The 135,907-nt window shown below is 35.8% G+C and overlaps 25 protein-coding genes, 3 non-coding genes and 2 pseudogenes across 37 annotated transcripts in view; 22 read left to right on the top strand and 8 right to left on the bottom strand.

Moving 5' to 3' along the window:
• Positions 1-1,079, bottom strand: part of LOC147290540 (RING/U-box superfamily protein) — a 4,699-nt gene extending 3,620 nt beyond the window's left edge. For all 3 annotated transcript variants that reach the window (XM_086237622.1, XM_086237624.1, XM_086237623.1), the window contains exons 1-2: positions 793-1,079; positions 396-660 (exon numbers count right to left, since the gene is read on the bottom strand). In XM_086237622.1, the coding sequence (XP_086093748.1) occupies positions 396-660; positions 793-911 (384 nt within the window). In that variant the 5' untranslated portion in view covers positions 912-1,079. The remainder of the gene's footprint in view (positions 1-395; positions 661-792) is intronic.
• A 2,681-nt stretch (positions 1,080-3,760) lies between these two features.
• SEC10 (exocyst complex component sec10) lies at positions 3,761-14,688 on the top strand. Of its 3 annotated transcripts, none has more exons than XM_086236887.1 (26): positions 3,774-3,916; positions 4,108-4,144; positions 4,915-5,010; positions 5,125-5,394; positions 5,482-5,556; positions 5,976-6,077; positions 6,221-6,271; positions 6,348-6,453; positions 7,175-7,294; positions 7,584-7,675; positions 7,873-8,041; positions 8,119-8,195; positions 8,305-8,403; positions 8,542-8,632; positions 9,278-9,363; positions 9,445-9,618; positions 10,270-10,323; positions 10,435-10,539; positions 10,720-10,812; positions 10,917-11,063; positions 11,303-11,400; positions 12,835-12,919; positions 13,621-13,679; positions 13,773-13,871; positions 13,958-14,041; positions 14,356-14,688. In XM_086236887.1, the coding sequence occupies exons 2-26, from the start codon at positions 4,142-4,144 to the stop codon at positions 14,432-14,434; spliced, it is 2,514 nt and encodes an 837-aa protein (XP_086093013.1). In that variant the 5' UTR covers positions 3,774-3,916; positions 4,108-4,141; the 3' UTR covers positions 14,435-14,688. The 3 variants fall into 3 exon arrangements, with proteins under 3 accessions (XP_086093012.1, XP_086093013.1, XP_086093011.1); XM_086236885.1 differs by having other exon boundaries at positions 3,775-3,916; positions 10,435-10,563; XM_086236886.1 differs by lacking the exon at positions 4,108-4,144 and having other exon boundaries at positions 3,761-3,916; positions 10,435-10,563.
• A 9,090-nt stretch (positions 14,689-23,778) lies between these two features.
• WRKY22 (WRKY family transcription factor) lies at positions 23,779-25,451 on the top strand. Its single transcript, XM_086235745.1, has 3 exons — positions 23,779-24,368; positions 24,502-24,612; positions 24,721-25,451. The coding sequence occupies exons 1-3, from the start codon at positions 23,905-23,907 to the stop codon at positions 25,211-25,213; spliced, it is 1,068 nt and encodes a 355-aa protein (XP_086091871.1). The 5' UTR covers positions 23,779-23,904; the 3' UTR covers positions 25,214-25,451.
• A 1,232-nt stretch (positions 25,452-26,683) lies between these two features.
• LOC147290537 (Pentatricopeptide repeat (PPR) superfamily protein) lies at positions 26,684-29,598 on the bottom strand. The gene has a single exon (XM_086237483.1). The coding sequence runs from the start codon at positions 29,590-29,592 to the stop codon at positions 27,271-27,273; it is 2,322 nt and encodes a 773-aa protein (XP_086093609.1). The 5' UTR covers positions 29,593-29,598; the 3' UTR covers positions 26,684-27,270.
• Positions 29,599-36,619: 7,021 nt separating this feature from the next.
• LOC147290536 (3-methyl-2-oxobutanoate hydroxymethyltransferase 1, mitochondrial-like) lies at positions 36,620-40,143 on the bottom strand. 2 transcript variants are annotated; one of them, XM_086237479.1, is made up of 5 exons: positions 39,546-40,143; positions 38,880-39,086; positions 38,642-38,788; positions 37,520-37,573; positions 36,620-37,429 (listed from the first exon to the last, which is right to left on the bottom strand). In XM_086237479.1, the coding sequence occupies exons 1-5, from the start codon at positions 39,957-39,959 to the stop codon at positions 37,178-37,180; spliced, it is 1,074 nt and encodes a 357-aa protein (XP_086093605.1). In that variant the 5' UTR covers positions 39,960-40,143; the 3' UTR covers positions 36,620-37,177. The 2 variants fall into 2 exon arrangements, with proteins under 2 accessions (XP_086093605.1, XP_086093606.1); XM_086237480.1 differs by having other exon boundaries at positions 38,880-39,102; positions 39,546-39,810.
• Positions 40,144-42,555: 2,412 nt separating this feature from the next.
• On the top strand, positions 42,556-46,444 carry LOC147290535 (alpha/beta-Hydrolases superfamily protein). The gene is made up of 10 exons (XM_086237158.1): positions 42,556-43,024; positions 43,553-43,689; positions 43,773-43,946; positions 44,207-44,443; positions 44,541-44,641; positions 44,729-44,801; positions 44,888-44,956; positions 45,096-45,203; positions 45,659-45,784; positions 45,964-46,444. The coding sequence occupies exons 1-10, from the start codon at positions 42,700-42,702 to the stop codon at positions 46,156-46,158; spliced, it is 1,545 nt and encodes a 514-aa protein (XP_086093284.1). The 5' UTR covers positions 42,556-42,699; the 3' UTR covers positions 46,159-46,444.
• A 553-nt stretch (positions 46,445-46,997) lies between these two features.
• Positions 46,998-50,195, top strand: LOC147290534 (uncharacterized). Its single transcript, XM_086237758.1, has 6 exons — positions 46,998-47,254; positions 48,088-48,153; positions 48,794-48,868; positions 49,352-49,481; positions 49,550-49,675; positions 49,821-50,195. Exons 1-6 carry the CDS (start codon positions 47,082-47,084, stop codon positions 49,962-49,964), a joined length of 714 nt encoding a protein of 237 aa, XP_086093884.1. The 5' UTR covers positions 46,998-47,081; the 3' UTR covers positions 49,965-50,195.
• Positions 50,196-51,643: 1,448 nt separating this feature from the next.
• On the top strand, positions 51,644-52,765 carry LOC147290533 (uncharacterized). Its single transcript, XM_086237812.1, has 2 exons — positions 51,644-52,140; positions 52,588-52,765. The coding sequence occupies exons 1-2, from the start codon at positions 51,644-51,646 to the stop codon at positions 52,763-52,765; spliced, it is 675 nt and encodes a 224-aa protein (XP_086093938.1).
• A 3,344-nt stretch (positions 52,766-56,109) lies between these two features.
• LOC147290532 (desiccation protectant protein Lea14 homolog) lies at positions 56,110-57,306 on the top strand (annotated as a pseudogene).
• Positions 57,307-60,189: 2,883 nt separating this feature from the next.
• LOC147290531 (desiccation protectant protein Lea14 homolog) lies at positions 60,190-61,027 on the top strand. The gene is made up of 2 exons (XM_086237278.1): positions 60,190-60,395; positions 60,787-61,027. Exons 1-2 carry the CDS (start codon positions 60,190-60,192, stop codon positions 61,025-61,027), a joined length of 447 nt encoding a protein of 148 aa, XP_086093404.1.
• A 1,510-nt stretch (positions 61,028-62,537) lies between these two features.
• On the top strand, positions 62,538-63,484 carry LOC147290530 (desiccation protectant protein Lea14 homolog). The gene is made up of 2 exons (XM_086236568.1): positions 62,538-62,822; positions 63,203-63,484. The coding sequence occupies exons 1-2, from the start codon at positions 62,617-62,619 to the stop codon at positions 63,441-63,443; spliced, it is 447 nt and encodes a 148-aa protein (XP_086092694.1). The 5' UTR covers positions 62,538-62,616; the 3' UTR covers positions 63,444-63,484.
• A 1,206-nt stretch (positions 63,485-64,690) lies between these two features.
• Positions 64,691-65,233, top strand: LOC147290529 (desiccation protectant protein Lea14 homolog). Its single transcript, XM_086235812.1, has 2 exons — positions 64,691-64,896; positions 64,993-65,233. The coding sequence occupies exons 1-2, from the start codon at positions 64,691-64,693 to the stop codon at positions 65,231-65,233; spliced, it is 447 nt and encodes a 148-aa protein (XP_086091938.1).
• Positions 65,234-66,223: 990 nt separating this feature from the next.
• Positions 66,224-67,611, top strand: LOC147290528 (desiccation protectant protein Lea14 homolog). The gene is made up of 2 exons (XM_086238605.1): positions 66,224-66,532; positions 67,259-67,611. The coding sequence occupies exons 1-2, from the start codon at positions 66,234-66,236 to the stop codon at positions 67,533-67,535; spliced, it is 576 nt and encodes a 191-aa protein (XP_086094731.1). The 5' UTR covers positions 66,224-66,233; the 3' UTR covers positions 67,536-67,611.
• Positions 67,612-67,944: 333 nt separating this feature from the next.
• Positions 67,945-68,017, top strand: TRNAA-AGC (transfer RNA alanine (anticodon AGC)). Its single transcript has one exon. It is a non-coding gene; the product is annotated as a tRNA-Ala (tRNA).
• A 552-nt stretch (positions 68,018-68,569) lies between these two features.
• LOC147290526 (late embryogenesis abundant protein At1g64065-like) lies at positions 68,570-69,638 on the top strand. Its single transcript, XM_086238296.1, has one exon. The coding sequence runs from the start codon at positions 68,781-68,783 to the stop codon at positions 69,432-69,434; it is 654 nt and encodes a 217-aa protein (XP_086094422.1). The 5' UTR covers positions 68,570-68,780; the 3' UTR covers positions 69,435-69,638.
• A 2,854-nt stretch (positions 69,639-72,492) lies between these two features.
• On the top strand, positions 72,493-73,395 carry LOC147290525 (Late embryogenesis abundant (LEA) hydroxyproline-rich glycoprotein family). Its single transcript, XM_086238272.1, has one exon. The coding sequence runs from the start codon at positions 72,596-72,598 to the stop codon at positions 73,259-73,261; it is 666 nt and encodes a 221-aa protein (XP_086094398.1). The 5' UTR covers positions 72,493-72,595; the 3' UTR covers positions 73,262-73,395.
• A 1,487-nt stretch (positions 73,396-74,882) lies between these two features.
• Positions 74,883-75,757, top strand: LOC147290524 (RING/U-box superfamily protein). The gene has a single exon (XM_086236339.1). The coding sequence runs from the start codon at positions 74,955-74,957 to the stop codon at positions 75,555-75,557; it is 603 nt and encodes a 200-aa protein (XP_086092465.1). The 5' UTR covers positions 74,883-74,954; the 3' UTR covers positions 75,558-75,757.
• A 1,001-nt stretch (positions 75,758-76,758) lies between these two features.
• Positions 76,759-78,719, top strand: LOC147290523 (S-adenosyl-L-methionine-dependent methyltransferases superfamily protein). The gene has a single exon (XM_086236338.1). It carries the CDS (start codon positions 77,082-77,084, stop codon positions 78,516-78,518), a length of 1,437 nt encoding a protein of 478 aa, XP_086092464.1. The 5' UTR covers positions 76,759-77,081; the 3' UTR covers positions 78,519-78,719.
• A 1,606-nt stretch (positions 78,720-80,325) lies between these two features.
• Positions 80,326-82,381, top strand: LOC147290522 (Reticulon family protein). The gene is made up of 5 exons (XM_086234968.1): positions 80,326-80,628; positions 81,078-81,258; positions 81,384-81,525; positions 81,775-81,844; positions 81,933-82,381. Exons 1-5 carry the CDS (start codon positions 80,427-80,429, stop codon positions 82,091-82,093), a joined length of 756 nt encoding a protein of 251 aa, XP_086091094.1. The 5' UTR covers positions 80,326-80,426; the 3' UTR covers positions 82,094-82,381.
• A 2,437-nt stretch (positions 82,382-84,818) lies between these two features.
• Positions 84,819-92,686, bottom strand: GC4 (golgin Putative 4). 3 transcript variants are annotated; one of them, XM_086236584.1, is made up of 15 exons: positions 92,254-92,686; positions 90,885-90,983; positions 90,596-90,724; positions 89,904-90,032; positions 89,487-89,619; positions 89,327-89,391; positions 88,272-88,442; positions 88,062-88,172; positions 87,697-87,834; positions 87,154-87,450; positions 86,972-87,037; positions 86,308-86,510; positions 86,049-86,103; positions 85,611-85,793; positions 84,819-85,379 (listed from the first exon to the last, which is right to left on the bottom strand). In XM_086236584.1, the coding sequence occupies exons 1-15, from the start codon at positions 92,485-92,487 to the stop codon at positions 85,035-85,037; spliced, it is 2,358 nt and encodes a 785-aa protein (XP_086092710.1). In that variant the 5' UTR covers positions 92,488-92,686; the 3' UTR covers positions 84,819-85,034. The 3 variants fall into 3 exon arrangements, with proteins under 3 accessions (XP_086092710.1, XP_086092712.1, XP_086092711.1); XM_086236586.1 differs by having other exon boundaries at positions 87,697-87,831; XM_086236585.1 differs by having other exon boundaries at positions 88,272-88,439.
• A 3,202-nt stretch (positions 92,687-95,888) lies between these two features.
• LOC147290520 (small nucleolar RNA snoR145) lies at positions 95,889-96,035 on the top strand. Its single transcript, XR_015121594.1, has one exon. It is a non-coding gene; the product is annotated as a small nucleolar RNA snoR145 (small nucleolar RNA).
• Positions 96,036-96,270: 235 nt separating this feature from the next.
• Positions 96,271-99,325, bottom strand: LOC147290519 (U11/U12 small nuclear ribonucleoprotein). 2 transcript variants are annotated; one of them, XM_086236587.1, is made up of 8 exons: positions 98,959-99,325; positions 98,541-98,880; positions 98,351-98,434; positions 98,205-98,270; positions 98,022-98,094; positions 97,506-97,894; positions 97,274-97,314; positions 96,271-96,758 (listed from the first exon to the last, which is right to left on the bottom strand). In XM_086236587.1, the coding sequence occupies exons 1-8, from the start codon at positions 99,111-99,113 to the stop codon at positions 96,686-96,688; spliced, it is 1,221 nt and encodes a 406-aa protein (XP_086092713.1). In that variant the 5' UTR covers positions 99,114-99,325; the 3' UTR covers positions 96,271-96,685. The 2 variants fall into 2 exon arrangements, with proteins under 2 accessions (XP_086092713.1, XP_086092714.1); XM_086236588.1 differs by lacking the exon at positions 96,271-96,758 and having other exon boundaries at positions 97,270-97,314.
• An 850-nt stretch (positions 99,326-100,175) lies between these two features.
• Positions 100,176-100,259, top strand: TRNAL-CAA (transfer RNA leucine (anticodon CAA)). The gene has a single exon. It is a non-coding gene; the product is annotated as a tRNA-Leu (tRNA).
• Positions 100,260-101,341: 1,082 nt separating this feature from the next.
• Positions 101,342-103,648, bottom strand: LOC147290517 (delta(8)-fatty-acid desaturase 1 pseudogene; annotated as a pseudogene). The gene is made up of 2 exons (XR_015121200.1): positions 103,229-103,648; positions 101,342-102,966 (listed from the first exon to the last, which is right to left on the bottom strand). The product of XR_015121200.1 is annotated as a delta(8)-fatty-acid desaturase 1 pseudogene (transcript).
• Positions 103,649-108,242: 4,594 nt separating this feature from the next.
• LOC147290516 (hevamine-A-like) lies at positions 108,243-109,270 on the top strand. Its single transcript, XM_086235098.1, has one exon. It carries the CDS (start codon positions 108,278-108,280, stop codon positions 109,172-109,174), a length of 897 nt encoding a protein of 298 aa, XP_086091224.1. The 5' UTR covers positions 108,243-108,277; the 3' UTR covers positions 109,175-109,270.
• A 1,129-nt stretch (positions 109,271-110,399) lies between these two features.
• On the bottom strand, positions 110,400-112,367 carry SLD2 (Fatty acid/sphingolipid desaturase). The gene has a single exon (XM_086235669.1). The coding sequence runs from the start codon at positions 112,096-112,098 to the stop codon at positions 110,752-110,754; it is 1,347 nt and encodes a 448-aa protein (XP_086091795.1). The 5' UTR covers positions 112,099-112,367; the 3' UTR covers positions 110,400-110,751.
• Positions 112,368-116,974: 4,607 nt separating this feature from the next.
• LOC147290514 (DUF2358 family protein (DUF2358)) lies at positions 116,975-119,202 on the bottom strand. Its single transcript, XM_086237392.1, has 2 exons — positions 118,737-119,202; positions 116,975-117,802 (listed from the first exon to the last, which is right to left on the bottom strand). Exons 1-2 carry the CDS (start codon positions 119,081-119,083, stop codon positions 117,391-117,393), a joined length of 759 nt encoding a protein of 252 aa, XP_086093518.1. The 5' UTR covers positions 119,084-119,202; the 3' UTR covers positions 116,975-117,390.
• A 2,188-nt stretch (positions 119,203-121,390) lies between these two features.
• On the top strand, positions 121,391-123,326 carry LOC147290513 (uncharacterized). Its single transcript, XM_086238497.1, has 2 exons — positions 121,391-121,553; positions 122,020-123,326. The coding sequence occupies exon 2, from the start codon at positions 122,023-122,025 to the stop codon at positions 123,223-123,225; it is 1,203 nt and encodes a 400-aa protein (XP_086094623.1). The 5' UTR covers positions 121,391-121,553; positions 122,020-122,022; the 3' UTR covers positions 123,226-123,326.
• Positions 123,327-126,136: 2,810 nt separating this feature from the next.
• On the top strand, positions 126,137-129,413 carry ABIL1 (ABI-1-like 1). The gene is made up of 9 exons (XM_086237452.1): positions 126,137-126,435; positions 127,099-127,181; positions 127,746-127,896; positions 127,978-128,077; positions 128,161-128,253; positions 128,399-128,483; positions 128,613-128,665; positions 128,784-128,890; positions 128,979-129,413. The coding sequence occupies exons 1-9, from the start codon at positions 126,343-126,345 to the stop codon at positions 129,156-129,158; spliced, it is 945 nt and encodes a 314-aa protein (XP_086093578.1). The 5' UTR covers positions 126,137-126,342; the 3' UTR covers positions 129,159-129,413.
• Positions 129,414-129,885: 472 nt separating this feature from the next.
• Positions 129,886-133,245, top strand: MGP4 (Nucleotide-diphospho-sugar transferase family protein). Its single transcript, XM_086237115.1, has 4 exons — positions 129,886-130,862; positions 131,472-131,633; positions 132,244-132,459; positions 132,616-133,245. The coding sequence occupies exons 1-4, from the start codon at positions 130,380-130,382 to the stop codon at positions 132,823-132,825; spliced, it is 1,071 nt and encodes a 356-aa protein (XP_086093241.1). The 5' UTR covers positions 129,886-130,379; the 3' UTR covers positions 132,826-133,245.
• Positions 133,246-135,907: the final 2,662 nt, after the last annotated feature.

Here is a 135,907-nt window from a genome sequence, read left to right as displayed (position 1 = left end):
AAATGACATTTAAAACCTTTTTGGTATTCTAACTTTTCCAACATTATGGTTTACAAGTTTCCTTTCGATGAAGGAAATGGAATCAAACTTTTCAGCATTATGTTCCATCATTTTAGATTCCTCAATTAAGCCAATACCCTATCAACCACAGTATAGTACCAAATTACAAATCATTAAACATTCAAATTCAGCACTCTAAGTTAGAATATAATTATTGTGCTTTATTTCCCTTCTCCAATCCCCAAAAATTAAAAAACAAAACAAAAAACCGTCTAAACCAAATGTGTAATCGAAACGCCGATTAACCAATGTCCTAACCCTAATTTCTTTCTTTTTTTTTGTCTTTTTCCCACGATTTCGCAGAAACCACATAGAACATAACGAGAATCCAATACCTCCTCGGTGAGTTCTTTGAGGTTCTTTCCCTGACGCTCCAAAGCCGAACCAAGCCCTAGAGCCTTGGCCTCCAACCTTTTCACCTCTTGACGCAAAGCCTCGGAATCCTCTTCGCTTTCGACAATCGGCCTCTGAGTCGGCTCCGCTGAGTCCCCCAGCGACTGAAAATAAAGCCGGCCGACATCGTTTCCCTTGCAACTCTGTTTGCACACCGGGCAACTGTACCCCTTCGTGCTTGCGCAGTACTCGAACCACTGTTGCAGGCTAGGTTTTCACAGACAAAACGCACCGTTTTGAGATTAATTTCCAATCGATGCATGCATATAGATTAGAGAAAAATAAATAACACATTATAGAGAGAGAGAGAGAGAGAGAGAGAGAGAGAGAGAGAGAGACCATAGTTCATGGAAGACATGGCCGCAGTTGGAGATGGCTTGAAGATCTTCGACAATGGGCTCTAGGTGTTCGTAGCAGATTGAGCAAATGGTTTTGCCGAACGTGTTGGAATTGGTCATCTCTCTAGTCTCTACCTCTCGTCGTGGTTTCGATCATTCGCTTTATCTCTCATGATTTTCTCGGGAAAATTGAGAGAAATTTTGAAAAATAAAGCGACCTGGGCGGGAAAGAAGATGGAGGAGGGAAAAAAGAACCGAAAACCAAACGAGAATTTTGCCTCTTTTTTTAAAAAAAAAATTGGTAACGAAATTTGGCCTTTCAGTTTGTTCAACGGTTGTATATCCATATGTCATGTGCACGCTTGTGCAAACCACATGAATATGCTTTCATCTTTTTCTTTTGGAATATGTTATTTGTCTTAACACTTTTTTTTAACTTACATTTTCATGTATTAGACCCTATAAGAACAAATAAAAGATTAAAAAATAGAAAGACAAATCATGTCCAATGAATTAATGTTACGTAAGTTTGGGAATTAAAAAAAAGTGGAAAAAAAATTGAGACAATTAGTATTTTCTTTTTTATTTGTACAAACTACAAAGAGACAATTTTACATTGTTTGTCAAATTATCAAGTAGTTTCAAAATGACCGTTTTGAAACTAACTAAGTGGGTTCTTGGTGTTTCTCTTTCCAAAGTAGGAAGATAATCTAAATTTGAATCATTAATCTTCATATAAAAACAATAATGCTACACTTACCACATTTTTATACCACAATTTCATACCATCTTATATGGCATTCATACATTGGACACTACAAATTAAAAAATAAAACCTAAAAAAGAAAAAGGAAATACTCTTCCAGTAAAGTAATGACACATCAGGTAGGATACAAATGTGGGACAACTAACATTATTAAGATAAAAAATAACAAAATTTAAAATTATTAAAGAGAAATGATAAATGCACTTCCAAATTATCTTCTCACACTCCTTGATGCTCTCACATAAGAGGAGTGCAAATAATCATTTATGGACTGCAAATAACAGTTCCTTTATTAATTATCAAAATTAATTGTTTAACAAATTTTAGGCATGATAAAATTTAAATGTGATATTTGTATAAAAGTGGTGATTACAATGATGATGACAATGATGATGATTGCAAGTAGGTGGTGGTGGTGGTGGTGGTGGTGGTGGTAGGGGTGGTGAGATTAGGTGGTGGCGACGACAGTGGCAAAGATAGCAATAGTTTGAAGTAGACAGTTTTTGAGTGTTTAATAAGGACAAAGTGAAACATTCATTTTAAAACTTAATGGAACATAGAAAATTTCATTCATGCATACAATTAACTTACATGTGGATAGGTTATGCGCTCTTATAACATAAAAGAATTGAAACATTTAATCTAAAATCAATTAGTAATGGATGGAGAGACCCAATACCTTATAAATTGTTATAATATGACTTTGCACTCCCGATGTACAATTTCTCAACAAAAATATAGAACAATCCAAAAATTGTAGGGCCTAAGGTAGTGGGTAGCATATGAGTGAATGAAATTGCCCTTGTTTCATCAAATTTTCAAACAAAATTTTCATTTTTCTCTTAATAAATGCACAAATCAAAATTTTAAAATTCAGAGAGAAATGTAAAAAATTGATCAAAGTTTGTCATCCATGATTTATAAGTATTGCTTAATTTGAATTCAAAATTTGGATTAGATAATGGATTGGGGACTATATGAATTATTGAGCTCATGTTACTCTTTCTATCCATTACGTTAGTGGTATTCCATAAGTTTTTTTATTTTAATTGGAACAATGAGAATTTAAATTTGTGACATCTCAACTATTGTGAAAAATAAATAATTTTATTTGTATAGTCCAAATCATGATTGAAGATAACAAAATGGCCCATATAAAGGAAAAATTATAGGGTATAACCAATCCTACGTGTAAGGATATTATTGGACGATGTGTTGATATTAATAGGGTATAATATTAATAACATCTACTCATATTATAACACATAGACTGGTTATACCACGTGTCAATATATCGATTATACAAAATAATTTCTTCATATAGAGTATCTAATTATAAGCCGACCCGTGAGTCGAGCGCTCGAAGTCTTCCTTTTTGTTTTAATGAACTTGTTTAGCAATTTTAATACAACTCAATAAAATGTTAGACAATAGTTTAAATTTTAAAATTGTATAAAAATAATATTTATACAAAAGTATTTTTTCTTTTCGTTAGCCATACATGTGAACAATGAACAACACAACAAAGCAACACAAAACACAAAAGCGCAATTATTTGGAAACACACTCACCTTAATTTTGTTAATTAGTGTTTAACAGTTTCAAGCGGTACAACCGTACAATAAAAAAAAAAAAGAGCCACATCGAGCACTCGCTGTGGAGCTGAGTGCTCAAACACACCCCGGAGGCCCGGATTTATAATGTGAGTTATCATCCTAAAAAACAAACTTTGTGAATTATTTTATCGAGGCAAACTCCAAAGTAGACCAATTAATAATTTACCGACAAAAATATTACTAGGTCAATAGCTAATTAATAATCCTCCATATCATTCAATAAAGTATATGATTATTTTGTTCTTAATATAAGATATAATAATTAAAGAAAACAAATATGAATTTTTATCAGTGCAATAATGGTGCACCGTGCACATACTCAGTAGGCAGCACTAAAGAGGAAAAAAAAAAAGGAATGTTTTTGATTAATATCTTAAAAAAAAAAGAAAAAAAAAAGGAATGTTGAGACTTGAGAGAGCATAGGCAACCGAATCAAATAAAAACTACGAACCAAATAGAAAGCGAAGGAAACAATAAAAATATAAACCAAAATTACAATGTCCCACGCTTCCAGCTTGTTTCTTTCGAAAGCCCAAACTTACCCTCAACCATTACACATTCTGTATCACACCACAAGGCTAAAATCGTCATTTAAGTTTTTTGATATTCATTGTAGTCTTCGTTGCTGAAGAAATTTTTTTTCTCTCTCTCGCTCTCGATCTAACCCAACCAAACCAAGCGAAGAAGAAAGAGGCAAACTCTCTGGCTACTCTCTCTCTCTCGCTCAGTGGATTCGCATAGAGGTAGAGTTTCCATTTTTGGATTTGGTTCTGATTCTTTTGAATATGTTTTTTTTTTTATATATTTTTAGGAAGTGCAAATTAGGAATTGTAGTTGTTGATTTTTGCTTAAAGTGTGAGGAAAAGGTAGAATTTGTTTAGTAATTCTGTAATTTTTGGGGTTTCAAATTTATAGTCTTCTGTGACAATTTCAGCTCTGAATTCAGAGATAGTGGAGCTGTGAATCTAATGGTAAATTTTGTAATTTCCTTTTTATTGTGTTTGGTTGGTGAGAAATTGAGAATACAAAGGAAAATAATGGAAAATTAGAAATGGAGTCATCAACTCCAGTAACCTAGCAGCTGAAAATGCCATTGAAACGAGCGCATCTGTAACTTTTTAATTTGAATAAAAAATAAATTTTACGTGTATTAATGTAATTTAAGACAACATTCATTCATTATCTTCACCATGCTTTTGATTTTTGAGTTTAGTATTATGTTTCTAATTATTCATCGCCGCTTTTTCTTCTTAGATTACTCTTGCTTTAAGTTGTTCTGTAATGTCAGTAGATTTTTACCTGATTCTAACTCATGGTTTTAAATTTGAATTTGTAAGCAGTCTAATTGAAAAATGCTTAATGAATTGATGTTCTTTTAGGGTTTTAAGTTTTGGGATTTTGTAAATTCATTTTGGTACAATGATGGCTCCAAAATTTTCATTCATGTGCTCCATAAAGATAATTAGCTTTTGCCCTAGATGTGATATAGTGTATAAAAAGACTAATTCTTATTTCATGCGACTAGCAACACATGCATTCATATTATGCTTAAGAGTTGGGTGTATTAGATCCCTTAAGTTATTTTGTGCCCTGAGCAACTAAATTTGGCTCTTGATTAAACATTGTTGTTAATGTATCTGTAATGGATGATGGAGTTTTGGCTGGGTGTTGGTTGTATCATTTGTGAGCTCCAATGGTGACTTTATTCATGCTGTTCAATTACTGGTTTTTCTTGAACTAGATGAAAGAGAGTAGAGATGGAATCAAGGGCGATAGACTCGGAAAATCTTCATCTGTTAGCTCACTCCCACTCATCTTGGACATAGACGACTTTAAGGTGAAAAACTGAAAACTATATCATATATGTTCTGCAACTTTTGTAGTATAACTATAATATATTTGGGTATTAATGTAAATTAAATACTGAAATTTGTTGATATTTATTTTGTAGGGAGAGTTTTCATTTGATGCATTGTTTGGAAACCTGGTAAATGGGCTCCTCCCATCTTTTCTAGAAGAAGAAACAGATTCATCTGAAGGTCATAGCCATGTTGGTGGGAGTGATGCTATGCCAAATGGACATATGCATGGACATATGCGAGCCCCATCGGATGCAGCAAAATTTGCGCAAGGACTGTCTGACCCTTTATTTCCAGAAGTAGATAAGATCTTATCTCTGTTCAAGGATTCTTGTAAAGAGTTGGTTGATCTTCAGAAACAGGTATGTCTTGGGCAGTGTAGGTATAGGACTTACAAAGTCTTTCTATCTTTTTCTTAAGTTGTTAATTCTTCCTCTCCCCTCTTGAAGATTGATGGAAGACTCAACAATCTTAAAAAGGAGGTTTCTGTACAAGATTCTAAGCACCAGAAGACACTTGCTGAGGTTAGTTAGCAGAGACACACAATTACTTTTTAATCTATTCAGAAAATGTACTGCACAGTGCGTTCCAAGAAGAAGGAGCAATTGTTTTTAAACATCTAAACTTGCAATAATATCCACATCGTTTCATTTTGCAATAATATTATTGTTTGAGCGCCATACGCATATCGGGGTTGGACTCCATGCATTTTTTTTGGTAATACTAATTTTAGCTATGGAAATACATTTCCGTGATGAAATTATTTGGTAATAATTGCAACTGGCCTTTCATAGATTTCACTTATCATTACACAATGAGTATCATATGTGAAGAATTCATGGAATTAAGATAGATGCTTACTGTTCTTGTTCTGATAAAACTGATTGTATGCCATTTCTAACTTTTAAACATGTTTTCTGACCAATCTACATATTATTCTCAGCTTGAAAAAGGAGTAGACGGCTTGTTTGGTAGCTTTGCCAGGTTGGATTCACGTATATCAAGTGTTGGACAGACTGCCGCAAAAATAGGGGATCATCTGCAGGTGAAGTTTGTCCTATGCTTTGGTTGCTAATGTACTATATGCTTAACATCTGAAATTGTACTTGATAAGGATTTCTATTGTGCCATTGTTTCCTTAAATTTTCGGTAATTTGTGTTTGTAATTATATTGATTTTTCGTGTCAGAGTGCAGATGCTCAGCGGGAAACTGCTAGCCAAACGATAGAGCTCATAAAGGTTGTCTTGGTACATTTAGTATATGCTACTCTTTCTTTAAAATAAGTTAACACTGTGTTGTCATTTATTCTTGCAGTACTTGATGGAGTTTAATAGCAGCCCTGGGGATCTAATGGAACTTTCACCCCTATTTTCTGATGATAGTCGTGTTGCAGAGGCTGCTAAAATTGCACAAAAACTGCGTAAGATGACATTATTATCTAAAAAAGCTGTAGTTATTTTACCAAGGCACACTATTTATGAGTCTCTCTCTCTCTCTCTCTCTCTCTCTCTCTCTCTCTCTCTCCCTTCCCTCCACCCTCTTCCTCTCTCTCTGGGAAGGGGGATTAAGGACATTGGGCAGTAGCCAGTAGCCGCGATTCATCTAAGATATGGTCATGAAGTACGTTTAGGTGGATGAAACTGGAACAAAGTTGCATACTTGCATCTGACGCATGTAGATATGATGAACGGCATAATGACACATGTAGATATGTTAAATGAAATAATTTACATCTAAAGCAATTACGTTCAATGGGATGAAGTTGTGAGGGTTTAACTGTTATATTGCTAATATTTCCTGTAAGACCATATACTATGTTCTTTTGGTATGTGGCCATCAAATGTGAAGGTGCCTTTGTACCATATGAGAAATATAATTACAATCCTCCCCCATGAGTGTCTAGCAGCCTATAGAGTTGTAGTAGAGACTGATAGTGTCAAAGTGATATCTTTTAAGGTTCTAAACTGACTTGTAATTTATGGTAATACCATCCAATATTCTGACAATGGGGAGTTGATTCTGATATTCCTTAATGGTAAATAAGTTTCTTTGATGAATTTTGTAATTTTAGGAGTGGTAAGAATTGTATGCTCTTCATTGCAATATGTAATAATTACCTTCCATGCTTCTGTCAATATTAGGGGCATTTGCTGAGGAAGATATTGGAAGACAAGGCATAGCTGTACCATCAGTTATGGGCAATGCAACCGCAAGTAGAGGATTAGAAGTTGCAGTTGCTAATCTTCAGGATTACTGCAATGGTATGTTGACTTTTATAGTCTTAGAAATATTGTGTCATTGAGAAAAATTGTACTGTGGTCTCCATGCAATCTTTAGAAATCATTGTGTTTCCCCCATGATTTTTTTTATTTCTTTTTTTTCTTTTTTTTCATTCAAAGCTATGGATGGAACACCTCAATGATATTTATCATAAAATTTTAAATACTAGAAATCAAAAGCTTGGGAGGGAAAAATGTTAATTCCTGTACAAGTTATAATGATAGATTTTAGCCAAGTTCTTTTTGTTGCTTATTATTATTTTTTTAATAGAATTGGAGAACAGATTGCTAGCTCGTTTTGATGCTGCGTCACAGAGAAGAGAATTGTCTACCATGGCAGAATGTGCTAAAATTTTATCTCAGGTAATCATTGTTTTTAGACCTAATAGACCATGATTTTTCGAAGTTTAACTCCTACACTATGGCCTCTCTCTCTCTCTCTCTCTCTCTCTCTCTCTCTCTCTCAAGCTCCGATTTCATTATGAATCAGATATTTCTAAGGCTTTTATTCATTTGAAGAATCCATTTGCCTTAATTTGTTGATTTAAATTGCAATGCAGTTTAACAGGGGCACTAGTGCCATGCAACATTATGTGGCAACACGTCCAATGTTTATTGACGTGGAAGTCATGAATGCAGATACCAGATTGGTTCTTGGTGATGAGGGTTCACAGGCTAGTCCTAGCAATGTTGCTCGTGGACTTTCTTCCTTATACAAAGAAATCAGAGGTTTGAAGAATGAAATTGGTCCAAACTAAGAGGTTGAATTCCTCAATATATTTGTTATATGTTTGTTTCTCTTGCAGATACTGTACGTAAGGAAGCAGCGACAATTATTGCTGTGTTCCCTTCTCCTAATGAAGTTATGTCAATCTTAGTTCAGGTACCAGGCAGGATTTTATTTTATTTTTTGGGTTCATTTTGTGCTCCATGTTAATGCATTACTGGATTTTATTTCATTTTTATAACTAGTTTTCTTATGTTGGGCGCAGCGAGTTTTAGAGCAGAGAGTTACAGCTATACTAGACAAATTATTAGTGAGGCCATCTCTGGTGAATCTACCTCCTATGGAAGAAGGCGGACTTCTATTAGTGAGTAAAATTAGTATGGCTGTTCCCCCCTTCCCCCTTCCCCCTGTCCCCTCTCCTCCCTTTCTTGCTTACCACATGCTGGTTTTTTGAACTAACAATCAGTTCTTCATTTAACTTGTATTTTTCCTGAGGCTGCAGTATCTTAGAATGCTAGCAGTGGCATATGAGAAGACACAAGAACTTGCTAGAGACCTACGAGCTGTGGGATGTGGTGACTTGGATGTTGAGGGTAATGAATTAAGTTTTGATATCTGACTCCTCATATGGATTTCTTTTCTCACTGCGGAATATGTGTGTGGATTTGATGGTAATAGTGAATGGCAAACCATGTGGATAATGTATTTTAGCAAAAAAAGAAAGAGCATGTGGGTTGTATTTGGGATCAATCCTTGACACTGAAAAGGTTAATTGGGAAATAAAGATAGGCATGACTCAAGATGCCTGATATGGTTTTAAGTAACTTTAATTTCTTGTTTTGCTGAGTTATGCTGCAGTGGTCTCACCAGAGGGTTCCATATTGGGGTTCCATATTGGGGTTCCTTTACCTTCAATGTACCCAGTCTTTCCCTTTTTTCTTTAAAGATTTTTTTAATGAAGAAGAGCAGAAATTGCCATTGCCATTGTGTAACACATCCTAGGCTCACAGCTGACAAATATTAACTATTACCCTTTTACTTGGTGGGAGTGTTAGCACTTTCATTTAGTCTTCATACTTGCTTTGGTTGAAATTGTTTCATTGTACTTATCAACTGTGGGATAGTCATAGAAACTTTCTCTGATGGCTCAGTTAGTCTTCATTTTTTATTTGGTTGAAATTGCTTCATTGTACTTATCAACTATGGGATCTTCATAGAATCTTTCTCTGATGGTTCAGGCCTCACAGAATCTCTGTTTTCTTCTCACAAGGATGGATATCCTGAACATGAGCAGGCCTCTCTTAGACAACTATATCAAGCTAAGGTTTGTATCAAATGCATCATTTCTTGACCAAGCTTCATTTCTCATTCTGTGTTGGTGGTAACAATGTATTATGCTGCACAGATGGCAGAACTACGTGCTGAAAGCCAGCAGATATCTGAATCAAGTGGAACAATTGGGCGCTCAAAAGGGGCTGCAGTAGCATCTTCCCACCAGCAAATATCCGTCACTGTTGTGACAGAGTTTGTCCGTTGGAATGAAGAAGCAATTAACAGATGCACTTTGTTTTCATCTCAAGTAATATTTGCCCTTCCAAGTGATGCTACAAATTAATACTCAGGAGTTTTAAATTTGTATCTGATTTACTCAGGATTCAGGAAAATTCTTTGTTTAGCATCTTTTAAAGTTTGGAAAAGAAATATATAAAAGTATGCCCTCTAGTTTCGCCTTGAAAGTTTGCCATTGTAATCTAGTTTCCTCAGTCCTTGCCAACATTGGTTGGGGTTTACCTTTTCTTTTCTCTTTTTGTAAGGTCAGGTTAGCATGCATTCACTAAGTCCCTTTGTTTAATATGGAAATTGGAGATTTGTTATGAGGTATCTTAAATATCTATGTGGATACAAAGAATATGAATTTGAAGAACACAGTTGTATTAAATTCAAGCTAAATTGAGCTCTCTCACCTGTGGATGAGTGGGAAATTCACCTGCATCTGTGCATATGTCAGCTGTATGTTATTGCTGATCGTTAAGTTAGAAGAAAATTTTCACATGCCTTATGAAACTGATGATTGGGAGATGGGCAAACTAATATTAAGGGTAGTAAAAAAGAAAAGAAACATACAATGCCCTTTAGGTGGTAAAACTGGGGTTTGAATTGTATTGGATTTATGTTAAGTTTCAGATACAATGCCAGCTTTTCAATTGATTTTTGACCTGTTCTTGTACAGCCTGCAACCCTTGCAGCAAATGTAAAAGCGGCGTTCACTTCCCTGCTAGGCCAAGTAAGTTGGTTGCTTAAACTGAGGGCTTTATCAATGTTTGGTACATATTGATTCAGGATTTCTTTTGCTTATTAAAAAAATAGAAATTCATGAATATTGTTTCCTTTTCAGGTCAGTGTATATATAACGGAAGGTCTTGAACGAGCAAGAGAAGGCCTGACTGAAGCTGCTGCTTTGAGAGAAAGATTTGTGCTGGGCACTAGCGTTAGTAGAAGGGTAGCTGCTGCTGCTGCTTCTGCTGTACTTACCTGATTATATGCTTTTTGGTTCATTCTAAATTGTGAACTATAGAATATATCCATGGATATACTTATGTTTTAAGTAAATGTATTAGTGGACTGTTTTTTGGGTCTGACAATATAGTGGACTTAAAGGATATGAATGGCTGATGTGTAGGCAGAAGCTGCGGCTGCTGCTGGTGAAAGCAGTTTCAGATCTTTCATGGTTGCTGTACAACGTTGCGGTAGTAGTGTGGCTATAGTTCAGCAAGTATGTTGGCCGTATGCCATTACCTAAATGAATTGAATGTTGATCTTGATGGAATGACCTGATATCTTTTAAGAGTTTAAATTGATTAAGATTTTGCTCTTCAGTATTTTTCAAATTCTATCTCTCGGCTTCTACTCCCTGTGGATGGTGCACATGCTGCTTCATGTGAAGAAATGGCAAAGGCCATGTCCAGTGCAGAGGGTGCTGCATATAAAGGGCTTCAACAGTGCATTGAAACTGTGATGGCTGAGGTCAGTTATTGAATTGTAGACCTGCTATTCAGAATCTAGGGTGGTCACTAGGCATGCATACTTCATGATTCCACCACTTTAGCATCAATTTAGTAATGGCTTGTCTTTCTTGCTAGTTGCTGCTTTATATTTTTTAGACTTGTTCTTGTTTATTTTTGTGATTCATGTATATGTATTTTGTTCTCTTTGTTATTTCCTCCATGTTTCATGTTTTTCAATTGTGGACTCCTACTATTCAGGTGGAGCGATTACTTTCTGCTGAACAGAAGGCAACAGATTATAGATCACCTGAAGATGGATTTGCTCCTGATCATCGGCCAACAAATGCCTGTGCAAGGTATAACCAACAAATAATTAAGAGTGCTGCTATTTGCACACTCTATTTCCTCTCACTACACACCCATTTCTCACATCACACCTATTTTCTTTTTTATTTATTCAATTTCTCAACACACACCCTTAAAATCCTTAAAATACCCTCATTACAAAAAAAAAAAAAAAAAACCACAACCCAGCCCCACCGCTCGCCGCCACTGTCACCGGTGGGTTACCAACCCACCTGCCTCTCTTTCTCTCTCCCTCTTTTCTCTCCTTCTGGTTTTCTTTCCCTTTCTATCCTCTCTCCTCTCTCCTCTCTCCCTCCCTCTCTCTCTCTCTCTTTTAATCTTCTCTGTCCCTCTCGCTCAGACCTGTTGCAGAGGCTGGCGAACTTGCCGGCCTCCAGATCGGTGATTCCACCAAATCCAGCGTCCAATCAGGTCCTTCCACTGTTTTTCCCGCTAGACCCCAAAGTCCACCATACGCCTCCATCCCCGTCGCAATCAGAAGAGAGAGAAGAGAGGTCGCGGCCTCCTTTCATGTATAGCAGGGAGGTGGTGGGAAGAGAGTGAAGGGGAAGGAAGAGAGAGAGAGAGGGAAAGAGAGAGGGAAAGAAAGAGGGGAGGAGAGCGCTGGCGGTCCACTGCCCCTGACAATGGCTGGCTGGGATTGGGAAAGCCTTGGGGTTTTTTTTTTTTTTTTGTCCTTTATAGTCTTTTCATACTAGGTTAAACTTGTAATTTCAAAAATTTAAATAGAGGGGTGTGTAGTGAGAGAAAGTGGCGTGTGCATATAGCAGCACTCATAATTAAAGCCTATATCTTAAAGGCTTCCGGAAACTAAGTCATTTCAATTTGTTTCCCCAGAGGGAGAACTTGACATGAACTAAAACCAGGGGGTTTAGTAATTCTACTATAAGCTCTACAATCCAGAAATTTGACACCCCTATTTGGCTATATGTCTATTGCTTTTTAATAATTATTGTCTAACTATTGAATTTTTGTCTCTTCATGGGATATTTAATATTATGCCATTTTTTTTACTTTTATTTCCTAACTCCTTTTATATTAAATTAATGATCTGCCACAACTTTATGTGAGGGCTTTTCTCATCTATCCTCCCCCTTGCAAGAACATCCGATATAATTATGTTTGCAAACATTTTCACAGGATTGTGAGAAATTGCTTCCATTCCTTGAGCCATTGAAACAAAAGAGTCAAAATTCTTTCTTGGTCACCCCGACAGAACTGAACTTAGGTTTACAATTCAGGATTATGAGTCTGGTTTTGGGGTCAGATTGGACCTTTTAAAGGATTTGAAAATAATGAGCTAGTTTTTTTGACCATTTTTCATATGATGTTTGTTATTTTCCATATATATGATAAAATTGTACAATATAATAATCCATGTTGTTTCTGGACGTTGAATAATGTATTTCTCTTCTCTTGGTTAGAGTTGTAGCTTATCTTTCCCGTGTACTAGAATCTGCATTCACAGCACTTGAAGGTCTTAACAAACAAGCGTTTCTGACTGAATTAGTAAGTGGTTCAATTAAGGTCTCTCCTGACTCTTATTAATGTGATTTCATGTGGCTATGGTGGCTTTTCTGCAGTCATGGATTTAGAATGAGACAGTTCTATAATTGATTATCGTAGAGTAATAGGCAAGTGCACTGAATTCAGTGAGCAATTGAAACATTGTTTGCATATTGCAAGGCCTTGAACGCAGCATAGAATGCTTTCAATTAATCTATGATATAATGAATCATGATTCATGATTGCATCAAAATTGATCTAACACAGAAAAATGCATATTGATTGCATGGTACAAGGCCTTTCACAGTTTTTGTGGCATGTGTTAGATCAATTATGATGTAATTCATGATGATTGCATAAAAAAAATTTAGTTTATGATATTTTTCATTGGTCATTACTCTTTTATTGTAGTGTATGTGGTATTAACTCAATATATTTGGGTTTTGGCTGCACGGGGGTTAGGGAATCAATAATGCTAGACTCACCAAATTTGCTCATCAAATCTGTTACCATATAATGTGTCAATATACATATAAAGTTCCGAGTGAGCTTAAATTTTAAATTTTAATAAATGAAAAACTGACACATTATTTGGTGAACTTGGTGAGTAAAGTATTCTTGTGGAATTTGTAGTGAGAATATAGTAATGATGAGTCATGACATCTTCACATTTGAATTTATATTATGGTGAAAATTTTTAATAGGGAAATCGCTTGCATAAAGGGCTGCTAAATCATTGGCAGAAGTTCACTTTTAATCCCAGGTAAATGGACTTTTTCATATGTTTCATGGCCGGGTAATTTAGTTGAAAGTTGTACATCAAGTGAGATGTCCTTATTGTTTCTTTCTTTCTCAGTGGAGGACTGCGGCTGAAGCGTGACATAACTGAATATGGAGAATTTGTGCGCAGTTTCAATGCTCCTTCTGTTGATGAAAAATTCGAATTGTTGGGCATGTAAGTTTTCTAGAAATTTCTCGATTTCCAGCTTCCACTCATCTTGATTTTTGTATCTGAATTTCATGATGAGCTTTTGTCTGCAGAATGGCCAATGTCTTCATTGTCGCTCCCGAAAGCCTCTCAACTCTGTTTGAGGGTACTCCCAGTATACGGAAAGATGCACAGAGGTATCAGTGAGAACATATTGAACTGTAGACTGTAGAATAATTTACTCATAGAACACACATGAAGCTCAGTTTATCTTCCCACTAAAGAAGAGAACTGGTTTCCATTTTCCAATCGAAGAAAAGTTTCCAAATTTCCTGATTTCTTCTTTTTAAAAACATCCCGAAGGAAAGAAAATAATATCAATTCAGCATGAAGTAGTTTTCTCAGAGTGACATTTATTTCTTATTAATATCATCATTTCTTCTTTTTTTTTTTTATGCTCATTGAGATTTTCTGTTTTTTGTGATGAAATTTTGCTTTGGTTCCAAATCAGATTTATTGAGCTTAGAGACGACTACAAGAGTGCAAAACTTGCTGCCAGACTTAGTTCCTTGTGGACAAGCTCTAGTTGATACAGAAGCAGTATGCTGACTACGCAGGGGCGGAACATAGAAGGGACTAGGAGGGGCCATGGTCCCTGCAAAGTTTTGGAAAAAAATCAGTACAAGTCATAGAATACCATTCTGTTATTCTGAAAAATTAATGTGTTGAGCATGTCACTTGTAAAAACATTTTTTCTTCTCTTCTATTCTATTCTAAATCTCACATCATTTAGGTACTTGATATTTATGGTTATGGGTAAATACGAGTTTATTTTTCTTTTGTATTTAAGTGATTAATATTGCTTTTGTTTTTTTTTGTTAAGGGTGGGTTTATTTCAACTCAATTATATTGTATCTTATTCTTGATTCCAACTTCTTTTATGCAAAAAAAACTGCAACATTGGTGATTTATTCTTGTATTTTTTATTTTTATTTTTTTTTAAAGAACCAGACCTTTATAAAGCCCAATATCTTAGTTTATAACCCTCTTAACTTAAATACTAATGTAATACAATTAGCCCATAAATATCAGTTTAAAAATTAATCAAGCAGAAAATTAAAGTAAACAAGAAAACCAATATTTAAGATCTGGATATTACAGAGTCAGACATGGGTGTGATGATTAGTGTAACAAATGTGTAAAATCTAATATTTTAACAATAATTTTGTAACAAATGTGTAGATTGTTTGTGGGACACACTCCATTTGTATTTTTCTGAACTAGACTGTTTATTTTCTAAGTCCATTCAAGGATGATTGTTGTAAAAAAATTAAACAATTTGAAAACCGTTTAACCATTTGATTAAATGGTCACAATTTAAGCGTTGACTGAAATCACTATGTTTATTTATTTATTTGATTAAAATTAAATGTTTTAATGATTTACAATTTATCTGATTTTTTTTGTAAAGGTGATCTTTGAATAAAGATTTATAAAATAGACGGCTCTGATTATTAAAATACATGCAAAATGGATCTCACAAGCTATACTTAATTATGGTTAAAATGTGAGATATAACTCATTTGAAGGGTTCTTTCTAGATGAATACACAAAATTCTTATGAGTATATTATGGGGGTGTATAGTCACCCAAAGAATGTGTCACACTATTCATACTAATTATATGAGGATCTAATATATGTATAATGTATAATTTTATACTATTTTTTCTTTAATAATAAAAAATGAATTAGTAAAAAAAAATGAAAATGAAAAAATTGACTTATACTATTGAAAATTATTTGTAAAGTATTTTGGAATGTTGGTGAAAACTGAATAGTTATGTTTCAACCTCTCCAAACATAAAATTCTGTCTTTCGCCTAGAGGTGTCAAACGGGCCGGCCCGGCCCGGCCCGGCCCGACCCGTTTAAGTTGAGTCCATCGTGCTTTCGTGCCGTGCTCGGGCCGGCCCATATAGTTAAGATCTAAGCCCAGCACGGCCCATGGCCCGCGGGCCATTCGTGCTCGTGCCGTGCCTTAAACGGGCCGGCCCACGGACCTATTTTTATTTTTATTTTTTATGGTGATAAAACTAATCTTATGATATTTTTTCTTATTTATAATTAAATATTAACATTATTTTTCATGAAAATTGAATATTTTTGTGAAAAGTTCTTTAAAAATAGAAAAAACAATGTTAAAATAGTCGTGCCTAATTCGGGCCCATTTCATGCCCGTGCTCGTGCCGTGCTTGGCCCGTGTCATGCTCGTGCCGTGCCGTGCCCGATGGGCTAAAAACTTCGGCCCAGCCCGGCCCATTTAATCGTGCCGTGCCGTGCCGTGCCTATTTAAATCGTGCCGTGTCGTGCTCGGGCCGGCCCGACCCGTTTGACACCTCTACTTTCGCCCTACTAACTAGATATGACCTCCCAAATTCTATTTGACATCAAGCTGTTCTTGATCTGAAGAAACTGACATATCAAGTTGAATTCATTTGGAGAGCACCAACACAATTCTGGGAGTCAGCTCAAATTGAATTAACGATTTAGCTAAAAAGCTCATCTTTGGACATATAACTGAAGGTGTAAGTAAGAGGAGAACATGAAATATTTGTAGTCTTTTAGAGCTTTAATTTATTTGCTAAGGTTGCAAATTTCACTTATTCATTTGAGGATATGATTTGCTGGTATTTCTCCTTTGTAAATAATATTTTTAGGAGATAAATGGAGACATTTAAGGATTATAGTTTTGAACTAAGAAACTTATGTTACAGGTGAATATATTGTTATTTCTTAGTTTCAGTTCAAATTGTACTTCATTTCAATATCTCAATTTTTTCATTGATTTTCAGAGTTTAGAGGTAAGCAAAAAACAAAACAAAAAATTCAGAGTTTTTTTTTTTTTAATTTATACAGGACAAGAGTTAAATTCTTGTTATGAATCCCTTTCATAATTTCGAAGTTGAACAATAGGTGAATGAATCAACATCAACCTCTTTCAGGACTTGTTTGACTAGAATAGTTTTTAATTCTATTTTCAAAGGTTGAAAATGCTTCATCTCAAAAGACCATACGGTTAACTATGAATTGAGTTTCACTTGCAACCTATGTCACTTATAATAGGACTCTACTATTGTCTCTAATAAGTAAAGATGACAATCATGACACAGAAAGGAAGGTCCAAAACTCAAGTGGATGTTTTATTCCAAGTCCATGAATTACATGTAGCAATGAAAAGAAAAAGTATATAGCTAGTGATGGAGATACATAGCCATGCCCTTTGTGGTGGGCTGCCTCCCCTATATTATTTGCTTGCTATAGGCACCCACCCACCTACCTCTCTCTCTCTCTCTCTCTCTCTCTCTCTCTCTCTCTCTCTCTCTCTCTCTCTCTCTCTCTCTCTCTCTCTCTCAAAATAGGATTGGGTAGAAAGAGTGATTGATGTAGAAAGTTTAGTGGGGGTGGCTCCTAATGGACTACCATCTTCGTTTTTGATAGCAAAGCCATCCATCACATACATGTCCTTGTGCCAAACCCATTATAAACCCCTCTTAGGATGGGCCTAGAGAAAAGCACCAAAGAACAGGTGCCAAGATATTGAAAATCCCACGATCATCAACAAGCTTGTGGTTGTGGGGTTGGAATTTTTATTTGCCATACCTTACCTTTTTCAAGTCTTCATATATTGATTGACCCATAAGCCTAGTCATAGCAACTGAAAATCTCATATCAACATCCCTTTTAATCCAACTCCTAAATGGATAGAAACAAACAGGCAGTGTAAAGAGGGCGTTTATGCTTGACCATTGACCACCCAAATGGAGATTGAACTAAAATTGTCCGAAGTCTTAAAAAATCAGTCTAACTAGGATGCCTGGGCTAAGCTAGCTAGTGAGTAGTGGGTACATGTAAAATCAAAATATATCTCTAGCAGCCAAACCCAAACCACCAAAAGATAAATCTCTCTCATTCAAAGTGCTTCACAGCTCTCTATCAATGCCAATACGTTACCTAGTGTTGAGAGCAAAGAAAAAGAGTGTGACGGCAGGTTTGTGTCATGATGAAGTTGTGCTGGTGGTCCAAGTCTACAAAGTGCTTCCCTTCCTTCAATATGAACCATCATCATCAATAACCCCCCTTTGTTTTCTCAACTGAAAAGATAGTGTCGTTGACAGGAAGGAGGGGAACCAGGTTTGGTATGAGTAAGATTGAGAAGGAAAAGGGTTTCATTTAAATTCAATCAATGGCTTAACCTCAATCAAATCATGTACATTGTCAAAAGGAAAGAAGATTTTGATTTCACCTTTCGTGTACAAAATTGAAAGACTTTGTCAACTAAGATATGAGAAATATACTAATACTAGATCTAGCACGTACCAATTGGTTACTAGTACGAAACTAATAACCGTTGACGTTGATCGATATATATAAGCCTTAAGAATATTCTCTTAGTAAAATAGTACGTCTAGCAACTTAATCAATAATCTAAATTTGGTATCTTATCTTGCTAAATTGTATGGCATGCAAAAGAATCCTTATGTATAATTGATCTTATAATAAGTTTCACTTCAATCAACGTTTTAGGGGATCATTCACGTTTCACACATTCAACCTTTTATGATTTATTTTTCAAAGATAGGCTAAAGATCTTTAGTGAAGTTTAGCTTTTCATAAATTACATTTCTTTTTGGTAATGAAAGTCTTTATACATATGTATGAAGAGAACATTACAGTTTTTTTATATGGAGGGGCATTCAAATTTGAGACATCCCTAACATTCGAAAACAAAATATCACTAAACTAACACAACTAGTTTAACAACTTTACATTTTATTGTATTTTATAAATATTTGTCGTTGTCGGTTTGGATGTGGGTACATGCATATATGATAATATGATATATCTAACTATCAGTCTATTTGTCTACACCAAAAGAACAAAATAAGATAATGTATTTTATACCTCTTTCGGGTCTTCCCCATAACTAGCTGATGGGGAGCAATACAAAATTGTCAAGTCAAACAATCAAATTGTTATTAAATGAATTGAAAATTAAATTGGGATGGGATGGTGACCAAGCCAAAATCTGGTTCTGCTTGAATAATTCGATGACGTAATTGCTAAGTCAGCTGCCACATAACCGTAAAAGTTGGGGCTGCATTCACGCTCACCCTTTATCTCTCTTTTTTTTTTTTTTAGGCCAAACCCTTTATCTCATTTAAATTGCTTAATAATTTGATAAAGAGAGACCCTTAAAGTAAACAACTGTGTGGACTCAAAATGACACGCTCAACATCAAACAATATATATAGATCTTATTTGCCCATCAACCAACTCTATGTCTCTTTATTTGTATTTGTATTGCATGTTCTTTTTTCTTACCTGTTATTATTACTATTTTAGTTTCTTTTTTCTTTTGGCCGTGATACTATTTTTATTTTCATAGATATGTCTCGACAATACTTATATTTTCATACTGTAAATTTGTAAAGTTAATTACACTTATATCCTCTGAGGTTTATCGTCTTTTCACATACACTTCTTAGAGTTTCAATAATTACACATACACCCCTTAAGGTTTCAAAACTGTTGCATATAACCCCCTATAGTGAGACGAAAAATGATGAGAAATTATGCAAAAAGGCATACTAAGGAGTGAAATGACCTAATAAGATTACTCAAGGTATAAGGTCCAACCTCAATACAAATATTTTCTTTTTTGTTTCTTTATTTTTTTCTCTTTTAGGGGGTTATATGCAACAGTTTTGAAATCTCATGGGGTGTAAGTGTAATTAACTCTAAATTTGCATCATTAATTGTTGATTTTTTTTTTAAGGAAGAGGGGGCATTCAAATTTAAAACTTCTTTAAACATTAATATTGTGAAAATAAATATTCAATAGATAAATAACTAGTTGAAAAAATAAATTAATTAAAAATTCATTTTACAACCTTTAATAATAAATAAACTCATTTAAAAAGTTATAATGATAAATAAGTTCACTTTATACAAATAAAGTCAACGTTATATTTATTTTCGTGTTTTTTTTGCCGAATGCTCAATTTATTAAAGTGCACCGAGCTTTTGCAAATAAACCAATCGATCATGGACTTTTTTGTTTTGAACTTTAAAAAAAAATCCCAAAAAATTATACATGTAACTATGTGAGTATGAAACGGTTTTTCTTCTTTATTTAGTCGTTTTTTTGGATAATTTCTTGACCCCACACGCTTACAATTCAATGCCTCGTGTCACGCACGTCTAGGAACCAACTTTACATGCACTCACGTAACTCACTAACACCGTTAATTAAGAAGAACTCAAATCACCGAATAGCCGCATACTTTGATAAACTCTTTAAACAAATCGTGACCGTCCGATCCATTCAAAGAAACAGAGACGGCGCCTCATTAAATCAAAAGGGCAAGCGCCTGTGCGAGGCTAGTGGGGACCACAAAATCTGCTAGCTGTCTTGCCAAGTCATCTAATCCCGTGTGCCGTCGATTGGTCTACGTGGGAACCCTCTCTGAGCCGTCGATCTTTTTACTTTTTTCTCCGTTCGTTGAGCCGTTAGATCACCGCTTTAGACTTTGACAGCATTACTGGGGTCTAATCGTACTCGCTCCTCGAGTAGATAAAATGTGAACTCGCTATGGGTTGGACAACACGTGGAGACCATACGATTAAGCACCGCTAAAACCACTCATTCCCACTTGCCGGTCACGTGCGTGGAGGATTCTGGCGCCGCGTGCTGGAGTGAAGTGCTCCAGATGAATAAAAAGGTGGGACAGAGTGTCTAGAAGAAGGCATCAAAACCCAAAAGAGGGAACAGATGCTGCAGTGCTGCTCTCTCTCTCTCTCTCTCTCTCTCTCTCTCTCTCTCTCTCTCTCTCTCTCTGCTCCTTTAGAAATGGAATTTGTACATGCCCAATGCACAATAAATTTCCTAGTTAAGAACTTAAGAGAAAGGGATGGAATATGGATGGGTGGAATTAATGGGTGTGCACTAGAAAAAGGATGACAATATTGAAAAATTGATTATCAAAGTTTAATTGCATGTTGTAATCTTTTACTTAATTTAAATATGTTCTTTTATGTATATTTGGGTTGAGACCAAGGCTTTATGAGAAATGACAACCAACAATGTCTAGTTGTGAAGTTTGTTATACAATCAGTGTATGTAATTTACTTTAAAAGATAAGCAATGTGTTACTATACCATTTATATCTATATTTGAGCATTTCTAAATGGGGACGTGTATGCGTAGCCTGCCTTGGAGAGATTTTGATGCATGTATCCATGCATGTTAGTTAAAAACTTAAAGTATCAAACCTAAAGTTAGTAATATAGAGGAATATATGTTAGCTACTTTTTCCTTCTACCTTTTCTCTTTTATTATTTATTCTGTAATGTATCTCGTGATTGGAACTGTTCATTTTTTATATTACTATTTAAAAATTAGTTTCACAAAAAAATTAATTAAATTGAAAATTGTTTAGTCTATAACTGCAAATAAATATACGACAAATCCAATTATTACCAAATTGTTTATTTATTTGATAAAAATTAAATAGCTAAACAATTTTGTGTTTGTTTGCAAAGATGATCTTTAAAGGGTGATATAGAAAATGAATAATTTTGATCATGTAATTAAATTGCGTAATGGGCATGAAAAGAGAGAATGTAGAAAAGAGAAAGCTACCTAACATTCATTGTAAAGCAATACCACATATGAGGATAGGTAAAGTAGGCAACCACCTTGTACCCCTTAATGTTAAGGCCCAATAATTTTATAAATACCGTATATATTTATATACTATGTTAAACCTAAATAATGTACATAAAGGGTCGATGACCCCATTTTTATGGTTAGCCTTGGACTCTATAATTTGAGAGTGGCCCTTGATACCATGGCATACGCTTCCACTAATTATCAAAATCATTTGGTTTTTATGAATCTCTAAATAGATTATCCATGCAAAAATTTAATTAAATCTAACATTATTTTTTATAAGTTAACAAATACAATATTTTTGATAAAATATAGATATATATATATAATAGTGGGGATAATCAGGGCCGGCCCAGGGGCAAAATTTAAATTGGACCTTTAATAAAATATTTTGCAAAATAATTCACAATTGACTAGAAATCAATTATGAAATTTTCAATCACATCAAGAAATCAATTAGGAAATTTTTGGTTGAACGTCAAAAAAATAATTTATACGAATATAAGAGAAAAATTAAAAGGGAAAACCACACACTCAAACATTAATTCTTCTTGCCTTAATGGTACCTCTCTAATTTCTTTCAAATTGAAAGAGCTTGTGGAGAACAAAAAAAAAAAAAACCAGTTTTCCACAAGACTATATGGAGAGGCAGAGATTCGTCTTTGCCAATTCAAAGCAAACTTGCTCATTGAATCCAACTTTCTAGAAAAAAAGACATGTACTTTGATGAAAAAAAAGAGAGGTATAAACCTAGGGGCGAAAAGGACCCACTGCCATGCAGATGAGGATGTTGGCTTGCTTCTCTTGTGATTTACATGAGAAGCCAAAGAAAAAATGAAGCAAGTTGGCCAAACACAAATTAAGGAAATAAAAAGGTGGCTTTAAACTAATAATCAAGGAAAAATAGGTTGCAAAATCCAAACTTTATATCTTAGAATGACCTAGTTTTTTTTTTTTTTTTGTACAAAGGGGGGCCTAAGCCTAAAGAAAGAAATTAGATAACTACAGCTCTGACACAATAAGTAGAAGGGCCTAATTACAACAAAGATATTATAAATAAACCCAACAATTATTTTTTTAATATATATATTAATATATACATAATATAAAAATTTGTGGGCCCCCTTGAAGGTGGGCCTTAGGAGGTCGCACTCGGTGCCCCCCTTCAAGGCCGGCACTAGGGATAATCCTTGAAGGGAGTTCTCAAAAATGGGTAGTTTGGAGTATATGACTATATTGTGGAATGAGTCTAAAAGCATGGTATGTGTGATATTATATATTGTGTCAACTGTTTTAGGCCTTTTGGGATCCTCTATGAGTTGGTCTTGATATTTAAGATTGACCATGAATGTATCACATGCATAAACATTAGGGGTATTCATTGATTTGTAGGTTTGAAATCCAATCGATTTTGACTTACAATTAGCATCCAACTAACGCTAATTGGATTGCATGAAAATTGGATGATTTAGTTTTTAGGCAAAATAAAAAAAATAAAAACATACAAAATTGTCATCAAATAAAAACCAATCACAATTCTTAATAGCAATAAGATTGAGTAATTTAGCTAACATAATCGTCCAAGCTTTAGATTGTTTAGTCAAAATTATCGAAATCAATCAAATTAAATTAGATTGATAAAATTAAGAAGAGATTGAATTAAATTTGAAACCCCTATAAAAATAAATCAATTATAGGCAAGACGCAAATTAGGGTGTGCATGATTCTTACCTACCCACTAAAATCTCGCAATGGCAGAGCATATCAAGCGTTTTGACAGGAGCGCCCAAATTAACTGGCTTCTACTTTTCCATTCCATTTATTAATAAAATATTAATTCACTCTCTCTTTCTCTTTTTGTCGGCATAACACTATAACTCGCGAGCTCCACTCCCTAGACACCGTGTGCAACTTTTTCTGATCAAAACCCCCTTGACATTTTCATTAGTCAACCCCAAAACCGAAAACCAGTTTTCATTTTCCATTTTCATTTTCAATTTTTTTTTCTCAAAAAAGCAAAGCAATGCATAGAGATGCCAACCTCTCTCCTCTTTCTCTCACTAGAGGAAAACCACTTGTTTTTTTCCCTTTGGACTTTTTTTAAATTAAAAAAAAAAACAATTGAAAACCCACACTCTCTCTCTCTATATATACATTGTTTTATATAATTCCTTCCCCCTACTCATTACACCCTTATCATCTCTCTCTCTCTGTCTCTACAAATAAAAAGTCAGCGCCCTCTTTTGTCTCTCTCTCTCTCTCTCTCTCGTCTTCAAACAGTGATAGCGAGCAGACACAAGGTACAGATTCACAAACCTTGTCTCTCAATATGGAGGATGATTGGGATCTGCAGGCGGTGGTCAGAGGCTGCTCCACCGCCACCGCCACCACCACAAGCACCAACACCACATCAACCACCAACACCACCACCAACAACAACACATGTTTCATGCCATCAGATTTTCATTCAAGCCCTTCCTTTTCTTCATTTTGCAGCAGCAGTCCTCCTCAACAGGGTGCAGTAGTAGACCAAGTTCTACTTTTCTCTCCTCCACCAGATCCCATTAAACCAAGAAATGCCATAGAGGAATTGCATGACCTTTACAAGCCCTTCTTCCCTAAATCTCAGCCTCCTCAGCCTCATCCTCTCTCCTCAGTACAAATCACACCACCAATCTCCTCTTTCTCTTCTCTCACTCCTTCAAAAGATCAAGCACAGCCCAAACACCAACAGTCCAAGCAATCATCTCATGCTGGTTCATTGAGTACTACTACCCCACGATCCAAAAAAAGGTAAAAACATTTCTCTTCGATTTTGTTTACAACTGGGAAAATCAAAAGACTGAATTTTGGGAAATACCCATCTCGTAAATTTTGCTATTTTGTCCATAATTTTAGTCATTTATGCTTTACTTCCCCATTTCAGAAAGAACCAACTTAAGAAAGTTTGCCAAGTACCAGCTGAGAGTCTCTCTTCGGACATATGGGCATGGCGTAAATATGGGCAAAAACCCATCAAGGGCTCCCCATATCCTAGGTGGGTTTTTATTTAATTTCTCATAATTCATGTAAAAAAATATTTATTAAAATTTATTAAAATTCATAGAGTTTAATATAATGGGTTTGTGTTGTTTTTGAACCACAGGGGTTATTATAGATGTAGCAGTTCAAAGGGTTGTTTGGCCCGAAAACAAGTAGAGCGGAACAGATCCGACCCGGAAATGTTCATAGTCACCTACACGGCCGAGCACAACCACCCGGCACCAACTCACCGGAACTCGCTCGCCGGCTCCACGCGCCAAAAGTCCTTCTCACCCCAACCGGCCGTCACCGCCGGCGACCCCACCAAACCCACGACATCCAAGCCCTGCTCTCCGGCGACCTCGACATCGGTGGACGAAGAGCAGCTGCTTGTTGTATCTCAAGGTACAACCACGGAAAGCAAGGAGGACAAGGCGAGTCCCATGGTGGACGACGAGGAAGAAGAGTTCTTTGGACTGTGCGATACCGTCGTCAGCGACGATTTCTTTGTGGGTTTGGACGGGCTCGCCGGAGACTACTTTTCCGATCACTCTCCGGCGAGCTTTGGGCTACCTTGGATTGCTAAAAATGCTGCTGCGGCCGCCGGCAGTATCTGATTCGCCGAGAAAAGTCGGCCCTTTTGTCGAAAAAAAGAAACAATTTTTTTTTTGTTGGGTTTAGGGAGAGAGTTATGGGTGTAACTATGGGTGGAATCTTGATTAACAGTGTTTAATTATGAGGTTAGTAGGGGCAAAAAGGCTTGTAGTTATAGAGTAGTATATTAAATCTTTTCCATTTATTGATTTATTTTTGGTTTGAGACTTTGAGTAAAGTTAATGCTAGTGATATACTATTAAAAAGAATAGTGGTAATTTGTTTGGATTCAAATTTTCCATGTTGATTTATCTTTTTTTTTTTGTCTAAATTGATCCTAGATATAAGACATGTACAAAAAGACATATAATCAAAATTTGTTAATATTATTTGATAATGAAATTTAAATAAATAATAATTTAAATACTTGATTTAAATAAGAGTCAAAGTTGAATTTGCAAAAAATTCAGATTCTCTGTTTCTCAGTTATGTTTTAAATTGTGAATAGAAAATTTATGTTGGGTGACATTTTAATCTTTGATTTACCATTTCTACTATGGTTTGTGCTTGTGCCCACTCTAAAGTTAAATCTCTTTTTATTAAATGCAAATGGCTTCTTACTTTGTGTCATGGTTCGCTTCGTCCAAAGGCCAGTTTGGTGGTTTTTGCTCCGCTTGCATAGTTTTGAACTTTTGATGGCTCGATTACTATCGAAATGCCATGGAGTTCATATACAATTGGAGCTACCTTAATGAACTATCAACATCATCCACAACTTGAGCAAAAAAACATCAATAACAAATAAATGTCATTGGCTAGTTGGGACTTGGTGACATAAGAGTGCGAGGTTGGGGCTTGAAGGTGATCATTTTCAACATGAAATTAAATCAAGTATTAGTTCTTAACACAAATCCTTTAAATGATAATTTTTTATTGACAAACCTATTTAACTAAGTCCAAAAAAAAAACTATTTAACTGGTATTTTATATATTAAATGTCATCCTATGATCTAATTTGTATGCATCCTAGTAGAATTATAAGATTCTTTCTCTTGGTTCTGTTAGCATCTAGATTTTTTTATATTTTAATTATGAGTGTAGGAGTCATGTTTTTTATTCTTGAGATCTAATTTGAGCATGGCACGATTAATGAACAGGTCAGATTAAAATTGATACGATCCGACCCAAATACTATAATAGCCATGAGTTGTGGAGGGATTGAAAGAGTTGAATGGTTTGAATCGGCTAAAGATGAGCTCTGAAAAGTAGAATTCTACATTAAGCCAAAATGTTGCAACCACTCATTTGAAATGGCTTCTTTAGTCAATTGCGTTTGGACAGGAATGCATGATAAAGAGTTAACTACTGAGATTTGTATTGTAATCAGTGTTCAAACGTCAACATGGACTTGGATTCAGCCAAATCACTTCCCTATCAAGTGTCAACGCTGCTTTTCAATAATTACACCCATGTTACACAAAAAGATGTGATAATATGCACAAAGGAATCTGCCTCCTTTACCATGTTGCTACTGGTAACTAGTCATAGAAAGTAAAAAATTAGGTAGGATATGATCATATGGGGTTATGAATCTGAGTCTCACTTGAGATTTTAAAAAGTATATTTTACAAAAAAATTATTAGAATTACTAGCAATGCAACCACCAAAAGTGGATTCATATACTAGCAATGATCACAAGATATAAACACAGTCACTGCAATGTTAACCTTCAAGTATAGCTTAGAACACTGTTGCACGATCCTCTCTTATTGTCAGAAGCCTGAATTGAGCATAACTTAGCAATATGTATATGGATTACATTGCAATTACCTCCTTATTTGGCTAACGATGGCTTGAATCCAGCAAGGACATGAAAAATGCTGCAGTAACAGAGACTCAGGTGAGCACAACCCATGTGAACCGAGGGGTCTCCAACTACATACTCGTAAGAATCTATCAAGATTGAACCCAGAATACAACTACATTGGAACCAATTATGCTTTCTCCCAAGCATAGGAAACTCACAATGCTGACTACTATCTATATCCAATAATCCCATCCTTCTGTGAGTGCAACTACTCTATGCAGTAGAAGCAGCAACCTCATATCCTTGCACAAATTTTCTCAACTTATCTGTTTCGCCAACAGCAGAAAGCCATTCCGCAAGAATCTCCATGGTTATATAATCAGGATTACAAGCGTGTTCAACCATTTGATCCATAAATTCAAATGCTTTCTCCAATAAATTGTTCTCCCTAAGGCCTTTGAACATGGCATTGTATGTCGCGGTATTAGGTCTCACCCCCTTATCTTTCATACCATCTATCAAAGAAAGAGCGAGTTCCACTTCATTCTTCTTGCACAGAGAATCTATTAAAATATTGTATATTACAGTGTTGGGAGGAATCTTTATTTTAGTACCCATGTCTCTGAAGATTTTCATGGCTTTGTCAGTGTCGCCATTCAAGCAATATCCATGAATCAATGTTCCAAAAGTGACAACAGTGGGAACAAGACCCTCATCTATCATCTTGCTCAGTACATTACCAGCGGTTATGAGGTCCCTAGCTTTGCAGAAATAGCAAATCAACGTGTTGTATGAAATGGTATCAGGCTTTACTTTAGCCTCCTCCATTTCCTCGATCATTTCATGAACCCTCTCAACTTTATTCTTCTTGCAGTACCCATCAATCAAAACATTGTAGCAAATGAGATCCAGGGTGAACCCGGCCTCCTTCAACTTAGATACAACAAAGCTGGCATCGTCCATCCTTCCAGCTTGGCTTAAACCAGAGATCAAGCAGTAGTAAACCATTGCATCTGTGGAGCATCCAGCTCTCCACATTTGGTCAAACAATTTCATTGCCATGTTAATATTGTTTACACTACAAAAGGCAGTCATTAAGGTTGTGTAAGTAACAGCATTGCCTTCCAGACCATCCCTCTGCATTTCATTAAAAATTTCAAATGCACTGTTGATTCTCCCATGCTTGCACAAACCATCAACCAAGGTATTAAGAGTAATCACACTTGGTGGTATGCCTTCCTCCTTCATTTGATCAAAGAGCTCCCGACCCCTCTCAATGTCCCCAACTTTGTTGAAACCATCAATCAAACAATTGTAGGTAACAGTATTAGGTGCACAGCCATTTTGCAATCTCATCCTTTCCATCAGACGTAGTCCTTCTTCTTGCCTCCCCACTTTACAAAGTCCATCGATCAGAGTGTTATAAATGATCACATCAGGTTTAACCGAAACCCCATCACTCTTCTCTCCTCCTCCACTCATCTTTTCCAATATCTCCAAGGCCTGATCCACCCTCCAAGACTTGCATAAATGATTAATAACAATACCAAAAGTTACAACATCGGGGTGAATGTTCATTTCTTTCATCTTTTCCATAAGCTCATTCATCCTCTTGAAATCATTACCTCTTCCCAAACCTGTCAAAAGTGCATTGCAAGTAGCAGCTTCTACAGCACCACCCAACCTCATGACATCATGTAAAACATCCCAAGCGCAACTAGTCTTCCGTTTCCTACACAACGAAAAGACCAACTTCGTAAGATTCATACAATTAGGAAACACACCATGCTCACCAAATTTCAACACCAAACCCGCAATCTCCTCCTCATCAACCCTCCTTCCCGGCCGTTCTCTCTTCAATAAAGAGGCAAATACAATATCAGCCGTCACGTCCTCAACCCGGAACTCCGATTTTGGATCAAACATTTCGTCGAGCACTTTCAGCGCGTCATCAACACGACCCGATTTCAACAACACATCAATCACCACATTGCGAAGATGGGTGTTTTTCAAAACCAGGTCCAGTTCACTAAACACAACGAGCGCCTCATCCACCATACCAGACATACCCAGTGACCGGACGAGCAGAGCAGCAGAGCTGATATTAAGCGGGACGTTCCGCTCTCTCGCCATCCCATATAAGCTATAAAGCTTGTTTACCGATGTGGGTTCTCGTTTAGTGAGCTCGAGAACGACCTGGAATGTGGAGGAGAGCAAAGCCGGCGAGCCTGGTGGGGTTGTTGCCCCCACATTGTCTGAAACATAGTCGAAAAACTTGAGGGCTTTGGAGGAAGCGCCGAGCCGGCGAGTGATGCGGAAGAGAGAGCGAGGCGAAGGAGGAGAGGTGGAGTCGGAGAAGAGGAGGTGGCGGAGTTGATCGAAGTTCCAGTCGTTTTCATTGGGTTGGAGGAGTTGGACAACTTGGGTTATTAGGGAGTCTTCGTCTTGGGGTTGGTGGTTGGGGTTGGGGTCGGGATCGGTGGAGAAGTTGCGGCTGAGGAGGAAGATGGCGGATTCGGATTTGGGTGCTTGGGGTTTAAGAAGGTGAAGGAGGGGTTTTGAGTGCTTTGATGTCGAGACTGAAAGGCTCTTCATTTTTGTTTTGGAAGAGGTCTTGAACGAAAGGGGTTTGGACTTGGGAGGAAGTGGTTTTGTACCTTTTTTTTGTTTCTTGCTCGACCAGAAAATAAAAAAAAAAGTTGTTTATTTTGTGTTCTTTAATTAATAACTGCATTAAGGCATGTTAATTTAGTATTTATTGGTAATCGAAATGAAAATAATGGGAGTGATTTTTATTTTTATGTTTACTTATATAGTTATATTTGAAAATCATTATCATTTTGATTTCTTTGTTTATTTACACATATTAGAATAAAAAAAACTATGAAATACACATGAAATAAGGAATTAAATTCCATAAGAGGGTCTGAATTAGATAAGAAGAAATGAGAATATAATTTTTCATGTCAAAACTATCCTCACTCATTTTACAAAAATATAAAATTTCCCTAGGGCTCACCAAATAGCCCAAGGCCCGAAGCCCACCCGAAGCCCGCCCGGCCCATTGGGCCCGAAGCCCGATTTGGTCCGACATTTGGGCCGGCCCGGCCCGGCCCGAAGATTTCTTGGGTTGGGCTTGGGCCATCCCCTTGAAGCCCACGGCCCGCCCAAAGCCCGCCCAAAGCCCGGCCCGAAGCCCAAAGCCCGTTTAATATCTTCAATAAAAAAAAATATAGGATTTTGGCTATGTTATGAATTGAACTTGAGACCTCATAGAACAAATTTCAACTCTCAACCAACTGAGCTGACTAGTTTATTTGTCTAATTTGTGAATCATAACATATTTAATAGGTTTTTCGTTTATTTATTCTAATAAATTATTAATATGCTTATTAAGTTATTATATAATTCTATAATATTAGTAAATAGTAATAGTGTAAAGTGTAAACTATACTATGTAATACCATAAATAATAAACTTTGAAAATTATATACAACATTACAAATTTACAACTATAATAAAACATAAATGTATATGTATATATACAACTTTTATAATACAACTATAATTAAAGTTATTAAACCATGATTGTTCATTAATTTAATAATTTGAACCGTTCATTTTATATGTTGATAGTCAAAGATTATCCTTACAAAAAATCGGCCAAATCGGAATTCATTTATCCATTCGATTATCATTAAAAAAACCATGATCATTCATTAATTCGACCATCGTTACGTCACTTTTACATATAAATACACTTGAAGAGTTGAAGAGTATAATTCTAATAACTTTCTCGTTGAAACCTTATTGTTTTCATAATTGTGAAGACCACAACGTGATTTCAACAATCTGAGCCGTTCATTTTCTATATTCATAGTCAAAGATCATCCTTACAAAAAATCAGCAAAATCAGAACTCATCTACCCATTCGATTATCATTAGAAAAATCACGATCGTTCATAAGTTGGACCACCATTATCTAATTTCTACATTTTCAATTGAACTAATTTTTTGCAGGGATGATCTTTGAGTGAAAAACTAAAAAATGAATGGTTCGGATCATTGAAAACTTGGAAACACGATCGAGATGTGAGCTTCTACATATAAATACACTTGAAGAGTTGAAGAATATAATTCTAATAACTTTCCGGTTGAAACATTGTCGTTTCCATAATTGTGAAGACCACAACGTGATTTTAACAATCTTAGCCGTTCATTTTTTATGTTAATAGTCAAAGATCATCCTTACAAAAAATTGGCTATATCGGAATTCATCTACCCATTCGATTATCATTAGAAAAACCACAATCGTTCATTAATTCGACCACCGTTATGTCACTTTTACATCTCCGATTAAGCTAATTTTTTGCAAGAATTCTCTTTGAGTGGGGAACTAAAACTTGAACGATTCGGATCGTTGAAAACACGATCGATATGTGAACTTCTACATATAAATACACTTGAAGAGTATAATTCTAATAACTTTCTCGTTGAAACCTTGTTGTTTCCATAATTATGAAGACCACAACGTGATTTCAACAATTTGACCCGTTCATTTTCTATGTTCATAGTCAAAGATCATCCGTACAAAAAATCGGCTAAATCGACATTCATCTACCCATTCGATCATCATTAGAAAAACCACGATCGTTCATTAATTCGACCACCATTATGTCACTTTTACATCTCCGATTAAGCTAATTTTTTGCACGAATTATCTTTGAGTGATGAACTAAAATTTGAACGGTTCGGATCGTTGACAACACAATTGCATCGTTTGTTTATAAAAATATGTAATAAAATATATAATAAAACATATGTACATTTATGTTTTATTATAGTTGTAATGTTGTATATAATTTTAAAAGTTTATTATTTATGGTATTACACTATTACACTATTACTAACATAATAGTATTATAGAATAACTTAATAAGCATATTAATAATTTATTGAAGTAAACAAACGAAAAAGCTATTAAATATGTTATGATTCACAAACTTAACAAATAAACTGGTCAGCTCAGTTGGTTGAGAGTTGAAGTTTGTTATGTGAGGTCTCATGTTCAAATCACAACATAGCTAAAATCCTATATTTTTTTTTAACATATATATGTGTCTAAACAGGCTTTGGGCCGCCCGTTTGGGCCTAGCCCGGCCCGGCCCGGCCCTCCAAGCCCGCAAGCCAAAGCCCGATGGGCGGGCCTTGGGCTTGTGTATTAAAGCCCAAGCCCGGCCCGGCCCGGCCCGAAAGCCCTATTGGGCTTTTATCATTCAAGCCCGAGCCCGGCCCGGCCCATTGCCGACCCCTAAATTTCCCTCAACCATAAATAATTTTAATTTTTTTTCTTTGCCATAAAAAAATATACACACAAAATTAATCGAATAAATCCTTCCTCTTTTTTTCGGTGCTATACCGCTTTAACTCCAATATTGAACCTTGTTAATTTGGAACAAGAACAGTGGTTCACATCAGCATCAACTCCAATATTGGATAATTCTGCACCAATGAACAGTTGGTATCTATATAATGAAACAGTTGGAAATTCAAAAAACTGGAATAAGAGTAAATCTACCTACCTATAGACAGGTTGTCTTCTTTTGGAAGCCCATCGTATAACAACTTTTCCAGTGGACAATTTTACTTCTTAAAGTCATTTGATTTCTTGTTTGGTACTGTTTTTAGAATTGACAAAAGCGCTTTTAGATTAAAAAAATACTTTTGATTACGTTTGACAAAAATAAATAAAAGTGCTTATGAATTATAAAAGTGCTTTAAAGTAGTTTTTTGAGAAGCACTTCCAAGTGCTTTTGTATGAAACACTTGAAATTTTTTATAAAAGTTTGTATATGCTTATGAGCATAAGTGCTTTCAACAAAAGTGCTATTGATTATAAGTACTTCTAAGAAGTAGTGCCAAATGGGCCAGTGAAATATGCATTCGGAGTAAAAGAAATAAACAACAATTTTTTTTTAAGAGGAAACAAAAAAGAAGAGACGATGTGTAGGGAACTAAGGGCTTGTTTCGTATTCTATTCAAAAACTTTTTTTTTCAAAAAAAAAAAAAAGTTTTAGTAAAGAAAACGTGTTTGGTAGATCATTTTCTAAAACAGTTTTTAGAAAAAAAATTCAAAAACATGCCTTTTTAAAAAAATGATAAAACATCGTTTTTCTCATTTTTTTGTTTACATTTCCTTCTTTCTTAACTGTCATCATTTTTTAAATTTAAAAATTGTTTTCAAATTACATACTAAACAAGTTTTCAAATTTAAAAAATTGATTTTGAAAACTCACATTAAAAAAAAAATCTTAATTTTTGAAATAAAAAAAACGGGCCCTAAATTTCCAGAAAATGTATCCTCATATTGTCATATATATAGCTTCAAGAAGTTTCCTGCTGTAAGTGTTAGATTAATTGAGTTGTGGGTGTGTGCGAGACGGAAAAAGAGCGATAGTTGCTTCAAGGGGTAGGGGTGGGTTGTAGACAAAAGAAGAAGAAAAATGGAAAAGACGAAGGGAAAGGAGAAAAAAAAAAAAAAAAAAAAAGGAAAGGAGAAAAAAATCTAAACTTTTTTTTTTTTGTGCTTGTCCCTTATTGTCCCACCTATGAGGGGTGAGACAATATTTTTTTACTTATTTGGGACAAGAGTCTTGTCCCCAGTGACGGATCCAAGATTCCTAACACGGAGGGTCATAGTGTAAAAGTTAAAAAAAAAATTTTGGACGACAATAACAAAGAAAACAACATTACAAACTATAATTGTCCACGATGAGGTTTCATATTTTGAAAATGTAGCATTATTTGGCCAGGCTACAAAAAAAAAATGGAAGGCTGCTTTGCTTCTGTTGGAACGGTTGAACCCAGGGCCGTCTTTGACATTTGAGGGGCCCGTACAAAAATAAAAATGTGGGCCCTTTTTAAATTATGTTTTTTGTTTTGTTTTAGGAAATCAAAATTATGTTAATATGTAATTTATTATAAAATTTATTTTCAACCGATTATTTTGATCAAGTATTATAAACTAATTTAAGTATATAGCATTTTTCTTTGAAGAAGGGATTTCATAAAGGGTAATTTAGAGGCCCAAAAAGAGATTCATCACAAGTAGAACTATTGAAGTATTCAAGGGCCATAACTAAGTGGTCCCGACCAATTAAATAGAGAACAATATTAAACTAAAAGTCAAAAGAGTAAAATCATTGCAAACATCTCGAAGCTCCTACAGCTACAGTGAAGATGAGGAACAAATGGATTTACTGGTGGATAGAACATGGTGCAGTGGTGCTTGTTTTTTTTTTGCTTTCATGGACCAGGAAAGCTAGAAGAAGAAGATGAGCAGGAGCCACAGCTCAGTCAGGACTTTCATCGAGCAGTTGCTCCGCGTGGGGGTCGCCGTTCTTCTCTTCGAGCGGTCGCCGGTGTCGCTGTCTAGAGGTTGGGGGCTTCGTGCTCCACCGTTCGGGGGGTCGCCCGACCCCCCAACCTATAACGTGCGTCCGTCCCTGCTTGTCCCAAATAAGTGTTTAGTTCCATATATTTTGTAAGCACACCAAATATGGGACACGAGATTGTTGTCTATTTTAATTGAATAGTCATGTCCTATGATCCAAACGAGGCCTTAGGGTTTAAGAAGGTGGAGGAGGGGTTTTGAGTGCTTTGATGCTGAGACTGAAAGGCTCTTCATTTTTTGTTTTGGAAGAGGTTTTGAACAAAAGGGGTTTGGACTTGGAAGGAAGTGGTTTTGTACCTTTTTTTTTTGTTTCTTGCTCGACCAGAAAATAAAAAAAAAAGTTTTTTATTTTGTGTTCTTTAATTGATAACTGCACTAAGGCATGTTTACTTATTCGTTATCGGATTGGAAAGAATGTGAGTAATTTCTATTTATGTGTTTACTTATATTTTAGAGTCATTCTCATTCTGATTTTTTTGTTTATTTACATATATTGGAATGAGAAAGAGTGTGAGGCCCACATAAAATAAGGAATTGAATTCCACAAGAAGGTCCGAATTAGATAAGAGGATATGAGAATATAATTTTTCATACCAAAAATACAAAATTCCCTCAACTATAAATAATTTTAATTTTTTTTCTTTACCATAAAGAAAAGTATGAAAAATATATTTAAGATAATTTTAAATTTGTTTCTTCGCCATAAATAAAAGGGAATTAAGGGGATAATTTAAGATAATTTTAATTTTTTTTTCTTCACCATAAATAAAAGTATGAAAAATAATTTTTTTTTTTTGCAAAATATTTGAGGTAAACTTTATTTTTAAGCTTTTTTAAAATTGTGAGTATCATAAAACATATTTAATTTTGTATAAGGGCATTTTAGTAATCAAACTGGTTTTGATTCCGATTCCTGCAAATAAGTAAACACGTGTATGGAAATCATGTTGTTTCTTATTCCGATTCCTGACAGTTAGTAAACACGTTAATAAGAATGTCTAATTCTGATTCCTGCTCACTCCGATTACTCCTCACTCTGATTCATCCTCACTCCAATTCCAATTTATGCTCATTCCGATTACGGGTTAGTAAATGTGTTGAGAGTAATGTTGAGCAATGTCCCACATCGAAAAACTAGAGCTTAACATATGTGCTTATAAGTCTTGGGCTTCTCCACCCATTGCCAATTGGTTTTGGATTGGATACTTTAATTCTATCATGGTATCAGAGCTTGGTTATCCGCGTGTAAGGCCCAACGGCCACACGTGCTCCCACGTCACCCAATACAATTTGTTCACGTGTAAGGCTCAAAATATCGCCACACGTGCGGGGGCGTGTTGAGAGTAATGTTGAGCAATGTCCCACATCGGAAAACTAGAGCTTAACATATGTGCTTATAAGTCTTGGGCCTCTCCACCCATTGCCAATTGGTTTTGGGTTGGATGCTCTAATTCTATCAAAATGTGCCTTAAGTGGAAATAAATCTCTCTTGTATTTATAATTTTTCTTTTGTTTACAATTTTCATCTTATAAAACATTAAAGCTTTTGTATTAAGAGTCTTGATTACAAAGGTTTTTTGAAGTAATCCTAAATTTGGCCAAGCCTTCAACACCGAAGGGAATACTTGACTTTATAATAAGAAACTAACCTCTTGCCACGCTCTCCCAGACATATCAATTTTATTTCCCACTAGGCCACTATCCATGATAAGTGTCATAGTTGAAGAGATAGAGTGTTGAATGAGTGTGAATTGCATAATATCTGCTGGTGTTTTATTTGTTTTACTTTTACAGCATTGTTTTATTTTACAGTTTTATCTTTAAAAATATTGTTTTTTGGTCAGTAAATTGTGTTATAAAAAGGTCTTTCAAGTAAACCAATTTTTGGTAAAACATGCAAGTCTTTGACTTGACTTTATAATAATAGAACATAAACTCCCATATAGTTTGCCAACATAAAATGGTTATGTTGCGGGAATATCTAAGAATAGAACATTTCCAGGGTTATATAATGATTAATGAAAATAATAAAAAGAGAATATTATTATTATAAAATTATTTTCCTTTCCGGCTTTTCTTTTATGTTTAATAAGAGATCAACACCACAATCACAATGTCATAAGGTCTGTAAATTTGGCTCAAACTTCACACCCAAATCAGATTCTAGGTTCTATTCCATTATTCACCAAATTCAGCCAACTAACAAAAATTCCACAAGACACATTGCACACCCCTAAAAACACTTGTTTATTGCCGCAGATCCCTACCGCAAATAACAATATTCTAACCCTTATTTGTCCAAAGAAATGTGGAATATGAAAAAGCTCTCCTGCATTCTCAAAAAGTTTAAAGTACAAAAATTACAGTAGTGCTACTTTTATTCTCAGATCATGAATAAATCTAGAAATGGCTTCAAATCTTATTCCTGAAGTAGCTTCCAAATTCTAAACACAACTTTAAACAAGAATAACTTTTCCTTTGCAACTCAAAATGGAACCCAATGGCATATTTTGGATACCTCACTGTTACAAAGAGAAATGTCAAAGGGAGAGGAAGGTGGGACTCTGTTCCAATAGACTCTTTTAAGACAATGCAAAACATTATAAATATTTCTCATTTTCATTTCTCAATCATTCACTTCATAGTGCAGCTTTCAACCAAATGGTAATAACCAATTACCATGAGCCCTGCATTAAAATTGAATCAAGCTGGGTGTTCCCCAACGAGTCACTTGCCTCCACCAGGTGATGCGTTTGTATTCATCTTCTCAGCTGCTTCAGCTGCTGCAGATGCTGCCTTGTCCAAACCCAACCTTTGTAACTCACTTAAAAAGCCATCAACATCAGCGGCATTGATTTTATATGGGCTGTGAGCAGGGCCAGGAAATGAGCCACTAGTCACTTCTTCCTTGTACTCCAATAGAGCTTTGTTGATGACATCTCCAACGCAAGCAAACTGCTTACAGAATTTTGGGGTAACCTGCAAAATGTGTGGTGCTTCTTGGATTAAACAAAATCCATATAAGTATAGAGAAACAGCATATTAAAGAGATGCAACTGTTGAGTTAACCTTGGCATGATGTGGGTGTTGCATCATTCCGAGAAGATCATGGTACACTAGCACCTGCGTGATATGGGGGAAAAAAGTTAAGTGCGCCAGAAATAAGAAAAACCATGTCCCAAAGAAATAACACGACAAAGCTATAAAATATCAGTTAATTTAATGTGAAAGGTACAAGGGCAAAGCAGTTGAAGGAAAATATAATGCCAAAAAGATTAAAAAGAATATGGTGGCATCAGCTTGTTCAGGAACTTTCTGGAGTCTGGAAAATTCAATTTGTTCCAAGGTACATGACACATTAGAGTTCTGCCAGAGGTAGTTTCTCCAAGGTATTGCTTCAAAGAAAGTGCACAATGTACTAACAAGTGTCTAACAAACAGCAAAGAAAACAAAGAACGGCAAAAATTCTAGACTAGATCCATATGAACATTATAATTCTTACAAATAAACCAACATATGCCTGCGGAATATATGCATCCCATGGATTTCTGCAAATTAGGATCTGACAGTGAAGCAAGCTTCCAGTGCATCTTGCAAAGAGAAACTCTTCCTAGATCAGAAAACATTGTCATGGTATTTTCTATGAAAATCCCCCAATTAGGGCTGCAAATGAGTAGAGAGGCTCACAATACTGCTCATTTTGAGGCTTGGTAAAATTGAGCCTCATAAACCAAGCCCGAGCCAAAAGCCACTGGCTTGTTTGTGTCATATATTTAAGCGATCCCTTAGAGAAATATGTAATTCAAGCTCTGGTTCTATGCTTGTTCCAAGCTTGAACCCGAGCTCAAATTTAGTAGTCTTGAGCTAATCCTACCCACCACTACTAATGGAACCTGTTACATCAGATTCCAATATATTCCACGATGACAGTATTAAAAAGTAATACAACTTTTAAAATTTGGAACAATGAAAATTGATTTTGATTTTCCCACCCGCAAATGCCTAAAAGTTCTGTTACAAGCAAAAGTTCAAGTTACAGTACATACATATCATATAAAGTAGAGTGATATCCTAGTAAACCAAACTTTCTCAAAGATGCTAATATCTAATTAGCACCAAAAGGAATTACACACGCAAGCATCTAAGGCATATTCACCAACCAAGACGAACAGGACTACGTAATCAACTAACCTGCCCACTGCAAAAAGGCCCTGCTCCAATGCCCATGGTAGGAATCTGAAGAGCAGATGTTGCTGCAGCTGCTACAAGTGGAGGTACACATTCTAAAACAACAGAAAAACACCCAGCTTCTTGCAAAGCCAGTGCTGTCTCCACAACCTGCACATAGAATCCAATACAACATCGTTACAACAATGCAAACACGCGAACCCAAATAGAAAAAGAATTACCAACACATGCACATACAGACCTTTACAGCACTAGCAACATTCCTTCCCTGAGGCCTAAAACCCCCGAGAACGCTAATGGCCTGAGGAGTAAGTCCCACATGCCCCATTACAGCAATTCCTGCTTCCACGATAGATTTGGCCGCGGTAATTCTCGAAGGTGACCCTCCTTCCAATTTTATCGCATCCATTCCTCCTTCCTTCAAGATCCTCACCGCCGAATCAATAGCCTGCTCATAATTGAAACTGCAACATCACCAACCCATTGCTCACTTATAAAAATGCAAACCCAATCCACAAAACACCCTCTCAATACAACTATTCAATACAGCTCTGTTTCTGCTTGGTTGCTATGAAATTGTAAGAAAAGCTCGTAGCTGTAACTATTTCATCATCTGGGTTATAAATTTCATCAACCAAAAACAATAAAAAACGAAAGAATGGACTACATATTCTTCCCTTTCCATTTTCCTTTACTTTCTCAGTAACCAAACAAATCACCCTCATTCACAAGAATCCAACAGTGCTCCAATTAGTTGTTAAAAAAATTAAACGAAAACCTCTAGTCCAAAATTTAAAGCTTTCAACTTTCACCATCGGGATCATCAATTCCCCAAATAAAAATAAACCCAGAAAACAATAACCCCCAAAAATCAATTTAATAACACAATCTGCCATTCATGCTGTACCTGAGTGGAGCTGGACTCGTAGAATCCAAACGGCAAGTCCCCAACCAAAAGCGGGCGCTTGGCGCCACGCGCCACCGCTCGGCAGTGGACGAGCATTTCGTCGAGGGAGATGGGGAGGGTGGTGTCGTAGCCATGCACGACCATGGCGGCGGAGTCGCCGACAAGGCAGATGTCGATGCCGGCGGAGTCCAGGTGGACCGCCGAGGGGTAGTCGTAGGCGGTGACCATGGTGATGGGCTGGCCCTTCCTGTGCTTCTGCTTCAGGTGGGTCACGGTGATTCTCTGGTCTGGGCTCTGGGACTTTGGGCCGCCGTACACGGTGTTCTCCGGCACGTTGCTCATGCACCGGAGGATCGGAGCGGCGCTTCGGGTGAGGGAGGAGGCTCGGGAGGCGGCGGCCAGCAATGCCATCATTGAGAGAGAGAGAGAGAGAGAGAGAGAGAGATTGGGGTTTGTGGGTTTATGTGACGAGAGAATGGGTTGGGACTTGGGAGGCGTTTGGGCTGCGCCACCTAAACCGACACTACTACCAAACTGAAATGAGAGAGAGAAGGTTGTGTACTTGACTACTTGTGTACTTGTATTGTTGTTCTTGGGTTTGTTTGACGTTTGACTGACACAACGTACGTTGGGACTCGGTGGCTCGTTGGTTTTGTTTTGTGACAAATGTTATCTACGCGCCACATTTTGCTGCCACAGTTATATACTTATATTCATATATTGTACTTTATTAGGTTTCTTAACTTAATTAGATATTGATGAATTTTAAAATCCAATCAAATTTAGGTGTTTTAAATTTAAATTTTAATAAATTTCATAAAAATTTAGATATTTTTAACTTGAATTTTAATGAATTTTATTAAGTGGTGGATTTTGATAGATTTTGGTGGATTTTATTCAAATAACAAAGGTCATGAGAATTCTAGCATTTTTCTCTTGAATTTTATGAAAATTAATAAGAATTTATATAATTTATAAAATCTACAAACTTCTTTAAAATTTAATAAAATCTCAATTTGGAACATTCTGTGTATGTAGTTTGACTTGGGTTTGTACCTTTATTATTATTTTTTTTTTGAGAAGTACCTTAATTAATTAAAGGTCCGTTGACTTGCAATGTTTTTTTGGGTAGGTATCAAATTGTAATGTTTTTCATTTTAACTATCAAAACGTTTATGTCATTTCACTTTAGTTTTTAGATACTAAATTTCAGTTTATGTACCAACTTTAAAAACATAGTTATAACGAGTTGTAACTGTCTAACAGTCATAACTTTTTTATTGATTTGTTGTTTTTTCAAGTAAGGCTTAAACTTGTTTAGTCTCTGGGTTATAGGATTTCATCCCCTAAACCTAAATTAAAAGCATTAAACCTTTATAAATTTTGAATTTTTATGAATTTAGAATAATCACAAATGTATAGCAAACCGATTTGTGACTTAATCCAAAATGTCTTGCTCTAAGTTAGTACCTAAACTAAAAAAAATTAGTGTTTTACTGCTTTACTGAAAAACTATTGATATTTTGTATTTAATTCTAATTTTCTAATTAATTAATTATGCTTATATAATTATATTGTATATGTGCTTTGACAAAATTATGTTTATAGCTTGACTATACAGTCTATACTTAAGAAGCTAGCTAAGTAAGTATAAAATTCAACCTTATAGGTGTAACTATATCACAATTTGCGATTGTAACTGTCTAATTAGCATAAGCACAAAATAGAGAAAAAAATAAAAATAAAAACAAGTTGGGGAGAAAAAATAGCCAAAAAAATGTAAAGGCCAAAAAAATATCAAGGATAATTATAAAACTATGGGTTAATTTCAATATATCCCTCAAGTTATGGAGGTTAACACTTTGCTCCCACTATAATCTTTTTGACAGTACCTTTAGAGTTGACACTATGTTCTGTCAAACAGAAGACCTTTAACCCTAATTAAAAATAGTCTTCTTCGTTAGTTTTGCATACGTGGGATCAAAGAAAAAGTCATGTGTGAAAAAATAATGGTCCATTTGATTATTTTTACAAAATGAGATTATGTGTTTGACGAGACATGTATGGGAATGAAGTGTTAAAAAAAAAAAAAAATTAGTTTAGGGGTAAAGTGCCAACCCCCTAAAATAGTTTAGTGGATAAATTGTAATTACCTTTCAAACAAAAAAAAATTGTAATTACCCCTAAAATTACATTAAGAGCTATTTGGTTAAGGTAATACCTCATTTTAGGCATGATGAGGTATGACTTATAGACCCACTTCGATGTAGTTTAGTGATCGAAACTGTCGATTTTCTAAGACTTAATTTAAGGACATCCTTACAAAAAAAAAAAAACTTGATTAAATTGTTTAACCATTTGATTAAATGAGCATAATTTCAAGTATTTAGAAAAATAGCTATATTCGTTTATTTATTCGATCACAACTAAATGTTTTAATAATTTTTTATTTATCTAATTTTTTATATAAGTGATTTTGTATAGAGGCTTAGAAAATAGGTTACTTCGATAATCAAACTACGATACAAAATGAACCCACAATCCATACCATATTAACTAAAAACGAAGTGTAACTTAACTGAAAGATCCTCTATATAAGGGTAGTGGATTAATTGTCTATTAAAATAAAGTGTATTAATTTTAAGATACTGAAAAACTAAAAACTTAACTAAAACCATTATAACATACAAATTTAATTTACAGGTAAATAAGTAATTTTCTAGAAAGCCAACCCTAACATAAGCCCAACCTACCTAAAATAAAAACTAAAACTAATAAAAACTGAACCCACTCAAAATAAAAACTGAAACTAACATATGCCCAGCAAACTCAAAATGAAAAACTCAAATTAATATTAGCATTACTTTTTTTTTTTTTTTTGGCCACTAATATTAGCATTACTTAAGTAAAAACAAACTTCGTCTTTTGTTTGATGAGCGCACAATCCACTGCTTAGTGCTTTACACAATCGAACGTGCTTCTGCATTGACATCCGTGCGTCCAAAAGGCAATTGAAACCTTGACCACCATTTAGTCTACATATCAAACGTCCCAGATCATCCAAACCCATCTCGCTCCACCCCAAAATAACCAACAGATCGCGCCACGTGTTCACAACCAGAACCACCCTGACCCTCCCACAGTCGCCCCCAAAATGCTGGCAACCTACGCGCCACCCTCTTTGATAAACTCACTCCTCCTCCGCATTCCCTCTCCCTCTCTCTCTCTTCGCACACTTCCACTCTTTCACATCACCAAGCTTCGCTGCTTCCACTACAGCCGGAGCTCAGTCCGTACAGTTACTGCCATGTCAGTCCCTAACGCCGCCGGAGCCTCCTCGCCAGACCACGTTGCCGGGAAGTGGTATTCGGTGCCGGAGCTCCGTCTCCGCGACCACCGCTTCACAGTGCCTCTCGACTACTCCGTTGATCGTAAGGCTTCGTCTAAGATCTCAGTCTTCGCCCGCGAAGTTGTTGCAGGTAATTAAACTTCAATTAGATCGTTAATTAAGTTTAACTCGTGTCATTATCTTCTAATTAGTGTTTGATTGGTGTTGAAGTGAATTATGTAATGTATCGTTTATGAATTAAAGTGATTAATATGTTCGTGAAGTTAATGAACTTAGTGTAGTGGTTGACCTTTTTGTGCTTTGCCTCTGTTTGGTTACTTAGAAAATGGAGGAAAGCGAAAGAATCAGACATTGATTACTATTTTGAATTGAAAGAGCGATTTGAATCCACGCCACTAACTAAGATTAACCCGGCTACATTTAGTAACTAAAATAAATAATCGAAGGAAAATAGTAAAATTGTGAACTAAATTTCTGCCTATGAATGATCAGATAATGCAAACTGTTTTAGTTATGAAATCTCTGTTAGTGAGGAGGAGGTAGTAGTGTCATTCTGCATATTGCTCACATTCTCTGCAGACAAGACATTTGAGTTTCCTGTTTATAGTCATGTTTCTGGTTCTGTTACTCCCTTAATAAAGTACAATTTATATCGCAGTTGGTAAAGAAGAGCAACCGCTGCCGTACCTATTATTTCTACAAGGTGGACCTGGATTTGAGTGCTCGCGACCAACTGAAGCCAGTGGATGGATACGTAAAGCATCTGAAGAATTTCGGGTTATATTGATGGATCAGGCATGGTTATTTAGGCATATCTTATTACAAGCTTCTGTCAATACCTTATTTGTTATTCTCCTGCTGATGCATTTTACTTGCAGCGAGGAACAGGTTTATCAACTCCTTTGACGGCTTCATCTATGTTGCAACTGAAGTCTGAAGTGGATCTGGCTGACTACTTAAAACACTTTCGAGCTAATAATATAGTAAATGATGCAGAGTTTATTCGAGTACGTCTTGTTCCTGATGCTGGACCGTGGACAATTTTGGGTCAGGTATTAATTACTGTTTCTTTTTGGTATTTATGTGTGCATGTAATCTTTCAACTATAGCATGACTGTCCTCCCCCTTTTACTAACAATATCTAGCATTCTTAAGATCCAAGAGTTCTTTCACACTTTCAACATTATTCTTCTTATACATATTTGAAGCTGTAGATCTCATGTTGTGTTTTCATTTCTTATAATTTGCTTGTGGTGCACTGTAGCCTGTACGACTTAACAAGAATTACAGCTTGTTCTTTTTCCTTGTGCAGAGCTATGGTGGTTTTTGTGCAGTAACCTATTTGAGTTTTGCACCGCAAGGACTAAAACAAGTCCTTTTAACTGGAGGAATCCCTCCAATAGGAAATGGATGCACTGCAGATGCTGTGTATAGAGCATGCTTTGAACAGATTATACATCAGAATGAGAAGTACTACAAAAGGTATCCTCAAGATGCTGAGATTGTTCGTGAAGTTGTTAACTATTTGTCAGAATCTGAGGGAGGCGGGGTGAGGGTCTAGAACATATGCTCTTGATGTTGTTCCTAATGCTGAGAATTAAGCTTGATCTTTGAAATCAACCCCACCCACCCTTCTTTTTGTACAGTTGCATCTTCCATCCGGGGGTATCCTAACCCCAAAGGGATTGCAAATGCTTGGTCTTTCTGGCTTAGGAACCAGTGCTGGTTTTGAGCGCTTACACTACATGTAAGGCTTAATGAATTCAAACCTAGATTTTATTATGATACAATTTTATCATTCTTCAAGTGAGTTATATTTTCATTCAACTTATAGGTTTGAGAGGGTCTGGGATCCTATAATAGTTCCAGGAGCACGAAAGGAAATCAGCTATTACTTCTTGGATGCTGTAAGAAAATAACTGCTTTTGATTGATGCTAAATCTAAGGTTTCAAATATTACTGGTATCAACTTTAAACCATTCCATGTGTGCAGTTTGAGAAGTGGTCAGCTTTTGATACAAATCCACTTTATGCTCTTCTGCATGAGTCCATATACTGTCAGGTAACTGCTTTGATCTCTTTAATTTTAAGAACTATATTCTTAATATTCTTGAAACTGTAGCTTCTTCATTGGTTGTTTATTTATTTATTTTTCATTTGTTCATTATTCGTCTAGTCATGTTGTTATTTATTTGTTGAAGGGTGCTTCATCACGGTGGTCTGCTCAGAGAATAAGGGCTGAAGATGAGGGCAAATTTGATGCAGTCCGGGCTGCAAAAGAAGGTCGTCCAGTATTTTTCACAGGAGAGGTAGGCATAGGCTCTGACATTCTCATTTCAAAATGACAAAAAGCCATAGTGTTTACATCCAGTTATACAAGTTTATCAGACAGATCAGTGATGATTTATTCAGATATTATGTTCATTAGATATCTCATGGATGGAAATGATCTGCCACATGTGAGATGTAGAATATTTAAGGGGAGTCATGAACTTTAAAGTGTTGCCTTATGGATATCTAGATGTGCATACATGATTTGCTTGCATGATGGCATAAAACCTTGTGCTGCTAGACACTTGGCACCAGTCTACAGGGTCAACTGACATGTTTTGTGTAAGCAGTAGACCTACAGCTGTGATGCATATAGAGTGTGTCTTAATGCAAATTTTAAAGTACATTGGACCTGGCCTCCTGCATGTTGTTGCTTGCAGCTTTTGACTACTAACTACCTTATAAGCACAAACTGGGTTTTTTGCTCCTGCAGATGATCTTCCCATGGATGTTTGATGAGATTCATGCCTTAAGGAAGTTCAAAGGTGCTGCTCATATACTGGCTGAGAAGAAGGATTGGCCTCCTCTTTATGACATCACTGCCCTAAAGAGTAACAAGGTACACTGCCTTAATATGAAGTTAATCTTCTTGAATAGTAACTGGCCATAAGGTTTTCACATGGAGATCTAAACTTTCTAGCAGCCTATGATGTTTTCCATTCTGACTGGACATGTAATGTGAATTATCAACAGTTTCGTCTGTTTGTGTGTAAAATCTGTTTCTGTCAACAATGACAGGTACCTGTTGCAGCTGCTGTTTACTACGAAGATATGTTTGTTAACTTCAAGCTGGTCATGGAAACAGCTTCGCAGATAGCAGGGATTCGGTTGTGGATAACTAACGAATTCATGCATTCTGGTCTGCGCGATTCAGGGAGCCAGGTTTTTGAGCATTTGATGGGAATGCTAGATGGAAGGAAGCCATTGTTCTGATTTCCATTACAGTTCTGGCATAAGTTCTGTGCTATCTGGATTTAAATCACCTTCCATTTCCTTGATAATTTAGATTGGTGGCCTAAAAAGTCTGCGGCGGTCTATTTATATCATAGAGTTCAAATTGAGGCTTGTATATCATGTTAGAAACTTTCTTTTTCTTTTGAATGAGGATTCATTTTTTGAAGTAAATTCGAGGTTGTATCAAATAAGCGATTGTGTCCCGTTAATGATGGGATGCAATTCATTTGGTTATTTGAAATTTGCAGTCGCACAATCTAGTGAATAACACAGCCCTTGTCAACGGTAGATCTTATGAGAAATATCGTAAGGCATGTGAGTCCTTTACATTGAACAACAATCGACTTGTGGGAGGCTTGCAGTTCTAACGATTAAGAGTATTTACTCCTACATCCAAGAATGAAGATCAAAGATCGAATCCCCTCTTACCTTTTAATCCTTCCTTATAACATAAAGAAAAAGGCAAATCAACTTTGATTTAAACGAGAAGGTGTTTACATAATCCTGGTTTGGAATTATAATACATTTGTACAACGAACTCTCAGATCATCATTTGGGAGTCTTCTAACAAGTACGTGGTTCGAGCTTTGTTCAATTATTTAAGCAATCCAAATTGTATACTAGTGTTTGATACTAGTCCAAGTGGTGAGAGAGCATAGAATAATGCGTTGCATTCCCAATTTAATTTATAAAGCAATACAATTATTAATCATATTTAATAATAATAATAATAATAACAAGTAAATATAAAAATAATGAAATAAACAAAACCTCGTTGAAAAAAAAAAAAAAAACCCTTAAAAACTGGCAACAGTGTAGACTGAGTGTGATTTTTGGGTTTAACAAGGGCTTTAGGTTTTTGGCAAAAATTCCACTTAATTGAGTTGTGTTGTAGATCGAGAATGCAGAGAAGAATGACAAGGTTGGGTGTGGGTCTCGTGAAAAAGCGATGGTTCTGCACAAGCTCCTCTTCCTCCTCCTCCCCCGAGAAAATCGTGGCGTCCGTACTCTTCGAGAGGTTGCCTGTTGTTATTCCCAAAATCGACCCCGTCGTTTATGCCTTTCAGGGGTTCTCGTAAGTTCTCTCTCTCTCTCTCTCTCTCTCTCTCCCCATTTACTCGCTGTTTGCTAGAAAGAGGATGTGCCCGGACAACTGGGTCATTCGACCCCCATCCTCCCTGGTCGGTGTTCTCTCAAGAGATGGCCTCCCTTGCCCTCCTAGCTCTAACTGAACTCTGGGTGGCCTCCCAACTGAAGATGTTGGACCTGAGTGTGCTCTCTGTGTCATTTTGGTTTCCTTTTGTTGGGTGTTTCTATCCCTTTTATTTTCGTACTCTCCTGGGCCTGTAGCCTCTCTTGTTTGTTTCTCTTTGTTGTCGCTGGCTGCCTTTGTGGCTTTCTTTGAATGAAATTTCTATTGACCAAAAAAAAAAAAAAAAAATCACTATAGGTTTATGGACAACTGGATAAAGAGGGTAATGTTTGGTTGAAGAGAAAGCTTGAGAAAAGAAAGGAAAGAAAAAATTGAACATTTTGATTACTTTATATGTAAGAAACTATATGGTCTATAGCTGATTTGAGCTGGGCTGAGCTCAGCTTTACATATTTCAAAAGATGGGACAAAACATGGTTATGAATGGCGAGTAAATTAGTTCAATTTTTTCCACTCCTGTGTTTTCTAATTTACTTAGCACGGGTGGCAGGTCCTGGGCAAATGACTGATTACTGCAATTTTTTTTAAAATTTTTTTTTTATTGGTTAGATGAATGCACTATGGTGATGGCTACTAACTAGAGTACTGAGTACCTAAATTTGTAAAATTTGGTTAGGTATGTAATGATGTGTTTAGAGTAGCTCATACTGAGATTGCATGTGTGTTTTTTTCTTTTTCTTTCTTTGGGATTTTAGGTTTCGGTGGCGACAGCAATATCGGCGCCAGTATCCAGATGAACTTCTAGACAAGTCTAATGCAAGGTAAAGTTTGATTTAAAGGTTATCTACTTCATCTGGGTTTTTGTTCTTAGAGACTTGCCACAACTACATTGCATTTGACTTCTGTTGTAAGCTAACACATCATGGCATTCACCAATAAAATTCATCCTGGAGTACATTCGCCAATTTAGCTAAGTATCTTCATTTCAGCCTTAAATATCCAGTCTGTGCATTGGAATATATTGTGTCCACGAATGCGGTCCAACTATTTATCAATTTCAATTGTTCCTGGTCCTTGTGCAAGTTATAGATAGTTGAAATTTCTTTGAAATGTTGATATGCATTCTTTAAACAGTTTGTTCATCCTAGTTGTTTTAGCTATACATAGCAAAACTGTTTAGAAAGTTTTGTTTAATGGCCGATTTCTATTGTGATTTGCATTCACGAGTCAACCAAACCACCATTACAAAAGCACCTTTCAATTCATTCATTCTGTTCTTATTTGCAACACTGAAATTATATATGCACAAAATTGCCCCATCGAAGACAATTGATAAAGTTCACATGCAATTGTTTGGTTTATTATATAAACGTTATTCACACATATAAAGATGTGCACAAGAGAATCGCAAATAGTATCTACTCTTACTCCTTCAGTATGACACTTACTTTTGGTCAACAGGGGAAAAGGCGACTACCAAATTGATTATGTACCGGCGCCAAGGATCACTGAAGCTGACAAAAAGAATGATAGGACGTAAGGAGTTTCATTTTAAAGATATATACGAGTCTAGTTTTTTGTTTTGTTTGAAGTAAAACAATACCTGAAAATTCTTATTTGCTTATAAATTTGTGGGATCTGCATATCATTTTATAAACCTTTTCTAAAATCTTCTTGGAAATTAGAAGATGGATATATAATTGTCCTTTACTTCTAGCTGTTGGATATTTGAGCGATTATAATTGATAGTTTTTTGGTTGTTACTTTCTAATTGGCTGTTCTTTCCTTTTGGATTTATGTAAAATGAGTTTTTTTTATCGTTTAATTTATATTGTTGCTATTATATAGAGGGGAGGTATCTGTTAGGAAATTATTTTATGCAAGTATTTACAAACACTGGTAAGGACGAAGAAACATGGGACAGAAGGAAGCAACCCTAGCTTCTTCTAGTCGATTGTAAGTTATCATATTAATTACATCTAGCCTCTTCTTATGAAAGTTGATTTTCTTGTTCTTTAGGTCATTGCAGAGAGCACTCGACAGAAGACTATATCTTCTTCTCTATGGCAACACACATGGGTCGCCTACTGGGAAGCCAGTCTGGCATCTTCCAGAAAAGGTTTACGAGTCTGAGGAGACATTGCGAAAGGTGACAGCTGCTATATAGTGTTATATATTCCTTCTTTTTGTTCTTCCATAAATCCCATGTGTTTTCAGTGTGCAGAATCTGCATTACAATCTGTCCTAGGAGATCTGTCCCACACATATTTTGTTGGAAATGCTCCCATGGCCCATATGGTTATTCAGCCAACAGAAAATGAGCCAGATTCTCTATCTTATAAGGTATGCTTTTGGGAATCATTTTCTCTGTCTTACACTGGATTTAGCCGATAAATATTAAATGTATATTGGTGTTATGCCTATGATTCCTATTAGCAAAAAATGAATATTAGTGAGTTGCATTTGATTTTTTTTCCCTTTTTGCCAGCAATTCTTTTTTAAGTCTCAAGTGATTGCAACCAACAAGTTGAACATTGGGAAGTGTGAGGATTTTGTTTGGGTGACCAAGGATGAATTGATGGAGTATTTTCCTGAGAAAGCTGAATTTCTTAACAAGATGATCATTAGCTGATCCAAGACATGCAATTCAGTCGAAAGAATTGATAATTGACTGTTGCTTGAAGAGTTAAACCTGACATAGAGAATCTTAGGCTGAAGCTGGGCTCAGAATCTGAATTTTTGAATTTGTTCCTTTGAGTAGTTATTTGATGCATCAAGCTGTTACTTTTGGCCTTTTGATTTGGATGTGCTGGTTGTCCATGCAATTTTTACGCTTTTTCTCCTGCAATAATATATTTACTTACTGCAATTGGTAATGGTGCTTTGTCTTGTAAGGCTGGAAATCATTCTAGGTGACCGTTCGAATTATCCATGCAGTCAATAGTGTTGAAAGTAGTGCCTAATGGCTGCGACAATTAGTATCTGAGGAATGACCCTAGAGTCCTAGACCCATCAAAAGAAGGTTGAAATGGACATGATAGTTGATTATATTATCTTCGTAGGGATGACGCCCTTTAGACACAGATCTCGTCTGGCATGCAAGGTCTCGGCATTTGTCTTTTTTTATCTTTTTTATTTCTAAAATGATAAATGTCATTATAAATGGCATATTATGATACATGTAAAATATATTAATACATATCATATTATTAGAAATATAAAGTAACATCCTAAAATTCAAAAGATAAACAAAAACGAAAAATGCTACGTACCTTCTCCTTTCTACCTAGTGTAGTTTAATAATTAAAATTGTTTATTTTTTAAATTGGTAACAATTAAGTTCACCTTATATTTTTTGTATTAGTACGTATTAATTGATTAAACAACTACATGACTAAATGATTTCTAATTTAGTTAATTTTTTGCAGAGCTAGATTATTTTTAAAGAATAATCTAAAAAATAAATAGTTATAATCATAATACTACACTGCAAAATGAGAATAATAAAGAAAAAGATCGGAGAGAAAGTAGAAAGAAAAATGGAAATAGCAATATTCCTCAACAAAATATATAACAACTTATACCTTTCCTTGCTTCATCACATTGACTCGAGAAATTGCCATCTCTACACGTTGGTACTCGGTCTTCAGGATGGTTGTGGTCACATATACAAAAATAGTGTTGGCAACAAATGGTACTTGGTGTTAGGTTGGTAAGGTAAACAGTATCTAATCAAACTAAATTTTGTAGCAATTTGAACATGTGTCCTAAATTTCCCAATATATAAAATTACAGAAATACCCATCGGAGAGAGAGAGAGAGAGAGAGAGAGAGAGAGAGAGAGAGAGAGAGAGAGAGAGAGAGAGAGAGAGCATGCAATTGAAATGTGCATGCATTGATGCTAACGATATGTACGTGGAGGCACGCCTCCTCCTCCTTTCACTTGAAAGGGCAGTTGAACCAAAGTAGTTGAGATGTAGTTGGCTTCGATCAGCCTTTACCCCTAGAGTACGTACTGAATAGCGAGTGCACCATAAACAGAAAATATTAGAAACACTATTATGCACCCTCGTGGATATGCATGTGTAACATTAATTTCAACCCTAACCAACTGTTTTTCTCTCTCTCTCTCTCCTATATATGTAATGTCGGTCAGTCCAACTTCTTCTCACCTAGCTTCATTCCACCACCTAATTAAACTCTTGATGATCAACCCCACCCTTTATTTATATACTTCCATTATCAAACAATATTCTCACTTGCTCTCCCATCAATCTCACAACAAATTATTAAGCACCTCTCCAATTAATTATGGAAGGCCAAGAGCATAATCCACCTCCAACCTCCTCATCACCACTATCCTTACCACTATTACTGCAACCCCAAAACCCTCCCTACCTCTTCACACCCTCATCATCAATATCAATCCCATCCTCCTCACTGAACCCACCTCCTCCTCTTTTGGAGGATCAGCCTCATCATCAAGTCTTTCCAGATATTGACTGGATCAGCCTTCTCTCTGGTCAAGCAGCTGCTGGTGGGTTTGGGTTCAGTCATGATCAGATTAGTAATAGCTCTTCAGCTATGGTGGAAATTACTGCTGCCTCTGCCTCTGCTGATCAAAATATTGAAGACATGATGATGAATAAGGGTAAGCAAAGGAAAAGTGGTGGTAGGAATAATGTAATGAGAAAAGTGAGCCGCCCAAGGTTTGCATTCCAGACTCGGAGTGCTGATGATATTCTTGATGATGGCTTTCGCTGGAGAAAATATGGACAGAAATCTGTCAAGAACAGCTTATATCCCAGGTACACCCATTCGAGTACTGGCATGGTCCTAATAAATCGTATGAAACTGGGAACTAGAATCCAAAACTCCTATTTTTCATTGTGTGACAATACAAAGCTAATGTTTTAAGAATTTATAAATAATCCAATATGATTTTTGTATGATCTATCTCCAGCTATTAGCTAATGTGTGACAAATTGACAATCAATACATCATATTGTCACACATAATTATGACTTGTGTGCACAATATTATGAAGCTAATGTTTCAAAAATTTATCTGTGGAGTTTTTGTATAATCTATCTCCAGCTAGAGATGATATATAATGAAGTATTTAGGGCATGCATTTACTTGTGGTTTAGTGTTCTTCATTTTGCTGAGTTCAATACCCCGACGTCCTACCATATATATGCTTCAATTTGATTCTCGATCACTTTATCACATGAATCATGGATGGTCATATACAGGAGCTACTATCGATGCACACATCACACATGCAATGTGAAAAAGCAAGTCCAGAGGCTGTCTAAAGACACAAGCATCGTGGTGACAACATATGAAGGAATTCACAATCATCCCTGTGAGAAACTCATGGAAACCCTAACCCCTCTTCTCAAGCAAATGCAATTCCTCTCCAGCTTCTAATTTAATTTTAATTACAATAAGCTTCAATTGCGTATATGATTAACATAATGAATGCACAGTTTCCCTTCCTTTGGCATTGTACTTATTAATCCTTTTACTTGTACACGTTGACTCTGACTGAGAAAAAACAAAAGAAATGAAACCAAAGTTTGTACCAAATCAATGTCAATATAAATATGATACATGTAAGCTTAATTTGTACGTTACTTGGTGTACTATATATATAATTAAAATCCTCATTTTATTCTTGTATTCTTAATGACATGGGGCAGTTATTGGGGTTACCCAGTTGGAAGGGCCATAGACCTGCCCCCATACACCCAAGTTCGATTCCCTCTCCTCCCTAATTCAAAAAAAAAAAAAAAAAACAGAATGACATGGGTAAAACATGGCCTAGGGTTTGTTTGGTAATACTTTTAGGACTAAAAGTGTTTTAATTTGATAGTATATGGTAGAAACAGCTAAAAGTGAATTTAGTATTTCAAGCAGAAGCACTTGATAGATTTTTTTTCAAAAAGCGCTTCTATTTACAAGAAGGCAAAGAAGCACTTATATTTTTAGCAGAAAAATTTACAAAAACTGGCTATCCAGCAAAAATGCTTTCTACATAAAAACTGCCAAAATTAGCTTAGCTATTTAATCTCTATAGCCATTAGACCCAGAGCCCAATTACTATTTAAGTGGACCGACCCAGCCCCAAGCCCATATGCTTACAACCCCCTAGCACAATACTGATCGATACTTATAATATTGTGGCACGTCATGTACGGTACAATATTATATACAAGGAATGAGTGTGAGTGAAGCTCCACATATACAATAAAATAATTTTGTTTTTTTTTTCTTACTTTTCTTAACCACTAGTGTAACGCAATTTCAAGATTGGATGAGCTGGTTACTGAAGAAATTAATTTCAAATTAAAAAGTTGGAAATAGTCAAGATTGGTAATGAAGGAAAGAAAACGAAATACCGGCCACTTTCCCAAACGCGAAGATTTCATTATCAATGATTAAATATTGAGCATACGAAATGTGTATTCCATAATCTTGTTTCTTACACTCATCCTCCAAATAGAATAAACTTTCATCCTCTTTGCTTATTATTTGGGGATTCGAATATTCTGCTTAAGTTTTACCAAAATGAAATAAAAATGGCAGGGAAATTACTTATTTGTATTAGAAAATTAGGATTAAATATTAAATCTCAATAATTTTTTGGTATAGCATGAAGACCATATAATATTTCAATTGAACTACTAAATTTAAATGTAATTTTTTAGATTAGGTCACAAATATGTTGGTCCTTTTGATTTGAGCCTTTTTCATTTGACATCTTTGTCTTTTGGCTCACATATGATGAGTGTTAGTTAAAATTTATAAGGTTTTGACAAAATTACCCTTCAGACTTTTATATTATCTTGAAAATTTGCTAATGTAGTCTCAACTTCACATTTAATTGTGACTGTACGACACACGCAACTTCAAATTTAGTTGTGACTGAACGACAGTCACATCTAAGTTGTGAAACAGTCACAGTTAAGTTGTGACTTAATTGAATTTTTTTTTAAAGAAATTATACTATAATATAGTATAAATAGAGGTCAAAATAATACTTTTACTCAAAATAATACATAGTATAGTAGTGTGAGTTATCTCTTTCAATTTATCAAGACAGTCACAGTTAAGTTGTGACTGAATTGATTTTTTTTTTAATACAATATAGTATAAATTAATGTAATATTTGTGATGTAATATTTTTTTTATTTTTTTTAGAAAATTAGGATTAAATACCAAATCTCAATAATTTTTTGGTATAGCATGAAGACCATATAATATTTCAATTGAACTACCAAATTTAAATATAGTTTTTAGATTAGGTCACAAATATGTTAGCCCCTTTGATTTGAGCCTTTTCCATTTGACATTTTTATCCTTTGGCCCACATATGAAGAGTGTTAGTTAAAATTTATAAGGTTTTGACAAAATTGTCCTTGAGGCTTTTATATTATTTTGCTAATGTAATCTCAACTTCACATTTAGTTGTGACTGTACGACACTCACAACTTCAAATTTTAGTTGTGACTAAACGACAGTCACATCTAAGTTGTGAGACAATCACAGTTAAGTTGTGACTTAATTGAATTTTTTTAGAGAAATTATACTACAATATAGTATAAATAGAGGTCAAAACAATACTTTTACTCAAAATAATATATGGTATAATGATGTGAGTTGTCTTTTTCAATTTACCAAGACAGTCACAATTAAGTTGTGACTGGATTGATTTTTTTATTTTTTATAATACAATATAGTATAAATTAATGTAAATATTTGTGATGTAATATTATTTTTATTTTTTTTATTGTAGTGGCATGTGATGTAATATTTGTAAATTCTAATACTTTTTATTTTATTAATTTGTTTGACTTTTCAACTAGTACCTAATCTAAAATGCTATTTAATTTTGGTACCTAAACCAAAAAGTTATTAAAATTTAGTAGTTAAAATCAATGGACCTTATTTTTTTATTATAGTGGCATGTGATATAATATTTGTAAATTATAATACCTTTTACTTTATTATTTTGTTTGACTTTTCAACTAGTACCTAATCTAAAATGCTATTTAATTTTGGTACCTAAGCTAAAAAATCATTAAAATTTAGTAGTTAAAATCAATGGACCTTATTTGTATTTCTATGTTTATAGGAAAAATAAAAAATTCTGTCAATTAAATAAAAATGTAACAAAAAAAGAAAGAAATCTGGTTGGAGGAGCATACATGGTGAGCTAAATTTGACCTAATGTACAGCTAGCCACTCGCAAACCTTCACTCGATCCCCACCCTTAAGATATGGAAAGAGATCGATTATCCAATCTCAATCCTCAGTTTTTTTCTTTTATCAAATGATGAGAAGATTTAAATTTAAGACCTCTAAATCTGTACTTAAATATCGAAACGTAAATATGTACTTAAAATCATCCAATTACATATCTCCAAGTACAAATTAAGCACCTATACGATTCTAGAGTAATTTGGAGACGGGAGGTGGATATATAGGACCATCCTACTCCAGAAACTTTGTTCATAATTTGTCACAACCCCGCAAATCAAGCAATTTCTATATATAGGAAACTGCTATAATTAGCACTCTCAATTTATCCAATAATGGGCTCCAAAATAAAATTTCATTGTTTTTAAAAACACTCACATACGGAGTGTGAAAATTCATGAAAGAGTGGAAATAGCATTGCCCTATATTATATATAACCCAAAATAAATTGATAAGGACTGTAAAAAGGCTTAAATCTATATCTCCTTGTTTGTTCATCTGTATCTTTGAAAATGTCAGGCTTGATCGACAAGGCCAAGAACTTTGTGGCAGAGAAAGTGGCAAATATACCAACGCCAGATGCGAGTCTCACAGATGTTGATTTCAACAAGTTGTCCTGCGACTCTGCGGACTACATTGCAAAGGTGTCTGTCAACAATCCCTACTCACATTCCCTCCCCATATGTGAGATCAAATACACCCTCAAAAGCAGCGGCAGGTATATAATTCCAACTCAATCTTATTTTGCACCATTTTTTTGTTTTTCCCTCGTTTGATTTTGAAGAATATGTGATGAGTTTTGTGTCCATGATCATGCAATGATGTTTAGATTAAATCGGGTGCCATATAGAGGTTTGCAAATCAAATCGAAGAGTTTCGGTTCGGTTTAAAGGGATTTCGGTTTTGAAATCAATAAAAAGTGTCAAAAACCGAAACCCCTTCGAAATTTGTGATAACCAAATGAGTTTTGATTTCACAACTAAAATTCTCTTGAATCAATTAATCTCGAGAGTTTCAGGTTGGCCCATAAATTTAAAAAAATTTACATGCATTTGGTTTTAATATATTAGATTTTGTTTACAACTAGGTTGTAAATGTTGAATATTTGGTTTTGAAAATGTGCATCCACACACATTTGTGATAAAAAGCTAGCCTTGTTTAATTTTATGGGAAAATCCTACAATGCAAATATGACAATAAGGACGTTTTTTCTTCCAATAAATATTGATGGATTCGGCATGCCACTACTAGGATATTGATTCCCCACTATTAAATGTGTTGTATAACATAAAATATTTGTACAGTAAATGTTCTCCATTGTCTGACTTGTATACGTATACATGTGAATCAGTGTGATTGCATCTGGAAATATACCAGACCCTGGCTCGATCAAATCAAGTGGCATTACTATACTAGAGGTGCCAGTGAAGGTGCCACATTCTATAATTGTGACCTTGGTAAAGGATGTTGCTAGAGATTGGGACATTGACTATGAGTTGGATTTGGGTCTCATCATTGATCTTCCTGTAGTTGGCAACCTTACCATACCCCTCTCTAGGAAGGGCGAGATCAAACTTCCCACCCTATCTGAAATGATTTGGGGTTCAAAGGAGGCCGAGGACGAGGACGAAAAGAAAAAGGAGACTGAGGCCAGGATTGTTAAAAATTAAAAAAAGAAAGAGCGAAAGTCAAATTCTTTTCATAAATGAATTTGAGAGTAAGTGTTTTACAATCAAAACTGTGAGTCCGATGTTTTTTTTTTTTTTTGTTTCCTTTTTGGTAAGCAAGCCTGATGTATTAGGTTTGATTGTTTATTATGCTTTGCCACCATGGCTTTGATGTTGCATTAATGCTTTTTACTTGTTAGTGGGATAACAAACGGATTTTTTATGGTACAAGATATAAAAAGGATTTTTCATTTGTAGTATCCCACAAGAAAATGCTATAGGTTTCTGGGAAGCAATATGTGACCTATAGTTTGTTCATGTGTGGTTTTGGATTTGATTAGTCAAACTGTCAAAGACTCAAAATATACCTATTTGTTAGAGTTTTCTGTCTTTTAAAAATTGTAGAGTTCATCGAAATGCGTTAGTTTAACAGTCAAATTTATCTATAAAATTTGTAATTATAAAAAAAAAATTATGTGAATTATTTTGTTCGGAGACATTGAATTAGAATTGGGAACGCATTAAGTAATAGCAACGTATATGTCTAGCGGGATTGTCCCCTTAAAATTTTCCTTTCCAAATACACTTTACAGTTTCATTACTTTGTTATTTTGTTGGTCTTTCTCTACTTTTATTTTATTAATTTGAACAAATTCATTTGCTGCCAATTTTCCACAATGAATAAAATATTAGTTTTAAAGCATTTGAAGAGTCAAGCTTACTCGGGTATGTTGAAGAGAGAGAATTGCTTGGCAATATATATAGATTCTGACATTATATATGTGAGTCTATTTGGCTTGTAAAGCTCAAGTCTTTTGGAGCCGTGTTAAGTATTTTTTTTTTTTTCTTCAAATTACCACATGGGTAATCAAAATACTTTTTTCTTTCTTTATTACATGGAGATCTGATATCAAAATCTTGACCACTTGAGCTAAAACTCATGGGCAATCAAATATAATTTGAAGAGTAAAATTTTCTACTTTAATTAAAGATCAGATCATTTGACTTAATATTAAAATTAGAGAAAGTGAAATTTAGAGAAAAGAGATGAAAAATGATAAAAGAAGAGGTTTCTTCTTTTTTTTTTTTTTTGGTTAACTGGGGTCAGAGACCCCAAACAACAAAACTAGGCAGCAAGAAGAGGTTGCTTCTTGCTCCAACCAACTACATTACTTGTACATTACTTGTAACTTGTGTATGGTTGCCAATCAATCAATTTATAATCACATTGCATCCCTTGCATTAAGAAAAACTTCTTATTATAATATAAATTTAAAGGGCAAATTACACAAAAGTACCTCAACTAACCACTGTATTTCACTTGAATACCCCAATAAAAAAAAGTTGATCGTAGGTACCTCAATTATTGATTTTGCACACCCAGGTACCTCCGTCAACTATTACGTCAAGGAAGTCGTTAATTGTCCACGTGGCACACTGACATACCTTTAAAAAAATGCCACGTGGACAAAAAAATAATAAAAAATGAAATAAATTTTAAAAAATGAAATAATTATTTTTAAAAACAAAAAAAAATTAAAAACACAATAATTAAATTAAAAAAATAAAAAAATAAAGAAAAAATGGAGCACTGTTGCAGCACCCCTCCCTCCACCTCCCACCGCTCCCTCCGAGACCCACCCAACCCAGCCACCCACCCCTCCGACCCCAGCCACCTTGTCGCCGAAACCCCAGCCCCGAGCCATCCTCCCTCCTCCCTCGCGTTGGCATGAGCGTGTTGTGTGTTTGTGAAATGGAAGTATACTAATGCCTGTTCGTCTCCAAGACCTCAGAGATGCGAAAGCATCGGAAGCTTCATCCATGGCAGCCTCTGGCTTCCACAATATGTTCTAAATTCCAATTTTTAGAGCCGATCAATTGGCTCAGTGCGGTCCTGCACAGCAAGCCGCTCTGACACATCACAAAGTGATTTGAGATTGCACTGGATCAAAGCTTCAACAAAGTAGCAGGTCTCATCCTTGGTGGGTGGTGGCTGACGCGGGGGATAAGGAGGGAGGAGGGCTCGGGGCTGGGGAGAGAGAGAGAGAGAGAGAGAGAGAGAGAGAGAGAGAGAGAGAGAGGGGCGGGGAAAGAGAGGGTGGGTGGCCAGGTGGGTCGGCGGCGTGGTGGCTGGGGTCGGCGACAAGGTGGCTGGGGTCGGAGGGGTGGGTGGCTGGGTTGGGTGGGTCTCAGAGGGAGGGGTGGGAGGGGTGCTGCAACAGTGCTCCATTTTTTTATTTTTTTGTTTTTTTAATTTAATTATTGTGTTTTTAATTTTTTTAGTTTTTTAAAATAATTATTTTATTTTTTAAAGTTTATTTCATTTTTAATTATTTTTTTGTCCACGTGGCATTTTTTTAAAGGTATGTCAGTGTGCCACGTGGACAATTAACGGCTTCCCTGACGGAATAGTTGACGAAGGTACCTGGGTGTGTAAAATCAGTAATTGAGGTACCTACGAGCAATTTTTTTTTATTGGGGTACTCAAGTGAAATATAGTGGTTAGTTGAGGTACCTTTGTGTAATTTGCTCAAATTTAAACGAATGTGATTCTTCTTCCGCACAAAATACACCATAATATACACCATAATAAAGAACAAATCTATGGCATAAAGAATCAAATTATGAAATTATAGAGTGCAAATCTATACTTTTGCCTTTACGTGTGTGTAATTGTGTATATAACAATCGTGACTAATTTTATTTTTTTTTTAAAAAAAACAACAATTATGACTGTGACCACCACTCGCTCTCCATCGTTGATGCGAATAAAGATCCCCAAGCACAGTAAAGCAGCGTGTCTCTATCTCTGTATCATATAAATAAGACCCCAAGAGAAAAATCCTGAAATATAAGTCAGTCTAAAACTTTAAGGCGGGCTGAAATCTATTACCTATCGGTCCCTTTGTTGTTTGTGTTTAAGAAATGTCGCAGTTTTTGGACAAGGCCAAGAACTTTGTGGCAGAAAAGCTGGCTGGTATAGAGACCCCGGAGGCAAGTCTCACAGACGTTGATCTCAAGAAGATCAGCTTCGACTCTGCAGAGTACCTTGCCAAGGTGTCTGTCACCAATCCCCATGGACATGCCATTCCCATCTTTGAGATCTCCTACACCCTCAAAAGTGTAGGCAGGTTCAAACTCTTACTCTTAAAACTTTACCATATATATTGTAATTTAGATCTAGTCCAAGAATTCGTCTTTGGTACAGTTACTGTTATATACAATCATATCTGATGGTACAACATTTTATCTAGTAGAGGATAAGTCATTAATGAATCTATTAAACTTCGAATCTCAAAAAGTAATTGTATCTCATATAGTCATTTTATGACATGAGTTATGTACCAAAAATCTTTATCACATGAGTTTTCCTAGTCCAAATCAATTAGGTGTGTACCCAATTGAACAAACAAGGACTCAAGTTATTTTGTATAGGGATTAGGTGATGTTGGTGTTGAAGAACATGTAATTTTTGTGGTCATGATCATATCCTAATTGGGTTGGTGTATATACATCTTTCAGGGAAATTGCATCTGGGACAATCCAAGACCTTGGATCCATAAAGGCAAAAGACACTACCCTACTGGAGGTACTTGTGAAGGTGCCACACAGTGTATTGGTGACCTTGGTTAGGGATGTTGGTGCAGATTGGGACTTTGACTATGAGTTGGTATTGGGGCTCACCATTGATCTTCCTATCATTGGCAACTTTACCATACCACTGTCTAAGAAGGGAGAGATCAAGCTTCCCAGCCTCTCTTGATATATATGCAACAAACTTTGTTTATGTGATGCTACATTTCTTGTGATTCATAAATATAAGTACATGCACCCTGGTATGCGTGAAAACGCATTAATTTGTTTTTTACATGAAAATTGAATGATTCATTGGTATGCGAGTTTTTATTTTATTTTATTTTATTTTATTTATTTATTTTTTCAATTTTTTAATTAGTTGTTTATTTTACCTTTTTTCCCTTTATTGATAATATTTTGTTAGGTTGATATTTTAATTAAGTATGAACATTTTTTGATATTTTAAAAATTAAAGTTAGCAATCTTGTTTGCTTTTTATATAATACAGATAAAGTAATGAATTTGGAATTGATCATGTCACTACTAGAAAACTAGCCATATACCACATGCCATATGCGTGCAAAATGCCAAAAACCATTGGGGATCTATGGTGTTTGAGCATATACTACTGTGCTGCCACAGGACATCCAACAGTTGTGCTTGTGGGTGTATCAAAAAATCAATTACCACTAGATAATTGACTGTGGTATTTGTTTTGCACATATTCCCATCATTTCTCATCTGATTTACATATGTCCATTAAATGTACAACAGGTTGTCACATAAATATTCGGGACTTAATGACTTATATACCACACCCAGTTTCGAGTGCCAATTAAATTACTCTTTATGTGACATTTAAGTCTGTTTATGAGTGTGAATAGAAGTCCCTTGAATTCTTTGCGTAATAGAATCAAGTTGGTTGAAGACATATGAGTAGTGGAGTATATCAATAGAAGTTTAGACTAGACTAACGCATATGGTTGAAGAAATATGAATCAGTATATCAATTTATAGAAGTTTAATTAGACTTGATTAACACATTTTACCAACTTATGTGGTATGTTTTGACTTGACTAACTCATTTTTAAAAAACTAAGAAAATTAAAATAAAAAGGAAAATGCATGTGTTGAGCTTTATTAAAGAATAATTCGTATCTTATTGGAGTATATATTTTAAAATAAAATTATAAATGCAGACGTGGATGATAACTGTAGATCTTAAATTAAGCAATTATGTTGAAAATGAGAACAATGATGGAGAAAAAAGTTGTAGTTTAAAGCAGGTAAAAAAATTAGGTTAAAGAGCATTTTTCATCACTCGAATTTATCAAAAGTTAGTAAAGAGACAATCACTTCTTAGTTCTTACCAAAAAACAGAGAGCATCACTCGAATTGGATCATGACTCATTTTACCTTTACAATACATCCAAGCCACTCACAGAGACCATCACTCTATACCGTTGATGTGAAAAGAGATTAAAAGTATATATCTGTGACACGGTGACACCTTACTCAAATACACAAATTACACTGCTGCGGAGAAACCTCGAGCGGACACGTACACTGTCACGTCATGTGTCCACCTGGCGAACTGACTGACACGTGTAAGAAACCCAGAAATATCCTGTAATGCATACCACCTGTATCTGTATCTATATATATCCAGAGAAATATCACAAAGTATCAGTAAAAGTAGCTCAAAGTGTAAGGAGTGGCGGCAGAAACTATTATCCATCGATCGCTTTGCTGTTTGTTTTGTGTGTGTTTGAGAAAATGTCGCAGCTTCTGGGCAAGGCCAAGAACTTTGTGGCAGAGAAGGTGGGTAACGTAGAGAAGCCACAGGCAGATCTTACGGACGTTGATTTCAAGAAGGTCAGCTTGGATTCTGTGGAGTACCTGAGCAAGGTTTCTGTTACCAATCCCTATGGACATGACCTCCCCATCTGTCAGATCACCTACACCCTCAAGAGTGCTGGCAGGTTAATTCCAATTCTTACTCTTAAACTTGCTGCTTTCATGCCTCTTATTGCATCTAACTAGATCTATTTCAGGAATTCTCTTTTTTCGCTTAATTTATGTTATTCGATTTAGTGGTATTTCTTTATATAATGTTTGTAACCTAATGAAGATGGCACATGTTCGAATTCTCGTACCCAGATAAAAATAAAGTGTTTGTATGTCATCAATTCGATGGGTGACCGGATGTTGAATTTTTTCTAGTTCGATTAATTCAATTAGGTGGTACCCAATTGAACAAACAAGGGCTTAATTTCTTGGATTCATTAATTTAGTAAAGCCGTAAAGGTAATAGGTGTTGGCCATGATTATATTCTAAGTGGGTTTGATGTTTATATTTCAGTGAGATTGCATCTGGGACAGTCCCGGACCCTGGGTCTGTAAAGGCAAGTGACACAACCGTGCTGGAGGTGCCTGTGAAGGTGCCACACAGTGTGATGGTGAGCTTGGCAAAGGACGTTGGTACTGATTGGGACTTTGATTATGAGTTGATATTGGGGCTCACTGTTGACCTTCCTATCATTGGCAACTTTACCATACCACTGTCTAAGAAGGGCGAGCTCAAGCTTCCCAGCCTCATCTGATCATATGTGCATATATTTTAAGCCTCACAAACTTTGTTTTATGTGATGCTACACATCTTGTGGTTTATATATATATATATAAGTACAATAAGTAATGGTTGTGGAAGTAATGTGATATTTTAGTCCAAAAACATGTTTATGGTGTGAATTAAAGCTCCTTGAATTATTTGTGTTGTGAAATATTGACTAAATTACTCAAGAGTTAAGAAGCCAGAAGAAATATGATCGAGTATATCAGTATATAGAAATGGAAGAATGAAAAAGGTCTGCTAACGCCCACTAAGATAAGATATTTTTTCATCAGCAACACTTTTGACTTTAGCAAAAAATTGGGAAGGTAGAAGAGACATGAATGAGTCACCTTCGCTTTCTATTTAAATTCTGCCACCTTTGACGTGAAGAGAATAAAGAGACTTATCCAATCTTGACCCTTACTTTTTTTTTTGGTCCAAAATATCTACTCTTACTTAAATATATGAATATTAGTGCGAAAATGTAAGCATTAATTAATTAAGATATATTTCAATGGGATTCAATGGGATAGGTCATGTATGGTGTAACTTCTATTAATACACTGACAAGTGTTCTTAGTATAAAATATAGTTTTCTTAAACAAGCAGCACACATGATACTATATAGTGAATAATTACACCATATGTATAGAGGACGATTGCTATATTAAGAGTTAATTTGGTATTACTATAAGGTAAAGTGGTTGATAAAGTAATAAGGTAAAGTGGTTGATAAAGTGATTGTGAGAAAAAATTGCTATGACGTTAAAGTAACCCTTCACATGCTTATTTTAAAGCCTCAAAAATTGTTTTGACTCCAGTTTTGAAAATAAACTGCTTATACTTTTTTTATCAAATACTTTGGGGCAAAATAAACGGTTTATTTTAACAGTTTTCAACTCAAAAGTATTTGGTAAAAAAACTGTTAAAATAAATTGTTTATTTTGGCCACAGTTCAATATCAAACTGGGCCTAACGAGTCTCTCGATCCAAGATCTCGAAATGCGGAAGAAACACAAGTGGACACATACACTTTCATGTGTACAGATGGCAACCTCACTGGTATGTGTCAAAAACCAAAAATCCAGCAATGCACAGCCTCAATCTATATATATATATATATATATATATATATATAAGCCAAATGAAATTAATCCCCAAATAGCAATCAATCTGAAACTGTAAGGGCAGCTGAAATCTATCATCCATCGATCGGTTTGTTGTTTGTTTGAGAAAATGTCGCAGTTTATGGACAAGGCCAAAAACTTTGTGGCAGATAAGCTGTCTGATGTAAAGAAGCCGGAGGCAAGTCTGACGGACGTTGATTTTAAGAAGGTGAGCCTCGACTCTGTTGAGTACCTTGCCAAGGTACATGTCACCAATCCGTACGGACATGCCATTCCCATCTGTCAGATCTCATACACCCTCAGAAGTGTTGGCAGGTTCCAATCTTATTCTTAGACTCCTTCATTTTATGTGCTTTACAATTTCTATGTGACATCAAGCTGTAGATATATATATCGATGTATATGTTTCAGGGAGATTGTATCTGGGACAATCCCAGACCCTGGGTCCATAAAGGCAAGTGACACTACGCTGCTGGAGGTACCTGTGAAGGTGCCACACAGTGTACTGGTGACCTTGGCAAAGGACGTTGGTGCAGATTGGGACATCGACTATGACTTGGAATTGGGGCTCACCATAGACCTTCCTGTCATTGGCAACTTTACCATACCCCTGTCTAAGAAGGGCGAGATGAAGCTTCCCAGTCTCATCTGATTTGCATTTCAAGTCTCTCAAGCTTTCTTTATGTTATTAATTGACCCAAAAAATAAAAAACCATTGCCTATATGTTATAATACATGAAATGTAGTTGATATATATATATATATATATATATAGAAAGACTCCATTGTAGGATCTTACAAATAAAATTATTTGTAAAATATTTCATGGGGTCCATTTCCATGTACTTTTTCAACAATCCGAACCGTCTAGTTTTAGACTTCTATTCATAAATTATTCATGCAAAAAATTAATCAAATCGAAAATCATTTGTCTCCTACTTTAATCAAACAAATGAACTGTATATATAAATACATGAAGTAACGAATGTGGAATTATATAAGGTGATATTAAGCCTAAAAAAACATGTTTATGGGCGTGAATAGATTGAAGTCCCTTGTACTAATTTATTTTCGTTCTTCCCATTGCTGTCCTTTGAAAAATATACATATCTCAGTTTGTTATCATGTATTCCTATATGGTACGATTTAGAATTGGATTGAAGAGATATGATTGAGTCTATCGATCAGATCGAATATGGAAGCTTAGAGTCAAGGAGGTAAACAAAAATAGACTGACAATTTTGAGTGCATATATTTATATGAGGGAAGAAGTTTCTCAAATACAAAACATGACCAATGGATCGAAATGATAGGGGAAAGGGATAAGGAATATATATAGACACATAATATTGGAAATGATAGGGGAAAGGGATAAGGAATATAGACACATAATATTGCTTCCACGTACAATATGAATTTAGAGAACAAATTCTATATCAAATACAAGGAGGAACCTTGTTCTTTATTTCTATATTGGGACTACAACTACAAGCACAAGGAAGAGTTCCACGAAAAGGATCATTATGGTTTGGCCCAAGCTGTACTTCTTGCTGATCCTAAGCCACAAATGCACCTCCTATATTACATTTACATGTTACCCAAATTCTCATTTTCTATGGAAGGCATAATAACTAGACTCAAATTTAATTTCAATGTCTGTGTTTTCCTCTCCAACAATGATGCAAAGAGTTGCGTCTCTTTTTTCTTCAATGTATTTGAAAGTGTCACACTTGGTGGGCAGTGCCAAGAACTATATAGTGAGCAAGGCCGAGGGCTATGTGGAAAGAAAATTGGCTGAGATGAAGAAGAGGTCTGCGCTTATTGTAGGCTTTGAGTTTGAGAGCCTCAGCTTTGATTCCATGGAAGTCCTTTTCAAGATCTCTGTGTACAACCCCTTTCCGTTTTCTGTGCCTGCCAATCAGGCCTCTTTCAAAATCATAAGCAATGGCAGGTTTGATCAAATTGTCTTCTTGGACTCCTCTTTTTGGTTTTTTGAGATATTATATTGTTCAACTGTGAACTTGGGCCACCCGCTAAAAAAAAAATCAGTTAATCGATCATGCCGACAATCTAACAACCTACCTAGGGTCCATAGGGCTGGGATAAGGGACTAAACCATAAAAGGATAGTGGGCTAGACATGAGGGTGGGGTGGGCTGAAGTCATGATCGAAGATGGGAGATAGGGTGGGTTGGGATGTTTTGGGCTCTAAAATCTACTCAGTACAACAAAAATTTATGGGGTAGCACCAGGTTGTTCTGCCATCAAAAATATCATGTTAGACCATTCGAAAAGAAAATATTATCTTTAGAATTAATTGTAGCAATGGTTCACAAACTTACGCGTTTGTCCACAAACTAAATTTTGTACTAAAATGGTACATGAAATGTCAATCATATTCTGGTTTAGTCAAAGCTCAAAGTTGTCAACTCTATTAAATTTCTGTTTGATTTTACGTGGCCGGAAAATCAAACGGAGTTGACGATTTGAACCAAATTATGACACAATTGACATTTTATGGATTATTTTAATACAAAATATAATTTGTTGACAAAATTGAGAATAACCATTTTTACAATTAAGCCTTATCTTTATGTAGAATAATTCAATGAAAATAACTCGCTTGGAATTCAATTAATGCTATTTGTTTCGACTTAATTTGTGTGTGTGTGGAGCAGTGAGATTTTGTCAGGGACATTGAAGGAGGGTGTGTGGCTGAAGGCAGGAGAAGAATCCATGTTGCTTGTGTTAGTAAAGGTGCCAAGCAGTATGCTGATGAACTTGGCAAACGACGTTTATGGAGATGGAGATGGAGACATTGACTACACCTTCGATTTCAACCTCACAATTCAACTTCCCATCGTTGGGAACGTTCCCTTGCAACTCCCTTGTACACAAGGCGAGTTCAAGATGGACGATCTATTTAGCATGTTGCTCGACAAAATCGAACTGTAATTCTTATAGTTTGTGTTGTGATGCCTTGAAGGATAAATAAAAGAATTGGTTGAATATTAAGAGAGAGATGATAAGATTAAAAGGTAGAAATAATAATTTGTGTATGAGTATCTAGTATTACACATGCAATACTATGTATGTCATGATTCATGAATATCAATTAATTATTTTCAAGTTATTGTCTAAGCAATTAATTATTCAATTACTCCCTTGAAAGTGAGCTTGAATTTGGACCGATTCCATTTTAACATTGCTTCGATCATCCCTGCACAAGTGCACACGACCTTGTTTGAGTAATGTATTCAGGGATTTTAGGAAAGAATTATATTGAAAAGATGAACCTTTTTTTATTCATTTGAGAATGGATGTAAAGTAATATAAACCTTAAAATACGAATCTAGTTTCAAACGGGGATGTAGCTCAGATGGTAGAGCGCTCGCTTAGCATGCGAGAGGTACGGGGATCGATACCCCGCATCTCCATCTTTTTTAAGTCTTCATTTTTGTCCCATTTTTGTTTCAGGAGGAAGAGAAAGTCAAGTAGTTCTCTTGTTAATCATTGTGCTTTGTGGGTCGAGTGTTTCCATCACCTTCTCCACTCTAAGGGCCCGTAGGGCACTGCTTTTTAGAAGCACTTTTATTTAGTAGCGCTTTTATCAGAAGCGCTTATGTTAAGAAGTACATATAAATTTTTATAAAACTTCTAAGTTGTTCATGCAAAAGTACTTGAAAGTGCTTTTTGAGGAAGCACTTGTCAGGTGCTTCTCAAAAAATCCCTTAGAAGCGCTTTTATAACTCAGAAGCACTTCTAATTATTTTTGCCAAACGCTACCAAAAGCGCTTTTACTAATTTAAAAGCGCTTTTGACAATTTTAAAAGCAGTGCCAAACGGGCCCCAATAATTATGTAGTAATAAATATGGCAAAACATACTTTTCCTTTTTAACCCATGTTTGAATTAATTAAGCCACTGCAAGACTTCCTAATGGGAATGGTTCCTGTCAAAGTCCATTATTCTTGTTGTTGTTATTCAACAAAGTCGCGCTCTGCCTAAAAAACAGAACAGCAAATCAAATTGCTACATAGATATTTCACAACAGGTCGTGGAAGACCCTTCAAAGTCATCATGCACACGTTGTTCACCAAAATTTCTTCACTGCCTTTTACTTTAATTTGGTTCCAACAAAATAGAGAAAAAAAAGTACCCATCTTCAATTCTTCATACATAGCCTCTCAAGAACTCAAACATGGCTGAGAAGGACCAACATCACCAACCCGATGGCTCAAAGCGAGAAAAACAACAACAAGAAGAAGAAGGGATACCAATTTTTTCTCCCCAGGCAGGACTTCCCAGGAAAAGAAGAATCAAATACTGTGGAATTGTGGTTGCACTAGTTCTGCTCCAAGTTGTAGTACTTGGTGTGCTTGCTCTCACTGTGTTTCGCTTCAAAGACCCTGATGTCAAGTTGGCTGCAACCTCTGTGAAGAATATGAGCATGGTGCTTGGGACACCCACACCCACCACCATCAACATGACACTGAGGGAAGAAATTCAGGTCAAGAATCAAAATTGGGGTGGGTTCAAATATGATGAGGGTGTTGTGGTTTTGTCATATGGGGATGAGACAGTTGGGCAAGGAACAATTTCAAAAGGGTCTATTAAGATGAGGCACAGCAAGAAAGTGAGTATTTTGGTGGAGGCAAAGATTGAAGGAATAGGAAGTGATGGCAGATCAAGCAGTGAGATTAGTGAAGGGGTTTTGAATTTGAGGAGCTATAGCAAGTTGAGTGGGAAGGTGAATATGATGGGGTTGGTGAAGAAGAGAAGAAATGGGGAAATGAATTGCACTTTGACAATCAATTTGGCCAGGCAGGCAATCCAGGACTTCAACTGCCATTGAAATCTGACCTTCAGAGGCCTCTAAACTTATTGCTTAATTTCTTCTTCTTGGTCTGGAATTTTTTGTACCCTTTACAGTTTTTTTCCAGTGCAGCTATTATTGTTTTTTCAGATAGTTGTGATGATTATTGTATGTCTTTATTTGTAAATATTATTCTGTTTGTAGAACCTGAAACAGCTGAATGAAATTTTCAATTTTCTTTTTTCTCTTGCTTAATTTTCCTATATAAAGGCAATAATTTATCTTCCTTTTTTTGAATGGGGAGAGGCTCGGTTGCTATTGATTGATCATATTTTAAACAGATGCATGGTTTCCAAAAGTTAGAGACTTGCAGGCTTGCAGCAAGCAAAGAATCAAAGATAATGAAACCTTCATATCTTGTTTACCAAAAAAATTGATGCAATTACTACTGTGATGGATTCAGAATTTAACAAATTTGATGCTCCTAATTTTGAGGCTCAGTCTTGAGGACTTCCATATATGTCGTCATTTATTTATTTTAATTTTTTTTTTTTCTATAAAACTAGGAGGGCTTTCAAGGATTTAGTGAAGGAAAAGAACATGTATCTATATTGTTGAAAGTAGCTAGGTCCAGCAGAAGCTTCTTTAAATTAATGGTATAGAAAATAAACAGATGTTTGTTTGTTTGTCTACATCTCTAGTCCCCACAAGTCAGTCAAACATATTATTTTGGACCCTGATTTTGTACAACTTAACATAACACTTACATGCATACACATATTTTACAACCGACTTTAGTTCTCTGTTTGATTTCCTTTTCTTATTTCTCAAAAGTCATTGGTATACCTGCATTGTGCAAGAACCACTTTTGTATTAATTCCCCAACAGAAATAACAGTCATCCCCTGAAAACAAGTGGTATGAATTTGATTTATACAGACAAAATCTTCATATTGTAGCATTTTCATTGCAATTAAATTGCAAACCATCTCTTGAAGTCTTCACACTACTTGGAAGTACTATTGCAAGATTCCCAAGAGCTCCACTGTAAAAGCAAGCACTCCTGCAACATTGGTGTTTGCAGTTATGGTTGTTCTGGTGGTTTTGTTGAAACTGATATGTGTTGTCCAGAGAAAGTCAGGCCTGCAAAGATTCTAAAGGGCCTGTCTGGCCAGGTTTGGTATGCAGACTTTAAATTTGACAGGCCCAAAAGGTGGGAACAGGGGCATGTCACAAGTGTGTGAGTGTGAGTGTGAGTGTGTGACCATCTCCTAAAAGGGAAATTGAATAAAATTTGTTATATTAGACCAAAAGGCAAAGAGAAAAGGAGGGTTGAAAAAAAGAAAAAAAAAACACACACATGAATTTTCCCATACTCACATAGTGGGATAATTAGGTAATGTGCAACTTCTTCACAGCAGAGAAATCAGAGTTCTCAACTACCAATGCCATGTCTTTTTACTCTGTTTCTGGGAATATTACCATTTAGCAAACTTGTCGCACTCACATAGTCACATACATGATTACCAAAATTTATAAATTTGATTAAGATTATTATTTATCAATACTATTAGCGATTTTACAATTATATCTTAAATTTGAGAGAAATTTTTCTACGCGACTGTAACACATGATATGGTATAACAATTCATTCAAATAATAACATGTATATAAATATTAATATTTAAAATTCTATATCTTAAATAATAGCCTTAAAATTGTACTTATAATATAATATAATTAGATTGGTCATACCGCTACATAGTATTCCGATTACACATAAAAAAATTTCAAATATATATTCCAAATAATATGTCATTACACATATAAATATTTTACAAGTTATAAAATAAATGAGTCTTACAATGAATCATATATGAATGAATAAAACACTATCACATCATTTGAGATCTAAATTTAAAATACCAAATTAGAATCTACAACACTACTCTTTATGATTGATACATATACTTGCATTAGTTAATCACATGTGCTGCACGAGCTCGTGTAGTACTTTTGTACACATTGTGAAGGCTTTTGCAGTTAATGCTGGCAGATCACAAAAGATTGTGATGCTAACTAAACATTGTCAAAATAAGAGCGCCGGGTAAACAAGGGTCTCTTCCATTTATTTTAAGGTGGAGAAACTAGTTATAAGTTGGTGGCACAGTTGAGAATTATAACAGTGGAGATAGTCTTTTATATTTGAAATGATAATAGTCAATTACATGAAATGATGATTTATCGGAAATTTATGTGGTTAGGCTTATCACTAAGGTAGGCAGCAGCACCACCATGTTTGAAAAATGCTAAAAATACCTGTCTGCATAAAATCAATCCTTTTCACAATAAATTATATTATATATGCTTAATTAAGATCACAATTTATTTAATTTCTATATTTTCTTGCTGCCGTTTATTAAATCATTTTCTTGCTGCCGTTTATTAAAAAAAAAAAAAAAATTCTATAGCCATTGCAAATATGGTTGCAACTTTCTTAAAGTACTATGGTGTTAATTTGATAAATATTATTGACTTATTTCTTAACTAGTTTAGGTTTAAGTTTTTAGGTAAGTGGTTGTCTAATATGGTATATGAATCTCGTTTGCAAAAGGTTCTAGTTTCGAATTTTCCATTCCTTAATTTTGTATGTTTTTGTCTGTCAATACATCTTTGTTCACGAGAGAAAAACTTCTATGTCAGTATGTAAACTTTAGATATCAACATAAATCAAAATATAAAAAAAATTTATTTTATTTCATGGATTTTGGATCAAAGTAGAAAAATATTTTTTCCATGGATTTTGGATCTATGAAGCTCTATAACCATTTTAAATCTTTTCCTTGCTTTTAAAATAGAAATCATTTATGATTCTGTCAGATTATGCCCCAGTCCTAAACAGTACTAGCAGTTTCATATTACAATTCTATGTGAACTCATGCTTAATTGAGTGTAAGTCAACATTCAGCAGCTTGAAAAATAGGCAGAAGCCACAAAAATCTCTTAATGTCAACACTTTGTTGAGACTCAAACTAGCCCATCATACAAACTCCTACTTTACTTACAATGTGACACTATAAAATGAAGTCCAAACTCTAAGCCCAACACTACTTCCAACTAAGGCTATAGCCTGTAGCTCCCTCCAACAAAATAAACCTTCGTATCTCCTCAATCCTCATCCTCATCTCAACACCTCCAGCCATGGTGGAGAAGGAGCAGGCCAGACCCCTAGCCCCCGCCGACCACCGCCTGATCAGCGACGACGACGAAGCCGGCCTCCACTTAAAACAAGGTCAACACAATAAGAAGTTCATCAAGTGTTGTGGCTGCATAACAGCCGTGGTCTTAATCCAAGCCGTGGTGATCATAATTCTAGCCTTCACCGTCTTCCGCGTGAAGGAGCCAAAGATCAAAATGAACGGCGTCACGGTCACGAGGCTGGAGCTGATCAACAACAACACCACCCCCAAGCCGGGCTCCAACATATCGCTCACCGCGGACGTGTCGGTGAAAAACCCGAACGTTGCTTCGTTCAAGTACAGTAACACCACCACCACGCTGTACTATCATGGTACTGTGGTGGGGGAGGCACGTGGCTCGCCGGGCCAAGCTAAGACCCGGCGAACCATGAGGATGAATATCACGGTAGATATCATCACGGACCGGCTCACGTCCAACCCAAACCTGAAGGCAGACGTGGGGTCGGGCTTGTTGACCATGACCAGCTATTCTAGGATTCCAGGGAGGGTCAAGATGTTGAATATTATAAAGAAACATGTGGTTGTGAAAATGAATTGCACCATGACGGTTAATATTTCTAGCCAGGCAATTCAAGATCAAAAGTGTAAGAGGAAGGTTAAGCTCTAGTTATATGTGTTTGTTTATTGATTGAAGGTAGAGTAGAATAAGACAAATTTGTAGTGAATTAGTGATAATAATAGGGTTTACAAATATGGTATTGACTATATATAATATGTAAAAGCATGGACTTTACTTTCTTTTTTATGTTTTCCTCTTCTTTTCTTATATTGGGTTTTGAGTAATTAGATGAATTCAAAATGAAATGCCTTACAAAACAACAAATAAGTGAGGATGAAAGACCGGATATTTCAAATTCAATACTTTTTATAATTAAATTTTGATATCATATTAGATAATTATCAAACTCATTTTAGTGGTTAAAGAACACACCAATATAACTAACGGTTCTTTTATTAAAATATTTAACACATGATACATGATGCTTTGCATTTTGATTTGATTCAATATTGAAAACGTACTCCATTCGAATATTTTGGCTGCACTCTATATAAAATGCATATAAGTCTATACTCAACAAAATGCCGTGTGATGACTTGCTTCCGTAAACATCTCCTAAGCGTCTTTAAAGTTTAAACTATTCAAATTAGTTATGTTTGGATGCCAACTTTTGCTTCAGTGGAATTTGATTAATATATAGTTCCAAAAGTATGGCTTTGGAGACTGCCGATCGAATCCAGCTTTATTATTTGAATTCGAGGATTGCGTTGACCAAATTTTCACGCATATAAAGAAAAATAATTCATATGACCCAGTTCTTTAGTTGAATTGCTCATTACATTCATGAATACCCATATGAGTGTTAGAAAAAAACAAGAAAATTAGTAGTATGCATATTCACCGAAAGGCGTGTTGTTTTGAAGGTAAATATGTTATACTCACTAGTCACTATTTTAACGGTTACATACAAAAATTAATGTTTTTTTTTTTCTTTAATGCTAAGTGTGTTGGCCAAAAAAAAAATGCTAAGTGTGAAGAAGATCAAACACTCATCTTATACAATCACATTTTGTAAAGGAAATCAGAGAAAGAGAGAGAATCAAGAGAAATTTTATGAGGGAAACTGATTTCCATTAATTGGAGAGAGAGAAGATAGATTGTCTTTATAATTTACACCGGTCGTCTAATAATTTATAACTATTTTTAACAAATTTGTAATTTTTAAAAGGCTAAAACTTACTTATTTCTTATTATATACAATATGTGAGACATATATATGGTTTTTTTTTTTTTTTTCCAAGAGACACATATATGGTTAATTTATTTGTTGTATACAATATGTAAGACCTACACATGACCACGTGATTATCACATGATTTAGGAGTAGTAATTCTGCTGGAACCACTCAATTGAGCTGAGGTGTGATATGACTTATCAATTTGACTATAAATGCATGAACCCTACAAGACATGAGTACAAAAAGCTGTTAGTAAGCCCAAGCCCAAGAAACATAACAACATGTTTTAAAGGGCTTAAAACCCAAAGAAAGTGAAATCCAAAACCCCCCACAAGGCCACAAGCACAAAAAAGAGGAAAGAAATGAGAAGGAGAGAGCAAAAGAAGGTATCTAGGCAGTGACCAGTGACCACTCAGATTTTCCCACCAAATTTAATGCCTCTCTCTGTTAGTATTAAATGCAGCAGCTGGAGGCACCCACCCACCTTCTCTCACCCCCACCCCCCAAAAAAAAATCCCCCCCAACTCCAATGGCTAAAACCCCCTCTTCCCCTCTCCTCACCCAATGTCCACCCCAACAACCCCCACCACCTCCTCCGCCCCCCCGCCAAATTACCTTTCTACCCTCGGCCTCGGCTACGCCATAGCCATCGCCCTCGGCTTCCTCGTACTCCTCTCCACCCTCCTCCTCGCCTCCTACATCTGCTGCCGCGTCTCCCGCCACCGCACCGCCTCCCAAACCCCAACCCAGAACCCCAACCCCAACCCCAACTCCGACGGCGGCGTCATCCTCCCCCGCATCATCTTCGTCGCCGAAGACGACATTGAGCAGCAGCAACAAGACGACGATGAGAACGCCGTCGTCGGCCTCCACCCTAGCGTCATCAACTCCTACCCCAAATTCCAATTCTCCAAGGAACTGGGCAAAAACGCCGAGTCGTCGTCCACGTGCTCGATCTGCTTGTGCGATTACAAGGACGCCGAGATGCTAAGAATGATGCCGGAGTGCAGGCACTACTTTCACCTCTTCTGCCTCGACGCGTGGCTCAAACTCAACGGGTCGTGCCCCGTTTGCCGGAACTCGCCGCTGCCGACCCCTCTGTCCACGCCCTTGCAGGAAGTAGTGCCCTTGTCGCAGTACGCCGCGGATCGGAGATGGAGGAGGTGATTGGCTTTCTGGGTTTCTTTTTTTTTTGGGTTTTTTTTTTTCTTGAAATTATGTTAGTTTGGTTGGGTGTGAAGAGTGGTTGCTCATTTGTTTGCTTGGTTTGGAAAATGTAAATTTTCTTTTTTGGTAGAGTTGGGGGTTCGAGTGTGATATTGGTGATTGAAGTACATTATGCAACAAACGAATTGAGTTTCAAGCAATTTGTTTAATGTTTCCTTTCATTGTGATGATAAAGCAACAACTTCGATTTCACTTAAACCATTCATCTTTAGCTTGTGTCTGTCTGTCTTTCTTGCTTGTTAGCTAATCATGGTGAATTCTTAATACTGGTTTTCATTTTAGCCAATTTTAGAGTTTGATATGATCGTGAGCTGTGAATCTCTGATCTGCAACTGGGATTTGGAAACCAACCCTTATTTCTATATTTTTGAAGGCTTCTGTTAAATCCTTGATTGCAGGGTTTTCCTGAAGATTTCTTGCAGTGGTCGTGACTCATAGTCATGTATTTTCCAAGTAGCATGCTTTACTGGTTTGTCAACCAATCTAACAGTAAATCTTGCTTGGCCTTCACTTCAGTTCTGCTTCAGATAAGATATTATTATTCAACATATGCTCTGCTGCTACTACTAGTACTAGCTGCCAAAGTTTATGTAATTTTGTATTTTCTCAAAAGTAGGGTACTTCTGTTTGCAAAAGTCAATATAAGCATTGTGCAGTAGCAGTGCAGCACGTGGTGTTTAGTGTTGCGGCTGATCCTCAAGATGTCCCTTAATCAAACTACAAAAGAAAAATGACCAGATTTCTAATCAAGTAGAATCGAACTGAATCTCCATTATATGTTGACTAATACCCACCTCACAATTTTTATCTTAAATTTGAAGAAAGATGAGTAAACAAGTGGGGTAAAGTAGTTATAGTTGCTTTGATTAGAATTGTCTCCCACTTCGTAGTCCAACCCCATCAAGATTATTGTAGCAGGTAGCATTATATAATACAGAATGTGAAGGAAGCAGAGGAGAGAGAGGTTTTAAACTATTGGAAGGATGGACTAGTTATATTAAGTACTGATCCCCATATTCTTAAAACAGGGATCAATCACTCTCAATAACTTTTGCCTTTTGATAGAGTGCTCAGGAAATCCGCCCTATAAGCTCTTCGATCGGATAAAACAAATGGAACCTATGGACTCTGATCTCAAAGGCACTGATCTCCATGCATTTGACATTTTTAATTGATCAGATTAAATGACAAGCCAACATTTTGAAGCTTGGAGTTTCAGTTAAACTATTAAAGATACTGTCACCCTTTATTTTGTATAGAACCATTGCTCTCATTTTCCCTATCCCATAACCCCCTAGACAGTTCAGAAATATTCTAAATTCTAAAACACAATTGCAGTGTTCAGTTTTGAATTGATGAAAATCACAGGGTTTATGTTTTGTTAGTACTTATCTACCACTTCAACAGCTGCTCTTCTTTTCTGCAGCTGTAGATACTAGCCAACTTTTCATCTCATTGAGACAGATGAGGAAACCAAATGTTTTTATGAAGTTAGGAACATGGAGGGGACGAGTTCACAGGTCAATGTTTTTATTGGGTACCTTTGGTCTTCTCCTCTCCATTGGTACCTTATCCAAATTCTATTCTCTCCCATCACTTCATGTCACTGATACCATCTGCAATTATGTAAACCCTGAGACTCAAAGCTGGACTGACAGCCATGTGCCAAAGACTCTTGAACTTGTTATTCAGAAAATCCAACAAGAGCTCAACAAGTTCAGAGACTCAGCAACAGACCATTCATCATCTGCACCTGTGTTGAAATACAGTTCATTTCTCGCTGATATTTTGGGGCTTATTGAGTCAGTGCAGACATCTCTGCCACAGACTGAAGGGACTCATAAGCTAAACAATGATATCAAAGACATCCATCCTCTTTTGAAACCGAAGCAGCAATCTGATGAGCCTGCTGATTATTTTCTGATCGAAGAGATTCGAAAGTATGTGAAGATCAAGCCCAACAGATTAGGGAAGCAGAATTTCATGGGAGCCAATGGAACTTTCACTAGCATTGGCCATGCTTGCTTTGCCATGAAGAATGATCTTGAAGAATACATGGCCTACGATATTGGTGACATCTGCAATGATGATTGGAAGCTAGCTCAAAAGCTAATGGTTCATGGATGTGATCCACTTCCAAGGAGAAGGTGTTTCTCTACAGCCCCAAAGTTCTATAGCAAGCCATTCCCCATTCATGAGTCCATGTGGAAGCTCCCTGATAATCGAAATGTCCGGTGGAGCCAATACCGGTGCAAGAACTTCACTTGCCTGGCTAGCAGCAACACTAGCAAGGGCTTCTTCAAATGTGCAGACTGCTTCAATCTTTCACACCATGAAATGTCCAGATGGACTAAACATGTAAATCTTGACTCCAATTCAAATATGACTGCAGATTTTCTTATTCCTGAAGTGCTTCAGATCAAGCCTGGAGAGGTCAGGATTGGACTGGATTTTAGTGTAGGAACTGGGACTTTTGCAGCCAGGATGAGGGAGTTCAATGTCACTATAGTCTCAGCAACTATCAATCTCGGGGCACCTTTTAGCGAAATGATAGCTCTTCGTGGACTTGTCCCGCTTTACTTGACAATAAATCAAAGGCTGCCATTCTTTGATAACACTCTGGATTTGATCCACACCACAAGGTTTCTAGATGGCTGGATTGATTTTGTGCTGCTGGACTTTGTTTTGTATGATTGGGATAGAGTTCTGAGGCCTGGGGGATTCTTGTGGATTGACAGCTTCTTCTGTTTGAAGGAGGATTTGAATGGTTATTTGGAATCCCTCAAGATGCTAAGGTATAAGAAGCACAAATGGGTTGTTGTTCCAAAGCTTGATAAAGATGATGACAAAGAGGTTTTCTTTTCTGCCGTATTAGAGAAGCCGGGTAGACCCTTCCGGTAATCACATATGTTGATCTTGTATACCATAATCACTATTGTTTTTACATGAGCTTGAAATTTTGAATATGTTGTCATTTTCAATTAGATGAGGCTCATTGTGAATGTAATCTAATTCTATGCGTTCTTTTTCTGTGAGAGAAGGGAAGAAAATTCAGCAGAATTAATTTTTTTCCTTGTAAAGACAATAAGTATGATATAGGACAAACAGTCCCATTTCCCTCCAGAAAGTAGAGCAGTTAGCCACATTGCATTGTTGGAGGTATCTGTTAATTTCAGAGTGCTCATTTTTACTTGCTGCAAAGAAGGGTCCACTAATGTCAAGTTGACGAAAAAGACACTAAAATTAAGGCATTTTGTCTAGCAGTCCCCACTAGCATGAAACCTGTACATGTAGCTGTTGCCCAACTTCACTTCTTCAGATCAGCCCTCAAGAATTATCAATTTGTAGCAAATTTTTTTAGTTTCTTCACTCCTAAGAACTTGACTGTTCTGGGTTTAAAGGCTGACAACTGAAGGGTCATGCGAGATAAGGGCAGAGTCATTGCAATCCATGATCCCTCATGTCCTTTCTTATAATTTTTTTTTGCATACACTACTTTATGTATATAATGCTTTTTCTAAGATGATTTTTTTTATAATGATTCTTCAAGTGTCGATCATATAATCAGTTATTATAAAAAGTAACGTTATGGATATGCATGCAAAAATTTGTCGTTCTTTATTTTTGATTGGTAAGCATTTCTCATTCTTTATGGTAGACCATGAAATTAGCTACATTAAAAAGGGTAGTTATCATTCTAGGGTAGTCTTTTTCCATACCGATTGTGAGTTGTGAGTCACAAACGTCCCACTCGTTGCACATTCTTTTAACAGACTCAGATACCCTCTCCGATGGGCCATGTGGCCCAGCTCTATAAAAAAAGTGACATATTCTGGACCAGCAAGATTCTAAAGGTTCATAGACACGATACAAGTGTACATTATGTAAACCACCTGTAAAAGTTAATAAAACTACACAAAATTTCTTTCATTTAAATACCATCAAACCCATAGAATTGGACCAAGTGAATCGTTTTGCATCATTAGAACCGACTATGGTGGCTTAGAATTAGCCCTGTCGGATGAAGCTAGGGCTATTTTGGCTTAGGACGTGTAATTTACTATATTATTATATGATAAATTTTACTTGTTTTCAATTAAAACCGAGTATATTGCATTTCATGTGTAGTGAATTTACTCTAATCTTTTTTTAGTTTTTTAATAGTGAATGCGTTAATTTTCTTTTATCGTCAAATTTTTCATAACTTTTAATAAATGGGAACGTAATGGCATTTGCATTTTCATCATCAACTAGAAGTCTAGAACAAAGGCCAACCATTTTGATTTTTGAGCCATCTTCCATCTCTCTTTTTAAAAATAAAAGAAAAAACTAATAATAGTTCAAAATTTAAATTGATCCAATAAATAAAAATCATCCCCATGATAACATACGTGAGGACCAGCCCATCTGGATCCTTCTCCTTCATACCAACGTGGAGCCCAGTAAGAGATTGTGGACCCCACTACCCACCCACGTAAAAGTCACCGACCGTCCAAAACCAGCACCACTCATGTCTGCATTCCTGACCGCCACGTGGTACCCAGCCTTTTAAACCCCAGTCGGTGAGTTTAACCATTTCAAATCTTTTCCGCACCACAGACTCCGGACCCGAACCACCAGGCTCGTGCTACTCGACAAGATCAACGGCCCAGATCTAATCTCCTTCCGCGCACCTTTATATAACCCGCCCTTATCCCACCCCCAAAAACCCTACTACTAGGTGTTATTATTATTTCGGTCACTTCACTCGTCTCAGAATCTCGCGAGAATTACTTTTATTTTATCGGGTTTCGGATCGGTTCAGAGAGCATGGCGGAGCATCCGGAGAGTACGGTGGAGCCATCGCTGGTGGAGAAGATAAGCGAGAAGATCCATGGCCATGATTCGTCGTCATCGTCGTCTTCCGATTCGGATACCGAGAAGCCGGCTTCGCCTTCGCCCGTGAAGGCAAAGGTTTACCGGCTTTTCGGGAGGGAGAAGCCGGTTCACCATGTTCTCGGCGGAGGAAAGCGTACGGACATCTATTCTCTCTCTCTCTCTGTCAAGCTGGTTTTTTTTTTGTTGAAAACGTTTGACTAAAAAGTACTCTCTTTTTTTTTTATTCGGCAAGAAAATCTGAATTTTTTTATTTGAAAGAAGTGAAAGGGATATGAAAATTTGATGCCTTAGGGATTAAGCAGTGTGTGATTTTGTGTAGGTTGTGTTCTGATCTGTTATAGTTTTGCTGCGATCTTTATGCCTTGTTTGGTTACTGAGAAAATGATGGAAGTTTAGGGTTTTGGATCATCTGTTTCTGTGTAGACTCCACTAAGTTACTTTTGTTTTGGGGTAGTTTCAATCTATTAATTTAATCGATCAATTACTTCATTTACCGAACTTGTTTAATCCTTAGATCATTTCAATATTGCATAAGATTTAAGAGACTTCAGAAACAAGCTAACATTTCTGAAATGTTTGCAGCTGCTGATGTGTTTTTGTGGAGAAACAAGAAGCTTTCAGCTGGTGTTCTTGGTGGAGCCACTGCGATCTGGGTCCTTTTTGAGTTGATGGAATACCATCTGCTTACACTTGTCTGCCATATTTTGATTGGTACCCTTGCAATCTTGTTCCTGTGGTCTAATGCCCATACTTTTATCCACAAGTAAGATACTGGGTTTTTTCTAATTCATTGTTTTATCTTCTGGTGCTTGATGTATAGGGCCTCATTATTATCTATGTTGCTGTTTTTGTTTCTTGCCTAGTAAGTTAATGACTTTGCTTTTGTAGGACTCCACCTCGTATCCCAGAAGTTCATCTTCCTGAGGCTCCATTCCTGCAGGCTGCTTCTGAGCTGAGACATCAAGTCAACTGGACTTTTGCAATCCTTCATGACATTGCGTCTGGAAGAGATTTGAAGAAGTTTCTTATCGTAAGTATAATTGGATCTCTTTAACTCTCTTTTAAAAGATTCACAATGAGTATATGGGGTGACTACATTGGTTATTGTATTGGTTTAACCTGCTTAACCTGCTTTAATGTCTCATGGATTGCTAGAGCTCAGAAGTTATTGCTCTGCTGTTAAATCTTATACCTTAATTTTAAGTTTATTTTTTGATCATTTTGCACTATGGTTTGGTTTTGATTGTTTGCAATAATAATAATGCACTGTGGATTTCAGGTCATTGCTGGCTTGTGGGTTTTTTCAATTGTGGGGAGTTGGTGCAACTTCTTGACCTTGTTTTATATATGTAAGGACTGAAAACTCTTATGCATTTACTGTATAATTCCTGACTTATTATTGTACTGAATTTGATAATCCCCATTTTTGGACAACAGCGTTTGTTTTGCTACATACGGTGCCTGTTTTCTATGAGAAGTTTGAAGACAAGATCGACCCACTTGCAGAGAAGGCAGCTATTGAGATCAAAAAGCAGTATGCAGTGTTCGATGCCAAGGTTTTGAGTAAGATTCCACAGCTGAAAAACAAGAGGGCGTAGAAAGTCTGAGGTGTTCTGTTGTGTTTTAAAAGCGCTCTAGGTTTTGTAGTCGGGCTTCCCATGCTGTTCAAGTGTTTGGGTTTGTTATTCAGATGACTGTATTTCTATGGTCTTAGTATCCAGAATTAGGTTTCTATTATGCTTATACATTATGATGGGAAGCTATTGAACAGCACCCTAGCCATAGGTTTATTCTGACAACTTTATGACATACAATGGTGCCTTGTACATGGGTTGTCACTTAATATTTGATCAGTTATGGTGTATGTTATTTCATGCTTGTTCTCATTTTTGGTTGTGAGCATGATGTTTTGGTGCTTCTGTTATGTATTTTCTGCATCAAGTGGACCAAACAGTCTAAATTAAATATGTTTATTCTTTTTGGGAATAAACAGTCTTCTGTTATATATTGCTTTTGTTAAGTATATTCTATTTGGGAACGTGGTGTCCATTTTCTATTTTCAGTTAGTTCAGATATCTTCTATGCTGCAACTTTTGGGTTGGACTTGCTGAATTCAGAAAGTTAGGCACTTGAAAAAGAAATTTTAATCGTTCAAATCACAAAATATACAATTGGCATGGTGTTGAGGTGTTTTGCCAAAAATCTTGATCGGTCAGCTACTTGGGCCGTGATGTTCATAATGTATTAAGGGCATGTTTATTAATTCGTAATTGGAATCAAAATAAGAAATTGGATTCTGATTACGGGCTACTTATGTGTTTATTAGTTATATGAAAATAATAATACAAGTGGGGTCCACATGATATCAGGAATTCAACTCCTTATATTGGAGGAATTGGATTCTTGTGTGGGGGGAGGTATTCTGATTCCTAGAGAAACAACATATCAGGAGTCCAACTTTTTTTCTTATGATACCCTCATTATTTCTATAATTTATTTAAAATAAAGGTATTTTAGTAATCAAATTGGTTTCAATTTCGATTCCGCTGAATTAGTAAACAACTTATATAGAATTGGTACCATTCCTCTTCTGATTCCAGATAATTTAGTAAACAGCTTCAATGAGAATCCGGATTTTGACTCATCCTCAATCTAATTCCTTCTCAATCCAATTCCTTCTCAATTCAATTCCTCCTAATCCGATTACGGATTAGTAAACATGCAAAAAAAGAATCAGAATGAATCGGAATGAAAAAGAATCGACATGAACAGAAATCGGAATTAGTCATTCTCATTAACGTGTTTATTAATTATTAAGAAAGAGAATGAAAATAAAGTTGATTTCCATAAACGTGTTTATTAACTAGTAGGAATCATAATAAAAATGAGTTTAATTACTAAAATGCCCTTTTACAACATCCATTATATTTTTTAAATGATATTTATTAATCATAATTTTTTAAATGATAAATATTCATTTTACTACTATTTATATTTATATTTCTATCAACTATTTATTAATCCATTATATTTATTAATCACAATTTTAATATATGTATTTTATTAATATTCACAATTTTAATATTTTTATTTATTAATCCATTTTGCTAACTATTTATATTTACAATTTTAATATTTTTTACAATTTATTTCTTTCAACTATTTAATATTCACAATTTTTTTAATCCATTATATTTATTAATCACAATTTTTTAAAGAAATAATTAGGCTTTGGTCCTTTAGAAAAACAGTTTTTAGATGGTGATCGAGTGTTTTAAAATTTATAAAAAAATCTTTTTAATTCATAATAATTTATAAGAAAATCATTTTAATTCATAATAAAGTCCTTCTTTGATTTGAAGGGTATTTACCCCTATTTGAAAGGTATTTTCCCTCCTAGGGTATAAAATGAGCTTTGTAGAGGCTGCATGTATCTCCCCAAAATCTTGGAGTTAAAACCTAACATAATGCCGTCAAAGAAGAAAAATAAAAGAACTTGACTAAAAACTCTAATCACTACCGATCTTAGTCTAAAAAAGACTCATAAAATGGACTAAACTCTAAGTCTTTTTTTTTTAAATGATAAATATTAAAAAAGATGAATATTTATTTAAATATTCATTTTAAATGATAAAATAAAGGATATTTTTGGTATTTCATAAAAAATGTAGGGGCATTTGGGACATGAAAATTTCATTCTGATTCCTCCTCCCTCATTATGGACCCCCCTAAGGAATCTCATTCCCCTAAAATCAGAAATCTCATTCATGATTTTGGTAGGCCCCACATGCATTCCATTTCCCCTCTAAGTTTAGTAAACAAGGGAATGAGAATCATTCTCAACTGTTAAGTAAACAAGGGAATGAGAATGATTTCCATTCCCAACTGTTAAGTAAACACAAAAAACGAGAATGTGAGTGATTCCCAAATGTTAGTAAATACAGAAATGAAAATCATTACTCCCTCATTCCCATTCCCTTGAGGTAAACATGCCTTAATTCTTTTCCGCTAAACATGCAATTGATATGAGAGGTGTTAAAATATGAAACGTTTGTGGTAAGGGAGGAATGTTTGTTTTCTTTTGCGTCTTCTCACTTCTCCTTTCCATTTTACAGTGTAGTCTCTCTCTTCACCTTTTTGAAGTGTAGTCTCATGCATTGTCATCATGAAAGCAAGCTCATGGGAATATCTCGATAACGTTGGGATTAAGAATCTTGTCTTTTTAACTGGTGATTGGCAACAATGATACACAAATCAAGTGTCTTGCAAGACTTGCAATGAAGATTATAAAGATACCAAACACAAAATTGCTCACAGAAAACTTTTATAATTATTGTAGTGTTTTTACAATTTTCCCATTGTGGCAATTATGTTGTGCATCACCTCCCATTTCCCAGTTTAATTGGCAACCAAATCAACATTACCCAACAACTATGCACGAACTCATTTGAGTGAAAGAATTGATTGAACAAGATTGCATTTGCTACAAAATAAAATAATGATCTATACCTTTGATTAATTACAAAATGCAACAAATTTTCAGTATCTGGGGGGCAGTCTTGAGGCATAAGGATTGCTCTCTGACGATGTGAGAGGAACTGTTGAGAATTCAGAATCAGAATGTTCCAACTGCTGAAAATTACTGTGAAAAGGCGAGGGACTTGTGTTCTGGATTGGCGATACATTTGTTCGTGAGAAACCAGACACAGTACCACTGGTACTGGTGGTTGCCCTATGGTCATGTTCCAATGGAAGAGCATGTGCAGTGTTTGAAGTTCTTCTGTATGAATCTTCCTGAGATCTGCCTGAATCATCTGCAGACTCTCTTCTCTCCCTTTCTTCAGTTTCTTTGAGAAGAAAATCAACCCACAAATCTGCGAAGGACTGAACTTGGTAGAGAAAAAGTTAATGGAACAGAGTCCGTGAAGCAAATGGGGAAAAAATGTTATTTAGAGGAAAGAGTTATTCAATAAAGAAAAGGGTCCTGAAATAACTGATCAGAAAGTACAAGGGAAAAGAGAATATTGTAATAACAAAATGAATCATGGAGCACATCAGTTTGGAGATCAGAGTATGCCAATTAATTTCTAGTTGAAAGGAGAAACCAAAAAGTACCTGATTTTCAGATGCTGCATTTGTAGATGCTCCAGCTGAACTGCCTCCCAAAATGCCACCGACGAGGCGGCCAGGCAGACCCAAAACTCCACGAACAACACCTTTGCCTGCACCTTGAGAAACCCCTATTCTCTGCTTGTCTTCATCAGTGAATCCCAGCATGCGAGCCATAAGATCCAGAACCTGGAGAGCCGCAAAAAAACTACATGAGCCTGGTCATACTAAAAATTAAATGAGAGAACTGCTTCAAAATGAAGGACAAAACTAAAACAATCTTCCTCTTGCATCAGTGGTGCTGGTGCATGATGCTGGTTGGGGGATTAACCAGCCAGAACTATTAAATGCTTACAGAAACCGAACATAACAGATTGGATGAACTTTTTTTTGGTAGTGCCCCATCCCGAATCTAGTCTAGTCTTACAATAAAGATCTTCATACCTCTTTACTGTGGTTTCTCTGAAAGTAGGTCACCAGTAACTTGATCACAATGCGTCTGTGAACAATACGAATCATCGTTAACTTGCAATATCTTCTTTAAAGGACCAATTATTTAAAAAAACAAAAAGAAAAGAAAGAGGGTTGCTCAATACTCAAGAACAGAAGCCATTATTGTAACTTGAAGGCAAAATGAATGTCAGTAAACATGCCATGTACCTCAAACCCAATAGGCCACCAAAAAAAAGTTATGCAGACCAACCTGTCAACAAGAAAATCTGAATCTATTGACATCCTGTTAAGCCTGGTCATACTTTGCTCAACCGCTCGCCGAAGTTTTGCATTGTCTTCCTCAAGTTTATTTACTCTGCTTTTCCAATCTGCTACCAACTTTTCAGCTTGTGAAAGCTTGGACATAATTTCTTCCTTTTCCCTCTTTGATACCTCTGCCTGATGATCCGCATCCTGGTAACAGCACAGAACATTTAAACTCCAAGCTTTTTTGTTTTTAAGGGAGGGGGGACTGGATTTACAAGACTTAGAACAGATAAAAGGCAAAAGTAAATTACCAACCGAAAAAAAAAGGCAAAAATAAATATACAAGTTGAGTTTTAAGCAAATTAAACATTGTGAATTTAAATAGATAACAAATCCATCAAATTACTAGAGGAGAAGACCATCAGAATATACAGAGAACCATAATTTGTGAGTGCTGCAACTTTATAGAATATATGGAATCTTGTTTCTATTAACACTCCCCTAACAAATCAAAGGAAGAAACATGATTTGCACATTCACAATTATGTGGCACCAGTGTAATAAATGCACTGCAAGTAATAATACTATATAAGACTACAAGCAGATTAGAAATTGGATAATAAAACAAATTCATATTTGACAATGCAAAGAATCAGAAAGGATCATACTTCCAAGAGCTGAGAAAGTTTAGCCAATTCTTCTCTTGCCCGAGCCAAATCTCCTTCCAAATGTTCCTATACATAAAATGAACTACCATAAAAACCATAATCTGGGGACTCAAAGTTCTGAACAACACATTCCAAATGCCTTCCTATATATTCCACAGGCAGACAAAATCACACTCGATTACCTTAGCTTCAATTTCAGCATAGTACTGACCAAGAGCAGTTTGAAGATTCAACAGTTCAGTATTTTTGGCATCTATAGTGCTCATACAGCTTGCAAGTCTTTTATTTAGATCATCAATAAGTTCCTTTGATTTCTGAATTTCATTGCTGTTAGTCATCTTGACTTCATCCTGCCTAACAATTGCCTGCTTCAGAGCTTTCTCCAAATGTGATATTTGAGCTCTTTGATATTCATTACTTTGTCGAAGTTCTTCAATGATTTTGCTGTCTTCATCCATTTTTTCTGACTCTTCAGATTCCTATACACAGTAGAAGCCAATAAGAAAAACCATCATCAATTTTCATGCTGGAAGTTGAAACTTAACACTTTCACTTAATATATAGAGGATGAAAAATCCACTGAACACAATCCTAAATCATAATCAAATCAATATCAGAATCAAATGGCAAGTTCAAAATGCGTGAAGCTTGATGCACCAGCCATATTTATATGTAATATGCCATGCACCACAATGCATATAATGAATATTTTAGAGACGTGTAACCTTTTCTAGCAAATGCTGTTTAAGGCGTGACAATTGTTGCAAGGCTTTGTCCCTTTCATGGCGTGTTTCCTTCAAATCTTTATCTAACTTTTGCAAAGATAGCTCCATTTCTTCCTTTCCAGGAAAACTTTCTGCCTTCTGCAAAAAAAAAAAAAAAAAAAAAAAAAGTAAGAACTAGAGGAATCGGGTATAAAAGTACCACCCACCAAGTTATGTCCAGCATGCATAAACATAACTAGTAAAGTAAACGCACACACCCACACCAAAAGGGAGAGGGAAAAGAAGGGAGGAAGGATTCCAACTTAATTGCATAAAAAAGTAAGCATTGTGTTTCCCAGAAATTTTTCAGGCTCCACAAGAATTACCTCATTCAAACTTGTTGGATGCTTATACATAGTTTCTGAAGCATCTGAGGATTTTTTTTCAGTTGACATCCTGCTAGTTTTCAAAGCAACCTCAAGTTCATTCTTCTCCATCTGTACAATGACATAATATTAGTGGAGCTTTTAATGGCCCAATAAGCAGCAACACAAAGTTTCATCAATAGGCATGACATGTTACTGATAAAGCACAACCTTAAGGCTAGTATTTTCCTTCTGTAGGGTTGCAATTAATCTTTTCAAACTCTCTGCAACATCATCTGCATTTTCATCCCCTCGTCTATTCAACTCCATTTGCAGTCGATTTATCTCAGACATTTTCTCATTCAACTCATTACGTATTTTACTTATCTCAATGGAGGTCTGCTGAAAGGAAAAACATGAGATACAAAAAAGCACAGGTCAGAGAACCACAAAGAGGAACATACATGTACAGAGAAATATGAATAGTGCTAATTTCAGAATGCACTGATTGAGGCAAAAAGAAATGTGCACTGATTTCCCAAAAGGCTTATTGGGTGGGTGGGGAAGGGTGGGGTGGGGTGGGGGGAGGGATTTACCCAATAGATCCAGCACTTAATGTCTGAAATTAAGTAGAAATAGAAACAGATTTGTATATTTCCAAATATATGTAAGTGATGCCAGTGGAGAATAGAGCCACATAACTTACGCGTAATACATATATAGGTGCATACATATTGACACAGCTACGTATGCAAAACACATGATCACTCAAGAAAATAAATGTTTGGAAAAAGAACACCAAAACTTCTTAAAAGTCCAACAAAAATCAAGCATAATTATACAATAAACTGGAACTAAAGGCATTCATTTAAAAACATATGCAACTAATATGAATAATTCTCTAAGTTTTTAGTTTAGCCACATCTTATCCAGAAAATCGAAATCAAAAGATCAATCTCACTAAGAATTCCAACTAGTCTAATGCACTGGAGCCTGATCATGGACCACTGGCACTTTCAGATTTATCTGAAAACAAGAAGGAAACATATATACCGAATCATGATCATTTAAAAGCAACATGGGCAGCATGAAAGTCTTCACTAGTATTATCACCCAGAGTACAATATATCAATATTGATGGAATTAAGAAATAAAGAGGTAATAAAATTAGCTTATACTTAGAAGGCAACAGTAGACAAAGAAATGACCTAAGCCCATATCAATGGAAGTAGTTGATGTCAAATAGTCATAATATAAATCAACTCATATGTCAATTTGAAACTCACATTGTCTCTATCCAACTTCAGAAATTTGAGCTCTTCCTGGATAGTTTCATTCAACTTTTGTTCCTCTGAGAGTGAATGGAGATTGAATTAAAAAATCTGATAAAAATTCAAGATGATAGTTGCAAAGTCACTTTTGAATCTTCACTGTCCAGCAGTGTACCTCTTAATTTTAGCCGTATATTTCCCAACTGATTGCGATCTTTTTCAAGTTCCATCCGCAGTTGTTTCATCTCAGGAGTAGCTAGCACTGCTTCTGGGGACCTATTTTTCTCTTCTAGTAAATCTGCAAGCTCCTAGAAGGCATTCATATAAAGTTCTTTCATCAATAAAAACGAAAACAAAAAACTAACAGAAAACAATTTTTTTTTTGTTTGAGAAAAAAAAAAATTCAATTTAATGACTATAGCCAAAACCTGATTTGATAAGAATTATAGCAAAAACACAATTTGAAAATTGTGATATCTAGATCTAACCTAAATAACAAAATGAAAACATAAACTACCCATATAACTTATCATACAAAAATCATCCTAAACATCTAGCTATTAAAATTATAACAGAATACAAGGTGCATTACCCTTTCATTCCCATTGCTTATCCCATCCTGTATAGAGACAACACCATTCTGTTTCTGGTGTCCAGCATAGCCTGTTTTTGCTTGACTTGTCAATTTATGCTGTCTGTTGGGTGACTGATTACTACTTCCCTGAATAAAGTCCAAGCTAACTGAGTCAACTACCATAGCTCAAGAATTATCTTTCGATGACAATTGACAACATGAAAAAAAAGTAAAAGTGATTCTTGCAACTCAGTGGATGTAGAATCAACACATACTAAAAAAACCAATTACATGCAAACAATTAAAGGCAAAGTACTACATGTCCACTCCTTTAAGCAAGTTAAGGATCTTGCTCCCTGCTATAGCAGAGAAACTTATACACCTATCAATTCAACTACCTTATTAATGGCCCTGCTTATTGACTGTTCAGTATCAGGACAACTGGGTATGGCTAACACACAAAAACATGCAGTAAGGGTGAGTGAATCTCTTATGACATGCCAGATAATTAACATGCTGGACCAAATCAAACAAGTGGCGAGTTGCTTAGAGATATACTTCTCTAACTACAGAACCTTGTACAATGATAACATATATGTCATCCCAAGAAGTGAATGATTCAAGTAGTGGCAAACTTACAGCACAGATTCATTGCAATCAATGTTAGCCATGACACAAGTTCAGTTTAAAGAAAAACAAATACTAAATACCTTGAACACATTGGTGCCATTTGCTGCCACTTTGTGATTTTCATTTCTAGACGCATTCAGAGATGCAGTAGTTGTGTCCAGGTTTTGTTTCAATGAGCCATTTTCTTTACTCAATCTAGAAATTTGATCCTGTCAAATGTGAGGGCTTCGAAATTTCAAAAGGCATGTTCATAATATCTACTGTCAAAATGTCACTCCATACTGGATGTAGGGTGCACAAATCCAATTACAGATACCTCCATCACAAAAGATATACAAATACAAGTTCAATACAAGAGTTGTTGGGTACCTCTTTTTCCTTCAACAAAGCTGCATAGTTTATTGATAATGCTTTAATTTCTGCCTCAGATTCCTGAAGCCTCTTAATTTCTGCTATGTATTGTTCAATCTAAAAGAAGAACAGAAAATACAAAAGATAATATTATCCCATAAAGTACTCCATCTAATCATACAAATCAAATAACAGCTGCAAGAAGAGACAGAGAGAGAATAAAAAAAACCAAAAACCAAATGGCCACTACCCAATCAAGACAATAATCAAATATGGCAAGAGTCTCCTCTAAAATCAACTCAAATATTTTTCCTTAAAATATATTTTTTGACATCACGTCGGATTCCTTTACAGATACATTTACACGTGCACTTGAATTGAAATGATCTCAAATTACAAGAACAAACAGATAAGAGAATGCCTTAAAAACCGTCTATCTACCCAGGCAGTTCATATGATCATATGCATATTGATTTGTCACAAACTATATGGCCTGCCATGGGAAATGAAGCAGTGCGGAGAGAGTCGCACGCACAGTAACGAGGGGGGTTCACATCTATATGTGTAGTGTGGTGGTTGGGCCTACCCACCCTATTTGTTTATGATCTATGGGTCTACTAGAGCTACGCACTTCAATCAATTAACCAAATTTTTTGAACGGATATGAAATCACTTGTGCTCAATCTAGTGGTATTTTATGGGAATTTTATCTATCGCTGTAGGATTCCTATTCAAGATCACGGCAGTTCGTTTTCGGGCGGCTGTAGAACGGACAGCCAGTTGCAGCATCAAGTTCTGACCCAAATTGAGCAAGGGCAGGCACTTCACCATATTGTGCCAATTCCAGTTTTGAACAGCTTTAGATATTCTACTTGATGCACAGATGCCGGGCCAAATACCATAGACCTCCCAGAACCACTGCCGCCACAAAAGTTAGATAAAATAGCAACTCTCACACTTCTTAACCACAATCTTGCTTATGGTTCCAAATCAAAGTTTATTAGACAAACAGGAACTAACCAACTTACTATACACACATCCCTCGGAAGCCCAGTAAATGCCATTACTACCATGTAAATTATATTGTTCTCAACCTAAACTGCAAGTTAACTGGAAACTCAATAAACCACATTTTGGAAATCTACCTCCATTTCGGAGTTTGAATTTGAATGCCACACACGTAGATGCCCAATGATTCAATGATTCACTAAGATAATAACCAAATTCTCAGCAAAACACACAATTCTCAATCCAAACTCATCGAAATCAAAGCATTATGAGCTACACAATCCAAATGCCGAAACAATACCAACACAATTCTCCAATCCACACAAAAACCGAAACCAATTACCAAAATGGAGCCAAAAAAGAAGAATCAATGTAAAACCTCTGGATTAATAGCGAAATCGATGCCATTGGGGATCGGAGAGCGGGAGGGGGACTTGGAATGCGCGAAGCTGTGGGAGTTCCTCCGATCAGAGATGGCAGAAGTTTGGGGTCCTCCTCCATTAACCGAAGAAGAAGCGTAGATCTCAAGCTCGTCTTCGTCGTCGTCGTCGTGCACGTCCTGCGCGATCTTGTTGAGGTTCTCTTTGAGGTTGGCAATGGTGTTCCACATCATTCAAAACCCTCGCAAGCCAATGAAATATGTAGAAATGTATGTTGTGCAAAATTTGGGGTCTAAAATGGTGGGAAAATCGGAGGAGAAGGTGGTGGTGCTCTTCTTTCAAGTGCCTCGGATTGATTCAGAAGTTGGACTGCTGATTGAAATTTTGATTCAATTCGGTAGATCTGATTCAGGAAAGGGCCGACGGGGTGGAATTTGCGTCTGCTGATATTTCATTAATTAACAAGCGACTTGCGTTTTGGTCAAAAAATATATTTCATTAATTGCGTTTGCGTCATTTTTAATTTTCTTTTAGAAAAGATTGGTGGACAAATAAATACAAACAATATAAAGGTATACAAAGCAAAGAAAAACGAAAGTATACAAACATTCGTGTTGCAATTGTTAATTATAAAGTGGTAATACAAACTACGAGAAAGCATGACCGATCTTGGGAGTAGGCGAATGAGGCAACACCTTCGGTTCCCAAATGTTTGAGAGAAACATAATTTTATAAACCCTTATATACTTATATTGTATGTTAGACATAAGTATTGTACATGAAGAGTTAAAGAACCTATTTGTATAGTTCGCATTAGGCTACCATGGTCTAAGAACTAACCTGTAAAAAAATAGTACACATACTTATTATTGTTATTGATTGACAATAACAAACAAGTTCAAATGATGGTTTATAATTACAAATGGCAAAATTCTTTGACCCCACCAATCCCCGTGGAGCCTTGTCTGATTAAACGAGTACGGGAATACCAATCCCCCCTCCCTCGCCTTCTATACCAGTTTAACTTAATAAATATATTATATAATATAATTTTACAAATTATACTTCAATTTTATGATATAATTTTTGTATTGTCTTTCAAAATTGATAGTGTTACTTTGTGAATTAATGCTGGTGTAATATAATATGATGTGTGTTAGTGTATTTCATTTATAATATATTTTAATAAGGCATACAAAAAAGAAAATTAAAATTAAATAAAAAATATCGGGGCCACACATACTCAATAGGAACCTCATTTACTTGCCGAGGCGAGTATGTTATTGAAAATTTGGTTTTCCCTGCCTCGTTGTCACCCTTATTTATAATGTGGACTGGGTTGGTTTAATGGGAGAGGTTCAAGTAAGGATGTCATTTCTTTTTTAAAAAGTAAGAACATTTTCTCCAGACCTATAATCAATGAATAAAATTTCGGGTTTCGAGGAAATTTCGAAGATTTTTAAATTTCGACAAAAATTAGACGGAAACGACGGAAATTGCTATTAAAATACGAAAATTTTGAATGAAACTTTATCATATGTTTATTTAACATATTATCTACTACATTGATAAAAAAACATTGAAGAAACCAAATTATATAGTAGGTTTCATGTAATATAAGATAAATATAATGTGCGCTAGAGGCAAATACTGTTAAAAAAATAGTTCACTAATTAATAATTACATAAATTTGATTGAACAAACACCTCAAAGATTGTGTAATTTATTTCCAGTTTTTTATAAATGAAAAGAATATTTCAGAGATTTGGATTATTGTTGTTGTGCTTGTTTGAAGTTGTTCAATTATTACTTTCTTTGGGAATTTCAAAGACGAAATTCTTATAAGAGGGATAGATTGTGAGACCCCGTATTTTTTCAAGTTTTATTTTAAAAATTTATCTGAGAAATAAAATATTTTGAGTTAATTTTATAATTTTTGTTTTAAATTAGTTTGACCCGTTTTTTGACTTTTCGAACTATTGGACTTTTGACTTCGATTTGTGGCTAGTTGGAAAGGTCTCGAACACACAAACACATAAGCGCAAACTGTGCATCGATCGAAGCTATAGTTTAAGAGATATGAGCATTTGAAACGAGGGATATTTTTGTAAATTTATAAACATGAGTTTTAAAAACTCAAAATTAAATTTTTTATGTTAATTTCTCTCTCCTCATTACATCATTCACGCAACCCACTCTACTAGTCTACTCTCATTCTCTTTCCTCATTTCATCATTCACGCAACCCACTACTATAATTATATCTCTTCTCTCTCCTCCCTTTTTTCTCTTTCTTTTTTATGTGCTTCTTCTTTCTCTCATATCTGATATCCTCCATCAGTAAGTACAGTTCGTGCTCTCTCTCATTCAGTTCTCTCTCTCTCTCTCTCTCTCTCTCTCTCTCGGCATCTTCATCCCCTTACCGGCACCGGCCACTAGCCCACTCTCATCTCTTTCTCCCTCCTCTCTTTCTCCCTGCTCTCGCCCTCTGTCGCCGCCCCCCGCCGCCGAAACCCACCAAAACCCAGCCCCTCCTCTCTTCCTCCACGGCTTCAGCTTCTCCCAAAACCTAACCTCCCCAAAACCCAGCTTTCCAAAACCCAGAAATCCACCCAGTCGAAAATTTTGGCGAAATCATCGAAATTGAAACGAAGTTTTGTTGGTTTAGGGTTAAAATTTTCATACCTCAAAAAATCGAAAATTTCGGCGAAATTTCACCGAAATTTTCGAAATTTAAATCATTGCCTATAATTCAATAATCAAACCCGTCCACATATTAGGGTATCATGCAAAAATCACTTGTAAAAAATAAGTCAAATTCGAAATTGTTTAGCCAACTCATTACTATCAACATTATTTCAATTTTATTTGACGGAGTGTATCTGTCTGTATAATTTAAATAACAAAATAATTATTAATTTGAGTGATTTTGTACAATCTTTTAGAAAAAAATATAAAAAATCGACGATTTCGATTATTAAACTTTAGGTAACCAATGAGGTTATTCTTACTTATCCTTACTTCAACGGTTCAATCTTCCTCTTAGTTTAATTATAAAATATTAGTTTACTTATCATTGTAAAGTATATTGTGAATTTGTGAGTGTTTGGATTAAAAGTTTAAAACTATAATAAAATATTAAAACACTCAACAAAGTATAACTATCCAACGGTCCAGATGCTTTAGATGTCCAACGCTTCCGCTATATAAAGAGCTGTACCCCCATTAACTCTACGTTCGCGGCACTCTAGGGTTTTGCAGAACTCGTCCCCGCTCGTTTCATTTCCTTTCTTTTTGTTTTTATTTTTAATTTTTTTCAATTTGTCTGAAAATTATTTGATGCGATGATGAGGAAAAATCATCGATTGCTTTAGCAAGATGAATCTCCATTATCAATATGGTTCGTATTCACTGAGCATCATCATCACTATTTTATTCGAATTTGTTTTTTCATTTCTTCCCCAACCGAGGGACCTATGGAGGAAGCGCGTAAAACGGTGCGCTTTCGACCAAGTTTGCCTTCGAACATTGCACTGAAAGCAGATCACCGAATCCGATTCTCGTATTCGGGTTTCGGTTTTTATTTTTGGATCGAATTTTTCGTACATATTAATGTTTTTATTGAAATTAAATTAAAGCGAAGGTCCCAGCGGAGGGGCGAGCTACTCTGAATTGAGGCCTCTCCAACAACAAAATAAACCTTCGTAGAATCACTTGCCGAATCGTAGGACGCCCAGATTTCTCTTTCATTTTGGAGCGTCTGGAAGTTTGGCTACATTTTCTTTATAAAAAGAAAAAATTGACGAATTTTTAATTTCTAGGTGGTTTTTAGGATTTTTGCAATGCGATTTGATTAAAAAAAAAAAAGTAAAAATAAATTTGACCGGTGTTCTACAGAGGAAACCATTTGATTATTTTTAAAAAGGGTAAATATAATTATTTGATAACAAAAAATTTTAAAAAGTACAATCATGTCAAATTTTCAAGTAACAATGCAATTATGGGAAAGGCTTCAAATTAACAAAAAAGAGGCCATAGAGAATTGAATTCAGCACTTCCCATCACTAAATTGTAAATGACCTTGTTCGGGCTTTCATTTCTATTACAACTGAACGACAATTACAAAAGTCTAAAAACAATGGAGAAGAATGGAGAAGACCAGAAGGGGAAGAATCAAGAATGGCACATAGAATTGTTTCAATAATTTTGATTTACTGGGTCTTGGACAAGTGTACCTGTTAGTATAAGGAAGAAAATTTCAGATGGGGGGATAATATGTATGCCAATAAAAGCATCGAGTTCAAACTATTCCTACTAGACCAAAATCATAAATCCCAAGTCAGTGCCTTTATCTAACTATTTCTACTAGCACTGTTCAACCACCGTTTCAGCAAAACCTGTCATTGATTGATGAGCAGTTCAGTCATTTAGGCTACTGCACCAAGTAGGATGCCCATATATCATCTGCAGGAGGTGGGGGTTGAACCCAGTGTCCTGGTATGCGGCTGCACCAAATTTAACAGAATTATAGAGTAATAAATTATTCATAAGAATCAAGCTACTTATTTGCTTTTTTAATTGGTGATGTGGCATAGGATAAACTGATTAGACTGTTATGCAAAGATAACTGGGTGTGAAGGCCAGGCAGTGGTGGTGGTGAGTAATGGAACAGGTAGTGGATTCACAACCTTAGTGTGAAGGCCAGGCACTATTTGTTATTGACCAATCAACAGAGGTGTGCTGATGATGGAGGTGAACTTTGTGGTAATGTCAACACTGGTTTGTTGGCATCAAAGTGAGGTATAATGGTCAAACTCAAATTAGGGTGAATAGATAGATAGGATAAACCACAAAGGTATCAACTAATAAGCAGACTCCCAGCAAGTTGTGATTCGTTTCAAAGGATGAATGCAAGAAGCCAAACATTTGTTCCAAGAAAAAAAAATGTTGCCAAATGCTAATTAAATGGTGCTGCATAGTAAAGTGAGCAATGAGTGACAGGATCGAATTGGAAACTCACCTTCCTCCTGGTCTTATATAAGCATCCCATGTTCTTCTCACCTGCATGCAATATGGTCCTCATTATGATCCAATACCAGAACAAAAGAGGTACTAGTGTACAAATATCACCAGTCAAGCAGACCAATTTCATGTTGATAATTAAAAAATGACCCCTGAGTAGGCACACATATATACTGCAAGTACTTGAAGGGAGTATCTATAAAATTTGAAGTATTTGTACTTCAAGTTACCTCAATAAGGGTGCCCATATCAGTGTTGCTGCCGTGATAGTAGTGATAAAATTCAATAGGTAAGTTTGCCACAGCATCATAAGCTCCACTATAACCCTGTCCAAGTGAAACTTGTTTTCCAGATTCCTTGTTAGTGACAGCACTAGAGTCCCCTTCATTATTGCTTGGAATTGTCTGGTCTTTACTTTCCCTACTCACGACTTTATCACTGCTTCGATCCTTGAAATCAGGCCCAAAATTCTCGGTTGTTTTCCTAGATTGCTCAACACTTGCAATGGCATCCTTAGCAGCTTCCGTGTCAGCTGCCATGATTGCTTGGTGCTCCTCTTCCTCAACTGCAGCTCGTACTCTTTCAAGAAATTTATCATCCTCCTCTGGGAGAAAATGACCTGCATAAATATGCAAACAAACATGAGTTAGACACAGTAGGATGAAGATGATTGATTGCTAACAAATCAATTACACATCAGAACACATACAAGATAGCAGTCCATAAAAACTGAAAAGACAGCAAACCTTGTTTCTTCAGTTTTTCAATTCTGATGGAACGCAACTCTTGCAATTTCTCTACAATCAATACCATCTCAAGCTGAAATATGAAACCAGATGTCAGCTTGACACTTACAAAAGAATAGAATAAAAGGGCAGCACAGCAACATTATTACACAACAAGAGAATTGAGTTGGTCAAGATTTTCACCTCAGATTCTAGTTTCTCTCTCGCTTCTTTTGCTTTGAGCTTTGCAATTTTCTTCATGTCTTCCATCTGAAAACCCACATGGAATGCCTCCATTACTACGAAAAAGAACACCAGAAACATCTGCAGCATATGAAAAGTCTCAATACCTTGCGCTTCGCAATATCCTTTGCAATTTCTCTAGCTCTCCATTCATCAGCTTCTCGATCAGCCTCGTCGAACTTTTCACGCTCCTACAGCATAACAAAAGTACGCAAACAGAAGATAAGCACTGTTGCAAGATAAGAACTTTTGCGTCCCAAATGGAAAAATGAGCAGGGAGGGACCAAACCAACCCACCTTTGCAATCGCTTCTGCAATGCGCTTCCTCTTTGTTTTCCTCCACCGTTTGTTTCGCTTCGACTTGCGAATTTTATTCGATAATCGAACCGCTGCAGATTTTTCCTCCCACGGACAATTTTCATGCGTGATCACTCTAAATGGTTCGAGCACAACTCGCAGTTTCGCCATTAAAGCGTTCGCAGCTTCCACTGAGAGTGACACTTGGGACTCCAAACCAATCCTCCTATCTTTCAAAACCTTAGAAAACTCACTGACAGAAGCTTCATAATAATCATCATCATCAGCCTCAGGCCCTTGACCATCTTTGACCCGCATCAGCATCTCCAGCTCTTTCTGCCTATGAATTCAATTGAAATCAGCGTTAAAGAAGCTCCAAACGAATTTCAATCGAAATTCAAAAGTTCAAAAGCGTTACATTGATTTTGCGAGACTGAGAGTGTCGTGCAAGTTCTTGAGCCGATCGTGTACGTTTGTGGTTTGCCAGAACGTGCTCGACATTGGCGGGTTGGGCGGCAGCATTGGAGGCCATGGAGGCGGTGGTGCCGCGGGTTGGTATGGAATTGGATTCATGGGTACCGAAATCGACTGAGGAAGAAACCCTAAGAGAGAGAAACTAAGACAAACTGCGAAGAGGAAGAAAACGTTTGCTTGTTCGCAGAGTGACTTCTAAAGCCTGATGAGTGATGAACACTGAACGCTCCTCGAGACTCGGGCTGTAAATTGGCTCTATACAGTTCGTGTTGTGTTCGGCTTGTTTTGGCTCATGTCGTCTAGGTCTATAAAAGAAAGTGTTTTTTTCATATTTAGTACCTGAACTTTGACCATTGTCTTAATCAGGTACCTAAACTTTTATTTGTCTCAATTGAGTACCTAAACTTTTATTTTGTGTCTAATAGGTACCAAAATGAATTTCTGTTAAAATTATCAACAAAAGTTAGGGGCAATATAGTCACTTCAAAAAATTTATTTTTTAATTTTAATTTTTAATTTTTTTTGTTTGTTGTGTGTTTTTTTTAATAATTTTAAACATATAAAGAAAATAATTAAAATATACTTTGACTATATTGCCCCTAATTTTTATTGACAATTTTAACAAAAATTCATTTTGGTACCTATTAGACACAAAATAAAAGTTTAGGTACTCAATTGGGACAAATAAAAGTTTAGGTACCACATTAAGACAAGGGTCAAAGTTTAGGTACTAAATATGAAATAAACCCTAAAAGAAATGAGCCAAGTTCAAACAAAATAGTAGGAACGTTAAAATAAACAAGCTAAATTTTAGCTTTGGTATATTCGGCTTGTGAACGAGTTGTTATTTATATTTGAGTGCTGTTATATGAGCGAAAAATATTGGGCCATTGGCCCATTACAATTACGTGGTATAATCAATTCAACATATAAAATTATAATTAAATATTATATTTATATTTATAAAATATAATATTAATAACATTTACTCAAATTATAACATATAAATTGGTTATACTACATATCTGTGTATCGGTTATATAAAATAATTTCTCAAATATCAACGTCTTCATATTTGGCTCGTCTCAGCTCATTTACCCCTTGCTTGAGACTATCTAAATGAAGTATTATATTTATTGTTGAGGAACAATGAACATCAAAGTCAGGATGGCCGAGTGGTCTAAGGCGCCAGACTCAAGTTCTGGCCTTCGAAAGAGGGCGTGGGTTCAAATCCCACTTCTGACATAATCTTTATAAGTTTTTTTTCTTTTTCCTAACTTTTAATTGGGCTTGCTTAGGCCAACCTGGGCCAACCTTCAACGCTTGCTGTAGAGGTTTTTAATTGGGTCCTATGTCTCTCTAAAAATCAATTTGAGAATCTATATGAATTTTAATTCTGTGAACTGTTGAAGAATCATATTCCCAATGGTAATATTATAAATGATTTCACCTTGCAAATGCATCAGATATTCCTAGGACTACCAGCTGCAAGTGGCTTCATTCCTGTTACTGATCCCACTTTTTTGAAGTCTCAAACACACTATGGTTGTCTGTGAGATTCCTTCTTATTAGTCTGCTCTTGATGCATATTTAGCTTCCTTAAATCAAATTTGCCACCAAAATGTATGAAAAAAGCCGATTTTTTTTTCATGTTTTTTAGACCAAAAATGGATATGGTTCCCATTAGTCCTTCTCTAGAAGTCTGAAGTACAGTCATAGACAAATATATAAGCCCAAATGGTTGGTTAATGCATGGTTGTGTTGATATTTGATATGAAATGGAACACTGGAAATGCCATAAGGAAAGTTCTCTGAAGAAGCCAAAACCATGAACAGGTAGAGAACATTGACAATGGCCAAACCTAAATGGTTGGTTAATGCATGGCTGTGTTGAAATTTGGTATCAAATGGAACACCGGATATGTCATAGGAAAGTTCACAGAAGAGGCCAAAACCATGAGCAGGTGGAGAACATTGACAATGGCCAAGCAACTCCAGCTATAAGCAAGAAACTAGGGATAGCATAATTTGGTTTGACCTGCAGTCAGAAGGACCACTTGAGCACACTAGGGAGCATGAAAGCACGAGGGCTTGTGTAAAGTCAAGTCCTTTTCTTCATCAATTAGGGAACTTGGGAGAGGGAGGGAATGTATGGTTACAAATAATTAAACCTGGCTTCGCCTACAGCACAGATAACTTGTGGCATTCACAATATGAATATACTAGTGGAAGAACTCAAGAAAGGGAATGCTCAAGAAAATACTGAAATAAAAGGTTTAAGAATTGGTTTAAATCTCACCAATATCTACAAAATTCACAAAGAACTCTTCAAAATCAATAGTCGGAGATACTTCTCTAAAGTCTGTATTAAAATCCAACTTAAAAATGCATATCAACCGAAGTTGGTACTATGCTATGGAGGTTTAAACATAGAAACATAATGAAATAATATGTTGCAGAAAAGAAATGCCAAAAATAAAATCAAATAGCAATTGAAAAACCAGCTGAAAAAGAATGATGGTCATCCTAGAAGTCCCAACATAACAACGTAGAAAGGTAATGTGGGGGGTAAAATCTTGATGAGCCTCAACAAATCTCAGCCATGAGTATTAACAGCTTCCCAGGCCAAGTTCTTTGGGACAGGAAGGGTCATGTCCCAAGCCTGAAGGGCAGCAGTCCTGAGAGTCCTAAGGGTGGTCACATTGGCATCCCAGAAGGACAAACTTCTGTAAGGCAAACTGTGCTTCTTGCATAGTTCCCTCACAGCAGGAGAAACCGTCCTCAGTTGGCAGCGGGGTAATCGGGGGAACAAATGGTGCTCAAGCTGAAACTGCAGCCCACCAAAAAACCAGTCCATATATTTCGAGCACGAGATATCCAAAGTGCCAGCTGCCTGCTTCTCAAACCAATCATTTCCAGTAGGTGGTCCAAGATAAGTATTTGCTGAGAAATGGTTCAATGTGAATTGAATATGCTGAAGTGCTGTCACTGCAAAAGCTGCAAGCACAAACATCACCCTCTCGCTCCAATTGGGCAAGCATGAAACAAGGAGAGGAAACCAAGTCCAGAAAACTAGGATTCCCATTATGTTCAAAGCTCTATTCGGGATGCTTCTCTTTGAGAACAATAGCAAGAACGTCTGTATAAACAAGTTAACTCTTCCAACAATCATGACTGGATAATATGTAAAATGCTGGTGGCTGACTAAAAACCTAGCCACATGATCAAACTCCAACGTTCTTCCATAAAAGGTCGACGTTATTGAATGAAAGAATTTTGTGGACACTGCAAAGACCGGAATGTGTTGAAGATCCGGATCATAATCAAGGCTGTTGCAGGCAATATGGTGGGCATTGTGAGTCCATTTCCACCAAGCAATGCTGATCCCAGTCAGGCAATTCCCAGCCAGAATCTGAGCAATTGTGTTGTACCTACGACTTGACATGATCTGATAATGCCCAGCGTCATGACCAACATAGGCACCCTGAATCCAGAGGAACCCCAACACCATACCACAACCCAAATGGACCAACACGCTATCAGAGTTCAACACACCATACACAACAAGGTAAAGCATTATGGCAATACCTAGTATAGAGTAAAGAGCCCCATGCCCTTTATTTTCGAACAATCCCATCTGGGAAAGCTCAGAAGCAAGTTTCCTGTAGTCCTTGGACACCTCTGAGATCTTGAAATCTTTCAGATAATAGCCAGTAAAGAACTTGCCAAGGTACCCCCATGCTGAGGCAGGATGGTACGCTATGAATCCATCAGTGACATCTTGGCCAGCCAAATCCAAGAGAATGGTATCCCCACCAGGGTGATCCTTGACCCAATCCGAGACATTGTAAACCTTCCCCTGGATAGAGATCCACAGGTCCCCAGGCTTGTTGTGCTTCTTCAGCTCCTCAACAGTAATGTACTTCTTCTCACCCTCCATTATGGATCAAACCTAATACAAACAAAGCAAATTCAATTCAACAATAAGAACTACAGCGAACAGATCCACATATAGATCGAACAACACAAACAAATCAAACCAAGACAACCCTTTTAGGCTTTTAGATCTTGGGTTGATACACAAACATATAAACGAACAGTTATAGCAAAATCATATGTTATAGCATAATCATATAGTTAGCCATACAGTTAATGCCAAATGAAGAAGAAGAAGAAGAAGAAATACAGACAAAAATGAAGGTTAAAGATTGAACCTTTGTTCAAGAGTCAAATCCAAGCTCCCCAACCAACAACTTTCAAATTCAGTAAGACTCAATTTTCAATTGGGTTTAGACCAACTTTCAAATTCTGAGAGTACCCAAGTTCTAGAATTTCAGAATTTTCCAAAACCGCCTCAATGCTATTTGAGTATTTGTGAGAGCTTACCTGCCTCACAATGTGCCTCCTTCTGCGTTAGTGTGTGTGAGAAGAGTCTATCCGAGTTACCCACTTGGACAAAACCGGGTTGGCGAGTAGCGAGCACCGAGTTACAATCACCCTCGTTGTTTACAACGCGCTATTCGTTTGTAACTTGCATTTCGAACGTAGCCGGCAATCGTTGACCAGTCAACGGCGGTGAAAAAAGGGACGGGTTGAGCGCGTTTTAACGTCGGTTGGGCTCTATTTAGGGTTATATTTGGCAAATGAACCCATTTTTTATGATCTAAAGGTGAGGTCAGTAAAGAGCCAAATCTTTTTTTGGTATGAGATGAGGTGAACAAATAGCCTATATCTGGATATTTATTTGGATCCTATACACCTGTCAAAGCTTCTCAATATAAAATAATTTCTACACAAAATATATAGAGTGTCTTCTTGTCAAGTTTTAAAAATATCAATTTATGGACCCACTCCCATTCAAATTTTAAAAATATCAATTTGCTTGGCTCCCATTATTTCCAAACTTAATATTTAATTAATTAAAGATAGCTACTTGCCTACTTCTATGATGGAAACTTCCTTACCTATCATTCTCAAAAAAGTGAGTGAAAAAATAGGACCAACCTAATGCAAAATTGGAATGGTTCAGGTCCTGTTCTTCCAGATTAGTTGACTAGGTTTAGACCTTATCATCAGGCTCACGATCACCTGTCATTCTCGTAAGTGAATTTAATCAAATTTATATTAGAGAGATTTAAAGTATAATCTATTTTATAAGGTTTTTTTTAAATTAAAATCGGTAATGATTTAAAGTTTTTAATCAATTTTTTTTTTTGACAATTTTATGTTAAATTTTAACTCTAAAATTTTGAGCGAAGCTTAAGAGAGGAAATTTCTTTCAAATCGAGAAAAGATTTTATTATAAATTAAAATAATTTTTTTATAAATTAAAAAGACTTTATTATGAATTAAAAAAAATTTCTTATAAAATTTATAATATTTCCGATCTTTATTTAAAAATTATTTTTCTTAAAGATTTAAGCCTAATTATTTTATTATTGAAAAAAAATTTAAAAGTAATAAAAAAAATAAAGAATAAATTTACACCTAAATTTTAAAATTAATTTAATAAATAAAAAGACAACTTCTAAAACAAACTTTCAAGTCGGAAGTTCGTTTTAGAAGCTTACGAAAGAATATGGTAAACAACATTAGAAAGAAAAATGCAAATATCTAGTTTATGTTTCATGCATAACAATTTCTTCACGTTTAACCAATTCAATTTCTTATTTACGCGCTTTGCATGTGAGAGAGTTATTAGTATTTGATTATTTTAATTGTGTAGATTTTTAGTGTTAATGTTAGCTTTTGATGTACTTTTCTTTATCGCATCATGCATGGGTTTAATACTAATTATTAATCAAAACAGGCATGCGATACTAATCATCTAACTTCTATGATTCTATCATAGGAAAAGTCAAAAGTGTTTTTATCAATTACGACATTAGGGATCAAATATTTTCACTAATCAATTAAGAGGGTCCTATTTAAAGAAAGATTATGGGTGCAATTAGAAAATGTTGTACCATAGGAAAACTAACTACATATATGTTTTGAAATAAAACCATGAATTCAAGTTTGTACAATTTTGTGGGATTTATAATTATAGTGATAAAATATTCATTTAACACTCGTGACAAGAAGGTCTCTCTTCCTCTATTTTTTGTTGAATTATAAAATCATTAAAAAAAAAAAAAAGAACTATACAACTTTAATGAGGCTTTCTTTAATGTGAGATATTAAAGGTTCTCTCATATTCTACATTTTTTGTCTCACAGTTTGAAGCTTAATAGCTTTGACAATTTATTGGATATTCCGGCATCAAAAAGAAAATTATTGGAGATTCAAGATGGCCTCACATGCCCTTGTAGTATTCAACAGCAAGTCAGCAACCAAACAGCTGAATGCTTGAGTAGTGGAGCACATTAATACGTGTAAACAAATAATTGAAGTAGTACAAGCTGCTGGCCAGTAATGTTAAACAGCACATGGGAACTGTCAATTATGCCCATTATGAACTTGTCAACTATATGCCATTTGCGTCAAGCCAACAGGCCCAACACCATAAAATTGAAACTTTATTGAAAACATGACATCATAAGACGAATCAACGGTTAAGGCACAACACAGCCTCAATGCATTTTGTAATCACTGTTTGTCAGATAGCCCAAACATATACAAGTAACAAGGTATGCACAGATCAGCAAGCTCTATATTCTTGTCTAAAACATTCTGACTGAAAAAGAAATAAGCATATTCATACAAGTTTTATAACTTTGAATTGGTTTTAGCTGAAACTATGGAGCCAGGAATTTGAATGCAACCTTTAGAAGTATCCCTAATTTGTAACCGCAATTATTTGTCTTGTGGTAATTTGCTGATTGGGATGTGCAACTTTGCAACTCATTTTGGTCATCAGTTTGGTCATATTAAGGTCTTATATTCTCATTTCTTAATCGATTATTCGGGCCATGACTTTCGGCTCTCATAGGTTGTATCGATATTGTCTTTAACTTGATCACCTAGGTTTGACATGGGTGAAGGCAAATTCAATGGACCTATTTAAGTGTAGAGTTGTATCTTAAAAGATTTCGGTGCAACTTAAAAAAATATCCAACTTAATATATTCAATGATAGACAATTAATTATCTAATATGGGACAATTGTATTTGATCCACTTGTTCCTAACAAGTATAGTGCCATTTCTAAATTTCCACTATGATTTATAGAATCCCAGTGCACAAAAAAGGTAAGACAAATATATGTGAAAACATGTCTTTGGCGTTAGGGTGGATGGTGAGATGGGCGGTGAAAAAGGTTGATTTTCTTCAATTACATGCTCCCCTGGAAGGAATTCCTCTCGTGCTTCACTCATCTATTGACGTATAAACGAAAGAGTGAACTTGGCTATTAAAAATCAGATGAATAACCCTTAGGATATGTCATGTGTTCGATCTCATTCCAAAGTAACAAATGGGAATTCATTTTAATTTGTAATTAAGTAGCCATCTGCGTTAATCCACAACCATTTACACCATTCAAAAAGAGACATAAAAGAGAGTGAAAAAGTAGTACATGACACACATAGTCTGATAGATGGGGCATATGATATGATGTCTCAAATATGTGAGGATATATATGGCCGAATATGCTGTATGCGTTAATCCACAACCATTAGCAATTTGAAACAAAGGCAATCGATCAGGTGGGAAATAAGTGACTTCTCAGCCACGGACTCTGGTCACTCTGCCAAAAAAGCACATGGTGTTGCCATCAATGTGGGGTTAAGTTTTCTCCTATAAAAGATGTGCTTCTCCAAAAACTACAAGTAAGTAGTAACAGGAAAATAGCATAGGTAGCTAAGCAAAATCTAGTGCAGAATGGCATCAAAGTTGGCTATTTCACTACCATTTCTCATTTCAGTGAGTCTAGCACTACATTTTGGAGCTGATGCTGCAGGCATAAAATTTCTCACTTGTCAGCTATATGCCATTTGCGACTATCCAACACCATAAAATTGAAAATTATTTAAAAACCGTGACACATAAGACGAATCAACTGTTAAGGCACGTACAACCTCAATGCATGTCGTATTCACTATTTGTCAGATAGCCCAAAAATATACAAGTAAATAAGGCATGCACAGATCTGTACATAAGCTATATATTCGCGTCTAAAAGAAACCAACTGCAAAATAAATAAACATATTCATATAATTAGTTTATAACTTTGACTTGATTTTAGCAGAAACTATGGAGTCAGTACTTGGCCAGGAATTTGAATGCAACTTGCATAAGTATCCCTAATTTGGAACCTCAAATATGCACGACAGTGTATGCATGCCCCATTTATGCAACCTCAATTTACTTTGTTGTTTTGTGTTAATTTGCTAATTGGGATGTGCAATTCTGCAACTCAGTTTGGTATATATGGGCTTGTGGTTGAAGTGAGGAAACATATGACCACAGACTAAAACATTGACAGCCAGCCAGTTGGTCATATGAAGGTCTTGGTTTCCCATTTCTTCATATTCCAGTGTCATTAATTTCCAATTTTTCACTATAAACTATAGACTCCCATTGCAAAAATAGAAGAAAAGTTGAGATAAATATATATATATATATATATTCACGTGGAAACAAGTATTGGGGCAAGTCCGGATGATTTGAATAGTGAGAAAAATGATTAGGATTAGGATATATTATGTTTTCGGTTTCATTCCAATGTACTAATATATATATATATATAAATAATTTTTCTCTGTATAGGATATCCGTTCTTTGGGGTTTTTATGATTTTTTTGGTCATTTTTAGTCATCGGGAGGTTATATTATACTATATATAAGTGCTTAAGTGCTTCTTAACTTTTTTTTTTTGTGAAATAAGTGCTTCTTAACTTAAAGATGAAATCGATCTACAGATGCAGGCAATATTTGAGGATATGGGAATTCGTTTTAATTTCTAAGTAGCCGACAATCCACAACCATTTACACCATTCCCAAAGAGACATATAAAAGAGAATGAAAAAGTAGTCATAACACACATAGATGGGGCATGTGATGTCTCAAATATGATGTGACGATGTGGTCGAATATGCCGTTTGCGTTAATCCACAGCCATTAGCAATTTGAAAGAAAGGCAATCAGGTGTGAAACATCAAACAAGTGGCTTCTCGGCCACGGACTCTGCCACAAAAGCACATGGTGTTGCCATCAATGTGTGGTTCAAATTTCTCCTATAAAAGATGTCTTTCTCTAAAAACTAATACAAGTAAAGTAGTAACAAGAAAACAACATAGCTAGCTAAGTAAATTCTAGTGCAGAATGGCACAAAAGTTAGCAATTTCACTAGCATTCCTCATTTCAGTGAGTCTAGCACTACATTTTGGAGCTGATGCTGCAGGCATTGCTATCTACTGGGGTCAAAATGGGAATGAGGGTACCTTGGAAGAGACTTGTGCCACAGGCAACTATGAATTTGTGAACTTAGCCTTTCTCCCAACCTTTGGCAATGGTCAGACCCCCATGATCAACCTAGCTGGACACTGTGATCCATACACCAATGGCTGCACTGGGTTGAGCTCTGACATTAAATCATGTCAAGCAAAAGGGGTTAAGGTGATTCTATCTATTGGAGGAGGTGCAGGTAGCTACTACCTCACATCTTCTGAGGATGCTAGGCAAGTTGCTACCTATTTATGGAACAATTTCTTGGGGGGAACCTCCTCTTCTCGCCCACTCGGTGATGCTGTTTTGGATGGGATTGATTTTGACATTGAAGGAGGAACAAACCTACACTGGGATGACCTTGCAAGGTTCCTCTCTGCATACAGCAAAAGAGGGAAGAAGGTGTACCTAACTGCAGCTCCTCAGTGCCCTTTCCCTGATGCTTGGGTTGGAGGTGCCCTCAAGACAGGCCTTTTCGACAATGTTTGGGTCCAATTCTACAACAACCCTCCTTGCCAGTACTCCTCTGGGGACCTCAGCAATCTTGAAAATGCATGGAAGCAGTGGATTTCTGATATTCCTGCTAGCAAGATATACCTAGGACTACCAGCTGCTCCTGCAGCTGCTGGAAGTGGCTTCATTCCCGTGGCTGATCTCACTTCCAAAGTGCTTCCAGCAATTAAAGGTTCTTCCAAGTATGGAGGGGTTATGCTATGGTCCAAGTACTATGATGATCAAACCAAATATAGTTCTGCCATCAAGAGCCATGTCTAAAAGTTTGAATCACACTCACAGTTGTCTGTGATGTTTGTGTACTTCCTCATGTATCATTATTATGCATAAATATATTATTGAGTTGTGTTCTCTTGATACTAATATTCCTCCTTTCTTTTCCTACTGCATCATGGAGTTGGTCATGTTTGTTAAATTAAAAACCTTTTTACAAAACTTTCATCCAAATCGCCACCATAATGTATGAGAAAGAAAGAGTTTTATAGTGACAAAAATCGATAAGGTTTCTACTCTCTACAATCAATCCATATCTAGAAGTCTGGATAACAGTCATATAGATACTTGTAAAAAATTTCCTCAGTTATCTTTAACTTTTGGAGAAGGTAATGGCTGCAAATTTTAATAAAGAATCAGCTATTTACTGAATCTTGTACAGACAACCAAGAAGTAATCAAATGAGCCATTTGAAGTTGTTATTATATGAAATAAGTTGTGATCCACATCTTAACAGCTTAAATACTGGGTACTTACTAAACCAAAAAATTTTTATGGTAGTAACAGAGTGGGTATTAGGCTCTCAGAGACCCACAACATTTATCAGTTAGTTAATTCATTAAGATGAAGTGATGAACCAAGTTTTACAACATACCCCAATTGGCTAGTCAAGACATGGTTGTGTTGATGCTTGTGATGAAATGGAACACTGGAAAGGGACATTGGACAGGCCATTTCAGCTACAAGCATGAAACTAGATATGATGGTGTCGGTTTGCCCATCAGGCAGAAGGACAGTTTCTCCAAATAAAGAGCATGAAAGCATGATGGACGGCATAAATTGTGGCCTACAAAATGAATAAAAATCCAGTGCAACTTTTCTTTAAGGAGTAGGGTCCTGTAGGGAATTTGACTTGGAATCTCTCTTTAGAAGAGAGGTGCTACCTACAACACATGTAACTTATAATGGCATTCATGTTACCAATCAAGCAGTGCAACCCCAACTTGCCAAGTGATTCTATTAATCCCTCTATATGCAGCCTACAGAGAAGGATTGCGGTACAAAAGGATCACCTTATTTAAGGAAATGTGGAAACATTGCAGTCTGCTGATGCATATTTAAAGACATTTTTTCTTTTGTTACAGTCCATGATACATTTTCCTGATACATGGTTGTTCATATATAATGGAGGCCTTTGTGGTTGACTGGATATCAACGGCCATATACACTAATTAAAGAAAGGCATACTCAAGAAAGTACAGAAATAGAATGGTTAAAGAATTGCTTTCTATCTTACTACTATCTGCAATATTCACATAAAAGAAAAATAAGAAATATTGAAGACCCAAAAGATACAGAGATACATCTGTATCTCTATAAATTGTAATAAATTCCAAATTGAAAATGCATATCAGTCAGCAGTTAATACTCTGTGTACCTGGAAGTTTAGAGAGATAGAAACAATCTGGAATCATATATTGTAGAAGAGAATGCCAAATATAATATCAAATTGCAATTGAAAAATCCGCTGACAAATAACCATCTTCATCCTAGATGCCCCAAAGAATAAAATGAAGAAAGCTCATGAGGGGCAATATCTTGAGGAGGAGGGTCATTAACAAATATCAACCATGGGTATTCAAAGCTTCCCAGACCAAGTTCTTTGGGACAGGATTGGACAGGTCCCTAGCCTGCAGGGCAGCAGTCCTAAGACACCTAATTGTGGACACATTGGCATCCCAGAATGACAAGCTCCTGTAAGGCAAATTGTGCTTCTTGCATAGCTCTTTAACAGTAGGAGAGATCTTCCTCAGTTGGCACCTTGGTAATCTTGGGAACAAATGGTGCTCAAGCTGAAACTGCAGCCCACCGTAGATCCAATCCATCCAACTCGAGCACGAAATGTCCAAAGTCCCAGCAGCCTGCTTCTCAAACCAGTCGTTCGCATTGGGGGGTCCAAGATATGTGTTTGCTGAGAAGTGGTTCAAGCAGAACTGAATGTGCTGAATTGATGTCACTGCAAAAGCTGCAAGCACAAACATCACCCTCTCGCTCCAGTTGGGCAGGCATGAAACAAGAAGAGGAAACCAAGTCCAGAAAACAAGGATTCCCATTATGTTCAAAGCTCTGTCTGGGACTTTGCTCCTTGTGAACAACAACAAGAAGGTCTGAATAAACAAGTTAATCCTCCCAACAATCATGACAGGGTAAAAAGTGAAATGCTGGTGGCTGACTAGGAATCTAGCCAAAGGATCAAAGGTCAACTGTCTGCCATAAAAGACTGAGGTTATTGAATTGAAAAGACTTGTGGACACAGCAAAGACTGGGAGGTGCTGGAGATCAGGATCATAATCAAGGCTGTTGCAAGCAATGTGGTGGGCATTGTGAGTCCATTTCCACCAAGCAATGCTGATCCCAGTGAGGCAATTCCCAGCAATAAGTTGAGCCAAATTGTTGAATCTGCGGCTTGACATGACCTGGTAATGCCCAGAGTCATGACCAATAAAGGCACCCAGAACCCAGAGGAACCCCAACAACATAGCACAACCCAAATGGACCAAAACACTCTCAGATTTCAAAACACCATAAACAACAATGTAAAGCATGACCGCAATGCTCAACATAGAGTAAAGGGTCCCATGCCCTTTCTTTTCAAACAAACCCAGTTTGGAAAACTCAGAGTAAAGCCTCCTGTAGTCCCTGGACACCTCTGAGACCTTGAAATCTTTGACATAATACCCAGTAAAGAGCTTGTCAAGGTACTGCCATGCAGTGCCTGGATGGTATGCTATGAATGCATCAGTCACATCTTGACCAGCCAAATTGAGGATAATAGTATCCCCACCTGGGTGATCCTTAACCCAATCCGAGACATTGTAAACCTTACCCTGGATAGAGATCCACAAGTCCCCAGGCTTGTTGTGCTCCTTCAGCTCCTCAGCAGTTATGTACTTCTTCTTCTCACCCTCCATTACCAAACCACCGATAGTGGTGACAGGCAATTCAACAATGAGAGACAATGACAAGGAAAAAAAGGGACTCACAGAGAGAGCATCAGAATATGGAAATTGAAAAACACTGGACGACAAAAACAACAACTCTTGACAAAACAAACCGACATATATCCCTCCCTGGGTCGTTAACAAAAACGACCCTGTTGGACAGGGATAACCTCCGATTTGATTTGGGTCTTTGGGTCTGTTTCCAACTCTCTCTCTCTCTCTCTCTGCTGGCTGTTTGTTTTCTGATTTGTTTTTGTTTTTGTTTTTCTAATTGTTGGAAACAGGTTTTATAGGGGAGTAAGGAGAGGTGGAGTTTTGTTGTTTACAGCGAGGCCTGCGGTTGAACGTCCGTGCGATGTCAGATGGGTTATTCAGATTTTGACACGTAGACAGAAAACCAAATTGAGGGTTAATTACAGTTTACACTCTCCAAGTTTGGATTATTGAAACTGCACCCTGTGTTGATATGAGTTGTAATTTTATAAAAATTAGGAGTGGTAGTACTAGTCTAATTAAGAGATTTGTTTACTCTCCGTATATTTTTTGTGTGAGTAGGATTCTTTGTGGAAATAGAAATAAAAAAATTTTATCCTAAAACTTTTATTTTGAGACAATATATGTTCTAATATTAAGATCTGTCTTTTAATTTTATCATTTAATTTTTGAGATAATTAGACTTTACTCTTTTAGAAAAATAATTTTTAGATGAAGATCAGAGGTGCTTTAAAATTTATAAGAAAATCTTTTTAATTCATAATAAATTTTTTTTAATTTAGAAGAAAATTATTTTAATTCATAATAAAGTCATCCCCCGATTTAAATGGTATTTCCCCTCCTATGGTGTAGAGTGGGCTTTGTAGAGGCTGTGCCTAAAATTCCGGAGTTAAAACCTAACATAAAGCCATAAAAAAAGAAAAATAAAAGAACTTAGATTAAAAACCCTAAATCACTACCGTTCTTAATCTAAGAAATACTCATAAAATGAATTGGACTCTAAGTCCCCCTTTATTTTTTTAAAAGCTTGATATTTGCTTACATGTTTGGAATCCAAGTGTTTTTTTTACATGATATGCGACGAGGCGCCCATTTTATTTTATGTTAAGAGAATTTTTGTAAAATCAATAGTTATCCCAAAATTGGTAACAGTAAGAAATTACAAGCATGTTATTGAAAACTTTAAAATAATGGGTACAAAATTAAAAATTGGCCAAATAACAAGGACCAAACATGCAATTTACCCAAAAGTTTAAATCGTTCAAGGCACGTGGAATGGTGGAGTCCAGCGGTGCAGCGTCCATTGTTTTAGAAACAAACAATTCTCAGCCTAATAAAAGATTGTGGGAATTATTGTTTTGACTTTTTGTGAGAAATTTTGGAAAAAAGCGCGAGCGAAGGCCAGGACTTTGAGCACTCCTAACCTAACTTGCAAATTAAGTATTAGTCTTTATATAGCAAATTAACTACCAATCATTTTTTGAAAATCCTTCTTTTGTTAGTCTCTCAAATTTATTTTTTTGTTGCACAATTAGAATTTTGAAGATGCGAATATCGCCTACTCCCTCAATTAGAATATACTTGGTAGTTTTTTTTCTTTATTGGAAGAATTTACTTATAGTTAAACAGCCATGGAATGCTTGAGATTCCTTCTTAGGCATTAAAATACAAATACTTTTTTCTTTTCAAATTTAAGATTATTTTATTAGGAGTCTATTTTTGCTCACCACAAAAAAGTGGTGGTGAGCACCACCAAAAAGTGGTGGTGAGCACCACCATAGTCGATGAATGACAAGTGTCACAAAAAAGTGGTCAGGTAACACGTGTCACTCATCCACCATTATTAGGATACCATTTTAAGAAATTTGGGTTGCTACTTTCGATTTTTTTTCATTTTACAATTTGCACTTGTTTGGTATTATGTTTGAACAATGTTTTCAATTTTAAAAGTGTTTTTTGTTTGATAGCAAACTATTTTTCATTGAAGAGAACCTCTACAAATTTGAAAAAAGGTTTATAATCGCAATATAGTAATAGTAGAAATTTTTCTCAAGACAAGACTTCTATGGATAAGTTTTTTATTTATTTATGACTTTTTGTCATTTTTTTTATCTCATCTAATATTTTAGAGAATAAAATCATTATTTAAGATTATATTTTAAATTTAAAACTGAGAAACGGATATCAATCGTTGATTTTTAAAAATCGCATTAAGAAATGAAAAAAATCCATAAAATTTTGTGTTCATTCTTTGATAAAAAAAAAACGGACGTTCAAGAAAAATACAGTAGAATAGTTTACTTATATTGCCAGTTTTTAAACTAAATAGTTACACTATTTTATAATAAAAATAAATAATAACACTATTTGCAATAAAAAAAATAGTTAAACTAATTTGCAATAAAAATAGACAAATTAGAATTATAAATTAAATATCTATAAAACTGTATAAATATAGTTAATTCTACTACACTTACACAAGTTGCAACTTGGTTAAGTTGGTTGGCCGTGCTTCCCACTTGTACAAGGTCTGGACCAAGCTGCACTAGTTGAGCGATGTCAGCAAGTGGATCATGCAACTGGGCGATGTTAGTGAGTGGATCATGCAGCTGGGTGATGTCAGCAATGTGCACCTGTGCAGTAATTAATTTTTTAGATATGGGATGGAGATGACGCTGGACCAAGCTACACCAGCTGGGCGACGTTAACGAGTGGATCATGCAGCTGAGCGATGTTAGTGAGTGGATTATGCAGCTGGGTGATGTCAGCGATGTGCATATGTGCAATAATTGGGAAGGGACACAACCGGAATTATAACAAAACAAAAAAAGTCAACAGTAGCTATATATCCATTGAGTGGATAATGCAACTGGGTGATGTCAGCGATGTGCATATGTGCAATAATTAGGAAGGGGCATAACCAGACTTATAACAAAAATAAAAGTCAACAGTAGCTATATATTCATTGAGTGGATAATGCAATTGGGTGATGTCAGCGATGTGCATATGTGCAATAATTGGGAAGGGGTACACCCGAAATTATAACAAAAATAAAAGTTAACAGTAGCTATATATCCATTGAGTGGATAATGCAACTGGGTGATGTCAACGATGTGCATATGTGCAATAATTGGAAAGGGGCACAACCGGAATTATAACGAAAATAAAAGTCAATAGTAGCTATATATCCATTGACTAGGGGGTTTATACAATAATTTAAGTAAAATATGGGGTTATGAATTAACTACAAAAATGATTGGAGACTATGAATTAACTAAAGTAGAATTAGGAAGTTTATAATTATTTACTATATTTCAATCTGTCAAGAAAGAATTATACAGAATGATATGTAAGCTAAGATCTTCATTTTGATGAAAAAGCTAAAGATTCCTTTTTTTTTTTCTTAAATAAAAAAACAAGCTAAAGATTCATGAAGTCAGCAATAAAACGTACTTTATTACAGAATAGTACATTTTTGGTCGGTAGAGATATTAATTATTACACGAAGGCAGCAATAATATTTTATATTTGTCAAGCACTACTTCAATAATGTTGCCACCTAATGTTTGCATAGATATAATGAAGCGCCACCTAAGTGATAGTAATTCAAACTAAAAAGAACGTTTCCCAAAAAAGGTCAAACTAGTTAACGTCATCACAATTCACAACTTATACATTTAATTAGTTTTCTAATTCTTTTTTCAATAATGAATATTTTCATAATTAAGTTTTATATTAACAAGGTTGCATGTATGTGGCGGCTTCAGCTTGCATTATCTCAGTACAATAGTAGGAAGCTGAATACAGTAACATTTATCTAGAATTGTGGAAACACATGCGGATTCCAAACCTTATGTTAAATAAATAATGGGAAACCATGTTTGGCAAATCATCTTAACAACGAAGCAACCAATTCCATGTTTGTCAAATCGACAGCTATGATTATGAGTGGAGAGGAGACTCAAGAAATGGAGAAGTCTTGTATGTGATAATCAGATAATGTGACAAGTCGTATAATCAGAGAGGTGAAATACCTAAATATATGTGTGGACTTGCCCCACCGTACAACTTTTTCATAAGAAAAAGTATATCAACAAAATATGTAAAATCAGACTTTGGCTTGGAATTTTTTTTTAATATACCTTTTATAAGGGATTAACATAATTTGGATTGGGTCGGTTTTTAACCAAATATCAAGAAATTAAAGAAGAAGATAAAAAAAGTTGCGAAGAGAGAGAAAGGAGATGTAGACATTGACTGGAGGGGGTTAAGATTAAAAGAAACAAAAAAATAAGACGACTAAGAGAAAATGTGTATCACTATCACACTATCACTGTATGTAATGGGTATTATACTATTATTTTTTATGACTTATGAGCAATTTTTTATTTTATTTTTTGTGGAAATGAGCCATTTTTGATCGGTGCGGGATTCATTATAGATTTGTCAGAGTGGCATCTTGACAAGCGTGCATTTCAGGCCCTTCCCATGTGAGGTTGCTACGGCCCTTGCTTTCTTTTATGAAGTTTCTGACCAGTGGGACTCTTCAATGGTATTCACCAAATATTTACCAAATATTTCTCAATTTTGAGGCATGTTGTCTTCTTATTACTACTGTTTAAATCCACTGTGAGAATCAACAGTTTAGTTTAGTATGAAATTTCACCTGGAAGCTAATTGGAACAGTAATCTACCAAGAACTTCATCTCCATCGATAGCACATCTGATTATTACATCCATATTTTTCTTAATTACCAAAACATTTTCATAATAATTCAGTTTTGGCTTCAAAAGAAAGAATTTTTCTTGAATCTGAGTCAAAGAATGGAGAAAACTGACAGAATCATTGAACTGAAAGTACAAAATAATCCTTTCTTGAAACAGCTTCTTTTATAGTCAAGTATCCAAAGTGTACTGGGCTCATGCCAGTTTCTACTGATGCTCAGTTTTCTATAATATCATATTACAATGAGATACATTCTACAAATTATGGGAACTTGCAGTCATTTCATACTATACAAAGTATACAAGGCTTGTACAATAGTCTAGTTGAACTCAGAATCTGAGTAATTTCTTAGCAGATTAGTACCATCCATATTTGCTAGTGCTAGTTATTGACCTCAAACCCGGCAGTACCTTTATCAACTTGAGCAAAATGCTGCAATTTGAACCAACTTTTTATCGTCGAAGTAGGTTGTCAAGCTCTAGCTCAATAGATTCTCAACTATATAGCACAGCATACACCAAAATTTTGAAAGAACTATAGCATCACTGAGTTCTCTTTGAAGATGAAGACGATGAAATTTCAAAATATGTTGGCCTTGGTGTTGAGGGGCAGCCAAGGGATCGTATTATATCTGCTACAGACAGAACTTGAAACTTTGGAGGAGAATTGAGGGCAATGTTATCCACACGATGCTCAAAGATCTTCCCTTTCTTGTCAAGTTTGTACTCAGAGGTTCCATCAAATCGACCACGACTATCCCAAGGGATTCGTGGGATGCCATGGGCAGTCCAGCGAACCATTATTACATTGCCTGCCGGCTGCCAAACACTAATGACATCAACCCACAGGGCCTTGAAAAATATTCTGCCATGGAATCGTAGTGCCCAAAGAATAGACTTATAATTCTCAATGCCCATAAAAGTATTGATCGGATCTTTAAATGTGATATCATCCCTATACAGAATACAGAGAAAATATTAGCATATCTTTCAGGACCCCATGTAATATAATGAAGCTTTTATGAGGAACCTGTGAAAAGGAAATTAAAGGAAAATATCATAATAAGTGCTTGCACTTAAAGTACAAGGCAACTGAACACCACATCCTTGCTGCATCTATATATGCACATAGATCACTCCAGATTTGCAGACCATCAAAAACAAAAAGTACTGGCAACCCTTAAGCATATACACAACAGACCTGGCCAACTTCTTAACCTAGCATCCCGGACTGTTATTTCAATCTATATGCTCAACATCATGGCCAACACATTGACAAAACCATATTGTATCCAAATCCTGATGACCAAATTTCCTCAGCCATACAGGGTCAAAAGTCAAACTTAATAGAATACCTAATGCATCTATAGCTTCAACCCATGATATACAAACTAAAGTTCTAATGCGTAAATGAAAGCAACTCTAAAGTACAAAGTACCACAGTCAATCTAAGCAATAGAATGGAACTGTAATCATGAACATGAGACTATCATGTGAAAATCTTCAGTTAGACTTAAGCCTTAATCGGGTAACTGAAAAACAAGGTAAAATAAACGACAACAACATTCGATACCACAATTGCAAATGTTTAACTAAGCTTTCGTATTCTCAGGTCCCAAACTACAAGAGCCTCAATATTGAAAGTTTTGATTTTTCTCTACTTCTGCTTGAAATTCCGCTCTTTTTATTTTCCTAGACTTTCTTACCAGCTAAACAGAAGGGCACTTGCATAAACAGTCAAATTGAAAATCTTTAATTGCTTAATTGAAATAAAGTTCTCGACTCAATCGAAACCAATTCAATAATTTTCGTTTATTTTCCCTACATTTTTCACAATCCAAACAAAGTACTACAAGAAAACCAAAACACAAAGAAAGTAAATATCAAACCTGTAAATGTCGAAGCTGAGCTCTCTGTAAAAGAGCTCGGGGAAGTCCTCTCTCAGAGTGCGAATCGCATAGCCCATATTCACATAGTAATCCTGCTTCTCTTCCTCTTCTTTGCTCGGCTTCGAACCTCGCGTCACTGGAGCTGAAGAATGTCCGTACAACCTCACATTCTCATCCAATTCCGAAACCCTGATCATACTATCTTTAACTCTGGAGCAAACCCTAACCCTAGCCCTAGATTTAAACCCCAATTTCTCATTGTTCGTCAAAATTTTACTGCTCTTAAGGCTAGGTTTAGGGGTGTAAAAAACTCTGGATATTTCCGGTGAAGGAATGAGAAGTACCATTGGAGAATTTCAGGTGTTCAGTGGGACTTCTAACTTTTTTTTTTTTTTGGCCACTGGACTTAGAGGCAAGAAAATGCCATTTTCTCGGGAAAGTGGATGGGAAAGTTTGTGCCATTGGGGATTTTATTGGCTGACGAGAAAATTGGAAAATCTGTTTGGATAAATATGAAGTTATGTTTAGATAATTGGAATTATCAGTTAATTAAAATGAAATATAAAAAATATATGATTGGTCGATAGTTATACACATAATTATACACGTGCAATATATATATATATATATATTTTTTTCTGGCTACCGTGTTTGGGAACATCATAGCATGCTACATCTTATTCTTACATGTATGTAGGCTATGTAGCTGGGATTTAAAAGTCGCATTAAAATAAGTTAAATAACCAAACAGAACACAATATTATGTAGAGCAGTAGAACTGTAGAAACAATTTTTTGTTTTATTAAAAGGTTTTATTAATCACCACTAGAAGACAATTAAAAAACCTAACAAAAAATACAGTCGAAAAAATTTAAATTAGAGGACAAAGTACGCTTCTCCATCAACATAAATTAAATCACCAAATGTTCGGCAGTTGCATATGCATTTTGAGCAACATTGCTATTTACACCACTCAATTTTTTCTTGATTTTTTACTTGCATTTTAATATTTATGGGTTTGATTAAGTTTTTTCATACCGTGTCTTAGGAGATTTAAAAGTTGAAGATTTAGTATTTTTTTTAAATATATAATGTAATTATAATGTTGTAACTATATATACAATTGACCAGCGCTTGACCATAAATTTTGTTTTGGAACTTAATAATGCGATCAATTGTTTTTCTAAATAAGTGAATTAGTAATTTTGAACTAGGACCTAATTCTTTTGATATGTAAAACTTATTAACAAACAAAAGTTGTCTTTATGGAGATTGCCTATCTTAACCCATGAATCTTGCTTCCATTTTATTTGGATTAAGCGTGAAATTTTAAAGAAATTTGTGTAGACGTGATTGCCTCAATTAATTATGCTCAAAATTAGAGAAATTATGTATTTTGTAGGAGGATATACATAAATTTTTCTCTAAAATGGATGTGTCCGTATTTTTTTTTTTTTTTTTTCGGATAACCATCGCCAAGTGCTCGACATGCCGTTGCTTCCACCGCCCTATTTTTAGGGTATATGATACAAGTTCACCTCAAACCCTCTTATGGTATATAATGAGGCTTGTGACCTAAAATCTCAGAGTTAAAATCTAATATAAGCCGACAAATTAGTGCCGAGTACTCGAGGAATAAGAAAAATTGTACAGTTGAGCACTTGACAATGGCTACCAAACGCTCGGCGCCTAACATCCGTGAAAAAAAAATTGCATAAATTCAATTTAGACACATAACTATATATGTTATTTCAACAGGGTCCACGAACTTTCAAATATTTCAAATATACACATGATTTATTATGTAAATTGAAAAACGAAATTTCGTCCATCAATTTATTGAGAAATCAGTTAAATGACAGCTTGGCTTTTGCTAACAGGGATTAATTGGCGACGTGGCACCAATTCAGCATACATTTCCCGCCAAATGAGCAACACATGTCCACTTGACACGGGCCCACACACCCATCACCTTCTTCCCGCTCGTCGAACGCTCTCCTGATCATTTAGTCTCCAAAAAACATCACGTTTTCCCCCAAATTCGAATATAAATCTCTCACTTGTATTCAACGAGCGAGAAAGAGATGATGAGTTTGTGGACCCGTGTCAGGGGTTAGGTGGACCTGTGTCGCTCATTTGGCAGGAAATGAGCGACACGAGTCCACCTAACCCCTGATATGGGTCCACAAACTCTCACTCTCTCTATTATTATTAAATTGTGGGCCCGTGTCGCTCATTCGGCGGGAAATATTTGCTGAGATAGCGCCACGTCGTCAAGTAATTCCGGTCAGCAAAGCCAAGCTGTCATTTAACTGATCTCTCAACGAATCAATGAACATAAATTCATTTTTCAATTTAGATAATAGATCGGGTGTATATTTGAAATATTTTAAAGTTCATGGACTCCGTTAAAATAGTTTATATAGTTATGTGTCTAAATTAAATTTATGCAAAAAAAAATTGTAAAAGTTCTACAAAGAGAATTTCTGAGATATACATCATGATGAAATTAAATATAAAAAATAAAAAATGTAGACTTAAATAAGTTGTGTAAATTATACCAGAAAAGAAAAAAAAAAATGTTATGTAAATTTGGTTCGGGGGTGTAGGGTTCTGAACTCATTTGAATTTGGAATTTCCGAATCACAGATAAATTTCTTCATCTCTTTCTCTTCCTCTCTCATTTCTGGTTCTATAATTTGGGGTTTTTAATGATAAATTTTGGGTTAGATGTGGTTCTCCCCAGCATGCAACTCTAAGTTCTAACCTATAAGCCAGCTTGGCCTCTACCGTCTCCACTATTTTCAACACCCTCAGGTACTCACTCACTGATTCTAAATCTAGGGCTAATCATATTAAAAAAAAAATTGATTGCTAAATGCATGCTAATTCCATTCTTATAATAAGGGCTGTAATTGTTGGGGGCTTTGCTGAGATAATCAATTAGGGAGGGAATGGTTAATATCTTCTTTCCTAGGTAAGAGAGGACTGAGTCTTTGGTCTTTTTCCATGGGAGGGAGGGAATGGTTCATATATTTGTTAATTTCCTTGTTCTTGTAAAATTATGATTTCCCTTCATTAATCCTAAAGGATTTGGTGTTTTAAATTGTGTATATAAATTAAAGGTCACCATGCATCGATTACCATTCATTCATTATTAAAGCAAGCCTCTTTTCTTCTTTTCTGGTTCTAATCTCTCAGTCTGCCTCTTTCTTTCTTAATTGTCAATTTGTCATAGTCTATATACTCTGCTTTAATTTACCATATTGAAACCCTGCCATAGAACATGGCTGCTGCTGGTACTTCAGAATGGGTTGCACCCCCAGCGCCCAAGGTACTTCCCATGCTTATGATCCCTGCAAAAATAACCCAAGAAAATAGTTCAAGGAAGATTGGGCGATTCTACAGCGTTTTTGAAGGAAAATTCTACGACAACATTACTATTGAGTTACCAGTGCCTACTTTCAGTGAGGATGAGATTGAGACCACTAGCTACTGTTGTGGGTGTGGTAATGGATGGTTGGCTGAAGTAGTAACTGATATAGAGTTTGCCGAATTTCCTCTTATAAATCTCTTCAACCCTCTCTGTCAAGAAGTGCCCATTCGTCGTCTCCCTAGCGTGGATTTCATCCTTCCTGAAGGTAACATCAAGGTTAACGTGTCCGGTGATCTCACTTTGAATCAAGATAATTATGTGGCAATAGCGCTGTCCATCAATACACCCTCGCTTGCTTTCATTGAAGGAGGACAGAAGGATTGGACCCCTTGCATCACAGAGGAACGGTCTGTGTTTTCTGATGCTATTCTTTATAAAGGCCAAGTCTACGCAGTTGAAACTGAGACGGGAATGATTGTGTCATTCGATGTGAAAAGCATGAGCAGCAACATAGCACGGCGAAATGAGTCTGGAATAGTTGTGTCATTCGATTGGAAAAGCAGCAGTAACTGGACACGGCGTCACAAAGCAAAGATAGAGCCTACAACTGATATGAAGTTCCGAAGATGCGTTCGGGCATATCTTGTCAAATCAACCAAGGGAGACATACTGCATGTTCGAAGATTTTTAATGAATGAAGCAACGCGTCAAGGTCTCAATAACGAGGACGAGTGGCAGGTGACTGAGAGCTTCTTCATGGTTTACAAGTTGGTGTTCAACGACATAGATGGATCCATTGTTCAGCAGGTTGAGGTAAAAAGCATTGAAGACGAGGCTCTTTTCGTGGGTGATCACAGTCCATCCATGTCTGTTTTGGCTTCAAGATATCTTGGGTGCCAGCCAAATTCCATATACTACATCGATGATTCACGTACTGTATTGGAGCAGTTGAAAAGGGCAAGTGCCGAAGTACCATTTTCATATCATATGGCAGGAATTTTCAATTTAGAGGACGGAACAAGTGCACAACTTTACTCTCAGAGATATTATTGGCCCGAGTTCGCTACACCACGTGCACTTTGGTTTATGCTACCATTTGATTTACTCCGCTAGCTTCGAGTTTAGGATGACATCTTTAATTACAAGGATACATGTTTAACTCTCTATTACTATTGATGTTGAATAAACTTTTAGATTAGAGCTAGGCCATGGCCTTGGAATGAATCCTTCTCTCTCTATACGTTTTATGACTCACTGCATATTGGAATTTTGGATTACTTCTCAGGCCTTACTTTTATCTCTCTCTTATAACTTGGGGAAGTGTGAGTGTGTGTTGTTGTTGTTGTTATGTCAATATATAATCATCACCACTCGTAAATTACAATCATCAATCTATAAAACAGTGTTTATCTTGAAAACAAATGAAAGTAATGGGTTTAGTAACGATGAGTTCCAAATTACACTCGTCCCAAATAAACCATACAATGCAAATGGCTAAGGATTAACAAACCATTCAAGCCAACAATGCAAGGATCTAGTATGGTGTGCCGTTCCGAGAAGAAATTCGACATCAATCATTAGACAATCTCCCTAAAATCGGAGATAAAATTTAAAATATGAAAATAACAACACAAGCTGCATAATTCAAATGTTTCAAGTAAGAACACGCATTAATTTATAACACATTGCATTTTCCATATATATAACCACGAAAGCATTCTCCCCTCATGTAATTAAATTTAAAAACTTGTATTTGACCATTTGGGGTTTAAATTGTTGTAGTTTAATTTGCAGATAAACATAAAGAAAAAGAGACTTATCGGTGTTGTTTCTACCTCTCTCTCTCTCTCTCTCTCTCTCTCTCTCTCTCTCTCTCTCTCTCACTATCACCAAATTCTAACCCCCCAAATCTAACCCATTGCTGTAATTATATATTAAATTGTATGGTCTTGTTATGCAATTTGTAGTAATTGATCGTCAATATTGGTTCGGTGGTTAGAGATGGAGTTGGAGCAACCCGGCCGGTCAATTCGGCCATGACATTTGATGAGGTCTCAACACACTTGCATGTATGTGTCTTTTGCCTCATATGCCTACTTTTAAAGTCAGCCCTGCCCTGAAATTGTCCTATTTCTAACAAACTATTCCATCCACCTTCACCATTTAAGCTAATCTCGTATATTTTCATATTGTACGTAATTTTATAATTCGGGTGAGAAATATTTAAACTTAAAACATTTTTAAGAGAGAAAAATATCACTAAATCACTATTAGTGGTGTGAGTAGCTTAAAATGAAAAGCAAGCTTAAATGATGACAAATGATAATTTGGTGGAATTTGACCTTGATGTTTATTCTTTAACCATGTACAATTCTATGCTTAGATTTATATGTTATGTAGACTTCTAGAACAGCTAGACATATATATATATATATATATATATTCCATGTGTTAGATCAAAGTCTTGAATAGTAGGTGTGCAAGTGTACCTGTTATTTCACATCTTATTATATGGCTAGTAGGTGTGCAAGTGTAACTGTAAGAAAATTTAGTTGGTGACTTTTCTTGAGGGGTTGACCCCAAAGTCTTGGATGGTCCAATATGAACTCAGATGACAGGAAAGAATGGCAGCAGGCAGCAGCTTAAGAGATGCATTATGCCTGATGCCCATGAGCTGGATTCTGCTTATTCTAACATGAAAAGTGTAGCCATGCATGACCTTTCTTCTCAGTATAATATTGGCCATCTAGGAGAAGACCCTGCTGCCCTCACCATTTGTTTAGTGTCATGTGGATAATTTCTCTTACTTGCAACGGATGTATACAATGTTTATCTCACAATAATTAATCACATGATTAACACACGAATATGAATACAAAACTCTACATAATTGATCATTTAATTAGTATGTGATGAATAAATATAAAATAATGCGTTGTATAATGCCGTTGCACTTAAAAACTTGTCCAATGAGTGTCCTTTTCCAAAGTGAGCAAGCCTTGATGAGGGTGTCATCTAATTGATGGTCCTAACAATTGTGAGACAGGGGGCCAAATGACTCAGGCCATTAAGCAGAAATTGTGGGGGCAGATTACATATGAAGCTTTTGATGATGACTTGGTGTTATGTCCTGTCAATTGCCTTCATTTTTAATTTGCCTGGGATCCTAATGATTCCTCTACAATCATTGCTCTATGATCTTCAGTATTATAGACCATCATTGCTCCATAATGACATCTGATATAGGCTAGATCCCTCCATCAAGTGTTATGAGGGGCCAAGCCAGGATTCAGGATTGTAATTTGGGGTGAGGTAAAGTTTTAAACTAAAAATAAAAACTGCTGAAATTTCACTCACCTGCATAGCCTTTTCTACACTCTAAGATGAGCTAAGTAAACCTATTTTTAAATGATTTAAGCAAACCAGAGACAGGCAGAAGAAAGTTCAATACCAAAATCTTTAGCAGGAGGTTGAGGTGAGCAGGCATTGCATTTATACCAGTAGGAATCAACAACAAATGATCCCACAAAAATTTTGTTATGAGAAAAAATGGAAGTAGACATAAGCCAAAGATTTCATATTGCTTCGTATAGGAGCTCAATTGTTGGAACTTGGATGAAAAAATGAAGATTAAAGGATCATTTAAAGCATTCAAACTATAATTTATACAAAACTCCATTTAATATGTAATCTAATGAGGAATGAGTTATGAGAATCAAAATGCTAAAATATAACATACTAAATATCGCTTAAACTCTCACGTATGTGCTAGCCAAAGATTAATTTCCAATATACTGATCAAATACACTAATGACTAATATAGCCTTTTTGGTTTCACCTGATTTTTTATTTAGAAAAAAAAGAAAAGAAAAGAATAAATGATAAAGCAGAGCCCACCGCCTTCCGAAAGCAACAAATTGCCGTTAATTAATTTCTGAAAATCGGCCTCCATCAACTACCCCATTGTCCCAGACATGTGTAATAACGCTCGCAATAAATAGCCTGTCATTTTCACTTCCATTTAACTCCAAACAAAAAAAAAAACGAAAAAACTACTTCTCCATCGGTGTTGCTTCTACCTCACTCACTCTCTCTCTCTCTCTCTTACTCACTCTCACCAAAAACCTAACCTCCCAAATCTAACCCATTGCTGTAATTATATATTGAATTGTATGGTGTTGTTCTGCAATTTGAAGTAATTGGTCGTCGAATTTGGTTCGGTGGTTAAAGATGGAGTTGGAGCAACCCCGCCCGGTCAATCCGGCTATGACCTTCGACGAGGTCTCAATGGAGCGTAGCAAGAGCTTCGTCAAGGCCTTACAGGTTCAATCTCACACTTGCATTTATGTGTCTTTGTGTTTGTGTGTGTGTGTGAGAGTGAGAGTGAGAGATTTTGGGACTGGATCTGATATTTATTTCGTTGTTGATCGACTTGCTTGTTATTTGGTTGTTTGTTGTATTTTGGCTCTAAACTCGGTTTTGGTTATGATTGTGATGCTTTGGTTTTGTTTCATATTGAATTTGGAATACTGTAGCTCTGCTAGGCTCCTTGAATTTGTGGGGTTTTGGTTTCTTGTCTAATGACAAGTTTGAGATCCAAAATCTTCTTACCAAGTCTGGCGTAATTTACACCGAGCATAATTATTAGCAATGAATGTTTAGTAGTTAATGTCTTGTACTTGTTAAGGCAGTTGAGGTTCTTAATGTTATCTACTGTTCTATAGAGGATGCTTTTTTTATTGCCAAATGATTGAATCATATGCATTAAATTGGCATTAGGTATTGGGTATGTTCGAAAATGAATTAATGTTGGATGTATTGTTAAATTTGATTGTGTCATACCCATATTTTTTTTTTTCTTAATATATCATGTATTTATTTGTATTTCACTTAATAGCTTCCATTCAATTGACATAGTTATGCTCTTTGAAGAGAAAGATGTTGCATTTTTATAATGGTTGGTTCCTTTTATTATGTCTATTTCAGGAACTCAAAAACTTAAGGCCTCAGCTTTATTCTGCCGCAGAATATTGTGAGAAGTCTTATCTTCATAGCGAGCAGAAACAAATGTAAGGATCTTTTTTTCACTAGATATGATTCTACTTGATGCATATAAAGCGATTTAGTTTCATGGGCAAATTATTCTGAAAGCCTAATTTATTGCCAAACTGTTCTTATAAGATGTGCCCCCTGGTGACTATACACCCTTATAGATTTAAGCAGATCCAACTAGTAATGTAGACTATATTTTCAGTGCTTTCGTAGAGGTAGAGTATCCCTGGATTGCTAGAGGTTATAGTGGGTGTAGCAGAATTTAATAAAATGAATCATGTAAATGTATACTTAGCCTTTTCAAGCACTGCATTTGGTACTGTATTAGTGCCTGCATGTAGGAGGTTCACATTCGTGTGTTGGGTCCTTATCCTCTTCAATATGGATATGGAATTATTTGTTCAATCAATATCCAGTTTGGTGATATGTGGCATCTGCAAAAGTTGGTGAGAAGAGAGATGATACTATAACATGTCACACATATCTGGATGCTTTAACCATTGCCTGTCTGATTTTTGTTATGCCGTGATGTTTTTATGCATCATTACCTTGCTGAAATTTATTTTAAAAATATGTGCTAGGGTGCTGGATAACCTGAAAGATTATGCTGTACGGGCCCTTGTTAATGCTGTTGATCACCTTGGCACTGTGGCTTACAAGTTAACTGACCTTCTTGAGCAGCAAACCTTAGATGTCTCAACCATGGATCTGAAAGTTACTTGCCTAAATCAGGTGAGTTTTCACATTTGTCTATGTTAGAGTAGAGAGGATATCAAATGGATAGAGCTGAGCAAACTTCCTTTCATAATTTAGCAACTTCTTACCTGCAAAACGTACATGGATAAAGAAGGTTCGAGGCAGCAGCAGTTGTTGGCATTCATCCCGAGACATCACAAGCATTACATTTTACCAAGTGAGGCCAAATATTATATTGTTGAAGTTACCATGTTTACAATGGGATTTTTACATTTATTTCCTTTGTGTCTTTGTTGCTAGATTCTGTCAATAAGAAGGTACATTTTAGTCCACTCGTACAGACTGATACTAGGCAACATCATTATCAAGCAAGAGCACATCTTCAGCCTTCAAGTATGTCATTTTCCTATTGGGACATTTGCTTTCAAGTCCAGTTTTAGCTGGGTCATTGAGCTTCTTAGTTTATAACATTGGATTTTATATTTTCTTCTCGTACACGAGTAATGAGTTTGGTGTTGCCACAATGTGTAACATTTAGGCGCTGCTGCATCAAAAACACTTTCCTGGCATTTAGCTTCAGAGACAAAGTCAACGTTGAAAGGGACTCCGCACACTCCAACTAGGTAATCCCTAAGAGGAAAGGAAAATCTTGCATAGAGTTTCAATGTGTTTAATAATAATTTGTTTTCTGTTTATCTTTGCTTCCTACATTTCTAAAAGAATAAATGATTAGGATATTTTCCTTTGTGCAGCACCGGAGAAACAAAAATTTCTGTAAAAACTTCTGGTGTTTTCCATCTTTTAGGTATGTAGAACTGGACGAAACATCATCCTATCACCTATTCATGTTTCAATGAGCTGTAAATGCATAAGTTTTACTAGAGAATTGGTAGTTCCTTATGCTTCAGTTCTTGTGAATGTAGATAATGAAAGTAATACCCCTACAAAATCTTCAGCAACTCACCTTCAGCTACCAAGCGGAGTTCCTGCTTCTGGTGTGGTTACGCAACAATTGGGTGCTGGACACAGGGTAAACTATGCTTATCCTCCAAGTTTTGGTCCCTGTATTGAAAGATGATAGAAACTTGAAAGCTTATGAGAATTCCTTTTCCTTGCAGGAAGCGTTGGATGGTTCCAGGCCATTGACAGCATTCAGGTCATTTGATAACCCAAAGCGACGTGAGATTGTGCATGTCCCTGTTCGCAGCAAAAGTCTGCTATCAGCTTTCTTTGTCAGACAGAAATCGAATAAGCTGAAGACTAGGTCGATCACACGAGATCTCATTAAAACAAGTTAAAGATGCCACCATCTGAACATCTCACAGAGTCACATTTGTGGGTCAATTTGCCTGTAAATCTCTCCTTTGCATATTGATTAGGAGCTCTTCTTGGCCATTGGTTTATCAGTTGCTTGAAATCAAATTTTTTTTTTTTTTTTTTTTTTTCCCACTCCAAGCCTTTCACTTAGCTGCTTAATAATGAGCAAATTGTGCACAGAAGTCCTGTAATGAAGTCTGGTTGTTGAATGTTAGATCTCAGGAATGATTGCATTAGTTTCTAGTAGATAACTGAATGTCCATGTTGATACGTCTTCTAAATTATCGGCTTTTGGGACCCAGTGTGTAAAAATGTACCGAGTAATGCTAGAAAGACCATATTTCGATATTGTTGTGTACCATCTCTTTAATAGAGATGAGACCTACAAATACAAGTAGTTCATATTTTTATCAGAGAGGTGGTACATATGTGGTCTTCCTATCATTATTGAAAATGTATTAGTATTGCTCAAAATTTATGATGATAATGGTGGTTAACTGTTAATTCTCTTATTTAGATTTTGGCTATCCCAAAATTCAGATCTTTTGAAGATGAGTAAAAAATGTCGTTTATCTCTAGCCAAACATACCACATTACGAACAAAGTTACTCAAATGAAGTACAAATTTTGAGCAACCGTTAATTGGTATTCAAAATTTACTTTGAGCTGGCTAGGCGACATTACGACTGGTCGTTTGATTGAACGACATAGTATACAAGTAATTAAAGTCCGACAAGATGACGGTCGTTTTGTTTATACTTTACCACCGGGTGCACGAAGTCGGATTCGAACACTGACAGAGCCGAACCTCTAGATCCATATAGACTGAAACAACCTCACTCTGACTGTGAAACACCAGCACCTTCATAGTTTTCACCTCCTGCCACATCCAATTTCAATTATTTTCAACAATAAGCTCATTTTCTCTGAATCCTCTTCCAATTCGCAATTCCCAACACACTTTCTCAATTCTAAGCGCAAAATCCATTCAAAGTTTCCATCTTTATATATAAAACAGAGCTTTTCTGGTTTATTTCGTATATGCAAATCCAATGCTCCCATTTTGATACACTTTTACTTTGGATTTCAACAATTTCCAAAAGACCCACCTCAAATTTTTACCCAGATATCAGATCGAAACAATCAATTAAAACTTATATTGATCTTTTTGCTTGGGTTTTGTTGCTTCAATCCCTGAAGCAATGTCGACGTTCTTGCACCAAAGACCATTTCACAACCCACTTTCAGATCCGTACCCAGTATCCCCACGCTCTTCATCGAACTCTAAAAGATCTTTTTCGATCTTCAGCCCCACAGGCCTTCTAGTCCTTCTCGCTCTCATGGTGGTCATGGGGGTCTTCTTTCCCTGGGTGGGCATGCGAGACAGCCTATTCTCAACCACCACCAGGTCCTCAATCACAAAGTGGCGTGACTACACATTGGCTCAAGCTGCGTCCTTTGTGGCCCAAAATGGGACTGTCATTGTTTGTGCTGTGAGCCAGCCTTATTTGCCGTTCTTGAACAACTGGTTGATAAGCATTGCCAGGCAAAAGCACCAAGACAAGGTGCTTGTGATTGCTGAAGATTATGCTACGCTCTATAAGGTGAATGAACGGTGGCCTGGTCACGCAGTGCTTGTCCCGCCTGCACCCGATGCTCAAACTGCCCATAAGTTTGGTTCTCAGGTATTATGGTTGATTCTAACATCTGGGTTTGGTTTAATTTAATATATATTCTGGAGTTTGAGCTTATAGTTGGTATAGTTTATTTATAGTTAATGTTGGTTAATTGAAGTACTTGTAAATGGATTTTGTTGTGATACTCATGTATTGGTTCTGCATTTGTGGGTCCTCATATTCCACTTTGTAAAATGGTTAGTTGTTTTTATACTGAATAAGTGTACTTGTGCAAGACGACCTAATACACTAATGCCATTTCCTGAATATAAGGTTTGCAACACCAATGAATCCTCCCTGTCACAGCATTGAGACAATGATGAATTTGATATGCAAATTTCAATGATCTTTGAAATGCTAAATTTCAAATGTACTCCTGTTTTTGCATCCTCCCCAAACCAAAGATCACCTCACAACTAAACCTGAAAAAAAATTAATTTCTTTTGCTTTTTGCGCCAGAATATTGTTTTCTGGTTCGATTTTTTGGATTTTATTACTTCTCTTGGCATTTATCTTTGTCTCCTGTGAGCCTGTCTATAATAATTGGAATTGTTTATCCTCATGAATTGTTGGCTTTAATTTCTTTCAAAAGTAATCCTGATTGGTTTCCTAGTGTAGGGATTCTTCAATTTTACTTCCCGAAGGCCACGCCACCTATTGAACATTTTGGAGCTCGGGTACAATGTTATGTACAATGATGTTGATATGGTCTGGTTGGGTGATCCATTTCCCTATTTTGAAGGGAGCCATGATGTGTACTTCACAGATGATATGACTGCAGTAAGTACACCAGTTTTGGTTTTATCTATTGATGCATGCTAAATTTTAAACAGACACTAAGCGTGTGTTGTCCTAAACGCTATGTTCACCAGTCACATGAAATATGTTGAGCACAAGCTTGATTAATAGTAAATAACATGCACTTGAAGTTTCTTTAATATTTCTTTCTATAGTAAGGGGAATTATAAAGTTGTGCCTCTTTGGTGGATGTAATGTTTGAATATTGAGTGGATATTTTGATACCAGTCAAATACAGTAAGATGCTACCAAACTACTATTTGATTATTGTTAAATACCAGATCCTTCATTACACACACCACCTTGCTCTATCTGGAGCATGCTTGGTCCCTTTTCTCTACAATCTTCCAGATGCTGTCCACATAATGATTGAACTGCTGCTTCTTGGAATTCTAGAGAGAGAGTATCCTTAATAAATAAAAAATAGTTGTTGCCTTTGTGTTGCTGTAAATCAAACAACTGAAAGGATTATCAGATAAAGGTGTTCTAGCTGTCACAGTTCTTAGTAGTATTCTTTTTAGTCTATTACTGCATAAATAACTGCACTTCTTTTGTTATATTTATAAGTGATGTCTTCTATTTGGGTGACCAGGTCAAACCTCTGAAGCACTCTCATGATTTGCCACCTCCAGGAAAGAAAGGGCGCACTTATATATGCAGCTGCATGATTTTCCTACGTCCAACCAGCGGAGCAAAATTGGTTATGAAGAAGTGGATTGAAGAACTTCAAGTGCAGCCATGGTCCAAAGCAAAGAAAGCAAATGATCAACCTGCTTTTAACTGGGCATTAAACAAAACTGCTAGTGAGGTATGTTCACTTTGAAAGTTCTGCTTGATAGTCTCCTACAATATGTACAATCTGCTAGCATATATTAGGCCCCATATATGCTACAAGAAGTTTATAATGTCATATCTTCTCAAATTGTTTTGATCCTCTAAGGATTGTGTTTATGACTCTCTGCAGGTGGATCTCTACCTGCTGCCACAGGCAGCATTTCCAACTGGAGGATTATACTTCAAGAACCAGACATGGGTGCAGGAAACTAAAGGGATGCATGTCATTATCCACAATAATTATATCACAGGTTTCGACAAGAAGATAAAACGCTTCCATGATTTTGGTCTCTGGTTGGTAGATGATTATGCCCTTGAGTCCCCTCTTGGGAAGATATGAGATTGAAAGACATCATGGATATCTATTTCTGTAGAAGCTCTGTCCTATTGAAGCCGACAGGAAATGCTTCCCATCAATTTGTTTGACCTTCCTGCATGATGGTTTTTGCGACAGACTATGGAAGGGTATCTGGTGTTATTGGCCAACTGTTTTTCTGGACCGATGGTTTCTTCAGAGAAATGAATATGGACTATAAATGAGGCAGGAATTTTCATTCACTTGATGTTTGGGAGGGGTTCAGAATCTTCAGATAGCCCATACAACCATTGAAACTAGTTGTAATATACAAATTCATGCCTTGTTTCCATTGCTTACATTTTTTATTAAGCTCTTTGTTGAAGTTCATTTTTGTTCGCAATTCAATATTCATTCGCAGTATGCCCAATGCAAATTAGCTTATTGTTTTTCAAACATTACAAACATTTTTTTTTTGGCCACGAAACATTACAAACATTAATTAGATTCCTTCAGGTTAAATATCCATACTTGGTATAAACATAGACATGAGAGACTTGAAGATCTCAGAAGCTATCATTACTATTAATGTTTAGTTCCCTAGTTTGCAAGCAAAGTTTTATAAAATGCAACTGAAAGAATAATTAAGAATACAGTTTTATAAACCAAAGGATAAAGAATAAGGGAGTGTTCCTAACTCAGATTTAATAGATTTTAAAAATCCAATGAAATCTAGGTGTTTTCAATTAAGATTTTAATATATTTTATAAAAATCTAGATATCCCAAATTTTAATTTTAATGGATTCTTTAGAAATTTAGGTGTTGTAAAAAACTAATGGATTTCATTAAATGATGAATTTTAATTGATTTGAATGAAACTTAATGAATTTTTTACACATAACAGATTCTATGAGAATTCCAGTTATTTTCTTTGGATGTTGATGAATTATATAGATTTTAAAATTCTTTAAAATCTGAATTGAGAACACCCCCTAAAGTTTTTTTTATTGACTCGATCGCTGAAGAAACTTCCTAATGAATCAAACTTTATAAAGTTTTATAAAGTTTCCTTAGTATAAACATAAACATGAGAGACGTAAAATAATTAAGAATACAGTTTTATAAACCGAAGGATAAAGAATAAAGTTTTTTTTATTCTCAGTCACTCAGGAAACTTCCTAACGAATCAAAGTGGAGGTGTGTCCAATTTCCTGTAATTGGTAAATTTTGAAACAAGAACCAAGGTGTAGGGCAAAAATGGTGGAACATTTAAAAATTTAACATTTTACTTTCCACATCTAGAGCATAAATCAATCTTGGCAAAAAATGGGATACCCAAATTGCTGCCATCGATCAAGTTCTGCCAACTGAAAGTATTAGAAAATAAAATTTTAATTGTCTTAATTCAACCACCAGTAATTATCAAAAAGAAAAAAATCAACAACTAGTAGAAAAATATCAATTTATTAACATAAATTGTGAGAAGAGCCAACCCACAATAACTATTTGAGATTGTCAAGTGGCATTGTAGGGCGCTCAACGAATAAATTAGATTTCCAAAAGGGTCCCTAATTCCTATTATTCATTAACATGTATTCATGTTTGACAGCTTGTCAAGGCATCATGTCCAGTTTGCCCAACTTGCTAAATAATAATTCGACCAAAAAAAAATTGCTAAATTCAATTTATAATGGCTTTTCCCATTTATTTATATTTATTTATTTTTGTCTAACATAGTAGCTTGTCAATATGGACAGAGTCTTATGTCTGCTACGTACCTTTTAAAATCGCTTCTGTTTTATACCCCATTAGTATTGAAAGGATATTTAACCATACATGTGATACAAACAACCCATTCCTTTTTTTGGGTATTGGTATTAGTATGAGATAACAATTGAATCTATATGCAACTTATCAAGATTATTGTGTCTTCCTTTTTTTCTTTTGGGTAGCCACTTTTAATTACCTCTCTCTCTCTCTCTCTCTCTCTCTCTCTCTCTCTCTCTCTCTCTCTCTCTCTCTCTCTCTCTCTCTCTCTCTCTCTCTCTCTCTCTCTCTCTCTCTCTCTCTCTCTCTCCATGTTAACACCAAGTCTAACAAACACACAGTTCGTCAGTTCCATCATGTCTAAAACTATTGAGTATGATATTGTATTGACAAAGTCAGATTCATATATAACACTGGAATGAGAATAAGATAAACAAATAATAATGGAATAAATTTATAGTCAAAGAGTAGGACGTTAGTGAGTTCTTTCATATACTGATTTCTATTTTCCAAATAATTTTGGTACTTTTTGGGCTAAGTAATTCAAAGGCAATATTATGACATTTTTATTTTAAGTCCTTGTGTTTTGGCTCGAAATCATATTTGGTCCCCGTGATTTCAATAATTTAGTTCTTGTGTTTTTTGTTGTTTGCAAGCTTAGTACAATTTTATCAAAACTCAAATCTTCAATTTGAGGATAAATTATCCACTTATTTTCAAGAAAATTTTTATTTGGGGATTGAAAGACTAATTTCAATTTTTATTTTCATATTTATTTGCTAAAGAAAATTGAGGCTCACAAAATTTGTAGGGTTTGAACTTTAAATTTGTGATTTCTTTAAATTCTTGTTTGAAAATAAAAAACTCAAGGTTATATATATGATTTTTAATTATTCTTGAGTAAAATTTGCTAGTTTAAACAAGTAAATTATTAATTTTGATTTGAAATTTTTTTTCATATTAGGTGCATAATGTCCCAAAATTGTAAAAAATATAAAACACAATGACCAAATTAAGAAAATTGAAACTATGAGGACAAAATGTGCTTTTGGGTCAAAACACATGGACAAAAAATGTAGTCTACCCAATATTTTATAACTGAGTAAAAAAAAAAAAAGGTCTAAGCTCTGTTTAATTTCTTTCACAATGAACACCCTAGTTACAAAAAATAAATGTTAAAATGACAATAAACATGACACATAATATTTTCTATATCATTAACTTCACGTGTACAAACATTGTCAAACAAATTTTAACCCCATGCCATTTGAATGATTCAAACAAATTTAAAACCTCTATCAAAGCAATACCGAGTAAAATTCTTTCCATGTAATTTTAATTGTTCAACAAAATGTCGTT

Source organism: Dryas octopetala, chromosome 3 (assembly GCF_963921425.1).
Source record: "Dryas octopetala chromosome 3, drDryOcto1.1, whole genome shotgun sequence".
Taxonomy (NCBI): Eukaryota; Viridiplantae; Streptophyta; class Magnoliopsida; order Rosales; family Rosaceae; genus Dryas; species Dryas octopetala.
This window is presented reverse-complemented; position numbering and strand designations above follow the sequence as displayed.

Bases quoted from the DNA above. Each gene is read 5' to 3' on its own strand.
- LOC147290528 (XM_086238605.1), top strand. From the start codon at position 66,234: ATGTCTGTGTTTTCCTCTCCAACAATGATGCAAAGAGTTGCGTCTCTT. The intron at 66,533-67,258 runs GTTTGATCAAAT...TGTGTGGAGCAG, and splicing joins AAAATCATAAGCAATGGCAG to TGAGATTTTGTCAGGGACAT.
- LOC147290523 (XM_086236338.1), top strand. From the start codon at position 77,082: ATGAGGAAACCAAATGTTTTTATGAAGTTAGGAACATGGAGGGGACGA.
- LOC147290530 (XM_086236568.1), top strand. From the start codon at position 62,617: ATGTCGCAGCTTCTGGGCAAGGCCAAGAACTTTGTGGCAGAGAAGGTG. The intron at 62,823-63,202 runs GTTAATTCCAAT...TTTATATTTCAG, and splicing joins ACCCTCAAGAGTGCTGGCAG to TGAGATTGCATCTGGGACAG.
- LOC147290516 (XM_086235098.1), top strand. From the start codon at position 108,278: ATGGCACAAAAGTTAGCAATTTCACTAGCATTCCTCATTTCAGTGAGT.
- SEC10 (XM_086236885.1), top strand. The intron at 6,078-6,220 runs GTGAAGTTTGTC...TTTTCGTGTCAG, and splicing joins AAATAGGGGATCATCTGCAG to AGTGCAGATGCTCAGCGGGA. The intron at 10,564-10,719 runs GTACTTACCTGA...GCTGATGTGTAG, and splicing joins CTGCTGCTGCTGCTTCTGCT to GCAGAAGCTGCGGCTGCTGC.
- LOC147290537 (XM_086237483.1), bottom strand. From the start codon at position 29,592: ATGAAGAGCCTTTCAGTCTCGACATCAAAGCACTCAAAACCCCTCCTT.
- GC4 (XM_086236584.1), bottom strand. From the start codon at position 92,487: ATGATGTGGAACACCATTGCCAACCTCAAAGAGAACCTCAACAAGATC. The intron at 90,725-90,884 runs GTACCCAACAAC...CACATTTGACAG, and splicing joins CTTTGTTGAAGGAAAAAGAG to GATCAAATTTCTAGATTGAG. The intron at 88,443-89,326 runs GTGAGTTTCAAA...TTTTCCTTTCAG, and splicing joins TGAAGTTGGATAGAGACAAT to CAGACCTCCATTGAGATAAG.
- LOC147290519 (XM_086236587.1), bottom strand. From the start codon at position 99,113: ATGAATCCAATTCCATACCAACCCGCGGCACCACCGCCTCCATGGCCT. The intron at 97,895-98,021 runs GTTTGCTGTCTT...ATATTTATGCAG, and splicing joins TGAAAAACTGAAGAAACAAG to GTCATTTTCTCCCAGAGGAG. The intron at 96,759-97,273 runs GTGAGTTTCCAA...AATTTGGTGCAG, and splicing joins TATATAAGACCAGGAGGAAG to CCGCATACCAGGACACTGGG.
- LOC147290533 (XM_086237812.1), top strand. From the start codon at position 51,644: ATGGAAGGCCAAGAGCATAATCCACCTCCAACCTCCTCATCACCACTA. The intron at 52,141-52,587 runs GTACACCCATTC...GGTCATATACAG, and splicing joins AAGAACAGCTTATATCCCAG to GAGCTACTATCGATGCACAC.
- LOC147290536 (XM_086237479.1), bottom strand. From the start codon at position 39,959: ATGATGGCATTGCTGGCCGCCGCCTCCCGAGCCTCCTCCCTCACCCGA. The intron at 39,087-39,545 runs GTACAGCATGAA...AATTATGAGCAG, and splicing joins ACGAGTCCAGCTCCACTCAG to GCTATTGATTCGGCGGTGAG. The intron at 37,574-38,641 runs GTTAGTTGATTA...CATATCACGCAG, and splicing joins GGCCTTTTTGCAGTGGGCAG to GTGCTAGTGTACCATGATCT.
- LOC147290514 (XM_086237392.1), bottom strand. From the start codon at position 119,083: ATGGTACTTCTCATTCCTTCACCGGAAATATCCAGAGTTTTTTACACC. The intron at 117,803-118,736 runs GTTTGATATTTA...TATTCTGTATAG, and splicing joins CTCAGCTTCGACATTTACAG to GGATGATATCACATTTAAAG.
- LOC147290526 (XM_086238296.1), top strand. From the start codon at position 68,781: ATGGCTGAGAAGGACCAACATCACCAACCCGATGGCTCAAAGCGAGAA.
- LOC147290535 (XM_086237158.1), top strand. From the start codon at position 42,700: ATGCTGGCAACCTACGCGCCACCCTCTTTGATAAACTCACTCCTCCTC. The intron at 43,690-43,772 runs GCATGGTTATTT...TTTTACTTGCAG, and splicing joins GGGTTATATTGATGGATCAG to CGAGGAACAGGTTTATCAAC. The intron at 44,444-44,540 runs GTGAGGGTCTAG...CTTTTTGTACAG, and splicing joins CAGAATCTGAGGGAGGCGGG to TTGCATCTTCCATCCGGGGG.
- LOC147290525 (XM_086238272.1), top strand. From the start codon at position 72,596: ATGGTGGAGAAGGAGCAGGCCAGACCCCTAGCCCCCGCCGACCACCGC.
- LOC147290513 (XM_086238497.1), top strand. From the start codon at position 122,023: ATGGCTGCTGCTGGTACTTCAGAATGGGTTGCACCCCCAGCGCCCAAG.
- SLD2 (XM_086235669.1), bottom strand. From the start codon at position 112,098: ATGGAGGGTGAGAAGAAGAAGTACATAACTGCTGAGGAGCTGAAGGAG.
- ABIL1 (XM_086237452.1), top strand. From the start codon at position 126,343: ATGGAGTTGGAGCAACCCCGCCCGGTCAATCCGGCTATGACCTTCGAC. The intron at 128,666-128,783 runs GTATGTAGAACT...TTGTGAATGTAG, and splicing joins TGGTGTTTTCCATCTTTTAG to ATAATGAAAGTAATACCCCT. The intron at 128,891-128,978 runs GTAAACTATGCT...TTTTCCTTGCAG, and splicing joins AATTGGGTGCTGGACACAGG to GAAGCGTTGGATGGTTCCAG.
- LOC147290522 (XM_086234968.1), top strand. From the start codon at position 80,427: ATGGCGGAGCATCCGGAGAGTACGGTGGAGCCATCGCTGGTGGAGAAG. The intron at 80,629-81,077 runs GTACGGACATCT...AAATGTTTGCAG, and splicing joins TGTTCTCGGCGGAGGAAAGC to CTGCTGATGTGTTTTTGTGG. The intron at 81,526-81,774 runs GTAAGTATAATT...TGTGGATTTCAG, and splicing joins ATTTGAAGAAGTTTCTTATC to GTCATTGCTGGCTTGTGGGT.
- LOC147290524 (XM_086236339.1), top strand. From the start codon at position 74,955: ATGTCCACCCCAACAACCCCCACCACCTCCTCCGCCCCCCCGCCAAAT.
- WRKY22 (XM_086235745.1), top strand. From the start codon at position 23,905: ATGGAGGATGATTGGGATCTGCAGGCGGTGGTCAGAGGCTGCTCCACC. The intron at 24,369-24,501 runs GTAAAAACATTT...TCCCCATTTCAG, and splicing joins ACCCCACGATCCAAAAAAAG to AAAGAACCAACTTAAGAAAG. The intron at 24,613-24,720 runs GTGGGTTTTTAT...TTTGAACCACAG, and splicing joins AAGGGCTCCCCATATCCTAG to GGGTTATTATAGATGTAGCA.
- LOC147290531 (XM_086237278.1), top strand. From the start codon at position 60,190: ATGTCGCAGTTTTTGGACAAGGCCAAGAACTTTGTGGCAGAAAAGCTG. The intron at 60,396-60,786 runs GTTCAAACTCTT...TACATCTTTCAG, and splicing joins ACCCTCAAAAGTGTAGGCAG to GGAAATTGCATCTGGGACAA.
- MGP4 (XM_086237115.1), top strand. From the start codon at position 130,380: ATGTCGACGTTCTTGCACCAAAGACCATTTCACAACCCACTTTCAGAT. The intron at 130,863-131,471 runs GTATTATGGTTG...TTCCTAGTGTAG, and splicing joins CCCATAAGTTTGGTTCTCAG to GGATTCTTCAATTTTACTTC. The intron at 131,634-132,243 runs GTAAGTACACCA...TTGGGTGACCAG, and splicing joins TCACAGATGATATGACTGCA to GTCAAACCTCTGAAGCACTC.
- LOC147290534 (XM_086237758.1), top strand. From the start codon at position 47,082: ATGCAGAGAAGAATGACAAGGTTGGGTGTGGGTCTCGTGAAAAAGCGA. The intron at 48,869-49,351 runs GTAAGGAGTTTC...CTTGTTCTTTAG, and splicing joins GACAAAAAGAATGATAGGAC to GTCATTGCAGAGAGCACTCG. The intron at 49,482-49,549 runs GTGACAGCTGCT...ATGTGTTTTCAG, and splicing joins CTGAGGAGACATTGCGAAAG to TGTGCAGAATCTGCATTACA.
- LOC147290529 (XM_086235812.1), top strand. From the start codon at position 64,691: ATGTCGCAGTTTATGGACAAGGCCAAAAACTTTGTGGCAGATAAGCTG. The intron at 64,897-64,992 runs GTTCCAATCTTA...TATATGTTTCAG, and splicing joins ACCCTCAGAAGTGTTGGCAG to GGAGATTGTATCTGGGACAA.